Source organism: Schistocerca americana, chromosome 7, assembly GCF_021461395.2.
Source record: "Schistocerca americana isolate TAMUIC-IGC-003095 chromosome 7, iqSchAmer2.1, whole genome shotgun sequence".
Taxonomy (NCBI): Eukaryota; Metazoa; Arthropoda; class Insecta; order Orthoptera; family Acrididae; genus Schistocerca; species Schistocerca americana.
In genome coordinates this window covers 551,823,672-551,966,196 of record NC_060125.1, presented here as the reverse complement: position 1 = coordinate 551,966,196, position 142,525 = coordinate 551,823,672, and the positions used below count along the sequence as shown (strand labels likewise).

Sequence of the window (142,525 nt, the reverse complement as noted above, 5' to 3'; positions counted from 1 at the left end):
AACAAGTATAAGTAGATTTCTATGCATTATGAAATCCTAGTTTTATGAGGCAAGTATTATATTATTTTAATTTTTATTCACTCAATTTACATTAATGCAAATGATTACTGATTTCACTCCATTATCTTACAAAGAGGAGTAAAGTATTTGCTCAGTCTGTCTATTTTACAGACAGCAAGAAGCAATGTCACATCAATTTGGATCCTTAAAAATTCTAAAATTTTGTTTTCATTTTCATTATGAGAATATTTAAACTAAAAATTTTCATGCACTGGCAATTCCTAAAAACAAGTACTGTACAAAGTAAATGGCATCTCCACAGACAGTTAACTGTTTTATATCTGCATCAGTATCTCTCATCATGTCTATATATTCTTTATATCACAAAAAATGAAGAACTTACAGTACCTATACCATATGTTAGATCCCTGTGGTTTCATGTTGTAGGATATACAAAGAGATGATTTTTTTAATTATACAGGAAATCTCGTAAATCATCACTGTTTCATGCCTAATATTCGCAAACAATGGAAAGTCAGTGTTCCCTGTTGAGTGGCACAGGGACAAACAGTGAGTGTGGCAGATTGGGGGACAATTGTATACAACATGCAATCTTGACTCCAGCATATTGAAGGCAACCTGACTACCTTGTCACAATTCTTCAGTAACCATAGTTGAAGCTCCATGGATTTAGATACAAACTAGGAGAGTCTCCAAGCTCACTGCAAAACCATATCCAGTTCTGCAATATCAGTATTTGTGTTCTCATTTGTATAATCTGTGGTATGAGGTGCATTTCAGACACATATGTCCTTTTTGGGATTGCAATTTTCATTAATTTTGAAATATTTATATGAAGTTTTTTTTTTATGAAAACTGTCACATTTATGTACATATAATACTACAAACTTCTTTTATCCCAGGCAAACACTCTAGTGTGTGTATCTTAGCCCTATTATCCTTTATTCCAATCAATAGATTTTAATGTCAGGTTGAACCATTTTTCTGATACCAAGTTCATACAGAAAGATTTAAATGTTAATTTTTCCCACACACTGCTAGACAGTGGAACATACTACACTACATCAATAGATCAAGAAGTTCAAGCTGTTAACTAGAAATAAACCACAAATAATAAATGTTATACATTTTATCAAACTATTTGTAAAGGACATTAATATGATAATGAAGAAATAATTAGGGTGCTTTTATACGAAGCATGTCAGACAAAATAAAAGAGAATAAAATAACAGGAAAATATCCATTTCAGTTAGTGTAGGCAATAAAAATAGAGTTTGGTCAACATAATAATAGATCATGACAGGGTCAGAGTGTTTAGAAAAAAAGAAATTTAATTTTGTTATAAATATATTAAAGAAAGACTTTTATTAGTAAAACTTTTATTAAATTCAAATGACTATGTTCATTAGCAGAAATTAAGCTACCACAGAAACAGTACTACATAATATTCCGACTTCATCAGGCTAATGGGGAATTCAGTCAGGCCATGAGATTCTACATCACCAAAACAATTTTAGCATCACTACAGGAAACAGGAAAAAAGCAGATGGAATACTTGTTTATGCAATATGCATGAATCACTATCATTTTGTTGACTACATTTTACTGTTTGTTAGTGCAGATAAGCTTCAATAACTAATGGAAATGCATAATTGAAATAGTTATAAAGAAGACCTAAAAATCATTTATAATAAGACTAAAATAGTGTATGCAGTAATAAAAATACAAAAAATGAGTAGTACAAATTAACAACAAAGTAATAAAACAGCTCGTGACATTTCATATAAAGGCCAGTTGGGAACAATGATTGGATTGATAGCAAAAGAAATAAGAGTGAAATGGCCTAGAGTACTTTTGGTAAACTACGCAGAGTTTTAAAACTCAGCTTCTGGTGTGTTGCAATGGAAAATTAAGAAACAGTGATTTCCAGTTTTCACTTGGGACATGCACTTACAATGCAAAAATTCTTCAAAAACTGATGGTTGCTCAGTGAGTAATGGAGAGGAACATGTCAGGCAGTACTAGGATAGACAGCAAAACACAGGAATAGAAAGGGGAACAAATTGAAAAGAGAGATGTAATTATGCTTATAGTCAAAGTGGAATGGAGGGGTTGGACAATATCCAAGCAAACTGAAAGTCAAAGGGCCTAGGGAACACTTTCCTGGTTTTTTACAGATAAGACCTAAAAGATGATCTGAGAACATTAAAATATTGCAGGAAATACAAGGATGCTTATAGCTGGAGACTGTACAGTGGTTGCTTGATTCAAAGGCTGGGGAGATGGCCCCAGAAGAGAAAAACCTTGGCATGAGGGTCAATCTACAGAGGAACATAGAGACTGAAATGGAGAAAAACACGAAATGTGACCAGCACAAGTGACAGAAACTAGCATGTGGAACCAACAGCCTGGTGTGACATGAAAGCCAGGTCCGTGTTAGTTGATCTCAACATAAGAACTGACTGGTCCGGCCTCTCACCACTGGCAAGTAAACATCTGGGTCAGCAGTTCTGTCATATGGTTCTCTGCGCATACTGTCCATGGTAGCATTATGCATTACTCTGCTGCCAGCTTATCTGTGTCAATATGTATGTCCACTGACAGGGATAGTAAATTCCTCTCCCCTAAAAGACCATGTAGGATCAAAAATGTCTCAGTTTCTGCCGTGATCTCCATTGCGAAACTAGAGAGGGCACGAGATTCTTCGGCAGTCAGTCTACCACAGTAGTGGGCAACGATGACTCAGTTGACTCCATTTTGAACGAAATTATCCACATTGGCTGTAAAATACTTTTTACTGAAAGTAATGACCAGTTTCATTAATTGAAGATGTATCCTCAGGTGACAGAGATTCTTTTTAACAAACTGTAGGTGAAAGGCAACTGTCTTAGAGCAACTCTGTATCATTCACATCAAGATATAAACAAATTATGCACTTAAAGTGGTAGTTGACAGTTAAAATGAAGGGTATAACGGAACTGTGCCACCATGAAGGTTGTTAAGTGGCAGAAAACAAGGTAACAACATGTTCAGTTGACTCCACAGCCAGTAGATGTATCCCTGTGTTAAGGCCTTCATAGAAGAAATAGCTCAGTGTGACATATGCAGCAGTTGGAGTATGCGAGGACAAAAAGCTGAAGGAATAATGACTTGATAGTTTTGCTTCTGTGTGGCAAGTATGAGGACCCCTTGGATAATGTTGAATTTACTGCATGGTAGAAAAGATGTATGCCACACTAAATCCATTCCTAAACGGGCACATTTGAGCCACCGCATCTAGACTGTTCATACGATTTTCCAGAAAAACAAGAGGTAGTCATGGCAGTTGTGACCAGCCATGCCATCAAGGGACAATCCAGCAATGTCTGCTGCAAGTATTGTCCAGTGTTGAAATGAGAGCCTCCTGTTGATGGAATCTGGATCAGGTCTCACTGGCAAAAGTGATAATACATCTGCATCAGCAAGCTGAGCAGTGAACCGGTAAAGAATGTCATACAAGTGCCCACCTTTGCAGTTGATGTGCAGTCCTATCAGGTAGCTTAGAAGAGGAGCCGAATAATGAAATCAGTGTTTTGTGTTGGTGATGAGTATGAACTTAGCACCATACCAAAAGCACAAAACTTTTAATGCCACAAATGTAAGCCAGTACCTTCTTTTCCACCTGTGAATAGTTACTTTGCTCCACTGAAAGCATCTTTGATGCATAAGTGATGGGCTGCTTGGTACCATCTGGGTTCCAATGTGATAGGACGGCACCAATGCCATACTTGGATACATCAAAGGCCGGGGTTAATTGCTTACCTGGCTTAAAAGAAGTCAAACGGAGAGCAGAGTAAGAACACTGCTTGAGGAAGTGAAAAGTGCACTGACAATCCACAGACTACATTAATTTGACCCCTTTTAGTGAAGCTGGTTAAGAAGCTGGAAGATGCATGTGAAACCTAGGGAATGAACTTAGCATAATAAGAAATCTTGTTCAAAAAGGAGTGGAGCTCCATCAGATTCTTGGGGCTGGCAGGTGGATGATGCATTTGATGTGCTTGTGTGTAGGAATAATGCCATATTTGCTAAACCCATGTCCCAAGAAATGCACCTTTGGGGCAAAAAGATACATTTTTCAAATTTGCCACAAAGGCCACTGTGCAGAAGGCATTGGAAAGCTGCCTGCAGATTCCATAAATGCTCCTCTTGCCAAGGAGCCTATGGCCCATAGGTCATCAACTTAGGTGACACAGCAGGGATGTCCTTAATCAAATGCTCCAAATAACTTTGATAAATTACTGGTGCAGCACAATTCTAAAGGGTAAGAGAATAAACTGGTAAAGCCCATGGTGGGTTGCTGTATCTTCACTCCTGACATGTGTGATTTCAGAGATCACACATCCATACAGTTCACAGGCCCACTTATAAAGGCCACATGGGTCGGCTCCCTGACACGTTCTGGTGAGCCGCCAAAGAAACAGTATTATTTAAGCAATCGCAAATGAGCATTCAGCCTATTCTGTAATCTGTATTACTGTTGTCCATTCAATGTGTTCAGTGCTATGCACACCCTGTACTGTACTGCGTCCTACATTGGCTCTATGAAGTACTACGTTCCATAAATCACGTATGTTCTTGCTATAACAAACTTGGTGATGAGCGAGGGTTACGTTTTCTATGTGTGTTAGTGTCAGTGTTAAGTCTCATAACAAACATATTGATGGAAGAAATACTCCAACGTATCACAGTCCAAGAGCAAGCTTTTGTGGAACAACAGTAGGCTCTTATCACTGCTCTCAATTAAGTGGTATGCACATGTTCACAGCAGATCACTCTTCCATCAGTACAACCATCATGCTTCTTGGCATATGATGAATCAGCTGAAGATTGGGACCCCTATGAGACATGGTTATGCCAATGTCTCCAGGGTTTTTGCATGGGTAATGCAAACTTGTGTAGCACTTTCTTTCTTTCCTGGTTTTTACCGTGCATGTATCAGTTGTTGTGCCAATATTGTGAAAAGGAAAGTTGCTGCTCACCATATAGTAGAAATGCTGTGTCACAGATACGCACAACAAAAAGACTGTCACAAATATAGCTTTTGGCTAGTAAGGCCTTCGTCAAAATTAGATGACAAACACACATGTACACACGCATGCAAACACAACTTGCACACACATAACTGCAGTCTCAGGCAACTGAGGCCAACTTGCACCTCCACAAGAACTGGCCAGCTTACCATTTGGTGAAATGTGCAACTTCTCTCAACCTATTACTGTGACAGAACACAATGTCACTGAGTTGTGTGTAGAATTTTACCATTATCAGAAATGTCCAAACCAATCTTACAAAGTGTGGGCTGCACAATTACACGGGTTGAGCCATCATCATAAATTTGTCATTGGTACCCTTCATCAATCCTATGTTGATCACATGGTGCATGACATTATTATTCATCTACCCCAGATAGGGAAGTGTGTGAAGAAGCACTTAGGTATGAGAATCTCACACTTACATATGTGCTTAATAGAGCAAAGTCCCTTGAAGCATCATGAGTCACAGGTGATCAGGTTCTTGCATGGGGAAAGGTACTGGAAGTTACTCAGTCATGCCAGTTGGGCACACAGCAAATGTACAGGCAAGTTGGAAGCCACGCATCAGAATAACCTTTGACTCAGTGTCATGAGGGGCAGCGTCGGTTACGGCCACAGCAGCAACAGGATGTAAAACACCTGCCTTTCTGTCTTTCCTGTCCATATTTATCCAACATAAGTGTGCTGAATGCCATAAGAACTGGGCTGTTTGCAACAAGTGTTGAAAGAAAGGCCACATTGCATTGGTGTGTAACTTCTCTTCAAATGTGGTGGGCACAATAGTACTGATGGACATAAACTGTATCTCTACAGTTACTGTCCCCTGAACAAATTGTTTATTGACTTGCATATGTTTAAAAAATGGTTAAAATGGCTCTGAGCAGTATGGGACTTAACATCTATGGTCATCAGTCCCCTAGAACTTAGAACTACTTAAACCTAACTAACCTAAGGACAGCACACAACACCCAGTCATCATGAGGCAGAGAAAATCCCTGACCCCGCTGGGAATCGAACCAGGGAACCTGGGCGTGGGAAGCGAGAACACATGACCACGAGCTGCGGACATATGTTTAATAAATTGCTAAAACTACATGTGGGCACAGGAGGTGCAGTGACTTTAGCAAATGCACAAACGTACGTGGACTTGGTCTCCCCTCCCCTCACACAGGTTTTACAGAAGTTGATTAGCTACAGTAAACAGCAGATTCTGATCCTAGGTCAGTTCTCCACTCCCATCTCTTACAAATCTGTTGTTTGCCTTCTCACCTTCCTTGCTGTGGATCTTTCTCATACCGCAGACCTGTTCGGGTTAGATACATTTAACGCTTTTGGTTTCTCCATTGCCGATGAGGTAAATTTACTGGCAGATCAAGTTCTGTATCAGCAATTGGAGTCCCTCTGCTCTGAATTTTCATCAATATTTTCCCCTGGGCTCAGTTGTACTACTGGTTTTCAAGCCCACATTACCATGAAAGAGTCCACCCGCCCTCCTTTTTTCTGTGTGCGGCAGGTGGTTGTCATGTTATACGACTCTGTCAGGGCTGAATTGAACCATTCAATGTCACATAATGTCATTTGGCCTATTTCTCCCCGTGATTGGCTACAAAACTGGTCTTCGTTAAGAAGCTGATGGGTAAGCTTCACCTCTTTGCTGACTTCAGTGTCACAAATCAATGCACAATCTATGATAGATATATATCCTTCGCCCCATTCTGACAAGCTGCTCATAAAATTATCAGGTGGCCACTTTCCACTGAAGACCACCTTACCAATTGTTTTACGTTTTGTAGTCTCAAGTAAATGTTGCCTTTTAAGTTTTCTTACACAGTGGTCAAGCTGTTGCCTCATCCTGTCAATGCAATTATGGTTTTGCAGTGGCTGACCTCTGTTAAGAAACTCCAGCCATTTCTAGGTAAAGTTACATACTACGATAAGTTTTTACTGGGCGCATCCAATGTTGTTCAGCCCCTGCATGCACTTTTGCATAAAAATGTGCCTTTTTTCTGGTCTCCAGCTTGTGGCTGGGCATTCAATTTGCATAATTCTAAGCTTCAGTCTGTCCCATGTCTGGTCACTTTTCAGCCAGGTCAGCATCTTGTGTTGGCTGCAGATGTCTCTCAGCATGATCTTGGCACACAAATATGTGGACAGGTCTGACTGACCCACTGCTGGAACTTCTAAGCCTTTAACTCCCACTCAGCAGAGGTATTCTCAGATTGAAAAGGAAACTTTAGTGAGGGTGTTCACCATCAAGAAATTTTACATCTTCTTGTACGGTTCTAAGTTCCATTTAATCATAGATCACAAGCTATTGGTTGCTCTTTTAAATCCTTCAGCTTCTGTAACAGACAAGGCTCTCTTCCTCTCCTGTTATCATTATCATATCATTACAAGCCAACTGCGCAACATGCCAACACTGATGCCTTATCTCACCCTGCAATTGGGCCGGACCCATAGCTCGATCAGGATAAGCAGATTTGTTTATACGTAGATACTGAGAACCAGAACATGGTCAATGGTTTTCCCATTACTAGTACTACAATAGTGTTGACCATCACCATGGATCCTGTACTCAGTTGGGTCCTCTCTTTTGTGCTGAACAGGTGGCGAAAAAAACCCCGGACTGTGCCTCATATCCTTTGCATATTTACTTCTCCCTTCAGCATCACCTTTCTGTGTTTGATGGGGTTCTTCTGTTAGCTATGGAGGATCCTGCTCCACAGGCTGTGATTCCCTCTTTCTTACACTATAATGAACTGTGGCTTCTGCATGTCGGTCACTGGGAGACCTCTCACACCAAGACTTTGCCCCACTGACTTGTGTGTTGGCCGGGCATGGATGGGGACATTACACGGCTCACTGATGCTTGCACTCACTGTGTTCAGCAGCAGGTGGCCCCATGGGCATCTTTCTAACCCAGCCAAAGCAAATGCAACAGCGCCCTTGGAAGCGTAAACTAGCCGATTTTGCTGGGCCCTTCCTACAACAGCGTTAGCTCATTGTAGTGGATGCCTATTCCAAGTTCACCCTACATAGCGTGTTGTTGGTCCACATCCATGGCAGCCATTATTTTGGCCCTGTCTAAGATATTTGCAATTGAGGGACTTCTGTATATCACAGATATTGTTAACAGCCCACCAGTTTGTTCCTCAAGAATTTACATCTTTTTGTCAGGCTACTGATGTTCACCATGCCACAACTCAACCATTTCAACCTCAATCTAATCATGAGGCTGAATGCATGGTTCAGATGTTTACAACTCAGATGTGGAAGTATGTATCAGGCAGATCCCCTGAAGCTGCTTTAACCCATTTTTTGAGTGCGTACCATTTCATTCCAGTGGGGGACAAGAGTCCAGAGGAGCTGCTACACGGATGCCAATCATGGACCCTTCTTGACCTGCTGCTTCCGACACCACGCTTGTGTCGCCAGGTGTACCTGTCTCGGCTCGTGGTTTCGGTCACATGCCGAACTGCATTCCTGCCTTCATCAGGCTTCACTGGGCCAGAACCTTTGCATCATCTGCACTCCTGATGGGCATCACTTCAACCAGCTGTGGCTGTTGGCTGTGCACGGGGGGGGGGGGGGGGGGGGGGGGTTCTGTCCTGGAGTGCCCACCGCCACTCCGTCCCCACCACCACCGATGCCTGTTCCTGTGTTCCAGATGGTCTTGTTCATGCTGCTGCAGGTGTCACTGACTTGGAAATGTTGTCCCTCGTCCTGCCCTATGACCTTTCATGAGAGGGGGCAATGGCATGCCAAACTGCTCCCTCATCACTTCGGCCCATACCTGCCAGTGCCTGCCCACCACATGTTGCAGCAGCCACCATCATTGGGGGATGAAATGGATGTTAGCAGCATCTTTGGTGTTTTCTGTGACTAGTAATATCAATGCCTTGTGCAATCAGTGCTTTTTTATTACCAGTGCCTTTTTGGTACCAGTGCTTTCTTGCTACCAGTGCTTTTTTGGGACCAGTGCTTTTATCAGTACCATGAATTTTTTCTGTACCATGCATTTTTTCTGTACCACATATTTTTCTGTGCCTAATGTTTTTATGCATGTATACTGTTTTTCCGCCTCCTACAAGAAAGGACTGATGTATCATCACTCATGATGCATATGATTTCAGAAATTGGGCATCCATACAGTTCACAGGCTTGCTTGTAGAGGCCACATGGGTCAGCCCCCTGGAGCACCCTGGTGAGCTGCCTAAGAAACAGTATTATTCAAGTGAGCACAAACGGGTGCTCAGCTTATTCCATAATCTGTATAACTGTTGTCCATTCAATGAGTTCAGTGCAACACAGCCTGTACCCCATCATTGCATCCTACATTGGTTCTATAAAGTACAAAGTTCCATAATTCATGTTTGTACTTTCTATAACAGGGGTATTGAGCTCTAAGATGTGCTGAGAAGTGGAGCCCAATGGCAATTGCAGGTATGTATTATGTAGATTGTTGTGAGGGAAAATACTGGCCTCTGACAACTTCATCATCTTCTCCAGACGTGGAGTGGCATATGAGTCTGCAACAGATTGTACATTGACTGTTTAAAATTGCCACAAAGGCACGCAGCACCACCTGGATTTTGGACCAGCACCAAAGGGGTGGGTAGCTCACTGACTAGATGGATTAGGAAAAATGACACCAAGTTCCTGCCAATGCTACAATTTGTCCTTCACTTTGTCACATGTGATGATGACTGAAGGAAGACATGGGCCTCAAAATTTTCTGACCAACACCAGGTATTTTCAAACAGCTGACCATACAACCATAATAAAGAGACCAAATCTTGGAAGGGGACCACTTGGGAAACTAAATGGATTCTGTCAATGATCTGGACTCCAAAAAGGAATCCAGACCAAAAATATTTTGTGCCGACAGTGAATTCATCACTAACAACAAAAGCATCCATTCCACACTCTTATAATATACAGAGATGAAGAATTAACCCCACAGTGGAATACACTGTTTACTATAAGATACAGCATGATATAATGGTCACTGCAATGCAGAGCAGTCCAAGAGTCTGTATGTGTCTAATTTAATTAGGATGACTGGTGCCCCATATCTACCTGAAACTCAAATCATTCAGAACCAACGTAAGCAGAATATGCTGGGACAATGCTTATGGAATATGTGCTCTGCTCACACAACCATGTACATTCAAATGCACCCACCTGCAGCACCAGTGACAGTACTCGCACTAGAAGGGGAGTGGTAGTTCAAAAGCTAGAGGCGCACGCATGCGCGCTAATGCGCAACTCACACACAGAGACTGTGGTCATGTGCGTGTGTGTGTGTGTTTTTCTATTTCCATTGAAGGCCTCGTTGGACGAAAGCTTATTTGCTGACAGCCCTGAACCAACTTATGACCTAGATGCAGGTGCACCTAGGAATGTTGTATATGTAAATAAGTCATCAGCTAGAATCTAGTGTATTACAAAAGGCTTAGGAAAACTATTTCACATTTTTGCATACTCCCAGATTTACATGAGCTGAAACAGTGAAATCAACTCTTCATACTTCAAAAGTAAAGAGGGCTTATACACCACAAAAAGCAACTACCGTATTAAATATGTAAATGTTAGATGGTACAGGCTGTTGGACAATTGTCTCTACCTACACTGCTCTAAATGCTCTCATATAGGATACATTCATTGAACTAAACATTTTATTAAAAATAAATGTTCTTGTTAACGAAATGTCATTTCATGCTAAACGTAAGAGCATAATGGCAGTGTTACCAGCTGTATGCAATATACACTGTCAACTTATTTGACATTGTTATGTAATTTTGTACATATATAAATGGAATAAACAATTTACTAACAATGATTTGGTAGCCACTCAAATCACGTAATACACATTTTGTCTTTAAAAAATAACTTTATCCTTTATTTAAGCATATGTTTAAACTGTTGACCAGGAACTGAAAGGCACATTTGCAGTCACCATTTGAAAGAATGATGAACAGATGTAATTACAGTGGATGATATGGTAGAGCATGCACTGGTGATTTGACTACACATATTGTCTGGTGTAATTGGGACTTTGTCATAGACTGCATCTTTGAGTGTTCCTCAAAGAAAGAAATCAAGAGGAGTCAAATTAGGAGACCTCGTAGGTCAACTGACAACAGAATTTTGTCTTATCCAGTGTCCAGGAAAATTGTCATCCTTAATTGTGTTGCAACACTGGATGAGTGAGCTGGACAACCATTGTGTTGTAGCCACATACACCGTCAAATATCCAGTGTTACCTTTTCTAGAAGAAATGGCAGGACAGAAAGTGCACATATGAATGCCCATTTAGAATGCCTGAGATGAAGTAAGGTCCCACAGTGTAATTTCCTATGATGCCGCACAATGCTTTTATGCTCCACAGTCGTTGATGTAGCACCTGTGCCAGTGTGGATTTTCAGCTGCTTAGTAGTGCATGTTATGCACAATTACATTAGCATGGTTAGTAACCGTTGCTTCATCACTAAAGAGCACACATTGAAAAAATGAAGTGTCATCTCTCAGTTGTTGAAGAGTAAACCGATAAAATTCTGTATGATGTTTGAAATTACTGCTGGCAAGTGCCTGACGTAGTAACAGATGATAGGAATTGAAATGCTGTCAATGCAGATGAGAATGACATTTATCTGGCTGATTCCATGTTCCTTGGCAATATGTCTCCTACCACTGTGTGGATTCATTAGCATCATAACCAGAACACCTTTTTTGTGTTCTCTGTCCATTGCAGTCTTCTTTCTTATACCATTTTTCACATTAAAGCAACCTGACTACACTAGACTCTTAATAGTTCATGCAATGGCCTGTTGTGTCAGACTTGGGGATATGGATGGATAGCCCTATATCACTGTACTGTTTCTATGAGATTTCTTTTACATTCATCATATAAAAGCAGTAAAGTCAACTTCTTCTCATTGATGTACTTGCCTGCATGCAACAAATGCTGAATCAGAAATGAGCAGCCTGCAGTGCAGATGAGTAAACAGGCAAATGTGTTGGCATTCTGACTCAATGTATTCAAATTCTGACACAGTGCAGCACGAGAGCTCTGCTTGGCAGTGTTTGCACCACTAATGCTAATTCTGGCCACCATGCTCTGAAATTCTAGGACATTTCTCGGATTTGTTGATATTTTATCATAACCATGACATTTTTTTCTTCTTTTTTGTTTTAAAGATTTTATGGTGGACATTGCTTATACTAGTGTATGGTGGACATTGCTTATACTAGTGTAGAGCTTCTTACCTGCTGCTTCTGACACCACGCTTGTGTCGCCAGGTGTACCTGAAATTATTTGTGATGGCTAACCTGAGTTATTCCACGTCAACATACTATGAACCTGACAGCTCCATCTTTTGAATACTGTTGTGAAATGTTTATTAAATAGTTTTGCAGTACTGTACACTCTGTTACCAATGTATTATTTACCCTTAATGCTATCTTCTCATCTTCGTTTTTAGTTCTATCAGTTTTCTTCTTCACTATATCCCATATTGTCTTTATTTTGTTACCTGATGTGCCTATCTTTTTCTTGTAATGCATTTGCTTTGATGTCTGTATTACTATTCTCAACATTTTGCAGTATGTCTTGCAATGAGCTACAACATTAATAACAGAGCTGTTTCTGACTGACAGATACAGTTTCCTTTTGTCTTAACAAGGTACCTTTATTCCTTTAATAATCTGTGGCTTCTTTGTAGAGTTTGGCCTAATCTGGTCTACTTTTGGGGGAAAACAACTTTCAGACAACTTCATCAGTAAAGCATTGTATTTTTCATTCATACCATGAGTACTGTATATACCGGTATCACTCCAGTTCATGTCTTCGAGGAGTTTCCTAAGATAATCAATTTTTGTTTTACTGACCAACCTCTTGAACTCAGTAAATTTTGTATTCTGAGCAGTATGAACTTTTAACAAAAGAAACTGGTATTTCATGGTCTTAGATGCCATTGACAATTGGTTTTGTAATATAATTTTGGTTTTTAGACATTTTTATAAATATATTATCACTGAGTGATTTTGAAGAGTTAGCTATCCTCGATGGGAAGCGTACTATAGGAATTAAGTTGAATTATAATGCTCCTGACTGCAATAAATTCTTACTGGAAGAATTTTAGGATAAAGACATTATCAATGGCTGTTATGAACAGTTCCTGACTGCAATAAATTCTTACTGGAAGAATTTTAGGATAAAGACATTATCAATGGCTGTTATGAACAGTCAACTATCATAGTTGAGAAGGAATTAAGTTGAATGATAATGTTACTGTTCGCAGAATTTTTAAGAAAATCTACCACCAGAAACCACTATTTCAAAATTTACGAATGTCTATGTTCTCAAATTTATGACACTTTCTGAAGAATGTGGCAACTCCTTGTCTCCTCATTTCTTATGTAGAAAAGTAAGATGCTAACTGTAATCCTGTAACACTTTATACATCTATACTAGTGCTCATATGATGATCATAGAGGCAGATTATGTCGACTGGGTTTGATGACTCTAATTAATCAACGGAAATAAGTACTTCATTAATTTTACTTTACACTCCTTTAACATTTTGCCGTTTTGTTTCAATAAAGATAGCTAGTAGTTAATATATAACTGGGTGGAAAAAAAAGTTTTGGTGATTGGTGAAAATTTTGAATCTACAGCTGGTTGTACTGATGCAGCATGCCACAATTGTTTTGTTTAGTTTCTTTCTCATAGTGAATATCTGTTTCAAACTTAACCTCTCTTAAAACTTTACTTCTTACTGTCTTCCCTATAGAGATTTAATATATTTCTACATTCAACATTTATGAATATGCAGCACTCACCACTGAGTAGACAGAAAGCAGTATCTCCTAGAATGAAAAGTGCACTGGCTGGTCACAAGAAAAGAAGCTGCTTGTTGTTATTAGTTGGTACAGGTGTGGTGGAACATTAAAAGTATGGAAAAAACAGTGCTCATCATATTGAAGTGGTATGTTGTCCTAATGATCTTTGTGCTGCACAGAAATGGCTGTATGATAGCTTTTCAAATGCAAAATGTTTTTTGTATGCAAATTATGCAGGACCTCTCATTACAGATGGAGATTGTTCTCTCCAGGTAATTGCAGGAAGAGACTTTCCTGGTTGTGCTCAAACAGTGTTGACAGACAAAGTTAAAGTGCCTGTTACCACAGACTCATTTTACAAACACATTATTAATATTTGTGGCACTATCAAATACTTACCTGTAGGATTATGATTTCAACACTACTTAATTAGCTATCTAATTAAATTTTTTTGTAGTTGAAAAAAGATACATTACACATATAGCTCAATAAAATTTAAGACAAGAGTAGAATTTTGATCATAAGAAATTAGTTTTTTGTGGACCACTGCAAAACAAGCTTTACAAAGTTACAACAAGAGGCATTTTCTATACAATGATATGAAAATAAATCAGTATGTGGTGTGAAAATAGTGGTAGTATGCTATTTGACATATTGTATTCATCATGTCCCAGGCAACTAGTGAATAGTCCCAAGTAATAGTATTTTTAAGTTAAGTGCAAGGCTCAGGAATGTGATCTGTGATGTGCATTCTTCAGGGGCTGATCTTGGGAAAGAATATCTTATAACAATAGTAATGGGTGCCAGTAACAGCTTTGACAGTAACCTTAATAATCTCAGCGGGGCAAAATTCGAAGCCCAGAAAACTCCACATAAGATACCATGAAAAGCATGACAGTAAATAAACATCTTCAGTTACAATCTGGTTAAAGAAGACTGGAATGAAATTCAAAGTGCCAAAGGAAGCACCTACAGTTTTGGTTTATGCATAACCAAATATTCTGAACATATTAAGGAGGCATTCCCTATTAAAAATTGATGCATAACAGACGAGGAAAAACTACAAGTAAGTAATAAAATACACAAAGAAAATTGATCTTGAATAGGACAATATAAACTCAGACAACAAGGGAAAAACAGTGGGAATAATCATAAATTGAGTAAAAATACAAAAATAAAAGCCCCTAAGAAATTAGATGGAAAAATTCTCTACAGAGAAACCCAGAAACTATAGCCAAAGCATTTAATGACTACTACATAAATGTGTGCAAAAATCTAAAAAAGGATATGTCGGCTCCAACAACAAATGCTACGAATGCTTTAATAGAGAAAAGATATCTACTACAGAATTCTATAGATCTATATCCAACAAGTGAAGAAGGAGTAACGAGAACCACAAAAAAGTTGAAAAACACAAAGTCACAGGACATATATGATATCTCAAATTAGATTATCAAACTCTCATCCAAATTCATCATTAGACTTTTGACAAACATGATTAATGAAGCAATCACAGAAACTATATCCCTATAGTTTAAAAATTTCTAGGGTACAGTTCAAAAAGGATAACACTACAGAATCTGAAAATTACAGATCTGTTAGTATTATACCAGTAATATCTAAAATCTTTCAACACATTCCACATAAAATATAATTAAACTTCTTCATGTCATAGCCAGAAGCCAAGATGGGTTCCAAAAATATAAATCTACCAACTCAGTAACACAAGAACTTGTGAACCATTTACTGCTAACATTTGACAAGGAGGAATCCATAACTGGAGTATTCTCTGATCTACCAAAAGTTCTTGACCTAGTAATTAATAACAACATTCTCCTCAAAAAACTAAAATTCTAATGCGTGAGAGGCAATGCATTCAATCTTATAAAATCCTACTTAATGAATAGATACCAAAACATAGAATTAACAGATGATGAGAGAAATAAATACTACCCAGGTATGGGTGTGGTCCGAAATGCTGTGCCATAGGGAAGTGTCAAAGGGCCACTGCTGTTCTTGATGTACATTAATGACCTACCAGAGGAAATTAATTAAAATCAGTACTATTTGTAGATGACACAAACATCTTAATTAATGGAATGGATCTATAAGTAGCTACACATAGAGTTAAAAGTTTATGCAGACAGAAAAACTGGTTTAGAAATGTTGTTATTGTTATGGTCTTCAGTCTGGAGAATAGTTTGATGTAGCCCTCCATGCTACTCTATACTGTGCAAGGTTCTTCATCTCCCATTACCTACTGCAATGTACATCCTTCTGAATCTGTTTAGTGTATTCATCCTTGATTTCCCTCTGCAATTTTTACCCTCCACACTTCACTCCAATCCAATACTAAATTGGTGATCCCTTGATGCCTCAGAACATGTCCTACCAACCGATCCCTTCTTCTAGTCAAGTTGTGCCACAAGTTCCTCATCTCCCTAATTCTATTCAGTACCCCCTCATTAGTTACTTGATCTACCCATCTAATCTTCAGCATTCTTCTGCAGCACCACATTTCGAAAGCTTCTATTCTCTTCTAGTCTAAACTATTTATCGTCCATGTTTCACTTCCGTACATGGCTACACTCCATACAAATACTTTCAGAAAGGCCTTCCTGACACTTAAATCTATACTCGATGTTAACAAATCTCTCTTCTTCAGAAATGCTTTCTTTGCCATTGCCAGTCTACATTTTATATCCTCTTTACTTTGACCATCATCAGATGTTTTGCTCCCCAGATAGCAAAACTCATCTACTACTTTAAGTGTCTCATTTCCTAATCTAATTCCCTCAGCATCACCTGATTTAATGTGACTACATTCCATTACCCTCATTTTGTTTTTGTTGATGTTCATTTTATATCCTCCTTTCAAGGCACTGTCCATTCCGTTCAACTGCTCTTCCAAGTCCTTTGCGATCTCTGACAGAATTATAATGTCATCGGCGAACCTCAAAGTTTTTATTTCTTCTCCATGGATTTTAATACCGACTCCGAACTTTTCTACATCTACATCTACATTGATACTCCGCAAGCCACCCAACGGTGTGTGGCAGAGGGCACTTTACGTGCCACTGTCATTACCTCCCTTTCCTGTTCCAGTCGCGTATGGTTCGCGGGAAGAACGACTGTCTGAAAGCCTCCGTGAGCGCTCTAATCTCTCTAATTTTACATTCGTGATCTCCTCGGGAAGTATAAGTAGGGGGAAGCAATATATTCGATACCTCATCCAGAAACGCACCCTCTCGAAACCTGGCGAGCAAGCTACACCGCGATGCAGAGCGCCTCTCTTGCAGAGTCTGCCACTTGAGTTTATTAAACATCTCCGTAACGCTATCACGGTTACCAAATAACCCAGAGACGAAACGCGCCGCTCTTCTTTGGATCTTCTCTATCTCCTCCGTCAACCCGACCTGGTACGGATCCCACACTGATGAGCAATACTCAAGTATAGGTCGAACGAGTGTTTTGTAAGCCACCTCCTTTGTTGATGGACTACATTTTCTAAGCACTCTCCCAATGAATCTCAACCTGGTACCCGCCTTACCAACAATTAGTTTTATATGATCATTCCACTTCAAATCGTTCCGTACGCATACTCCCAGATATTTTACAGAAGTAACTGCTACCAGTGTTTGTTCCGCTATCATATAATCATACAATAAAGGATCCTTCTTTCTATGTATTCGCAATACATTACATTTGTCTATGTTAAGGGTCAGTTGCCACTCCCTGCACCAAGTGCCTATCCGCTGCAGATCTTCCTGTATTTCACTACAATTTTCTAATGCAGCAACTTCTCTGTATACTACAGCATCATCCGCGAAAAGCTGCATGGAACTTCCGACACTATCTACTAAGTCATTTATTTTGTTTCCTTTACTGCTTGCTCAATATACAGATTGAATAACATCGGGGAGAGGCTACAACCCTGTCTCACTCCCTTCCCAACCACTGCTTTCCTTTCATACCCCTCGACTCTTATAACTGCCATCTACTTTCTGTACAAATTGTAAATAGCCTTTCGCTCTCTGTATTTTACCCCTGCCACCTTCAGAATTTGAAAGAGAGTATTCCAATGAACATTGTCAAAAACTTTATCTAAGTCTACAAATGCTAGAAACGTAGGTTTGCCTTTCCTTAATCTTTCTTCTAAGATAAGTCGTAGAGTCAGTATTGCCTCGTGTGTTCCAACATTTCGATGGAATCCAAACTGATCTTCTCTGAGGTCGGCTTCTACCAGTTTTTCCATTTGTCTGTACAGAATTCGTGTCAGTATTTTGCAGCTGTGACTTATTAAACTGATAGTTTAGTAATTTTCACATCTGTCAACACCTGCTTTCTTTGGGATTGGAATTATTACATTCTTCTTGAAGTCTGAGGGTATTTTGCCTGTCTCATACATCTTGCTCACCAGATGGTAGAGTTTTGTCATGACTGGCTCTCCCAAGGCTGTCAGTAGTTCTAATGGAATGTTGACTACTCCTGGGGCCTTGTTTCGACTCAGATCTTTCACTGCTCTGTCAAACTCTTCACGCAGTATTGTATCTCCCATTTCATCTTTATTTACGTCCTCTTCAATTTCCATAATATTACCCTCAAGTACATCACCCTTGTATAGATCCTCTACATGCTCCTTCCACCTTTCTGGTTTCCCTTCTTTGCTTAGAACCAGTTTTCCACATTAGCTCTTGACATTCATACAGGTAGTTCTCTTTTCTCCAAAGGTCTCTTTAATTTTCCTGTTGGCTGTACCCCCAGCAATATATGCCCCTACATCATTACATTTGTCCCCTAGCCATCTCTGCTTAGCCATTTTGCACTTCCTGTTGATCTCATTTTTGAGATGTTTGTATTCCTTTGTGCCTGCTTCATTTACTGCATTTTTATGTTTTCTCTTTTCATCAATTAAATTCAATATTTCTTCTGCTACCCAAGGATTTCTACTGAGCCCTCGTATTTTTACCTACTTGATCCTCTTCTGCCTTCACTATTTTATCTCTCAAAGCTACCCATTCTTCTTCTACTGTATTCCTTCCCGTTCTTGCCAATTATTCCCTAACGTTCTCTCTGAAATCCTCTACAACCTCTGGTTCTGTATGTCCACACAACTGCAATAAACACTGGGTCTGTGTAGTGCAGCAGTTAACACAGCTGCCTTGTAAGCAGGAGATCCTGGGTTGAGATCCAGGTCCAACATACATTTTCACCCATCACCACTGACTCCGCATAAAATCCTGATGCAGATGACACCAGTAGACCCTTACCTTTCTCCCCCTCCACCCTTAATTTTCATAAAATGTTTCACAGCTGCAGATTCCTTGTGTAGTCTATTCAACAACTTCAGTGTGGATGTGCAATTACGTCCAACCTCCTGTGGGAACCTTAAAGTAACGAGAATGGAGGGTGTGGACAGGGACTGCAGATAGGCAACACTAGGTGGGAATGTGGGTCAGCTGGGAGGTGTGCCGAGATAGTCCACACAATTGCTATAAACATTGTGTCTAGGTGGTGCAGTGGTAGATGCAACTGCCTAGTAAGCATGAGATCTCAGGTTCAGATTTCGCTCTACACACATTTTCACTCATTGCCGCTGATTCTGCAAACAATTCTGATGCAGATGACATCAATATTCCCTTCCCTTTCCCTTTCTTTCTCTTCCTTAGACCTTCAACTTACATAACATGTATCACTGCTGCGGATTCAGCATGGCGTCTGTTTTGTTTCGGACATGTCTGAAGTAACAGACACCATGCATTCATATAATATTGTGTAAAGCAGATAACCATATGTCATGCAGAAGAATTTTTAATGATCAAGGAATTCATTACACTCACTTTCCAACATATTTACTTATTAATGAGTTTTGCTGCTATTAATAGACTTTACCCTCTTGCCTAGGACTCAGATTGGCGTCATGTTCTCTGGTAGGAAGATATTCAGGCTCCCAGCAAAAGTAAAACAAGAAATTGAGAATTCCTACCAGTTCAAAAGAAAATAAAAAACAAACCTCTTTAAGCACTATTTCTAAAAACTATCTGAACATTTAGGATATAGGAGTTGAAAGATTCTGTTTCAGCTACATAGCAACTAGCAGTATTCATTGTAAAGCTTAAGACAAGTAGTTATGTACTGTATTGTAAATAGGACTCAGTATTTACATATTCATGTGCATATTTTCTTTCAACTATAACATCATAATTATGTAAATATTAAGCTGCTAACTGCATATAAACAGCAAGTTTAAAGTACAAATGAGAAGGCAGGTGCTTTATTTCTAATTTATTCAACTAAATTTTGATAGCATAAGTGTGAAGAACATTAAGCAGCAATATTTTTAAAATAGAACACAGGTTAAATTTCTTTGATTTCCTTGTCTTTTATTAATGTGTACCTGGACTCATTCAACTTCACTGTAGATCTTCCTTGAATGATGCAGGCAATGAACTGGCAAATGACAGAGTATCAGAATGTGCTTTGGCTTACATATTTATTTTACCTGTCAAAAGTTAGAGCAGTTTACATGCATTTTATTCTGTAATGACAACATGGTACTTATCAATTAGAATAAAATACTGTGCTCACAAATTTTGCTATATGGAGATGGAGCAGAGTAAAATGACTCAAACATTAAGGTGCAACACATGATAAAACGTGCAGTGGAATACGGGAGATCAAATGGGGAGAAATAGCAGCCTTATGTGGTATATGGAAGTTTTAGCTAAAGAACTAGCAGGAAGAAACATAGTAATACAAACATATAAATACTGACAGAGAAAATTCCGAACAAAGAAACAGTTAAGATGGTTGACAAAGGAGCTTAGATTAGAGAAAAACAGGTCATACACGGAATCTATGTCACCAGCATGTTGTTGTTGCCTTCAGTCTGGAACTCTCCACACTAGTCTATCCTGTGCTACACTCTTCATAACTTTCGCAACCTGTATCCTCTTGGACTTGCTTACTGTAGTCAAGTCTTTGACTTCCTCTGCAATTTTTACCCTTTACATTTCCATCCATTACCAAATTAACTATTGCTTGATACCACAGGACGTGTTTTTGTTCTGTTTTGATATTTTTGTGCCACAATCACATTGCTTTCACTATGCTGTGACCAGGTTTGTTTGGCCAGTATCTATCTTGACCATCAATAGATAAAAAGAGGAAACAAAGAATCATTATAGAACATTTAACATATGCAGCACATACAAGCAGATTCAAGGTCACCATAGGAAGAGGTTGAGGGTTTGTACATGGAATTAAATTCTCTTTTTCTCCATTTGCACATTTTTATATTTACAAAAGGAATATCTGCTTTGGCAGTATGCCATTTTTTTCAAAAGGATGCATCTTATTTTAGTCACTTTGTCCCATACAGTTTTTTTCCTGATTAAGTTCAGTACTGTTTCAACAGTTATATGATCTACCCATCTAACTTACACTATTTTTCTGAAGCATTTATATTCAATGTTAATGCTCTTTTTCAGTAAAGTTTCCTTTTAAATCTGCATTTTATATCCTCTTTACTTCCGCCATCATCAATTATTCCCCTCTTCCAAAATAGCAAAACTCATCTACCGTATTTGATGTCTCATTTCCTAAAATAATTTCCTCAGCATGGCTTGATTTAATTTCATGAAATTCCATTATCCTTGTTTTACTTTTGTTGATGTTCATCTCATAACCTCTTTTCAAAACACTAGCCATCCCATTCAGCTGAACTCCGAAGTCCTTTCCTGTCTCTGAAAGAATTATAATCTTACTGGCAAATCTTGTCATTTGTATTTCATCTTCCTATAAATGTCCAGATGTACCATTATTGTTACCCTTGTCCAGGCTCCTACTTTTTATTTCCCCACTGGTTACACACACACACACGCACACACACACACACACACACACACACACACACATAGAGAGAGAGAGAGACAGAGAGAGAGAGAGAGAGAGAGAGAGAGAGAGAGAGAGAGAGAGAAATCATATGGTACTATTTTAAGAAACATTATCTTCCAACAGTTCTATAAGTGGGGTTTTTGTAGAAATCCACCAACTTGTGATTCTTCCTGTACAAATTTATTGGGGTATCTGGTTGGCCGTGCTCTGTCTGACCACTTCTGGGATATTCTAGCAAGACAACAGTGTCCACCAAGGGTACATTTTATAAGGGGTGTTCAAAACGAAACAAACCAGATGCACAATTACAGAAACCAGTACCTGTATATTAGAAGTATTGACCCTGGCTGTTGAGACATTTGTCCCACTGTGACACAAGGTCGTCAATGATTGTCTCATAAAATTCCTGGGGCTGCGATGTTAACCAGTTCCGCACGTACAGCTGGACGTCGTCATCCGAGGTGAATCGTTTGCCCCTCAGAACCTTTTTAAGGGGACCAAAAATGGCATAATCACAGGTACAACAGTGAATGCCCAACATTATTCACAAACCTCGTCCACCCTTTGCCAAGCGATCAAATCAAAATGACCAGGCAATCTCACCCGTGGGGTCATCCTGCTCCACAAAAATGCAAAGCCTCATATGGCCAACACAGTTGCGGTACTCCTGCAGAAATTCAAATCGGATGTTCTCAGCCACCCTCCATGTGGTCCGGACCTCTGTTCCTGTGATTACACCATTTTTTGTCCCCTTAAAAAGGCTCTATGGCTCTGAGGGGCAAAAGATTCACCTCTGTCCCTCTGATTACACCATTTTTGGTCCTCTTAAAAAGGCTCTACGGCTCCGAGGGGCAAAAGGTTCACCTCGGATGACAATGTCCAGCTGTACGTGCGGAACTGTTTAACATTGCAGCCCCGGAAATTTTATGAGACAGCCATTCACTGCCTTGTGTCACAGTGGTACAAGTGTCTCAACAGCCAGGGTCAATACTTCTAACATGCAGGTACTGGTTTCTGTAATTATGCCTCCATCTCATTTCTTTTTGAATGCCCCTCATATGTAGCCACATTCACTGTAGCTATTAATAGTATATTATGAAGGTAAGTCAATAATTATCTGCAATTTTGCTCTACTTGTCTTTAGTTTGGATCTACACCTTTGTGTCCTCATGAGCCACTAGATGGCACCATTGTCTTTGCCTTTGGCAGGTTGCAGCATTATCACATCAGTCCACTTTGCACTATTGTGATGTAAAGAGGGCCACACCACTCACTGTTCACACCATAAAAGAACAGCATTCAGTAATCCATTGTTTTATAGTCTAAATGTGTACCAGGAGTGGAAATTCATAGCAGATTTCCAGAACAATATGAAGAGATTGTTGTCACAGCAAAGTGTTTATAAAAGGATTGAACACTTCAAAAGTGGTTGAACGAACATGATGAATGAGGAAAGAATGGTGCGTTCAGCTACAGCCACAAGTAATGCCAATATAGAACAAGTCTGTGCCACAGTTCTAAATAACAGGTAAGTGCCTGTTGATGATGTGCAAACCACATGCAGATCAGTCACAGTTCTGCATATGAAATCATGTTGGAAGGTATTCTTTTCTTGAATGACAATACACATCCACATCCCCTGTCCATGCCATTCACACTCCTCAGATGCTGCGTTTTGGGGTGACGTCACTATGTTGAAAAATGATATCAATAAAAACTGTGTAATCTAGTTATAATAAAGTGTAAAAATTGATTACAGATACTTATTGACTTAGCCTTACAAACACAGTACAAAGTCCCACTCATTATTCACTTTCTGGTAATGATTCTGCTATCTGTTACACCATCCAGTCAAGCTACCATGATTTTCCAGCTTTAGCTGTTGAATTATGGCCTGGAATTTCTAAAATCATTGGGGAAAGTTGTAGCAAAATGACTACTCAAGTTACTGTATATAATCTATGATACTGGCAATGTACCATCATAATTTAGGAAGAAAAATCTCAGTCACACAATTCTAAAGATAGCAAGGGCAGATAAGTGCAGCAACTACCAAATTATAAGCTTAACAGCTCATACATCCAAGCTGCTGACAAGAATAAAGTACCAATGAGTGGAAAATAAAATTGAGGATCTGTTATATGATAATCAGTTTGGCTTTAGGAAAGGTAAAGGAACCACAGAGACAGCTCTGATGTTGCACTTGATAACGGAAGTGAGACTGAAGATAACTCAAGATGCACTCATATGATTTGTTGACCTAGAAAAAGCATTCAGCAACATAAAATGGCGCATGAAATTCTGAAAAAAATGGGCATAAGCTACAGGGAAAGACAGGTAATATAAAAATGTACAAGAAGCAAGAGGGAACAATAAGACTGGAAGACGGAGAATGAAGTGCTTGGATTAAAAAGGGTGTGCAACAGGGATGCAATCTTTCACCCCTTCTATCAATCTACACATCAAGCCTTCAGATTCCTTGCCACCTGGGTCACTAATATACACTGATAGATACTTCACATCTGTCCCCTTACTAGACAGTTTCCTAACTCACAGGCCAATCTTAGCAACTGGGACTATCTTGGCTAATTGTCTTCCAAAATCTGTAAATTTCAAGAGAGATTTAGATTTGAAAATGGAAGGCAGAGGTTCTTTTGATCAGGTTGTAAGGAGTGATGAAAAAATAGCTGCAATGAAATGATTTGACAATAAACCTATTTACGTTGCATCTTCTGGATTTGGAGTTCATCCCACTACCCAAATTCAGTGTTGGTCAAAGAAAGATAAGGTTTATGTCCAAATTCCAAGGCCAAATGCAGTTACCAAATATAACAAATATATGGGTGGTGTGGATCTCCTGGATGGGTAGTGAGAAAATACCCAATGAGAAGCAGAACTAACAAATGGACAGCACGCGTGATCCACCACTTCATTGATTTTGCTGTTGCAGCAGCTTGGCTAGAATAAAGGCAAGCAATGCAAAGTAATAAATTTATGAGAAAAGACGTCATGCAATACAAGCTTGATATTGCACAAAATCTTATTTTCTATGGTGTGCCAGAAAATGAGCAAAGATCAGACTCGAGCAATGATGAAGATGAGGGTGGTGATGATGAAGGTCCACCGAAAAATGGGCAAGAGCACCAAAAGCTTTATCATCTTTGCCATTCAGGGTATCAAGTGCTAAACACATGCCCCAGATGATGAACAACATACAGAAAAATAGATAAAAATGCAGGTTAGAGGCCTGTAGAGGTCTAATGTTTGTACAATGTTTTGCTCTTTTTCACAAGACGTGAATTTGAACTTATGTTTCTCACACAAAAACAGAATTATTTTATATATTAAGAATAATTTTGTTGTAACACTCACATGTATTACTTTGTATTAACATAGAGCGCAGGTATCACATATGATACCATCTGAAAAATATATGTAAAAATGTAAATAAAATTTTTCGCTGTATTTTTGACTTATTTGTGTCCTTATCGCTTATGAATATCAGTTTCAGTAAAATCAGACTTTGGACCAACCTTCAGGACTCTAGAGGCTAATAAATGTTTTAAAGAAGTCAGCTGCTTATATTATGTAGGTGTCCTCTTAAGAAGTGATAATAATAATTGAGACAATGTATTAGAGAAATGATACAAGCATGAAACAGTCAATTAGGCAAAGTCACAGATATTCATGAATTTTCTACTTACACGATCAACCAAGTTAAGAGTACAGTAGTCCCTTGTGCGACCAGTTTTACCTATGGGTCAGAAATGCGGATGATGACAGAAGCAGGTATGAAGAACCTAAGGACATTTGAAAGGAAAATCCTGTGAAAAATTTATGGGCAAATGTGAGGCAAAGGGTTGGAAGTACAGTACCTTATATAGGGGACAGATATAGTGAAATTTGTTAAATTTCAAACAATATGCTGGTTCGGACATATAGAGAGGATGACAGATAACAGGATGATCAAATGAATAATGAAAGACAGATTGCATCCCACCAGAAGGGCTGACCATGAGCTTGATGGCTGGAGAATGTGTTGGCTGCCCTTATCAGGATGGAGATCTGAGGATGGAAGAGAAAAGCAGAGATGTATGAAGAAAGGGTTGAAGTGCCAAAGAAGAAGAAGAAGAAGAAGAATAGGCAAGATATATGAGACAAATGAAATACTTTCAAGCTTCAAGAGGAATGCAATAATCCCAATCCAAAGAAGGCAAATGCGGACAGTTGAACTACCAATTTAATAAATCATGCTTACAAAATAATAGCACAAATTATTTACAACAGAATGGGAAGACTGGGAGACGACGATCTGGGGCGGGGAAGGGAGGGGGGAAGGGGGGGGGGAGAGAGGAGATTGATTTGGGGGGAGGTGATACCATCTCTACAATGTATCTTACAAGAAACATTTATATCACTGAAACTTCCTGGAACAAGTATTCTACTGACTGAGCTGTCCAAAAACAACAGACTTCACAGCTTTACTTCTGCCAGGATCTCATCTCCTACCTTCCAAACTTCACATAAGTTCTCTTGCCTATCTTGTGCGACAGGCACTCCTGGAAGTAAAAGCTCTGTCAATTGACCACTTACTTGTGAAAGGCAATGGTCTCAAGTTTGTGTCCCAGTCCAGCACATAACTTTGCTGTGTTAAGAAATTTAAAACCATCCCACACTCCACTTCAGGCTGAAAATTCATTCTGGCAACAATCCTCGTGGCTGTAGCTAAGCCATGTCTCCACAATATCCTTTCTTCCAGGAGTGCTCGTTCCACAGGGTATGAGGAGAACTTCTGTGAAGTTTGGAATGTAGGAGATGAGGTACAGGTGGAAGTAAAGCTGTGAGTATGGGTCGTACTTGGATAGCTCAGTTGGTACAGCACTTGTCTATATCTACATAGATACTCTGCAAACCCCAGTAATGTGTGTGGCAGAGGGGACCCATAACACTACTTCTCATTTCGTTTCCTGTTCCACTTCCAAATAGAGTGAGTGACTGAGACTGAGGCCATACTTTCTGTATGCCCCTGAACAAGACCTAATTTGTGGTCCTTACATGCAATGTATGTTGGCAGCAGTAGAATCATTCAGCAGTCAGCTTCAAATGCCGGTTCTCTAAATTTTCATAATAGTATTTCTCAAAAAGAATGTCATCTTTCCTCCAGGGATTCCCATTTGACTTCCTGAAGCAGATCCGAAACATTTATATGTTGTTCGAACCTACTGGTAATAAATCTAGCAGCCCGCCTCTGAATTGCTCCGATGTCTTCCTTAAGTCCGACTTGGCACAAATCCCAAACAATTGAGCAGTATTCAGGAATAGGTCACACCAGCGTCCTATATGGTGTTTCCTTTACAGGTGACTCATTCTTTCCTAAAATTCTTCCAACAAATCGAAGTCAACCATTTGCCTTCCCTACCACGGTTCTCACATGCTCATTTCATCTCATATCACTTTACAATGTTACACCCAGATATTTAACCAACTTGACTGTGTTAAGCAGGACACTACTAATACTGTATCCAAACATTACGGGTTTCATCTTCCCATTTATCTGCATTAACTTACGTTTTTCCTCATTTAGGACTCGGCTATTCATCACAACAACTGGAAATTTTGTCTAAGTGGTCTTGTACCTCCCTATAGACACTTAACTTCGACACCTAATATTTAAGAGGTCTTTGAGACATTCACAGATATGTCAACTTATTCCACATGCCTATACCTTCATTAACAGTGTACAATGGGGCACTGTGGCAAATGCTTTCCAGAAATGTAGAAATAAGCAATCTGCCTGTTGCCCTTCATCCATAGTTCTCAGTATATCGTGCAAGAAAAGGGCAAGCTAAGTTTCGCATGAGCAAAGCTTTCTAAAAACATGCTGATTTGTGGGCATAAGCTTTTCTGATTTGTGGGCATAAGCTTTTCAGTCTCAATAAAGTTTATTATATTCAATCTGGGAATATATTCAAGGATTCTACAGCAAATAGAAGTTAGGGACATTGGTCTGTAATTTTGCATGTCTATTCTTTTACCCCTCTTATATACCAGACACACCTGTGCCTTTTTCCAGTTGTTTGGGGCTTTGTGCAGAGTGAGAGATTCACGACAAACGCAAGCTAGGTCCTTACCTAGCCAATGCCATACAGTACTCTTTGTAAGATTGAACTGGGACTCCACCCAGACTTGGTGATTTGTTTACTTCCAAATCTTTCAGTTGTTTCTCTAAGCTAGGGATGCTTATTACTATGTCATCCATTCGGGAGTCTGCCTGATAGTCAAATGATGGTATATTCCTTCATATGGTTCTCCTGTATGAACGATTTCTTGAATGTGAGATTCATCTATATCTACATAAAAATTCCGCAAGGCACCATACGGTGTCTCCAAAAGCAGACACCCCACATTTGATTTCCAGCCCAGCACAGTTTTACTGTGTCAGGAAGCTTCAAATCAGTGCACACACCATGCAGAGCAAAAATTCATTCTGGAAAAACGTCTACCATTCGTCGCACACCATATGAAATTCTCATACATTTCTACCTCAAGTTTATCAACATGCAGTACCATCCATGTTGTTTACCAGGTAACACGTGTTCACTGCAAAATGTTTTATATGAGAATGGCCACCACTGAACTGGCTGAGTACATGAATGACAATATTATGAAAAGGATAGTCGCTACTCACCATATAGCGTGTGTAGCAGAGGTGCTGAGTTGCTTATAGGCACAACAGAAAGTGTGTCAAAAACACACACACACACACACACACACACACACACACACACACACACACACAGAGTCTCCGGCTGCTGGCAGACTCAGTCTGGTCTCAGCAGCCATAGACTGTTGTTGTTTGTGTGTGTGTGTGTATTTCTGATGGAGGCCTTGTTGACCGAACGCTTAATTGCTGACAGTCGCCGGCCACTGTGGCTGAGCGGTTCTAGGTGCTTCAGTCCGGAACTGTGCTGCTGCTAAGGTCGCAGGTTCGAATATGGCCTTGGGCATGGATGTGTGTGATGTCCTTAGGTTAGTTAGGTTTAAGTAGTTCTAAGACTAGGGGACAGATGACTTCAGATGTTAAGTCCCATAGTGCTCAGAGCCATTTTGAACCATTTTGCTGACAGTCTTTTTTTTTGTGACTATCTGCGACTCAGCATATGGTGACATATATGACACTATATGGTGAGTAACAACTATCCTTTTCATAATATTGTCATTATTTTATCCCAGATTTTCCACTGTTTCAGTACATGAATGGACATAGAAGAACTGTCTACTTTAGGGCACCAGTATCCAGCTGCTGGTGCATGCCCTACAGGATGACTGAAGGGACATGAGTGTCACTGAAAGAGTTTCAAAGGAACATGATGGATTCTCTGGAATGCATACTGAAACTTACACACAAAATGAATGCAATAATTCGTCCAGACATGATACCCAAGACCAGAACGGGAAAGTGAAGTCTGTGGACCACTTTATGAGAGAAAAAAATCAATATTAGTACAAGCCTGTGTAGGAAGAAACTGACTGTGAATTCCTAAACCAAACAACTGGAAGGAAAAAAGAGACAGTTCATGGTTTGCATATAAAAACAGCACAATACTGGTAATAAAGCATGCACAACAAACAAGAGAAAAATGATGGCCCCCAATTGAAAGAAGCAAACAAGAATAGATATACATTTAACAAAAACAAGCAAAAAGGAACAGACAGCAATACAGCTGGCAGCTAAATTTCAAACCTACGGTACAGCAAAAAAGACATTAATGAACAGAAGGGTAAAAAGGGATTGTAGTAGATTGAAAGTAATCTATGACTGCAGTGATTTGAATAATAACAGAAATATAAATAACTTTCTAGGATGAATGTCAATGACTACAAAGGTAATAAACCTTTCACATTGTGCTGTGTGCTAAAAGCAACACTTGAATGGGAAAGCATTTACAGACAATAAACAACTAACATAAATCTCTTACTATAAAGCAAACATACAATCTCTGTATTAGGAAGAAAATATTAGAACATTTTTGCAATGCTGAAAATGTTAATGATGTATGTATTGTCATAACGATGGCTGACAGACAGTCAGGTAGAATATTTCGTTTCTCAAGGCTATTCTGTTGCAGACATTATGTGCAGAAATGAAAGCAAGAATAGAGATGCTATAATACTTGTTAGAAATACAATGAAAACTCAAGAGTGGAAGTAACAATATTATGAAAAGGAAATTTGTCACTCACCATATAGCGGAGATGCTGAGTTGCACATAGGCACAACAAAAAGACTGTCACAAGTAAAGCTTTCGGCCAATAAGGCCTTCGTCAACAATAGACACACACACACACACACACACACACACACACACACACACACACACACGTATGTGTTAGTTGCATTGCATTTGCAGGAGTGTGTGTGATCTATTGTTGACGAAGGTCTTACTGGCCAAAAGCTTTATTTGTGAGAGTCTTTTTGTTGTGCCTATCTGTGACTAAGCATCTCCACTATATAGTGAGTACCAAATTTCCTTTCCATAATATTGTTAGAGATACAATAATATTTTCTAGGTTGCATGACAGCTGTTAGCTTTTACTGCACAGAAATGGATGGACAATTTAGTTGTACAAGACTGAATGCAGAGAATACCATAATTGGTAGGTTACATAGATCTCCAGGTTGAGACTTACACAGATTTTATTAGGAAAGATTTGAACTATTTATGAGGAACATATTAAAAAGTAAAACAAAATTTCGGTATTGAAATGGCTAATGTTAATGAACATGTTGTGTTGTTGTGGCCTTCAGTCCTGAGACTGGTTTGATGCAGCTCTCCATGCTACTCTATCCTGTGCAAGCTTCTTCATCTCCCAGTACCTACTGCAACCTACATCCTTCTGAATCTGCTTAGTGTATTCATCCCTTGGTCTCCCTCTATGATTTTTACCCTCCACGCTGCCCTCCAATACTAAACTGGTGATCCCTCGATGCCTCAGAACATGTCCTATCAACCGATCCCTTCTTCTAGTCAAGTTGTGCCACAAACCTCTCTTCTCCACAATCCTATTCAGTACTTCCTCATTAGTTATGTGATCTACCCATCTAATCTTCAGCATTCTTCTGTAGGACCACATTTCGAAAGCTTCTATACTCTTCTTGTCCAAACTATTTATCGTCCATGTTTCACTTCCATACATAGCTACACTCCATACATATACTTTCAGAAACGACTTCCTGACACTTAAACCTATACTTGATGTTAACAAATTTCTCTTCTTCAGAAATGCTTTCTTTGCCATTGCCAGTCTATATTTTATATCCTCTCTACTTCGACCATCATCAGTTATTTTGCTCCCCAAATAGCAGAACTCCTTTCCTAATCTAATTCCCTCAGCATCACTCGACTTAATTCGGCTACATTCCATTATCCTCATTTTGCTTTTGTTGATGTTCATCTTATAGCCTCCTTTCAAGACACTATCCATTCCGTTCAACTGCTCTTCCAAGTCCTTTGCTGTCTCTGACAGAATTACAATGTCAACGGCGAACCTCAAAGTTTTTATTTCTTCTCAATGGATTTTAATATCTACTCCAAATTTCTCTTTGTTTCCTTTACTGCTTGCTCAATATACAGATTGAACAACATCGGGGAGAGGCTACAACCCTGTCTCACACCCTTCCCAACCACTGCTTCCCTCTGATGTCCCTCGACTCTTATAACTGCCATATGGTTTCTGTACAAATTGTAAATAGCTTTTCGCTCCCTTTATTTTACCCCTGCCACCTTCAGAATTTGAAAGAGAGTATTCCAGTGAACATTGTCAAAAGCTTTCTTTGTAAGTCTACAAATGCTATGAATGTAGGTTTGCCTTTCCTCAATCTAGCTTCTAAGATAAGTCGTAGGGTCAGTATTGCCTCACGTGTTCCAATATTTCTACGGAATCCAAACTGATCTTCCCCGAGGTCGACTTCTACTAGTTTTTCCATTCGTCTGTAAAGAATTCGTGTCAGTATTTTGCAGCTGTGACTTATTATTAAATTGATAGTTCGGTAATTTTCACATCTGTCAACATCTGCTTTCTTTGGGATTGGAATTATTATATTCTTCTTGAAGTCTGAGGGTATTTCGCCTGTCTCATACATCTTGCTCACCAGATGGTAGAGTTTTGTCGGGACTGGCTCTCCCAAGGCGGTCAGTAGTTCTAATGGAATGTGGTCTACTCCCGGAGCTTTGTTGCGACTCAGGTCTTTCAGTGCTCTGTCAAACTCTTCACGCAGTATCATATCTCCCATTTCATCTTCATCTACATCCTCCTCCATTTTCATAATATTGTCCTCAAGAACATCACCCTTGTATAGACCCTCTATATACTCCTTCCACCTTTCTGCTTTCCCTTCTTTGCTTAGAACTGGGTTTCCATCTGAGCTCTTGATATTCATACAAGTGGCTCTCTTTTCTCCAAAGGCCTCTTTTAATTTTCCTGTGGGCAGTATCTATCTTACCCCTAGTGAGATAAGCCTCTACATCCTTACATTTGTTCTCTAGCCATCCCTGCTTAGCCATTTTGCACTTCCTGTCGATTTCATTTTTGAGACGTTTGTATTCCTTTTTGCCTGCTTCATTTACTGCATTTTTACATTTTCTCCTTTCATCAATTAAATTCAATATTTCTTCTGTTACCCAAGGATTACTACTAACCCTTGTCTTTTTACCTACTAGGTCCTCTGCTGCCTTCACTACTTCATCCCTCAAAGCTACCCATTCTTCTTCTACTGTATTTCTTTCCCCCATTCCTGTCAATTGTTCCCTTATGCTCTCCCTGAAACTTTGTACAACCTCTGGTTCTTTCAGTTTATCCAGGTCCCATCTACTTAAATTCCCGCCTTTTTGCAGTTTCTTCAGTTTTAATCTACAGTTCATAACCAATAGATTGTGGTCAGACTCCACATCTGCCCCTGGAAATGTCTTACAATTTGAAACCTGGTTCTTAAATCTCTGTCTTACCATTATATAATCTATCTGAAACCTGCCAGTATCTTCAGGCTTCTTCCATGTATACAATCTTCTTTTATGATTCTTGAACCAAGTGTTAGCTATGATTAGGTTGTGCTCTGTGCAAAATTCTAACAGGTGGCTTCCTCTTTCGTTTCTTACCCCCAATCCATATTCACCTACTATGTTTCCTTCTCTCCCTTTTCCTACCGATAAATTCCAGTCAACCATGACTATTAAATTTTCATCTCCCTTCACTATCTGAATAATTTCTTTTATTTCATCATACATTTCCTCAATTTCTTCATCATCTGCAGAGCTAGTTGGCATATAAACTTGTACCACTGTGGTAGGCGTGGGCTTCGTATCTACCTTGGCCACAATAATGCATTCACTATGCTGTTTGTAGTAGCTTACCCGCATTCCTATTTTCCTATTCATTATTAAACCTACTCCTGCATTACCCCTATTTGATTTTGTGTTTATAACACTGTATTCACCTGACCAAAAGTCTTGTTCCTCCTGCCACCGAACTTCACTAATTTCCACTATATCTAACTTTAACCTATCCATTTCCCTTTTCAAATTTTCTAACCTACCTGCCCGATTAAGGGGTCTGGCATTCCACGCTCCGATCCTTAGAATGGCAGTTTTCTTTCTCCTGATAACGACATCCTCTTGAGTAGTCCCCACCTGGAGATCCGAATGGGGGACTATTTTACCTCCGGAATGTTTTACCCAAGAGGATGCCATCATCATTTAACCATACAGTAAAGCTGCATGCCCTCGGGAAAAATTACGGCTGTAGTTTCCCTTGCTTTCAGCCGTTCGCAGTACCAGCACAGCAAGGCTGTTTTGGTTAGTGTTACAAGGCCAGATCAGTCAATCATCCAGACTGTTGCCCCTGCAACTACTGAAAAGGCTGCTGCCCCTCTTCAGGAACCACACGTTTGTCTGGCCTCTCAACAGATACCCCTCCGTTGTGGTTGCACCTACGGTACAGCTATCTGTATCGCTGAGGCACCCAAGTTAAAAGAACGTTTTGTAATATCTTAAGATCACTGAATTTCCACTGTACAAGCTTCAGCCCCACAAAAAATAACACTTTCTTGGATAATAACGTAGTTAATTTTGCAAGAGGTATGTATGATGTCAGACTTGCGGGTGGACCTCTGTCAGATCATGAACCACTTTTTTAACATTCTACTGTGAACAATGTTATAAGTTAGACACAACAATCAACAGCAAGTTAGGGTTACATTGCTAAGAGAGCAGAAAGATGAATATATTAATTTCTTTATTGACAGATTAGATTATATATACCTGTAGGGTTAGCCGAGAGCGCTAATGCACTGCTTCCTGGACTCGGGTAGGCGCGCTGGCCCCTGGATCGAGTGTGCCTGGCAGATTAATGACGAGGGCCTGTGTGCCGGCCAGCCTGGATGTGGTTTTTAGGCAGTTTTCCCCATCCCACTAGGTGAAAACCGGACTAGTCCCCATGTCCTTACACAGTTATATGCTTCCCAGACATTGGAAACATGTTCACACTATTTCATGGTTTACACTAGATCCAGACATTTGGGGTACACTCATTCTTTCCCGGGGGGGTACGGGGTGGTGGCAGGAAGGGCATCCGGGCACCCCTTAAAATCAACCATGCCAAATCCAATTTAACAATGCCGACCCTGTGCAAAGATGCAGGACAAAGGTGCTAGCAAAAGGAGAAGGAGAAGAAAAAGAAGAAGAAGAAGAAGAAGGAGGAGGAGGAGGAGGAGGTTAGGTTATATAAGCTCAGACTTCATACTCAATACTCAAACTGGGAAGGGCATTTTTGAAACAATACATTTATTTTGTCAACTTCATTCTTTCATTTTTAACACCTGTTTAGCATCTGGAGTTTTCTCTTAAATCTCACACTAGCTAAAGTGGTACCAATCTTTGGAAAGGGAGCTAAGCATCTGGCCTCAAAATTACAGACCAATTTCTGTTGTCCCAGGTTTCTTCAAAAGTTTTTGAGTCTCTAATGTACAATCAGCTAAATAATTATTTTGAAGAGCATGAGCTCCTCTCAAACAAGCATTCTGCGGTTCAAACATGCAAAAAATACTACTACTCCTGCTGTATCTTCTGGTTTGTGATCTCAGAAAATTTTGCATTTCCTTCAATATCCCACTTGCAAAATTGGAATTTTATGGTAAGCACAATTCATTTTTAGATGTCTCACTTAAAAATAAATACTCTTTGTTGAAGGAAATTCATATTGGAGTGCTGCAGACTCATCAGTGCAATTAATAACTAACCTTGCCATGCAGGAGCTAATTCAATCATGTGCTACACAGATAATACACTGCTCAGTACGTACCATGACACTACTGAATTGAATCAGGCTACATAAGAAAAATTAGAACTTGCAATGAACTGGTGTTCTTCCACTGAACTCATTTGTAATCTTGATAAAACACAGGAACTAATTTTGGGTTAACTAGAGCACTAATTTACATCAAAAGTAATGCAAATGAGTTCAACACCAGGGAAAACGTACACCCTCACAGCACTGGACACAAACTGGACTACTGAGACATAGGCTGATAAAGAGTGCTGATCACATAAAATAACATGCTTCAAACTTTTTAATAAACTTTCAATATCTGCTCAGTGCTGGTCATGTAACATTTTCAAATTTAAGATTTATGACTGGTTACTGAAACACCCATTTTACAAGAAAGCAGAACTATTTGAAATAAATATTATTGACATTAGTCTTTAAGAATATTTTAAAAGAAGTGGAATTAAACTGTAATGACCTCTCTGTATAAAATTTTATTTATTGTATATTTAATGTCTAACCCCATTCTACTGTAAGTGCAGTCAATAGTGAATAAAGAATTAAACTGATACATAACACAGATTATTTGGATGGATTCTTTTGCCTGATACTAGTTTCTCTGAATGTTGAAACTGGGGATGTGCCCTTCAGATAGCCTTGTGCCCTGACAGCCTCCTTGACTTAACCTTCACCTCACCACACAAAGGAGGCATTGGGCCACAGATTTTTGGACATAGTCCTTCTTTGGCAGTAGAAAAAAAGACAGTGGCCACACGTTGAGTTGTGCTTTTTGTGTGTGTGTGTGTGGGGGGGAGGGGGGGGGGGGGCGCTTGCGAGCGTGTGCGTTTTTTCTATTGCAGAAAGAGGACTTTGTCCAAACCCTGAAAATTTTAGCAGTCTTTCTCACTTCCTGTATGTGACTCAATGAACGGTGATTAGCAATCTACCCTTTCCACATTGTTGTTATTCCATACTAGAATTTTCATGGCCACATTATAATTTATTTTTTATTTGTTTACTCAGTTATTTTCTGGATTGATTTACAGTTTGTTTTCTTCTGCTCTCTTCTCCCTCGCCTTCTCTTTGTTTTGTCCCTCACCTTATTTTCTTCCTAGTTCTTCACTGCACCATTCTCTCTTCTTCTTAGTTAATCTTCAGTTTTCACACTCTTCTAGTATCATTTCTGTAATGAAGCTTACACTGGTGTGCATTGTCTTCTACCTCAAACTATCTCTGATGGCTCCCCCTTTCACTCTCCAGGGAAGGTACTAATAGTTCTGGAAACCATGATAGTTTCTTAGACTCTTATGTGTGCCTGGCAGTAGTACTACATTTTTGCCTTCTGACAATTCATCTTCATAATTCAGTAGTTTCCTCAAGTGAATTTTCCTTCTGATACAAGTGCAGAGCTGCGTCTGACTGGAAAACCAAATTTGTATCATCTGCAAAAAACATGGGCAAAGTATTTGGGAAGCTAAATGGAGGGTCAACGTAAATAATAATAATAATAATAATAATAACAGAAAGCAGTCAAACAGATCAATATTCTGAATGAAACAGCAGAAAAAGCAGGACTGAAAATCTCCTTTGAAAAGACAGAGTACCTAACCAATGTGAAAGAGGCACCGAACAATATGATTACAAAGTATGGCCAGATAAAGAAGGTTTCTAATTCCAAATATTTAGGGGAAATCATCCAGCCCAATGCTTCAGATAAAGAAGGAAATAAAACAAGAACAAGAAAAATGGAAATGGCATTCCAGCTAACAAAGAATGTGTACAACAAGAAGTCAGCATCAATTAACGCAAAAATAAGGCACTACAACACTGTGATTAAGCCAGAGTGTCTGTATGCATCTGAATGTTTAGCAATGAACACTAACAAGGAAATGGAAGCTATAGCAAAAAAGGAGCGAAAAATCATTAGAAGAGTACTTGGGCCGAGGTTTGAGAATGGGACTTGGAAGCTTAGAAGTAATAGAGAAGTGTATGACAAAATTGAGAAAGTGGGAGATACTGTGAGGAAGAGAAGAGTAAGCTTTTATGCCCATTTGAAAAGAATGAATGATGAAAGGCTGACAAAGAAAATATTCATGTTTTTTGACAAGAACCCCAGAACCCAAATTACCTGGTTCAAAGAAGTCAAAGCAGACTTAGAGGAGATGGGTATAGGAGAAGATGATATAACCAACAGAGACTTAATGAGAGACAAAATTCAACATTTTGAAGGATTTGAAGTGAAGAAGAGAAGAACTGGAGGAACAGTGTGGACAGAAGACCGAAGGGAGCAGCACAGAGAGAGGATGAAGACATATTGGCAGAAGAGAAAAGAGGAGGAGCGCAATAGGAGAAATGTACATTGAAAAATAGTTGTTTAACGCGGGTCCCTAGACGGCCAAAATCGGGGGGGGGGGGGGGGGGGGGGGGGGGAGGGGGGGGGGGGAACAGAAAAAAGAAAAGTTCCAGCACTGACCCTTGTGGGACTCCACAGCTTGTCAGAATAATTTTTTTTCCAGGTCCTTCAGTTGTGATTTCTACTATTTGCTTTTGTTTGATGATGTATATCTGAAATAACTGAATTCTGTATCTCCTGTACTGTATGATTCTAGGTTCTGAAGCAACTCATGAATATTTATTGACATTAAAAGCCTTATTTAAGTCAATAAAATGTCCAGAAGAAAATTCTTTTGATTGAAGGATTAAAGAAATTGGTCCGTGAAACTGAAATCTGCATCATTATAAGTTCTGTTTTAACTAAATTAAAATTGGTGTTTGGTCAATTATTACAAATTATTGAGAAATTCTGTAATTTGACTTTAGATGATTATCAATTATCTCAGATACAGCTGGGAGTACAGATATAGGATGACAATTGTTTACATCATGACTGTGCCTCTTCTTGAAGACTGGAATTATCTTTTATGTCTTTAACAATATTATGGAAAGAAAGTTGATACTCACCATATATTGGATATGCTGAGCCACAGATAGAGACTCCCACAATTAAAGTTTTCGGCCAGCAAGGCCTTCATCAACAATAGACGACACACACACACACACACACACACACACACACACACACACACACACAAATGCAACTTGCACACACAAGTGCAGTCTCAGGCAACTGAAACCACACTTTTATGTCTTTAATACACATAGAAAACTCCTCTGGTTATTGAATTGTTTATCATTTTAAACAGGGTATAACAATTTTAATTTTTACAGAAATATTACTTAATAAATAATCTGGGGTACATGAGTAAGATGATTTTGTAGCTCTTGTGATTTCTAACAACTTCTTGTTACTGAAGCTGTGAAATACTTGTACTTTGTGTCTTGACTTTTTTAGTGTAAGAAATTACTGAAATACAAAACAAAATACTTTCCAGTCTGGACCCATATGTGTCTATTTCACCAGACGTTCCAGATTCAGAGAGACCATAATCAAGCTAGTGCAAAAAATGGTGACTGTTCTGCTATATCATTTGAGAACTCTAGTGCGATCTAAGCACTGACACACTGATGAGAAAATTTATTCTAATTTATTCCGCTTATGCTTCATACACTCTTTTCATTGTTGTGCAAAACATTGTGTGATGTAGTAGAAATCAATAAGTACATTATTATGTTTGATAATGTGTCTGAAGCTGTGCAAATAGCTCCTGAACAAGGTTGACATTGTTTGGTCAGGCATGCCACTACTGATGCTGAAAATTATGAATGAACTATGCAAGAACTTCTTAAGTAGGAAATTGTACGAGTATGAACATGTACAGGGACTCCTACTTCTGAATGTAAAGCAAACTATAGTTTTACACACTTCGCATCCGAAATTATGCACTGCCTACCATTTTTGTGTTGACACCTGTTTGATAGACATGTACTGCAAATGTGACAATGTATTTTTCTCAAATGAGTATTAAATGTCAAGCTTTAAGCAAGAAAATCTGCCTTCTGAGTACCACATATAGTCTATTTTCATGACAGAGACATATATAAACTAACACAAATAATATAGCAAACACTTAACAGTTTCTTGCAGAATAAATATACTAGTTGTGCCTTTACTATTTTAATTTAATAAGTTAGTCATAATCTTTTGGTACCATTTGCAGCAACAAAAGCATGAAGTTTGTTATAAAATTGTAAGTTTATGTAAACTAAGGAATTATTATGGTTATGTGTAAGTCACCTAAAAATTGCAGTCTTTTGTTCATTGAACAGTTTCCTGGCTGAGACATTGTTACAGCCAATCACAAAAGCTCTATAAACATAAATAATCCTAAGTCATGCACAGACTGGTCAATTTTTTTTGCAAAACTACAACATGGCGGATGACAAATTTTTTGCACAACTGCAATATGGTGGCTGATACAGATGGAAAAAATCTGAAAGTGTATGGGAGGTTCCTGCTCCAAGGTCAAAGTCCTTTCTCCACCTAGAATAGGGATCACTGACAGGTACTTTACAGAAAAGTTACTGAACAAAGATGTTGTCTCTATAGAAGATAGTTTCCTTTTTTTGGAGAAATTCTTTCTTTAATTACATGCCTACACACACACCCTCCACCATTCCATTTTTCATTATCCTTAAAATGCTTAAAAAACTTAACAGAAGTCCATCTTGTAAGACAATGTTGTCATTGGTAGAAATTCAATGAATATGAAAGTTAAGAACATGACCCAACATGTAATACATTGCAATAAAATAAAGTGTTACCTGAAAAAGATGAAATGGATATTTTTACTTTGTTGGCAGCAACAACATTTCCATGCCTTTGTAGGTTTGCAGAAACATTTTGCATACGCAAGTTTATTGAAACAACTCAAATGAAACTTCACAAAATTTTCACACAGAATCTATTAGTATGTTCTTACACATAAGATTTTTTATTTAAATCTTAGTCTTCTGAAACTGGAAAGTAGACAAAAATTTTGTTTCATGGTTTATCGGTACTTAAGATTTTTCCACTTATATTAATTCTATTATTTACAGCAGTAGATCAAAGATACTTAATTATGTAGTATACAGTTGTTTACTCTTTGCACAGAATTATAACATGTGTACATCCTGGCAATGGGTGTAATAGTCTGAAAACCATTTTTAGGATAAAAGTGAAACTAAGAAAAAAACTTGATGAGGAAAGCAGGCCAATGTAAATTAAAATCAAAATGCAATATTGTTTATATACACATGTTATTCACTGGTAACACAGCATCAAATATTCAGGAATTGGATTTCAGTTCTTCTAATTTGTGTCTCATTTTCTCTCAATTCTTATCCATTTCTCGGTGAGTTCTATTTATTCTGTACAAAGGAGAAAGCGTTCTTTTCAAATGTAGCCTGTTACCAGTCCTTGGATGCTGATTATCTTACTATGCTCATTTTATGCGTCATATGCACTTTGTGACCTTTTATTAGTACATGAAATATGAACATCCTGCTTTCGAAATTGCTACTTTATACAGTACACTAAATTATTTAGAACCATTTACTTAATAACAAGAACAACCTTCATTTGCAACACAAACAACTGTAAGACACTGATCTTAATCAGTAGGGCCCTGAAATGTTACCAAACAATGCTGAGAGCATCTGGCATATGCACATTTCACACAAACTATCCAGATGACAACATTGTAACTGGACAGACTACAAGCAACAGAAACATCTAAAAACATTAATTTAGTGTTCTAGAACCTATATGGATTTTGCACGAAATGCAATGTGCAAAAATGGATATCTTTCAGGAAAACATGAATATTTGCGACACATTGTTAGCAGGGCAGGCACTGTGTGCCACTTAGCCATTATTGACACCATGGCGCTCCCAAGAAATTTCACAGATGATCAGATATCTTTCAGAAAAGTAAATTACTGTGTGAAATTAATTCCACAGGTAGCTAAAATAATGTAACCCTTAAGTCACCTTAGATACAAAGGCATTCATTTGAGTGGTCTCCTAAGTGTGAAAAGAACTTTTCAGACCCTGAAAGAGGAACTGCAATTAGCTCCGTGCCTGGGTGTCTACACTCCGTGGAAACTCTGGCTGCAGCTGATGCTTCACAGTGGAATGTACAGGCAACTGTAGCCCATTGAAAGACTGACAGTGCCAAGCAGCCAATCACATTTACTTACAAAAATGGTGATATCTCCCCAATGTAATGATTCCCAAATAGCAAAACAGGCTTTCACTGTATAGCATATGTCATAGGCTTGAACAGATGATACAGACTGAGAAGCAGATCTCTAGTACAAATATGAAGCTGACAGGATGTTCAGCCCCAGCTGCAGGAAATTTACCTTCTATCAAGGGCAATGGCCATCTTAAATGCCGTCAGCACCCTCTGTGGTAGTATAGTTGAGTTACATACAAAAATAAGCAACTAGCAAACACCTCTAAAATTTGACATTGCCATGTCCCAATACTTACCATGGAGTATACACCTATCTCGTGGTCTGTCAATGGCTTCAAGACAGTTTCCCTACTCTGACATTTACAGAAGAGGTGACACAAAGGCAGCCATACTGCCTTTACATGTCACTCCCAGGGTGAAGGGATTCAGTGTCCCAGCCCAAGAATGACTGAGACATCCTGCTAGAGCTCATGCACATTGATCTTATTCAGGTGGCAGGGTCATGGCAATTTAAGTACTCCTGCCATGTAAAACATGTTAATGTGTGATTTATTTGTCACATCTGATACTGTAATCAAGAAGGTCCCAACTCTTTGCTATTGGTGCATGCTAATAGTAGATTGGCTGACTGCTGGTTCTATATTAGTATGTGCATGTATGCTGTGTCATCTTTTTCTGTGTTAGAAGTGCTGAGTTAGACATTAGTCGGTACTGTCCTTTCCTACGAATTTGTGGCATACTTGTTCGAGTAAATCCCTCACTTTAGTTGTATAATTGTGTAGCTGTTTATAATTTTTACTGTGCAATGAAAGGTCTATGAAGTGAAGACAGAAGAGAAGGTAATAAATAATATTGGGGCAACATTGGTACAAGCTGGCAAGGAAGGAAGGAATGTTAATGACCCATCAATATGGAAATCATTTTATACAAAATGTTAGCTCAGCCTTCTGGTTCAGTTGCAGGGATCATCCCAACAATCACCTGAAGTAACGAGTTGAAAAACAGCCGCAGCAGTGATCCAAGAAGCTATTTATATATTTTTATTCCAGTTTCGGATCACAAAAATGTTTTTTTGCACATCAGCTTGTTAATATCAACCCATAATGACCATCTTCAGACCAGAGTACACAGTTTACTAATCATAACAAGACAGCATGTGTAAAAACGCTACAGTCACAACAATGAACCAAACAAGCTGTGTCAGATACATATTTTCTTATCTGGAGTCCCTCAGCTAAACCACTGTTCCCATACCCCCCCCCCCCCCCCCCCAGCCCATAGATTCCTCTCTCTCTGTCCTGTCACCCCTCACCCCCCCCTTCCCCTGCAGTCTTAACCCCTGCACATCTGCTGCCTCCCTCCAAGCCCCAGCTACCCATCCCCAGCCCCTCCTCCTGCTTCCCCCATCTTCTTCCTTTACCACACCACTTGATACAGCTGCTTGCCCACACCTGCCTACCAAATTTCAATCCCAGCACTGTGTGTCCACCCAACAGAGAGAGAAGGAGAGAGAGAGAGAGAGAGAGAGAGAGAGAGAGAGAGAGAGAGAGAGAGAGTTAGTTTTTTGTACTCCAGCTCATTAAGGATTTCCTCCAAAAGCTGGAAAAGTTTTCATTCTTTTTTGTGTGCCTGTTGATCACTCGATGCTTCTGTTATTCAGCAAGTGGTCTCCTTTAGGAGTAACATATTTACATTCCACCAGAACTTTCCTTACTGTATTAATCACAAACAAGTTTTCCTTATTCACTGTTCATTTAAATAAAATGCGTAAAGATACAACACAACTGCAATACTAATTACAATATACTACATTAAATAATATTTCTATACAACTACTGCAAAAAAGAAGATATAGACATACAAAGTTGGAATGTTTTATTGGCCACAGTATAATGACTGAAGCATATTTATCACAATCATTGAAAGTAGCTACGAAAAGACATTCATGAGTACAGAAAGGAAACTACCTGCTATGAAACATGAAATACTTTTCATTTTACATTGCAAATAATTCTACCATTAATTAGCAAAAAAACTTCCATGATTCACAAATAAAGCACAAAGTATTTAAAAGAAACAGACAAAATAAACATCTTGGTTTCCTACTAAACTATACATACATGGATTTGTTGAAGTTTTTGTACATGGTTTAATAGATAATTTCAGGCAAGTAGGTCACATACCACATAAGTCATAACAGTTAAACATATACAGAAGCTTTTCACAGTATGGAAGAAATATTTTCAATCTCAAAGAAATATCTTTTCTTGAGTAGATATGCAAGAACGCGATCATGGCCAGTAAAATGATCAGTGAGCTGCACCATATAATGAACTGTACATTAAATATCACATTTTAATAACTTGAGAAATATTCAGTGCCACTGCATTTCTTGAAAGCATTGATTCAAGTAGATACAAACTTCCTTCAGCATTTGAGCTTTGGATACATCTTAGTGCTCGCATGTCTCCACAGACTAGGTGAACTACTGCAAAGACAGCAGTAGGAAGTCACCCTCTATGTAGAGATACAGATCTTATTTCCAATCAAGTGTCAAAAATAAAATGATGTTCTTTTCGTATTTTGAATGATCACGTAGCATGTTCTGTACGTAGTCTATATTGCAGCCAAGAGCGCACACACACTTGGTAGTATTTAAAACTACAAATAAATAACAAAAAATACTCATTCATGGAACCTATCACATTATCATTGAGTCCTTGCTGTGGGTACAAAAAATGATACTGAACTTAAAGAAAGACTTTGCCACGTAATGAGGAAATAATAATTCACAAAGACCTTTCTTTTATAAACGTTATTGTACTTCATTTTCACTGTAACGCGTCAGGCTTGGCCTTATATAGGCTTTTTATGTACACTATATAAAACTATTAGGTCTCGGTTGAAAGATACTGTAGGGATCATAGGGTGTCCTTTGCTGAATGAAGATTGTCTTGCCGTAGATGGTTCGAATGATGGTTGGACGTCAGCTCGGAGAATCACAACACCTGTAATAAACAACAAAAGTGTCAACATACATATCCCTTCCCTCAAATGCTCAGGTGAAATGTTTACCCCCACCGTTATTACTGACCTGATGGGTTCACCTTCACTTTAATCTTTGTGTTTGCACAAGAGTGCCATAGTTGACATCTTCATAGAGGTCCTGTAATCAATTTAGAATTGATGTTTAGAAGTAAATAAACTGAAAAAGATTAGTTTCAAGCATAGGATATAAACTAAACAACAGAAGAAAACAAGACCAAAGTAAGAAAACTGTCAGTGAGGTTTGCTCAACAGAACTTTAGTGAGCTAACTAACGTAATTGGAAAACTTTAACATGCTATCTGCTTTCGAAAAATGCCTGGCACCAAGCCTAAATTCTGCAACATTTTAATCTCGTAAAAGTTACAATTTTCTAACATTTTTGTAAACACTAAACTCCACAAAAAATGCATTACTTTGTTCAACTTTTGGTAATCACTCACAGAAAAGACTATTTACACCTACTCTGCAGAATTTTGTTGTGGTTGTACTTCCATCAATGATGAATTTAATGTGTTGACTAAAATAAGTGTCCTGTCCAACACTATTGAGAAGGATCAGCATGACTTATCGTGAGATAGAGGCATCCTTAGACATACTGAAACCTGCAGTACATTCAGTCTTGTATCAATATTTAACTGTGATAAAGATATTCGTTTCGGTGAATTCAGCACAATTTCACCAAAGCTCAAAATAGGCTCACATCAAATGATATACAGAAAAGTTCGAAATGAGCTGGACATTAACAAGCATTCAACTTTTTGAAAGTTATAAGCTTAACTGAAAGCAACAAAAGTTGTTAATTTGTGAAGCACTTCCAACAAAATTGTTGCTTGTTTCTTTGATTAGACTGGGCCGGGGCACTGCAATGAATATGAACCTATCTACATAGACAGACAGAAGCAATCTGTTGTGATCTGAATTAGTAGCATGCATGCTTCTATTATTCAGAAACCACAAAATCCTCAGTATGTGGTGGCAAAGTGAACCCCATTGCTGGCATACTGAGTAGCAAATTGTATTGATTTCAGATGACTCCTGCTTTTATATGTCCTACAGTTACAGCTGTGACAGGTGCTACCATTACGTCACATTCTCGCACTGAATGCTATTGTCACAGCAGACAAACTGCAAGTGCGATAGCTTGGGGCATCATTGGATACAATATACTGGAAGTAATCTAAAAGCAACCACTACATCAGTGGAGAGTTAGGGCCCAATGAACTGCCCTTCCTTCAGACAGCTGCACAAGCCATACTTCAACAGGACAAAGTCTGTCCACACGTGGCAAGTCATTCAGAGAACAACCTGTACCATTGCTTCTCTCAGCTGCATGTCCACCTAACATAATCTGTCACACATGTCTGGATAACTTATTACAGTCATCAGTTACCACTGCTGAACCTTTGTGGACTCACATAACTATTACTTGAAGGGAAATTTCTCATGAACATGTCCAGATGTACTTTTGTTCCAAGTCAAGACATTTGGAGACACTGTTTACAGAACACAGGGAGTTTTGTAAAATGGAAGATACCAAGTTTTAAGGTACCGTTGATGGTAAGGCCATCAGAGAGGAGAATAAATTCAGACTTGGTAAAGATGAGAAGAGGGAATTTCAGAACAGTGTTCATCAGACTGGGATTTACAGCAGACCACAGGAATACCCCCCCCCCCCCCCCCCCCAAACTAGCTTTTTTAAGCACAGTGCCATTTCAGTCACAAATTACTCCATCGCCAACTGCTGATCACATATCATGTTGCTCTTGTAGTAACCTTTAAAATCATGAATGACAGTAAAGGAGAGCCCTCACTACTGTCAAAACTTAGTAAAAATGTACGCTTGATTCTCTTGACTTTGGTAGTGAGGTGATATTTTCACGTGAGACAACAATACTAGTAAGCTGTACAAACTCATTATCAAACAATTTACATTCAGCCATTGAAGTAACCGTTGATTCAGAGCTAACTCATGTAGAGTTTTATTTTTCCTTCCAAATGCCAAATTACAAAGGTACATATTTATAGGCAAAACATTACACACAGATGGCTAGTCTAGAATATTAAACCAAGAGATCATCAGTGCCCAGATCACGACAACATGAGATGAACCATTGTATTTGTCACAGAGTGATGATTAATTACCGTATTTACTCGAATCTAAGCCACTCTCGAATCTAAGCCGCACCTGAAAAATGAGACTCGAAATAAAGGAAAAAAAAAAAAAAAAAAAAAAAAAAAAAAAAAATTCCCGAGTCTAAGCCGCACCTGAAATTTGAGACTCGAAATTCAAGGGGAGAGAAAAGTTTTAGGTCGCAACTCCAAATCAAAACAAAGTTGGTCCATTTTAATATGAGACACAATTTAGGTCGAATGAATGACGATACAGCTACAGTAGTTTGGTTCATTGTCGTAAGCTTAGCAGTTAAGCTTTACCAGGTAGCCATTGCTATGCGTCAGGCTCCGTCCGTATTTTTATGGGTACCCTTCCTTTTTCACATGCTTCGTCTCGTTTGAATTGATTGCTTATTTTTCTTTGATCTCATAAGTGCCGTTCTCTTTGTTATAGGTGTTTACGTCACTCTAAGCTGAAAATGCATTACTGTACTGTGTCATGCATTATTTGTCGTATTCTGATAATGAGTGTTTACGGCCTGTCGCCGCTGCGCGCATGGCTTGCTTTTGTGTGCGCTACCGCCGCTTACAATGAAAAAAAAGAAGAAGAGAGGAATTGTCTCATTAGCGAAACAACGGCAAGAGACTGTTATTTGTTGTTACTTACACTGCTGCTTTCTTTGATAATGATCAACAAGACCCAAATAATAGACTGTGTATGATAGAAGAGGTTTTGAACGAGAGTTTAGCGAAAATTTTTCTCCGTTTGAAAATCTTTGCAGACGCCTCATTAGTACGTTACATTCTGCACAGAAATAAGAGTCATCCTAGATTTAAAAATGTAGTCAATTGGCGTGGTTCATTTCTGACTGTATCACTATTAGGCATAAGAATAATACGAATCTAAACATGACATGATATGTATATTCTTCCGCGTTTGCTGTTGTCTCACTCCAGTTTCGTAGTTTATTAGGCAGACAGGATTTAAATGAGATAGCAGCAAACACGAAAGAATACATGGCAAAATGTTTATAGTTGTATTATTTTTATGGTGTAGAGAATACTGCATGTGATTCACAAGTCATAAAAGTTCCTATTAGCAACCATCTCTTCTCACAGGTAGGAAAAAATTCAGAATGTAGAGATGGCCATATTGACAAAAACCCCAAACAGTCTTGCCAGACGGATTTTCACAGTACAATGAAATGCTGCTACATTCGAAGATGAACAATACGGAATTTGTATTTACTTTGTTGGATAATGTATGAAAATGCAGTGGTTGAAACTCGGGCGGAGAAAAAAGCTTGTCTTCCACTTTTTTTTTTTTATTTATTTACTGACACAGAGGTTTTGGCACCAGTATTTATCTTTGTGCCTGCAAAGCAAGTCTGTGTAGCGCTACATATATTCAATGGCAGAAGTTAGTTTTGCGGCACCTACCAACGTTTTTCAGAACTTCCGCTTACTTTGCACTCGATTCTAAGCCGCAGGCGGTTTTTTGGATTACAAAAACCGGAAAAAAGTGAGGCTTAGATTTGGGTAAATACGGTGTGGTTTTTATCTTTAAAAGCGACTTTGAATGAAGCTCTGTAGGATGAGGAAGGAGTGACAGCTCTAAATGGTCAAGTAATTACCTCAACTGTGTATCCACCAGGGTAAGAGAGGCCCAGTTCTCTTAGAGTAACTGCAACATCTGATGGTGTTCCATCAGTCCTACGGTTAAGAAAAGCCACAGCATATGAAAAATAATTTTGATAGACTGGAGTAATTGGCCGAGCCCATATCTCAATACCATTGTGCTGAAACAAAAATGAAATACGAGCTATGAAATGATGTGTACACAGCTCTTTCATCTCACAGGCTGAAAAAAGACACTCACAAATGAAAATACAAATGCTACATAGACTAGGCATACTGTGTCAGGGGAACATAGTTTTATGACCTGAGGATGAAAAATATTTTAACAAGTTGTATATTTAATATACATTTGTTCTCTTTGATCGATACAAGGACTTTGATTGTAGATTTTGTCATTATTTCAATGCTTTGTAGTAATGGGCAATGAATTTATTTATGTAAAACATGATGCATCACATGATATAATTAGTGTATACATAATTATTTGAAAACTGTATTACTACTGTGTACATATTGAAAATGGATACTAAATAATTTATGGTATAGGAGACCACTCACTGAATAGTAGAAGGTAGCAAGTTTTTATTCTTTTCAGTAAACCTGTCCTCAACTTAACACTACTTCTATTCAACCAGCAGTGCCCCTTACTCCTATATTATTTACATTTTACCGGAACTTTCTTACAATACTTATAAAAGCAGACACTACTCATTCACTTTGAAAAGTATCTGCCATTATATGAACCTCGCTGAAAACAAAATCAGGAAGTTCCATTTAACACTGAACATTTCAACCTATAAAACATAATTGGAGAAGAACCATACCATTAACAAGATGATAAAACATAACCTTGGCAAAACAATTAAAATGGACACGGAAATATTCATTCAGAATTAACTTACCTTGTATATTCTTCGACCTTGTATGCCCAATGGATCTTGATCAACAGCTATAATTTTCTTGTTCTGTAATATTGCTTTGTACTCAGGACGAATAGTGCGCAGGTCAACTGACATCAAAAGAGGTGCGGCAAGGATGGCCCAAATCGCCATCTGAGTTTTGCTTTGCTCATAACTAAGGCCAAAGTTGCCAATAATAAGCTGCAACAAGTACGAGAGCTATGATATTAACCCTAGGGTACTAAACTTTCATAAATTTGTAATTAGCAGTACGGTATAAATCAGAAGATTTTTTACTTAATTTGGTGTGTAACATAATAGGATTAGATCTAATAAGGGTAATTAACTGATGCATAACCTATAAATTATGACTTCCTTTGAATGAAATATGAAGAAGAAACTTTGAATGATTTAGTAGCAGTTTAACTTTTCTTCCCTTTAGTGTTCATCGGTTAATACTGCAAACACCAATATGTCAACAGACACTGGATAAGATCAAATATGAAATTGCCTCTTCCCCCCTCCCTCCCTCTCTCGCTCTCTCTCTCTCTTCCCCCCCCCCCCCCCCCCCCCCCCCCCCCCCTTGCTTTTCCCAGGACTGGGCAAGGGACATATGGAGGGAGAAAATTTGCAGCTTTCTTTATCAGTTGAGGTGTATGTGGGGGGGGGGGGGGGGGGCATCGAAGCAAGTGTGTTTGTTTTAGGACCTCAACATCATGATCATCAGTGCCACTGTTCAAGTTGTTCAAAACTAAAATGTGTAAAGCTTGAAAAAATTAGGTTCACTCTTTCCTGTTTATGTACCTCAACCATTTATGCTCTCCTTCTTCCTAATGATGCAGTATAGTCAGTGTCTAATAAATAAATGCTGTCCACTACACTGTAATAGCTTTACTAACACCTAGATCCTCCCCCATGAAACATGGAACCTGCCGTTGGTGGCGAGGCTTGCGTGCCTCAGCGATAACAGATAGCTGTACCATAGGTGAAACCACAATGGATGGGTGTCTGTTGAGAGACCAGACACACATAGGGTTCCTGAAGAGGGGCAGCAGCCTTTCCAGTAGTTGCAGGGGCAATAGTCCGCACGATTGACTAATCTGGCATTGTGACATCAACCAAAATGGCCGTGCTGCGCTGGTACTGAGGATGTCTGAAGGCAAGGCGAAACTACAGCCGTAATTTTTCCCAAGGGCCTGCAGCTTTACTGTATGGTTAAATGACGATGGCATCCTCTTGGGTAAAATATTCCAGAGGTAAAATAGTCCCGCATTCGGATCTCTGGGCGGGGACTACTCAGGAGGATGCAATTATCAGGAGAATGATAACTGCTGTTCTATGATTGGAGTGTGGAATGTCAGATCCCTTAATCAGGCAGGTAAGTTACAAAATTTAAAAAGGGAAGTTAGATATAGTGGGAATTAGTGAAGTTTGGTGGCAGGAGGAACAAGACTTCTGCCCAGGTGAATACAGGGTTATAAATACAAAATGAAATATGGGTAATGCAGGAACAGAAAGAAAAGAGGCACATGAATAAGCTACTACGAACAGCATAGTGAACGCATTATTGTAGCCAAGACAGACACGAAGCTCACATCTGCCACACCAGTACAAGTTTATATGCCAACTAGTTCTGGAAATAATGAAGAGATTGAAGAAATTTCTTAAGATAGTTAAGGGAGCTGAAAACTTAATAGTCATGGAGGACTGCGAGTAGGGAATGAAAGAGGAAGCTGCCGGGTAGAATTTTGCACAAAGCACAACTTAATCATAGCTAACATTTGGTCTAAGAATCATGAAGGAAAGTTGTACACGTGGAAGAGGCCTGGAGACACAGGAAAGTTTCAGGTAGATTATATAATGGTAAAACAGAGATTTCAGAGCTAGTTTTTAATGGAAGATATTTCCAGGGCAGATGTGGACTCTGATCATAATTATTGGTTATGAACTGTAGATTAAAACTGAAGAAACTGCAAAAAGGTAGGAATTTAAAAATATGGGACCTGGATCAGGGTGCATACATGGACAAGGAAAAAAAATTCCTGGATTTTTCCCAGATGAAAATACACTTTCTCCCGGGTGAAAATACACTTTTCCCGTGTTAAGTGATAGTATACTTTTCCTTGGCACTGTAAAATTTATCAGTACTTTGAATGTTTATAGTTTTATACGGAGACGGAGAATTTCCCGGCACTTTAGAAACCGAAACTAAGGAGGGAAAACGCGTTTTGGAAAGATCTCTGATGTGCAGCAACATGTATGCTGCATAGTTTCGTGTTATGAAGGTATAACTTCAAATTCCACCAAACACCGCATGTTACTTTCCAAAGCATTAAAATCGAGATTGCGACGAGCTTTTGTAAGCCAGTCATAGCTCATGTCACGTGATCTCGCCAGCTCAAGACAGCATAGAACACATGATGTAGTCGGCCAATAGCAAGATCACTCATAAGTAGTGCGAAAATACAAATAGGAAAAGTTAATGGTTTAAATTAATATACGTAGTGTTGCTACAAGAAAAACAAAGCTTTCACATATAATCATGGTCTCGAAGATTAATAAGCTGCAAGACAAGCTAAGCTTCCACATATAATGTTGATCTTTTTTGCGCATGTTACACTTTGAGTTGTATCACACAAATGTGCCAGTAAAATTTTTAATAACGACGTAAATTTCTGATCTTCTGGGCTCGAAATTCTTCTAGATGGTCGACCTCAAAGAGTTGATTTTTAATTGAGAGTCAAACGCTCTGTGATTTAAGAAATTCATCGTACATTCTCGCACATAGTTCATCTTGTGTAAAAGGAAATTTACTATCAAAAAGTAACGCTTTTCAAACCACCATTTGCAATATTTTCCCATGATGTGTTAGAAACTGATTAGTTTCAGCAGTTGTCAGAGAGCGCCAGATAACAGGTGCACCTGTTCTTGCGCAGCTATGATGACGGAGGAAGCTCGTATGTTCGTACGTGTAAAACATTAAAAGATTTTGCGCTATGTCACAAAAGAAACAAGACATCAGAGGATACTTCAAGAGTATCAGAATTTCGTGAACCATACTAAAATGCATAATTCGGCTTAAAGTGCACATTCGTATGTCCAGATTTGGATGTAAATTTTCTCGAGTACCACTACTGTATTGTCTCATGTTTGGTTCTTTATTATGGCATCATGCCATGCGAGCTAGAAAATGGAAAACATGCACTTGAAATGCAGCGAACAGTTGAAACTAACCAACAGTGTGAAATTAAACACTTCGTTTCAAATAAATTGACTGTCTCATCGCTACAGATTACTACAAGTCAAATGTCTTTAGCAAACTGACAAAAATAACTTCATTATTCTGCAAGGCGATTAATGCTTGACTGTCAGAAAGGTGGAGAAAATTTTAGCCTTCCGTAAACATGCGAACGTATTTTAATTCATTTGATAGCTCCCGACCACAGAAATCCGTTTCGTTTTCATTTAATGTGAGAGGAATAAATGAAGAAGAAACAACGTAAACACGGGTCACGTGGAGTCTACCCACCTCCCCACTACAGCTCAGACTGCTCTGTGCATCAGCCCCGGATCTACAACATTTCTGAACCGGGGCAATATTAGGTAGTGGCGCCCAGCCACACATCCGTAGCCAGAAGCGGGAGAAGGTATTACTCATACGCGACTCAACTGCGCATGCACAAGAACCCGCCTGCAACTGCTCAAACGAATCTAATGTAAACAGCTGTGACGTCACGCTCATCGGAGACAATTTGTTGTTAGGAAGCAATGCATAGTATTCCTGAAGCATTTGACACACTTTGCTGTTGGCAGACGCTTGTATGAGCACTATGTTTTGCTGTTGTATATGGCGCATTTCCTTTGAGACTTAAGTTTTATTTTCGTTCATTTTTCCTCTCGTTCATGTTTTGTTGCTGCAGTATTATTCTGCAGAAGCGGGATACAGTAATATCCTTTGTTGGAGTATTGATTCTTACCAGTCAAAATCACAAAAATTTAACTGAAAACTAAAACAATAATAGATTCCCAGAATTCTAAAAAATTCCCGGGTTTTTACCGGATCTCCCGGTTGTCCCGGGTCGTAGACACCCTGTGGATAAACTGAAAGAACCAGAGGTTGTAGAGAGTTTCAGAGAAAACCTTAGGGAAAGATTGACATGAACAGGGAAAAGAAATACGACAGAAGAAGAATGGGTAACACTGAGAGATGAAATAGTGAAAGCAGCAGAGGATCAAGTAGGTAAAAAGATGAGGGCTAGTAGAAATCCTTGGGTAACAGAAGAGATACTGAATTTAACTGATGAAAGGAGACAATACAAAAATGCAGTAAATGAAGCAGGCAAAAAGGAATACAAACGTCTCAACAATGAGTCAATAGGAAGTGCAAAACGGCTAAGCAGGGATGGCTAGAGGACAAATGTAAGGGTGTAGAAGCATGTATGACTAGGGGTAAGATAGATACTGCTTACAGGAAAATTGAAGAGACCTGTGGAGAAAAGAGAACCACTTGTATAAATATCAAGAGCTCAGATGGAAAACCAGTTGTAAGCAAAGACGGGAAAGCAGAATGGTGGGACAAGTATACAAGGTGTTACAAAAAGGTACGGCCAAACTTTCAGGAAACATTCCTCACACACAAATAAAGAAAAGATGTTATGTGGACATGTGTCCGGAAACGCTTAATTTCCATGTTAGAGCTCATTTCAGTTTGTTCTTCCACCTACGCTTAATGGAGCACGTTATCATGATTTCATACGGGATACTCTACCTGTGCTGCTAGAACATGTGCCTTTACAAGTACGACACAACACGTGGTTCATGCACGATGGAGCTCCTGCACATTTCAGTCGAAGTGTTTGTACGCTTCTCAACAACAGATTCGGTGACCGATGGATTGGTAGAGGCGGACCAATTCCATGGCCTCCACGCTCTCCTGACCACGCTCTCCTGACCTCAACCCTCTTGACTTTCATTTATGGGGGCATTTGAAAGCTCTTGTCTACGCAACCCCGGTACCAAATGTAGAGACTCTTCGTGCTCGTATTGTGGACGGCTGTGATACAATACGCCATTCTCCAGGGCTGCATCAGTGCATCAGGGATTCCAGGCGACAGAGGGTGGATGCATGTATCCTCGCTAACGGAGGACATTTTGAACATTTCCTGTAACAAAGTGTTTGAAGTCATGCTGGTACATTCTGTTGTTGTATGTTTGCATTCCACGATTAATGTGATTTGAAGAGAAGTAATAAAATGAGCTCTAACATGGAAAGTAAGCGTTTCTGGACACATGTCCAAATAACGTATTTTCTTTCTTTGTGTGTGAGGAATGTTTCCTGAAAGTTTGGCCATACCTTTTTGTAACACCCTGTATAGAGGGTCTGTACAAGGGTGATGTACTTGAGGGCACTATTATGGAAATGGAAGACGATGTAGATGAAGATGAAATGGGAGATATGATACTGCATGAAGAATTCGACAGAGCACTGAAAGACTAACTCAAAACAAGGTCCCAGGAGTAGACAACATTCTGTCAGAACTACTGATAGCCTCAGGAGAGCCAGTCATGACAAAACTCTACCATCTGGTGTGCAAGATGTATCAGACAGGCAAAGTACCCTCAGACTTCAGGAAGCACATAATAATTCCAATCCCACAGAAAGCAGGTGTTGACAGGTGTTAAAATTATTGAAAAGTATTTGTATGGAGTGTAGTGTAACACCCCAAGAAACCCGAAAACCCAAATAAGAATGTCATGGTAATTTAAAGTATGGAACAGTGTTATCCTGACAGGTATGACAACTTTGACAATAATATAACACATTAAAGTTTTGATGAACATCAATTTCAATAATTACTGAGTATGTCATGATATAAAGGTAGAAAGAAAGAAGGGTTATTTTTAATAAGCTATCAAACATCTCAGTAGTAACTGTAAATCAGTACGATTAAAGTTAAGTCCAAAGTAATATGTTGGTCAGAGATAACATTTATTGTGAAAGAGAGTTGTAAATGTGGCAAAAAGGAAATTCAATGCGTCTACAATGCTCGATCATGGAAATGTTAGTAGCTTGCTAGCTATCAAGTCATCAAGTCATGAAAGAGCACCATCTGTTATAGTACTACAAATGGAACGCTAAGAGATTGTTTCTACTAAAAAAAAAAAAAAAAAAAAAAAAAAAAAAAAAAAAAAAAAAAAAAGAGAGAGAGAGAGAGAGAGAGAGAGAGAGAGAGAGAGAGAGAGAGAGTAATATTGTGTGATAGAGATGTGCAGACTTGGTTCTCAGTTATTCTGACTTGAGAACTTGAACTGAAGTGATATTCTGATAGTGTACAACGAGTTAATGAACTTTAATTATTGGAGATATTATTGTTGGACTCAACCTTCATCAAAGTGAACAGTTACAACGAAGAATGGACATAGTATCGAAGACTGCAATACCTGATTAGCATGGAGTAGGAAACATTAATACCACCACACGAAGATAATACAAATACGTAGATTGTAAAAGTTGTCATAATTGTCACGATCACCAAACTGAAAAGAATCGTAATTGATCTGATCCATTGGTGTGCGTGTGGTGTGATGATAATAAACTAATTGCTAAGAAGGAACAATAAAATTGTTCGTCAGTAATGGAAATCTCACGTGTTGGCTCCATCATTAATTGAACTGTGTGATGGTTGATGATCAAAATTAATTAACTGTGAACATTTTAAGTGAAAGAGTGACATTGAGTATTGAAAGGAGTGTTTTGCCGAAATAATATCACAACACACAAAAGTAAGATAGCATTATAGATTATCTCTGGATTTGCGTTGTGCCGTAGTGAACAATTCTGCCTATCAACGTAACAACAACTATTGATACTGAACCGCAAATGAATTTTTCCTCGCTTCAGTGGTGTGAAACGATGCCGGTGATGTATGATTCACTCAATACTGCAATAACTAACTAATCGGGCATAGCAAATGATCACAAAACCATAACAGACAATTAAAATCAGCAGTTTGCATCGCTGAGAAGACTGTGCGGACTCGCAAACGGACTTTCATACATTACTCGAGGAACAATTTTCTTTACAGATTTTCAGGTGCTGTTCCAGGTTATCCAACAGCGACAACCATCACTGCACGTCGCATCTCCAATCCACCAGCCGAGCTGTAGCAGTAGTGGCTCATCATCAACAATGACAACAAAAAGGGGAGAGGGGATGTCACAGTAGCCATGTATGGAAGTGAAACGTGGATGATAACAGTTTAAACAAGAAGCTTTCAAAATGTGGTGCTACAGAAGAATGCTGAAAATTATATGGGTACATCATGTAACTAATGAGGAGGTACTGAATAGAATTGGGGAGAAGAGGAAATTGCTGCACAACTTGGTTAGAAGAAGGCATCAGTTGTTAGGATCTGCTCTGAGGCATGAAGGGATCACCAATTTAGTATTGGAGGGAATCATCGAGGGTAAAAATCATAGAGGGAGACCAAGAGATGAATACACTAAGCAGATTCAGAAGGATGTAGGTTGCAGTAGGTATTTGGAGATGAAGAAGCCTGCACTGGACAGAGTAGCAAGGAGAGAGCTGCATCAAACCAGTCTCTGGACTGAAGACCACAACAACAGCAACTACAACAACATGACTGCCACCTCTTGACTTTGTACTTTACAGCTGATGACAACAGTATTTGTTTACTCCTAACTAGCAATCCTTCACTGTTACAAAGCCACTTATGTAAAGCCTATAATTTGGTAGAAGAATCACTAAGCTCTTGCAGACGATGAATGGTTGAGCACAAATGGTTTACAAAAGCAGAGAAGCTCGGTGCTGGGTAGTCTCTGTAATGTATAAGAAAGAAGTTTGTCAGTTTCACCATGGAATTTTGGATACGTTATATAACTTAAGACTCAAACAATGGAAACTACATGTAAGAATTTCAACAACATAGGAAAAGTTAGATCGCTACTTACTGTAAAGATGACACATTAAGTTGCACTCAGACACAGTTAAAACACACTTACAGAAAGCTTTCAGCCACAGCCTTCATCAGCAAAAGAGAAACATACACTATTCATACATACAAGCAGGCATACCTCATGCACACATGACTGCCAACTCCAGCATCTTGGGTCGAAATACAACTACCTTGTGGCATCAAGCAGCAATCTGTTGGGGATGGGGAAGGGGATGGGGATGGGATAGTAGTGTATGGGTGGGGAGAGGGACGAACACTGTCTGGCAGAATGTGCAGCGACTGCAATGCCAACAGGTACAATGTCACGAGGTTGTGGTGGAGGAAGGTGGAGAAAAAAGAAGCAAAAAAGGAGGAGTGGATCACGATGGGCAGATGTGTTGATGGAGAGCAGCAAAGAAAGAGGATGGGAAGCGAGAATGGGAAGGAGACAATAGGACACAAGGGGTGGAAACTGTTGGGTGGAGGGTATGGGGACAGTATGTTACCGTAGGTTGAGGCCAGGACAATTATGGGAGTGGACAATATGTTGTAAGGATAGCTACCATCTGCACAATTCAGGAAATCTGGTATTAGAAGGCAGGACCCAGATGGCTCAGGTAGTGAAGCATCCACTGAAATAAAGTGTGTTATGTTCAGCTGCATGTTGTGCAACAGGGTGGTCTATTTTGCTCTTGACCACAGTTTGGCACTGACCATTCATTCTGGTGGACAGCTGGTTGGTATTCATACCAATATAAAACGCAGTGCAATGACTGCAGCAGAGCTGGTACATGACATGGCTGCTTTCACAGGTGGTGGCTTGGCACCTGATGGGGTAGAATAACCTGTGACAGGATTGGAATAGGAAGTGCTCGGTGAGTGGATTGGGCAGGTTTTGCACCTTAGTCTTCCCCAGGGATAGACTAGGATGCTGTGGAGGTGGAATATGTGACAGAACACCACTTGGAGTGTGTGGGAAGGATCTCAGGTAGGATTTCCCTCATTTCAGGGCATGATGATATGCAATCTAAGCTCTGGCAAAGGTTTTGGTTTAGTTGCTCCAGTCGGGAGCAATACTGGATGACGAAGGGGCCACTTCTTTGTGGCTGGTTCCATGGAGGTGATGGGAGGGAAATGGCACAGGAGATCTGTTGGTGGACTAGGTCTGGGGGATAGTGCCTGTCTGTGAAGGCATGGGTGAGACAATCAGCACACTGAGCATGGGAGTTCTTGTCACTGCAGATAAGCTGTCCCCAGTGGCCGGCTATATACGAGGAATTTTTTGGGTGAAAAGGATGACAGCTGCCGAAATGCAGGTACTGTTGATGATTAGTGGGTTTAATGCAGACAGAGGTGCAGATGAAGCCATCAGAGAGAAGGAGGTCAACATCTGGGAAGGTGCCATGCTGGGTTGAGGACGACCACATGAAGCAGGTGGGAGAAAAGATGTTGAGGTTGCGAAGGAACAAAGATAGGGTGTCTTGGCTATGAGTCCAAATCATGAAGATATCATCAGTGAACCTGAACCAGACTAGAGGTCTGGCGTTTTGGGAGGCCAATAAACAGGGTGGCTTAGGAGGGTACTAAATAGGTGCCCATGGCTGTGCCACTGATTTGTTTGTATAATTTCCTTTCAAAGGAGAAGTAGTTGTGGGTTAGAATAACAGTAATAAGGTGACTGAGGTAGTGGGTTTGGAGTCTGAAGGACTTCAGACAGGTAGTGTCCAATAGCGGTAAGACCACGTGCATGAGGGATGTAAGTATATTGGTATATAGGGGAGTGGTGTCAACAGCAACGAGTAGGGATCCAGGAGGTAAAAGGGAGAGTTGGTGAAGGAAATGGCGGTGGTGTAGCTTTGCCTCACCATCCTTCCCCAGGCCCCTTCCTCAGAACACCAACCATTCAGTAGAAGAAAGAATAGCCAAGCACAACCCCAAAACAAATCCTGACCTAATCACGCTACCTGCAAACAAAGGTTCTACCACTGTTGTTATGAATTACAGTGACTTTGCAGAATGCCAATGCTGCTAGAGTCATCCCATCCCAGAAGTTCAACACAACTTCCAGTCCCTGCTTAAAGCCTTAGGCCATTCCCAGAACCATTCGCCTTAAGCTATTTCACTCCTCAACCTTATGACACCCCACACACGCACCTTCTACATGCTCCCAAAAATCAAAAATCCACAAATCCAACAATCCTGGGTGCCCCATTGTGGCCGGTCATTGTGCCCCCACTTAAAGAATCTCGGTCCTCAGTGACTGACAACTCCAATCAATTGCTTGTAATCTAACTTCCCACGGCTAAAACACCAACCATTTCCTTCACTGACTCTCCACAGTATCCACCCCCTCACCTCCTGAATCCCTACTCATCACTGTTGACACCACCTCCCAATACACCAACATCCCTCATGCCCATGGCCTTACCACTATTGAAAACTACCCCTCCAAAGTCTTTCAGAATCCAAACCCAGCACCTCATTCACCATACTACTGTTATCCTAACACACAACTACTTCTCCTTTGATGGGAAGGTATAGAAACAAATCCACGACACAGCCACGGGCACTTGCATGGCACCCTACTATGCCAACCTATTTATGGGCCATCTAGAAGACACCTTCCTAGCCTTCCAAAATGCCAAACCCCTAGTATGGTTCAGGTTCACTGATATCTTCACGATCTGGACTCAGGGCCAAGACACCAAATCTTCATTCCTTCACAAACTCAAACACCTTTTCTCCCACCTGCTTTATGTAGTCCTCCTCAACCCAGAATGCCACCTTCGTGGAAGCTGACCTCCTCCTCTTTAATGGTTCCATCTGCACCTCTGTTCACATTAAACCCACCAACCAACAGTACCTGCACTTTGACAGCTGTCATCCCTTTCACTCCAAAAAATTCCTCTCGTATAGCATGGCCATCAGCGGTCAGCTTATCTGCAGTGCTATATGCTCAGTGTGCTGAGGGTCTCACCAAGGCCTTCACAAATAGTCATTTACCAGCTCTGCTGCAATCAATGAACATGTTTTTATATTTTATGACTACTAATCAGCTGTCCATCAGGATGAATGGGCACCTCGAAACTGTGGTCAAGAGAAAAGTAGACCACGCTGTGGCACAGCATCCAGATGAACATAAAAAACTTGATTTCAATGGGTGCTTTACTACATGAGCCATCTGGATCCTCCCCTCCACCACCAGCTTTTTTGAATTGCTCAGATGGGAGTTATCCTTACAACACATTCTCCACTCCTGTAATCATCCTGGCCTCAACATATGGTAACTTAATGCCCCACACCCTCCACTCATCAGCTGCCAGCCCCTATGTCCTATCATCTCCTCCTCCACTCTCATCTCACACCCTCTTCCTATGTATCCATCGATCTTTCCCTGCTCTTCTTCTTTTTCACCCCTTTTCGCCCACATCCATGCCCCACAACTTCATGATGCTGTGCCTAATGGCATTCTAAGCCTTGCATACTCTGCCAAACAGCATCCATCTCTCTCTCCCCATCCATTCTCCACTATCCCTTTCCCTTCCCAGCCCCCTCCAGATTGCTGCTTGCATCCCACGTGACAGTTGCTTTATGGCTTGAGATGCTGAAGCTGGCAGTCACGTGTGCATGAGGTGTGCTTGCTTGTGTGTATGAATAGTGTGCGTTTCTCTTTTGCTAATGAAGGCTGTGACTGAAAGTTTTCTGTAGGTGTCCTTAAATTGTGCCTCTCTGCAAGTTAATGCATCTTCTTTATGGTAAGTAGCAATGTATCTTTTCCTACAGTGTTTATATAATGGTAGGACAGACATTTTGAAATCAGAGCTTAAACTGCAAAGTACATCCAGGAGCAGACATGACTTCTGACAACAATTTACTGATTATAAACTGCAGATTAAAACTAAAGAAATGATACAAACATAGGAAATTAAGGAGATGGAGTCAAATAAAGTAAAAGAATCTTATATTACTGATAGCTTTAACTGTCTGAAAAAAGTGAAATGAATACAATGAGTGGGTAGCTGTGGGATATGAAATAGGGAAGGCAGCAGAGGATCAAAAAGGCAAAAAGGCAAGCTCTAGCAGAAATCCTTGGTAGCACAGTAGATACTGAATTTGACTGATGGAAGGGCAAAATATAAACATGGAGCACATTTAGTAGGCCAAAGGGTATACGGACATCTAAAACACAAGAGATACACAGAAAGTGTAAAATGTGAATGAAGAATGCCTAGAGGAGAAATGAAATACCAAAGGAACATGAATGAATATGGGAAAGATAGATCCTATGTATAGAAAAATTAAAGAAACCTTTAAGGAGAGACAGCAGTATGAATATCAAGAGTTCAGATGGCAAGCCGGTACTAAACAAAGTGGGGAAGTCCGAAAGATGGAAGTAATATAATAGAGTGGCTTTATTATAGGAAGAAAGTTTAAGATGTATAGTGGAAAGCGATGAGGAAGTAGATGAAGATTAGAAGTGTGATGAGATCCTGCGAGAAGATTTAGACAGAACTGAAAGATCTAAGATGAAAAAGGCACTTAAGAGTACAGAACATTCCCTTAGAATTACTGAGATCTTGGATCAATAACAAGACAAAGCTATTCTCCCTAATATATAGAAGCACGTAATAATTCCAGTTCCAAAGAAGGCAGTTGCTGAGGATGTATAAAAAACAACTCATACACATGAATGACTGACAACACAATAATTTATATTTGCAGTCACTTCTTTATATGCCTTTTCTGGTGCTATTATCAATAGTCACACTGTGCAGATCTCATGTAAAATACTCACCATATCAGGGTCATTCCAATGACCTGGACCAGCATTGGGCACAATTATATCTTGATTATTTCCATAATAATCGATAATACTTTCAACACTCGCCCATGAGTCCTGGATATCATCAAAATTTCGCCACAAATTACAGTGTTCTATAATGGAAGAAAAGTTTGGCTGAAAGGAAAAGTAGCATTTCAGAGGAAATTATCTAGCAGCACAGAAAAAAAAAAATCAGAATTATCACTACGTATATGTAAAGGAAAACGAGGACAATGTAAATATTATCAGTAAAGAGAAGAACCATACCGACATTCCTGCATAGATCTGATAAACAGGCCAACTACAAGAATAGATCATTGGCCTTCCAGTCCTGTTCAGGTAGTAACCAAACTCCGGGTAACCTGGGAAACAATAATGCACTGTCAGTAAAATGTTAAAGCACTGAGGCTAAATAACTGTACATATATCTATGATTGAATTTGTCTGAAAGAAATGCATTGAGCATGTGGATAATATATAGCAAGTGTCACACTTGACAATAGACAGGTTGGGGCACACTGATCTCTCCTACCACATCCCAACCGCTGCCACTTCTTTCATCCTTCCCAAAACTAAAGTAACAATCTCTCTTCAATGATCCCATTGCCTACAGAAAAAAAACCTACATTTTCTATTCGAGGATAGGAGAGCTTGCCCAACATCTGGTATGGTATTGCTGATTACTGCTACAGGAAGACAAAGGTGAGAGAATAGCAGAATAAAGGGTGATTGCTGTGAAAACTGTGAGACCAATTAATATAACTACTCTCTGCGTCTCGCATTCCATAGCCCTGTTTCAATGGACCGCTCACAGAAAACGCCGTAAGCAAATTGGGAAACAACAGAAAATCTAACTGGATGGTCAGATGGAATTTGAACTAGTCCTCTTGAACATTAGCACAGTGTCTTATCACCTATACAGCTCTTTAAGTAACAAATTACTGTCGGGACCAATATGGAGTGTGAAAACAGTGATCTTCACTATAGTCCAATTATATTACTTACAGTTGATGGGTGTCACTTGTTTATACAATGTTGCCACATCAACTGCTGGCTATCATTCGGTTGTATGTGACACACAAACATGGTGGGTCACTTTGCAGATGCTGTTACGCGTAACATGCAGCAATGTTGGAAGTGGCCGATGTGAGGTATGTCGGAAATGCGAGAAGTGCCTTCGACAATTTATTTTAATTGAGCAATGACTAAATTGTGGCAGACAATGCATTTTGCAGGCTTGAATTTAAACGAATGTCCTAAGCTAACCACAGCCTCATGATGTGCAATGTAGTCGAGAAAACTGTGGTCAATAGCCTGAAGCAGAACTCAAGTCATTTGCTTTGTTCATGATGATTAAAGCTAACCTCTATGAGCAAACTAAAGACAGAAAATAATTAGGTTTCAGCACTAAAAGCAAACTGTAATTTCTTGCTGTCATCGGTTACCTTAAACTATCCTCACACTGGCTACACAAGCCGCCGCATTACCAACCGATGAGCAGTCCTTGTTGGCACTTCGTTGTACATTATAAGCAACACAGGCAGATTTCAAATGAAAAAAGAATGATAGGAAGAAAAATAAGGGCAAATAGAAAAGTCAATACAATGATGAAAATGACACATCAAACTACTTGAAACAGAAAATTATATTTAAACCAATTAACTGAATAAAAATAATTATCAAACTCTTTTGATTAGATTTAGAAATACGGAAGATTCACTACATTTGACGAGATTCAAACCCACAACTTTCTACATGTCAGGTTCATATATTAACTGTTATGCTATGCCATAACACTGGGCTAATTAGTTATATTTATAACTATAGTGACCCAGTCACAACAATGAATTACAGCCTTCAAATAGTAGGCTTTAGACGATGTTGTGCGAAGCTTATCTAGTGAAGACTGATCACCGTAATTATGATAGATGTATATGTGACACTGAAACTATGTATTTCATTAATATCATTTCGTGTGTGTGTTTATCACGTTTGGTGAAATATGAATTAAAGTTCCAGACCGATTATTTGAGATCTTAACACAACAAGAACGAAAGCTGGATAAGGAGTTCGGAAATGAAATGACCAACTATTGTGACAGTTTGGCAACACTGAAAGGTTTGTGCTTGATGTTGAGCACTCTGATTGGAGGAAACCAGCTCCAACAAGTGAAATGTCAAATACTAGGTAATTTTAATGGCTCTGAGCACTACGTGACTTAACATCTTAGGTCATCAGCCCCCTAGAACTTAGAACTACTTAAACCTAACTAACCTAAGGACATCACACACATCCATGCCCAAGGCAGGATTTGAACCTGCGACCGTAGCGGTCGCGCGGTTCCAGACTGAAGCGCCCAGAACCGCTCGGCCACTCCGGCTGGCTAGGTAATTTTAATCGGACTTTAAGTTAGGAGCTGGTTAAGGCCAATGAGGGTGAGCATATGACTGTTAGTAATGTGAGCCCAATCTACATCTTAGTACACCAAGAAATGTCTATCACAACGTGCATAGAATCCAAGCAAGGTTTATACTGATATGAAAGATTAATTGAGAGATGTTTTTATAAATGGCTATGATCAGTCAGTCCACTACTGCACTGTTGCTCTGATCTCCATAGCACATCTGTGTCTACTGAATGTCATGTTCAATACCACGAAACACTTTGATTCTACATGTACCCTTGAGCTAGGATTACTTTAAAATAGAATTCGAACTCTAGTATCTATAGCAGTATCATGAAAAGCTCTTCGGGATGTATAATCATGCAAACATTTATGTCAGATTGCACACTGATAGATGACATGACAGTGCCACAAATTCTTACTGGCCCACTACAGTTTTTAATCATCATGATGCAATCAATGTAACTACTCTCAATGCTTGTAAACAACTGATTGGGTTGATGGGGTCAAAGTGGCCAAAGACAGAAGCAAGTAGAAGTGAGAAAGGAATAAAAATGTGAAGGTGCACGAGTTGCTCTGCCTGGAAAGCACATGGAGGCCCCCAGGACAAGTTATGCAATGGGAGACGCACCCTCTTCATCTGTCCTGTATTTGCTCACCTTCCATTATCACGAGAAAACTAGCAATGAAGACAAGTTGATAAAATCTCAGGAAAGAGAATGCAGACAAAGAGACAGTAAACCAACAATAGTTGTAAAATAGTTAGAAGAATTAAAATGGAAGGAAGGGCAGGAGCCAGGCTGGACTACCGACCATGGGCAGCCGAGGGTCCCCTGGCTCAGAGCAGGTAATGGGGTATCTCTCCAGTACCTCAAGTAGCTGACAAGGCCAATGTGCCCCACAGAGAGGAGTAGAAACCACCTTCACAGGTAAAAAGTATAAAACCACAGCAGCCACTCTGGCATTGTCTCTAGCACTGTAAGATGGCCAAATTGCGGCAATCCACTAGGATGTGGGCCACCACTGGAGGGGGCATACCAACAGTGGGGCAGATCTCCACATTGTAGGAAGTGGCCATTTGTCAGCCAATGCGAAGATGACACAGAATGGTAAATTCCCTGTGAGAAGTACAAAGGGAAGGCTGCCACATGATCGTGGTCTGGTCCCCTTTACTGTTAGCACTTTGTTTGAATAAATCAGGGCACGCTAATTTGTGTTTGAAGCCTCCAACAACTGAAAGCGTAGAATCGACCAAAGGTCTGATTCTAGTACCTCCATCTCCAAAGTCGGCACCCTGGTAGCCAATTTGGCCTACTGGTCAGTATGTTCATCATAGGATCCCAATGTGGCCTGGGTCCAGCTTGATGGAGGTCAGCAAGGAGATCCTGCATTGTCACAACCAAAGGGTATCAAGGGTAGCACTGCTTGACAGCATGAAGACTACTCATCGAGTCACTGCTGGGAGTCACTGCTGGTGCAGCAATGAATGTGACTGAGAGCTAAAACAATGAACACCAATTCTGGAGCAAATACACTGTATCTGTTTGGCAGGGGCGTTGTTCACTGAATCAAGTATGCATGAAGGCAAAACCAATTCTTTCATCGACCTTATAGCCATCAGTGTATACCACTTCCAAACATGGAAATGCATCAAGGATGGCCAAGAACATGTGGCGAAAAACCATGGGGTTGACAGAGTCTTTTTTCCCAAAGACACGTCAAGACCGATCTGAGGATGGGATATACACCATTGCAGGGAGCACAATTGCTCCCTGACAAGAGGCAACAGCAGAGAAAGTTGGAGTACAGAGCAGCCACACTGTATGAGAATTGCGATAATGATCCAGCCCTGGGCTGCTGTTGTTGGAGGTGGATCTCCCTTCCAAGAAAAAGGACAGGGTAAATCAGATCCTCAGGGTAGCAGTGAATGTGTATTGCACAGCTGAGCAGCAGTTGCTGGTGCCTGACAGTGGAGTGACCCCAGCCTCCATGAGTAGGCTGTTCACAGAGCTGATTTGAAAGGCACCTTTTACAAGTCAGATCACACAACGATGTATCAGATCGAATCTGCACTGCTGAAGGTCATGCCGAGCTTGTGCCATGCTCCCATAACCAAAACACTATAGGATCAGAGCTCTGTAAAGATGCAAAACTGTAGAGTGGTCTGAGCCCCAGATGGTGTTAGGCTGTGATCAGCATATTTGCTTAAGTTGTCAAAGACAGGGAAGCCTCCTCAGCTAGGCATCAAGAACAGTCCCAGAAAGCAATAAGACTCCACCTTGTTGAGCAACTGATCACTGAGGTAGAGTTATGGGTGGAATATGATGATGACAGAAGTGCATGTCTTGGTGGCTGAAAAACGGAAGCCTTGGATGAGAGCTCCAGGTTGTGCCTTTCATAATGGCACCCTGTAGTCAGTGTTCAGCAAAACCCACAGTAGAGGAGCAATTGTAAATGCAAAAACTGTCAGCATACAGGAAGTGTGAACTTCAGACCCGACCATTGACAGCCACTAGGAAAAGGGGCACACACCATACAGAAGCCTGCTGGACACCTTTCTCTTGTATATGGGGGGTTTACTGTGGGAAGCACTTACTTCAACCATGAAAGTATTGTGTGACAAGAAGTTCCAGACAAAAATCTGGAGTGGGCTCCAGAGGCCCACTCAGGTGGGATAAGGAGGATGTGATGACCACGTGTGGTGTCACAAGCCTTTTGCAAATCACAGAAGACAGTGATAAAGCTCCATTCAGACCAAATTGTCAGCTGTAGAACAGCCTTGGCAAAAACTACCCTGGGACAGAGTCAAAAGACCCTGACACTCAAGATACCAACACTGTAGCCTGCTCACTGTATGTTCAAGCAACTTGCAGAGAACATTCTGAGACTAACTGGGCAATAGCTGTCCATCTCAAGGGTGTGATTAACCAATTTCAGTACTGGGACTATCATGCTTTCTTGCCACTGAGCTGCATAATCGATCCAGACATGGTCGAAAACAACAAGAACATGACACTGGCACCGAGAAATACACACACACTGAACAAAGAATTATATAGTTCCAGGTGATGAATCATGAAAGATAAGTGGATTTGTTCCACTCGCTGTTTGTAGGCACAAAATTCAGGCTGATGATTCTCAGATGCAGAGGACAGTGTTTTCTGAAGTTTGCCAAGGTACTCTCTTACAATGGGGGGATCCCAAGGAATTGGGGCTCGCTAAGTCTGATGCTAATAGATTGCCTATGGTTGTGCTCTGGGCAGCCACCTCTATGTTGTGGGGTGCTAAGTGTTATGGCAGAGGAAAAGGCATCCCAGTCAGTACTGTTGAGTGCCCATCTGGGTGGATGCTGAGGGAGGGACATGACGATCAGAAAATGGTCACTGTCATACAAGTCACCATGGAGGGGAGGGGACCAGGGCTCCAAATGGAAAGATCAATGACTGAATAAGATCCAATTGTCACACTTAAGCATGTGGGAGCACCAGTATTAAAGATATGAAGATCGATAACTGCTGTGACGAAGCAAGCTGGGATAATTTTACTTCCCCTCTTTTTTTGCCATCTGCCTCCTTAAAAGTTCATTTTTTCAATTTTAACTAATTACACTTAACATATGTGAGTATACACTGCATTTTCATAAAAGAGAAAGGTTGGCCCTCAATTTTGAAGAATATAACACCAGTTCTAATTTTGTGCTTCGTTTTATGTATGTAATTGATTTTCTTATTTTATTTTCACTATCACTAGTTAGTACGTTTTATTATAGGGCAAAATCAGTCATTGTTTCGTAACTTAAATTCTATTGTTGACCTATAAATAAATATAAATTCTGTAATAATTGCAAACATTTGGGAGATGAAATGCTAGTAATCTTAAAGTATCTACTTGGCTGAATTCGAAAAGATATTAACAAAGTCAGCTCTTAATTAATTCCAAAGTAATTAACACGTTTTTCAAAAGTATTGTTTGCATAACTATATATGTTAATTTCATTATTTAAACAAATAATTCGGCTTAACCCTTGTAGGAGAAGAAACTGTTAAAAAGAACCACTTTTTTGATGTTTTCAGCTAATTTAATGAGTTAAGTTTTAATAGTAATTTCTGTAAATTTAACTTTGAACAGTGTGTAAGTTCAGTACCTATTATTGTGATGATATATAGGGGCTCAATTTTTGGCCATGAGACAGTCAGTCCACAGCCAAGTTTCAGACGAGAAACCTGTGTTGATTAGAACAACAACAGTTCTTCAACTTAACTGTGAAATAAGTGTTACACAATTAGGCCGAGTGTTAAAACAATGACAGTGTCTGCTCCATACATACCTTTCTGTTCTTAAAGAACACTGAACTTTGTGGTTAGGTTTTTGCTGCTCGTAGATGTTCAATAGTGAACTATTGTAGCAGTATGTGGAGGTTTGCCTGCAAACTATTAATGAGGCTTATGGGAAGTTTAAACAATAGTGCACTGGCCATATATAACGGTGTATTATTGGGGGGTTGTGAACAGTGAAAGTAAAAGACTGTGAAATGCAACTGTGCATCTGCCGGCTACATCATTTACAGTAGATAGTAGATGCACTTCCGCCCCCTATTTTTTCAGCCAGTACGTCGACACCGAGGATAATCAACAAAGAAATCAAAGTAGGCAAACTGCCACACTGCGAGCAAAGTTTCAATAACTTCACTGTGGCCTGTGGTCATAGTTCTACCCCACAAGTGGTTGTAGACATTGTAATCATCCAAAATGAAGGGTGGAAGGAGCTGGGAAATCAATGCCGACAATATCGTCTGAGACACTGCACCGGCAGGAGGGAGACATGCATCACATGGTAAAATCCAGAGACATTCTCACACAAACAGCCACGGCCTCCAAAGTAATATCAAGTGGCATGTGTTTGCTGTAGACAGAGTCCAGAACATACACACAAATTCCACTTGACTGTCTCTCAATTCTTGAAATAGCTCTGATAGCTGCGGAGGGTAAGGGTTTGCAGTGCTGGGAACCAAGTTTTCTGGAGTGCAATGTAGAAATCAGGGGCAACGTATAAGAGATGCCGAATTTCAGCCAGGTGGTGGAAAAAACCACTGCAGTTCTGCTGGAGGATCACACTATCATTATTCTTTGGGGGCATGAAGGGACCAAGGCGGCATGTCACGCACTTGGGTTGCCTGCTGCCAGTGGTTGTGAGGATAGAGCACCAATAAAAATTGATTCTGAAGCATGTGTGGGATGATCCAGTGTCACAGAAGTCATCAGGAACTCTGCCTCATATACAGAGTCAGAACATACAGGATCCAGCTGTATGGAGACCACCAGAACCTCCTTTTTCTTGGAGGTCTTGTTTTTGTCCCTCTTCTCCTTTGACAATTTTGATGTCAATGAGGGCTTGTCTGCCCTGGTTTTAGGGACAGGGGAGGAACGCAAAGACCTATGACCAGCAGTCTGTGGATCCTTCAGCCAGTGGTTGGTATGCAGTTGTAGATCAGTAGAATCCTGGGATGGGAATGATCGACGGACCCTTCCTGGTGCGAGACGCAGCAAGAGGGTGTCCCTTCTCTGGCTGGGGCTTCGGCACTGACGTCGCCCGTGGGTGGGCAGTCAACGCTCTTAAAGCAGGGGTGTGGGCAACAGTAGGAAGAGGGGCCTCAACCACCAGGAGAGCAGAAGTGGTCGAATTACCCCGAGGATCCAACATGGAAGACACCAAGAGTGAGTGTGTGTGTGTGTGTGTGTGTGTGTGTGTGTGTGCGCGCGCGCGCGCGCGCGCGCCCACACACACACACACACACACACACACATATATATCCATTCGCACATATACAGACACAAGCAGACATATGTAACGGCAATTAGAATTGTAAATAATTACTATTAAAAACAGTCTTGATCACGATTTATTTAACAAGGTGACCGGTTTCGACCACTACTGTGGTCATCTTCAGACCTACAAGATGTATACAAAGCACTAATTAGAGGGCCCTCTAATTAGTGCTTTGTATACATCTTGTAGGTCTGAAGATGACCACAGTAGTGGTCGAAACTGGTCACCTTGTTAAATAAATCGTGATCAAGACTGTTTTTAATAGAAATTATTTACAAGACATTGATCACTGCTGTTCCCGTAATGCATTCAAAAGTAATTCAATTAGAATTGTGTGCTCCTAGCTTCTTTCTTTCTTTCTTCTCCTTAAAGCTTCTAATATAGCTTTATCTCTGATGAAGCATCTGCCTGCTTAGCTGAGTGGTAACATGTTTGCCTACCATACAGTGGACCCAGGTTCGATTCCCATGTTGGAGATTTTCTCCTCATCACTGGTGTGCAAGTCGCCCAATGTGGCAACACCTGAAATGAGACTTGCAACCCAGTAACTGAACTTTCCCAGATGGGGCCTCCCTGCCATCAATGCCACATGATAATTTCATTTCTGATGAAGTGATCAACAGAATTCTCTGACCATACTGATATTCCACAGCCTTGATACCATCTTTTCATGACTTTAATGTCTTGATGGAACACTCTCCCCAATGCTTGAAAGTAACATGCTCCTAAAATAGCGTGAACACCTCGAATTATTTTATGAGCATAACATGATGTCATAGGAGCAATGACGTATATAACACAATCTGCTACTAAAAAATCATCCATAAAATACTTGAAAATGACCTAAGGCCAAAATGGTAAATTGTAAACGAAATGAAGACAATGGCAGCTGAAGGCTTGAAGAAATCTTTCAAAAAAAAATCTTCCTTGTTCATCTGGACAACACCTGTGACTGTTCAAAGAGTGAATCTCGTAGTTCAACAAAAAGCGTAACTCCTAGGACTTTTCCTGTGGATCTAATAACTTAATTAACAGCTTCCTAAAATGATACCCAAGCGTCCCTCTCACTCACACTAATTTTCTGTTCCTTTCTACCCAAGATTTAACCAAAAGTAATGTTTCAAATGTTGGATCCAACAAACACAGCTTCTTTCAATTTCTGACAGGTAACAAAACTTCCCACAGAGATACTTAAAACATTCTCCATTTTTGGATTAGGCATTGGCAAACTGCTCTGCTACAGCCAAATTAATGTCCAGAGACAGTGTCGTAGTAGTTACTATGTTTACTAGACAGTATGATCACTGCCACTGAAATTTCAACTTCATCTTCTTATTAACTAAAATATTATATCACAATAATGGATATTCCTGATGAAGCAATATGTAAAATAAAGGACAAGCAATCACACTCTTATAGTGGAGTGATGTGTGGCACACAGAGACATGCAACAGGAAACAGCAGTCACACTAGCTTTCGAGCTCTTGCTCTTTTTCTAGTGAAAGTATGCACATTTATACACACAGTCACAGACACCCAAAAGTGCACTACCATGGCCTTATGTGTGTTAATGTGTGTTCTTTTCCTGGTAAAAGAACAAGAGCTCAAAAGCTAGTGTGAATGTTGTTTCCTTGTTATGTGCATCTGTGTTCCATGCATTGGTCCACTATATGCGAGTGGTTGCTTCTCTCTTATTTGACATACTGAAATATAATATGAAATACATCATCATTAAAAACCACTAAAAAGCATTTATCAAACACTGAGTATTAATTGTAAAACATGATAGCTAATAATGCTCTTTGTTATTATATTAAGATTTCACCCACTAACCACCCCCAAGAATAAGCCACTTTCATTAAAAAAAAGTTTTCTCATAATTAGCCTGTATTAAGTGCGGTTCAGTGATAAAATGCCAGACAACAAATCCAAAGGCCTCTGTCACTAATTACTTCTTTCACCTCTGACAATGTTTGTTGATGCGAAAAAAATGCCGAGTTGCGCCTTGGTTCAGAATCCACATTAAACTGACTGTACTACAACTGGCTGGGTACATCAGATCCAAGGTTGGAAGAAGACAATGGAATATTGCCTCCAACAAGACCATGCCTAGTAAAGCACTGTAATGGTCAGAACACTCTATGGATTGGTGACTACTTTACTTTACATATGGTTTCAGGGGCTCTCATATCCCTGGAACTTCATTTCAACCTTGCTGTTGACCAATGGGATCATAAATCTGATAGGAGTTCTGTTAACGGCTACTGGCACTAGTCCAATGTTACACACTATGCATTCAAAATGAGATGATACATCTGGCCAGTTGTTACAAACAGAAGCTGCATGCTCAAGCTTGATATAAGCACAAAATGTTACACTGCGGTGTGGGCAATTTCAGTAGCTGTGACTATGGAAAAATCTGATTTCAATGTTTCTGCGTCAATTTCCTAACTACAAATATTACTTGAATTTTTATTGCCTACAACATTGCAAAGGTGCAGCTTTTTGATGCTGCATTCAATGAAGAGTAAAGAACTTCTGTTTTAGTCACAATTGAGGAGGAAAACTTGAATCAAGTTAGATGCACCTTTATGTAATTGTGCTACTGAACTTAATGAAGTGGATCCTGTCCTGCTATCAGTTGAGCTACAAGAACACCATTGTCTAGGATGCATTTTTCCTACACATAAGTCAACACTAAATGCTCTTTCTGTAGATGAAATTTCAGAAGACTGGACTGAGTGAGGTGGCACAGTGGTTAGCACACTGGACTCACATTTGGGAGGACAACAGTTCAATCCCACATCCGGCCATCCTGATTTAGGTTTTCCGTGATTTCCTTAAATCACTCCAGACAAATGCCGGGATGGTTCCTTTGGAAGGGCACTGTCGACTTCCTTCCCCATCCTTCCCTAATCGATGAGACCTATGACCTCGCTGCCTGGTCTCCTCCCCAAAACCACCCAACCCAGAAGACTGGGTTCCTTAATTAAACTTTGCTTGGAGCTGCATGTTGCTCAGATCACTATCTGCATCATCTTGGTCGGATGCTATATGCATGACATTGCAAACTAAACAAATGGTGCACAAATTCTTAGATTGTGAGCACATAAACTTTCACACTCGTAAGATCCTCCAGGTATACAATACAGGCCTTGAAAGATTTGTTCCTCTTTTGCTGATGATAAATAAATCTTAGTCTAGCAGCCACTATATTTGTTTGTTTCTGAAAAAATGAGTGGTCATAATCTGCAAAGCACCTTGTATATTTAACAGCTGAAAGACAAAAGTAATGCTGACTGATTACTAGAATTGTAAAATGTTAGTGGTATGGCAAAACAGCAAAAACCAATGCACATAAAGCTACCAAAGTCTCCTCCTCATCAAAGTCAGAAACATAGGTACTGTCAACACTGGCATAGGGACCAGCATTGCTACCATTATTGATGGAACTTTATCCCCTTGACTATGCATGCCAGTAGCTCATTCTGCAGCTCTCGCATGCTGACTTTACCTCTGTGGTCTGAAGAATGTTCAACTGTGTTTTTTTGCTATTTCAATGATAAGCCTATCTTCTTCTTCAATACAGTGAGTGGTAATCTTGACACATTCCACTGTTTATATTACACTCAGGATTTTGCATTATCACACAGGCGAAACAAAATAAGATAAGCATGTGCATAACGATTCTGGGTTTGCTTTATTAATCACAAAGTCTTTCACAGTGTATTTGTTGTGTTAAAAGCCATATCTCTGTCATCTGACAACAAGGCCCCATTACGTCCATTACCAACACCTCTGATGGCAGGTAAGAGGTTCCAGCGGGCCACCACATTGTCCTGGCTGCGAATGTCAAGCAGGAGATGAAGCCCACCTAACAGGCTGCTGTCAAGCAATTTCAATCGTGCTGTGCTAAAGTCTCTATCTCGCTTAGAAAATTTCTTTTATGATTAGTCCTGTTTACTGGATTTCAGCTGGAGTATGCTTTGGACTGCTGTTTTTGACAGTTTGCTTGAACCCGGACTATCTAGGTTATTATCTCAATGTGTTGCAACTTACGACAACCTAGTGAGAGCTGGAATTGTCAACTACCAACTTATTATTGTGTGTTCATATTCTGTGGGTAATGACAAGTGTGTTGCACAACAACAGGTCTAATATTGGCAATGAAGAGTCAAACTTAGTGTTTGTGTAACCACAACAGACTAAGTTTGTTGATCATGGGTCCAGAATTCATGAAACTGTGGCAGCACTGGCTGCAACTTCAAATGGAACAACAGCAGCACTTCAGGCCAGAACAGCAACCACCACCAACACACACAATATTTCAAGAAGAAGAAGAAGAAGAAGAAGAAGAAGACTGAGACTTGTACTACCGACACCCGCACTCCGCTTCCAGGTGAGCAGCACAGCTGATATTGCTAAACAGAGTGCTATTCTGCGATCTATTAATCCCCAAAATACAAATATTGTGTTCTCTTGATAAACCTGAGTTTTTAGATTTGTGTGAAATCCATGGTCTATATTATAAGCAGCATACAAAGGTTGCAGCAGGTAGGGTTACATTTTTCCATTATCGCAAGAAGTCACATTGTATGTAGCACAGACAGCTGATCTCAACGGGCTGAACCGCAAGTTTAAATTTTTGTATAGAAATCAAAACTGTAAATAACCAGATACTGAACTGTTAGCGTGTGATGCAATAATTACATATACGGTGAAAAAGAACAGTGCACAGGCACTGCTATTAACAACAGCTACTCTTGAAGAATATTGACAATAGCAAAAACTTTTGAAATATCAAATGCAGCACAGCACTATTTTCAGAAAAGCAGAGCATCTTTTGTAAAATCATTTTAAATATTGACTGCAGCACAGCAAAATATTGATGAAAGTGATGTAAATTCCATAAATCATCATTCCCATTCACATCACAGTAAAGCGATTGGAACTCATCAAAATCATCTGCGTCATCCAACTCCAGATTTGAACCCTGACGTACATTTACGGACAAAGCCCAAACAACAAATCAGCCGCGGCATGCATTTGACTCACAACCTTCAAATAGTTCCTCTGGTGCCAAATATTGATATAACAACAGCAGAAAGTGGTATTCAGCATGCCCAGATTGATTTGCTAAACATACACTCACTCAGTGCCTGTATACGTACTGTGTGCAGTGCTGTGAACAAGCAAATGCTTTCCACCCCCAGAACTGACTTCCAGCAAGGACCTGGAGACACAAACATCAGCTGCAGCTAATGCCAGTCTCAGCTCTCAGTCCCCACTGCAGCAGAGGACACAGCGCCACCACTCATCGAAATGGACAGAAAAGATTTAGCTGCATTGCCCGCCCACATCTCCCCTATAACAGTACAATCATCATGGCACCAAAAGGAACTCTTTCAGCCCTATGCACCAAGTAATGAAGGGAGGATGCTACGTCTGCCATCTGACAGTGAGATTAATACCCAGCAACATTCACTATCAATCACTCCAATGAGAGGTACCAGCGTGTCGTCAAATGAACCCAGCTGCTGACATCGAGACAGAGGTAAAACCCAGGTACCTAACCACTGTAAGACACCTTGACTCCTCTTTTGCTAAATACTTTACCTTGTTTACACCATACATACACGACACGGCTGTTCACTTCATTTCAACTGGATTATGTTTTGGACAGCTGTTCTACAAATTACTTATGGACTTGTCTGAACTTGAACCATGTGGATTGTTCTCTTGGTGCTTTCTCCAATTTACAACAACTGAGCATGGTCTGGAATTGCGAACTATCAAGTAATTGCAGTGCATATTTCCTGGGTAATAGAGAGTATGTTGTATCATAGCAAATGTAATAGTGAACATTCTCAGTGTGCTAGTCGGGTAAGTTCTCTATAAAAAACTGAGATTTTGACACTATCTGTAACTTTCACAATTAAAGGTTTCGGCCATTGGCCTTTGTCAACAATAGAGACGTGCACGCGCACTACGCTGCAGTCTCAGGCAACTGAAAGCACAATGTGAGCAGTAGCACCAGTGCATGATGCAAGTGGTGACTAGGTGGGGGTAAGGAGGAGGCCGTGGTGGGGAGGGGGAGGGACAGTATGGTGGGGGTGGCAGACAGTGAAGTGTTACAGGTTAGACTGAGGGCAGGGGAGACGTGGGGAGGGGGAGTGGCAGGAAAGGTGAGAAATAAAAGACTGGGTGTGGTGGTGAAATGATGGCTGTGTAGTGGTGGAATGGGAACAGGGAAGAGGTCGTATGGGTGAGGACAGTGACTCACCCATTCAACCCCTTGCCTGTTCCCATTCCACCACTACACAGCTGTCATTTCACTAGCACACCCAGTCCTTTTAATTTCTCTCCTTTTCCACTACTCCCCCCCCCCACCCCCCCCCCCCCCCCCCCGCTCCCCTCCGTCTAACCTGCAGCACTTCACTCTCCACCACCCCCGCCATACTATCCCTCCCCTCCCCACCCCAGCCTCCTCGTTACCCCCAACGTGTCGCCACTCCCATCATGTACTAGTGCTGCTACTCACTGTGTGGTTTCAGATGCTGAGACTGCAGATGAGTGTGCAAGTTGCATTTGCGTGTGCGTATGTGTATTGTTGACAAAGCCCACTGGCCGAAAGCTTTAACTGTGAAAGTCTTTTTGTTGTGCCTATCTGTGACTCAGCATCTCCACTATATGGTGAGTAGAAACTTTCCTTCTCATAATATTGTTACATTACATCCTGGATTTTCCATTGTTTGATATCCATAATTTTATTTGTTAGTAATGCAGCCGACTACCAGATTTACTTTGTTTTTTCTTTAATAAAGCACATTTAGATTCATTTACAGACTCATTCCTCAACACACTTTTGAGGACAGTGAAACAGTTTTAAAGTCTTTCTGGGCAAAACATATTGGTGTACTAATAAATTTACGTTAGACTCTTAATTAACTACTCATTTTTAAGCTCAAAAGTAATAACAAGAATTGCACAAATTTCCCAGTAAATGATAGCAACATCATAACTTTATCATCACAGTTTATGTCAATATTAACCTTTCAACTCTGGTGCGCAAAATGTGGTAGATGTGTCTTGGGTGCTGCAACATCACACTGCTTTTGAAGCCGCCAGGCGGAGATTATTTTGGATATGTTTGGCATTTCCCATCACACCTTTTTATTACAAAATTTGGGCAGGCACTGGGAGAGTTTGTAGCATTTCTTTACGCTACTTCTGTTCATGTGTGATGTGTTTTAATCAAAGAGATAAACAAACACATTTACAACTATGATATATATTTTCATAAAACATAACATAAAGTAGATTATTTACTACTGATTTGTTCATTCTATATAAAAACAAAGATGAGGTGACTTACCGAACGAAAGCGCTGGCAGGTCGATAGACACACAAACAAACACAAACATACACACAAAATTCAAGCTTTCGCAACAAACTGTTGCCTCATCAGGAAAGAGGGAAGGAGGGGGGAAGACGAAAGGAATTGGGTTTTAAGGGAGAGGGTAAGGAGTCATTCCAATCCCGGGAGCGGAAAGACTTACCTTAGCGGGAAAAAAGGACAGGTATACACTCGCACACACGCACATATCCATCCACACATACAGACACAAGCAGACATATTTAAATATTTAAATGTGTGCGTGTGTGCGAGTGTATACCTGTCCTTTTTCCCCGCTAAGGTAAGTCTTTCCGCTCCCGGGATTGGAATGACTCCTTACCCTCTCCCTTAAAACCCAATTCCTTTCGTCTTCCCCCCTCCTTCCCTCTTTCCTGATGAGGCAACAGTTTGTTGCGAAAGCTTGAATTTTGTGTGTATGTTTGTGTTTGTTTGTGTGTCTATCGACCTGCCAGCGCTTTCGTTCGGTAAGTCACCTCATCTTTGTTTTTATATATAATTTTTCCCACGTGGAATGTTTCCTTCTATTATATTGATTTGTTCATTCTGTTACATTTTAGGACACAAAGAAGTAAAGAGAGTTTAACTTCATTCTTAACAACAGAGCTTTACTCGAGACACCATCTCTTGGGTATTTGAGATGCTATTTGTTGTGGATTTCAGATCTGTTGGGTTTATAGCAAAGTATTCAGTATGGTGTGAGTCCACCAATAGTGCTGACAGCAAAGTGATGGTGAACTAACATACTGTAAGTTGAAAAACCATGTGTCAAGTGTGGCACGAGTCTGTCAATAATGCTGCAATTAAAATGTTGCAGAAGTCTGACACAATTAAGCAATAACGAAGTATGAATCTCAAAATATCAACAGCAGTTGACTGCACTTGCAGCACACCATGTGTCATGTGTCACTTCTGTGGCAGTCAAGGGCATAGCACGACAACCAGTCACTATAGCCAAAGGATTAAAGAACCATGTCAGAAGTAGTGCAATAACTTCAGCTGTAAAAATCAATGAAGCATACCTCTGTCCATCTCCCTGGGATGAGAGTAACAACCATCAAGTTTGACATAATCAACATTCCAGTCAGCAAATGTTTGTGCATCAGTTTCCAAGTAACCCAAAATTCCAGGATAGCCTGCACAAGTATAATTTCCATAGTCCTCATAGATGCCGAATTTGAGGCCTTTTGAATGTATCTGCAACAAAAAGAGCATTTCAGTATAAATACAAATCATACATAAACCACAGTGATGATAGATTGGAATCCATACTATAAAAGTAGATATACGAGCTTGATTTAATAAGTACAGTAAATTTCCATGAAAGAATACAGCATTTTTGTTGTGTCTTCATGGTTGGTAAGCTTGATTATTTCAAGGATCATATAAGGAATTGCGATGATGCACAGTGTACGGTTCAATGTTGACACCCACCTAAACTGGTCATTGTGTCAACTGTGATTGAAAATGGAGAAAAAACAAGTTTTGTGCTGTTATTAAACATTTTCATTTGAAGGGCTGGACTGCTGTGCAAATCAAAACAGAACTGGATGAAGTTCATGTGAATTCTGCACCATCACTGAAGAACATTTGCTTTTGGATTAATGAGTTTAAACATCGTTGGACAAGCACCAACAATGAAGTACGCTCAGGCTGTCCAATTGAGGACACCACAAAGAAAACCATTGACAAAAATCTATGATATGGTAATGCAAGAGCGCCAAATAAAAGTTCATGAGGTTGCTGAGACTGTAGGCATCTAAACTGAGCAAGTGCATAATATCCTGCATGAGAACTAGCTACAAAGAATCTGTGTGCGAGGTGGGTACCGCAATTGCTCAGCTGACCAAAAGCGCATCCGAAAAAACATTTCAACACAATGTCTGGTGATTTTTAATTGCAATGGCCATGACTTCTTGCACTAATTTGTGACTGTTGATGAAGCCTGGATCCATCTTTATGCATCAGAGTCAAAACAGCAGTCAAGACAACTGACAAAAGGCTGCTGAAAGTGCACCGAAGAAGGCAAAGACCATTTTGTCTCCTGGTAAGGTTATGACCACTGTTTTTTGGGCATCCAGATGAATAATCCTCATAGATTACCTGTAAGAAGCAGAACCATAGCTGGATCCCATTATGATCCATTATTGTATCATTTCAAACTTGCTGAAAATATACCAAGGCTGCTATGCAAAAATGTGCTCTTTCGCCAGGCTAAAGCACCATCCCACACACCAGTGATGGAAATGGAAAAAGTGCATGAACTGAGCTTCGAATTGATTCCTCATCTAGCCTATACACCAGACTTCGCCCAAAGTGACTTCTTTCTTGTTCCTAACTTGAAACTCTGGCTTGCTGCAAAGAAATTTTCATCAAATAAGGAACTGACAGTTTGACAGAAAATATCTTTCCGGTGGTATGAAAAAGCTGGAGGATAGCTGGATCAAATATATATCCCACAATGAAAACTACGTACAAAGATAGGGTGAGTTGATTATGAAACACAGATTTTTTCTTACTGTTTTACCAGGCTCTCCAAACTAGCCTTGTATGTATGTATGTGTAAGGGGCAGTAAAATGAAAATCAAACCCTCCACAATGGTGCCATGGAATAGTTCCATTCAAAAGTAGCCACCACATGCTTTAAGACACTTAACCCACTGGAAGAAGAGAAAATCAATTCTTGTTTCGTAGAACATGGACAGATGCTGAAGGCTCCACAACTGCACCCACTCCTGCACTTGCTGGTCTGACTGAAACCGACATCCACATCTGTCTTCCTTCAGCTCGACAAACATGTGAATTCACACTGTGAAACATCCAGGGTATACAGAGGATGTCGCAGTGTTTCCCAACCAAATTGCTGAAGCGTAGCTTCATCCAATTGGCAGTGTGGGGCCGGCCTTATTGTGCAACAGGATAATTCTGTCCACCCGTATTTCTGGGCTTTTTCTTTCTGACTTTGCAAAGTGTCTTCATAGCATTGCACACTGATTGTGGTTTCACACTTGAGGAACTCACGATTGGAGGGACCCTAAAATTGAAGGAGTAGGTCATCATGACTTTACCAGAACTTATGTGAACAGCTTTGGATTTCTTTCACGAGGAGGATGTGGGATGTTTCCACTGTTTGCTTTGTCATCTGTCCTCTCTGGCTGTAGGGATGCTGTCTGACAGAATCATCCTCTTGCACGACAATACACCCTCCCAAACTGCCAATCGGATGAAGGCTACACTTCAGCAATTTGGTTGGGAGACACTGCAACATTCTCTGTACGGCCCGGACCTTTCACTGTGTGATTGTCACCTCTTTGGTCACCTGAAGAAAGAAACACATGGACATCGGTTTCAGTTGGACAAGGAAGTGAAAGTGAGTGAGGTTATGGAGTCATCAGCAGCTAACTTGTGTTCTATGGAACAGGAATTGACAGTATTGTCTTCCAATGGGATAAATGTCTTAACATGTGTATTGATTACTTGTGAATGGAAACATTCCATGATCCCACAGTGGAAGTAGCTCTGTTTTCATTTGACTGCCCCTCAGATGTATTTATGTTCCACACACTCCTCCTAAATCACTGGATCAATCTCAACCAAACTTAGTATACATATCACTTACTGTCTGGAAAGAATCACTGTGGGGTAAGAGCCACCTACCTCTCAGAGGGTTGGGAATGGGGGTGAAAATGAAGCTTAGCTCATAATGTGCAAATAGCCAGACTATATTCATCCAGTATTTGTGAATGACAGGACCTACTGACTTGCAACAAACTTGAATCATAATTTCAAGTCTTAATGAGACTTTTTATTGCTCACACACCTCACAAAATGATGAAAGGAAAAAAGTTTAATACTTGCTACATTTTTGCTGCTCATACAGTAAACTGCCAAATGTTTCAACTGGTCACTTCTCAATTACTAACTCTACTCGCAACAGAATAACACACAGTATCTATATATGCTGCTGAATGTCCCTGCAAAATAACAATATTGTATGATGCACAGTTCAGGAGGTATGTCGTCATGAACACTGAGCTGTGAGAAAATGAAACTGAAGGGTGAAATTTGCTAGGGACATAGCTGAAATATGTATACAAATATGTGTGAAATATATGTGACATTGATATGAGGCCAAAACTGTGGGTAAAAAGCTCCTTCTCAGATCCTGGAGCAATTTCAAGTAAGTTTATACACATATTACTTACTACTTGGAAAGGAATACTGTGGGGGTAAGAATCTGCAGTCTTCTGTTAGGTGGGGGTGATAACATGGAGAGAGAAAGGAGGAGGAAGAAATAGACAGACAGAGATGCAAACGGTGATATGGACACAGATATTGGGGAGGAGGAGTGGTCAGAGAAATGTGGAGGAGGAGATGGACAGAGTGAGGTTGAGGAGGAGGAGAAGGGCAAAGAAATGAATGAGGAGAAGATGGATGGAGTGAGGGGGGAGTGGGAGATTGATGGACAGAGGGGGGAGTAGGAGATGGATGGAGAGAAGGGTAGTGGGAGATGGACATAGAAGACAAGAATAGATGCTCAGTGATAGGGGAGAGAGGAGCAGATGGACAGAGGGGGTAGGTAGGAACAGATGGGCAGGGGAGGTGGAGTAGACGGACAGAGAGGGGGTGGAGTAGCAGACGAACAGAGAGAAGGGCGGGAGGAAATGGGCAGAGAGTGGGGATGAAGGAGATGGACAGAGAAAGGAGGAACTGGACTAACAGAACTAGAATAAATACACAGCTAGTATGTAATAGAAACAAAAAACAATTATACTGTTGACACTACAATGTGGCAGTTGGCCGTGAGCACAAACAGATGAGAAATGTCTGCGGGCTGAGGAGAGGAGCAAGGGGAATAAACCACACCTCCCTTTTGCAGGGCTGGCAGCCTACTCCCGCCTCATGTGTTTCTGTGTGAGCATAACTGAGATTGCCACAGGTACTGCCAATCCCTTTTGGTGTTGTGACAGTAGTACTCGAACCTCATAGTGGACCACAATTAGTCTCTTCACTCATTTCAAAGTAAGAAGAGAAAACAAGCAAAGCATTACCTGAAAAGTGTATGTATGTATGTGTGTGTGTGTGTGTGTGTGTGTGTGTGTGTGTGTGTGAGAGAGAGAGAGAGAGAGAGAGAGAGAGAGAGAGAGAGAGAGAGTAAAACGAAAATGATCAGTAGGTAATACAAATAACATTATGACAACACCACCACTTGTGACTCTCAGATTTCTGTGCCAGAATTTAATGACACGAAAGGGGAAGGAGAAAAGATACCAAGATGTCAAAAGTGGTTACTGCAAATGTGTTTATAAGACTTTTGTTGTCCTTCATCCTCATTACAAGGGTCCCTCTCATCTTGCCTGAGTCACCTGTTCTTCTTCCTAACCTTTCCCACCCTTTATCTCTTCCTCCCTGATGAAGAAAATAACAGTTCCTACAGCTGGGATAATTTTTTTCACTTTTAAGTGTGCCATCAGCGGTACAGAGAATTTCTCTCCCTGATGGTAAGAACTTGCCAGCTTGCCAGCCATTCTGCCTACTTGTAATTTTATAGTTCTCTCAGGCGAGCTCAATGTGTATATGCTGTATGTCTAGTCCACTGTTGTGAACAACACATACATTCTCGAGACTAGCTGAGTAACACTTCCATTAAAAAAATCACCTGTTGGCCTTCTCATTTATCTTTCAATAAATAGGAGAGCAGCATCACATCTGCCTTAGGACTGAAGACAATGACAATGTTGACAACAAGTCTAAGATCAGACACCTGTACTGCAGCTCGAAGTGGCCAATGATTCGTTTTGTCTCTATTAAAATACATCTCCATATAGAGAAACGCTATCAGAATTCTATCAAGACAAATCACTAACTAGGTGCACAATTTTAAAAAAGACGGTCCTGATTTTCTGCCTAGGTTGTGACCTAATTTTACAGACTAAGGCTGAAACCTCATCATATTTAATGCAATCTATTCTACAATGCTATTACTCAGAAAAGACTTATTGTATATCTTGCAAAATTATGAGACAGAGCTGCTGAACAGTAATGGAAGCAATATTTCAATACTGCCAATACACACGTATAAATGTACAAACACTATCCTTGCTCAAGGCACTAACAGCTATTCCTCACAGAGGAGAGAGGGATAAGGCATAGATGGTTACAAAGGAAGGGCAGGCCACTCGGTCTTCTGATGTCTGTACATTTGTGTGTGTCTATGAGCAGTACTGAAATTTCACTTACTGAAAGCAATTACTGACCAATATTTTTGTCTTGAAATTTTATTTATTTATTTTTCATGTGAATTTTCTTTCTGTATACTTCGGTAGTTTTTTACTACCACTATTACCATTTTGTTCTATTAAAATAACTAACAATGCTTTCTTTGAAAGAGGAACAATACAGGCCTAGGGGACAAAACAACTGTTGTTTGACAATATACTACAAAAAATAATTACCTAAGGCTTAGATATTGTTGCACAGCAGAACAGTATACTTGATGAACCTAGAAACATTTCAAAGACCTCCCCTCGCAACACCATAGGTGAGCAGAGCAGAACGGGTCCATAACCAGGTGAAATTCCAATGAGAAAGAACCACTGATGGTGAAGCAGCAAACATGCAAGCTGTTGTGACACCCTGAATGAGGTGAGCACTGTAGTAGCAATGGTCTTATGACAACATTGTTGCTGATGCCACCAACTCTGCCGCTGTGGCTATGGGCTGCACCATTGTCAGCACATACCGGAAGGCACTTACAGTCTATGCTCCCACCAGTGCTGTCTGCCTGAATGTCTACACAGGAACTGTTGCATTTTGTGGACATCAAATGTTTAATATTGCAATTCTGTTTTAATAACAGTCTCTCGGCATCAGACAGGCATCGGCTAACCAATGTCTCTCTGGTAGTCAACCATCGATTTCCTAACCTCAACCTAATCTCAATACACACAGTACTATTATACCTCTAGTGGGCTACAGTATTCTTATTCTACTTTTAAGTATATTAGTAAACAACTATTTTATGAATACATATTTAACTGTTTTCTACTTCAAGAGAAGCAACCAATTAAATTGTTGTTGTTGTTGTTGTTGTTGTGGTCTTCAGTCCTGAGGCTGGTTTGATGCAGCTCTCCATGCTACTCTATCCTGTGCAAGCTACTTCATTTCCCAGTACCTACTGCAACCTACATTCTTCTGAATCTGCTTAGTGTATTCATCTCTTGGTCTCCCTCTACGATTTTTACCCTCCATGCTGCCCTCCAATACTAAATTGGTGACCCCTTGATGCCTCAGAACACGTTCTACCAACTGATCCCTTCTTCTTGTCAAGTTGTGCCACAAACTCCTCTTCTCCCCAATCCTATTCAATACCTCCTCATTAGTTATGTGATCTACCCATCTAATCTTCAGCATTCTTCTGTAGTACCACATTTCAAAAGCTTCTATTCTCTTCTTGTCCAAACTATTTGTCGTCCATGTTTTACTTCCATACATGGCTACACTCCATACAAATACTTTCAGAATTTTACATCCTCTCTACTTCGACCATCATCAGTTATTTTGCTCCCCAAATAGCAAAACTCCTTTACTACTTTAAGTGTCTCATTTCCTAATCTAATTCCCTCAGCATCACCCGACTTTATTTGACTACATTCCATTATCCTCGTTTTGCTTTTGTTGATGTTCATCTTATATCCTCCTTTCAAAACACTGTCCATTCCATTCAACTGCTCTTCCAAGTCCTTTGCTGTCTCTGACAGAATGACATTGTTATCGGCGAACCTCAAAGTTTTTATTTCTTCTCCATGAATTTTAATCCCTGCTCCGAATTTTTCTTTGTTTCCTTTACTGCTTGTTCAATATACAGATTGAATAACATCAGGGAGAGGCTAAAACACTGTCTCACTCCCTTCCCAACCACTGCTTCCCTTCCAATTCAACTGGAAGAATTAAAAAGTTAAATCATAAAAATATTAAAGGCAAATAAGTCTGTCACAAAATAAGCTTCTGGTCAACAAGGCCTTTGTCAAAAATAGGCAACACACACACACACACACACACACACACACACACACACACAGTCTTCAGCTGCCAGAGACTGCAGTCGTGTGTGTGTGTGTGTGTGTGTGTGTGTGTGTGTGTGTGTGTGTGTCTATTTTTGACAAAGGCCTTGTTGGCCAAAAGCTTATTTTGTGACAGCCTTTTTGTTGTGCCTATCTGTGACCCAGCATTTCCGCTATATGGTGACTAGCAACTATCCTTTTCATAATACTGTTACATTCCATCCTGGATTTTCCATTGTTTGATTAAAGATGAAAGAAAAAAAAAAAAAAAAAAAATACAAATACCAATTTGTACTGAAAAAATATGGCAACTTATGAGGTCCCCACTGTGGTTGGAGTTCAGAAATAGATTGAAACTGTTCATATTTAGTTTCACATCAAGTCATATAGCTTCCATCACTTTTCAAAGGGAGCCGCAATGTGATCTGCTCGTTACTTTCTAGGTGGCTGATGAACTCTTTTCAACTAGCTTTTGGGGCTTTCAACATTGTGTTGTTTGCTACCTATACAGCGTGTCTGGTGAGGAAAGGTCAATATTTTAAACAGTGATGGTGTAAGTAATTCTGAACAAAAAATGTTATATGAACATGGGTCTGCAAACGCCTCATTAGGGAGGTATGGGTACTGAAAGGAACTTTAAATCTGCAAAATTTATGTGCACAACGTGAACGGATATGCAATACAACTGGACCGTAACTGGGGACTAAACTGCTAGGTCATCGGTCCCCCACTCCAATTAAAATAATTCCGAGGTGGGTCCCCAAGACAAGGGAGGTAACCATGCGTTAGTCACATACGGCCAATGTGGAGCCAGCAGAGGATAACTGATTCCCTGCTAGCGGACTGCATGGAAGACTTCCACACATTCATAGTCTCCTCAATGACACGCAGTTTATTGTGCGTACTGTCAAACAATTCCGTCTCCCAAAGCTGAAAAACCCTGTGGCATAAGACAGAACGCATGACAGTTTCGGAGATGCCCATCTCCAGAAGCTGTTTCCGTGTAGCCTGTTTGGCCAGCCTGTCGGCAAGTTCATTGCCTGGAATTCCGGCCTGTCCTGGGGCCCACACAAACACCACTGAGCGACGTGACCGTTCAGGGCATAGATGGACTCCTGAATGGACGCAACCAAAGGATGGTGATGGTAGCACTGGTCGATAGCTTGTAGGCTGCTCAAGGAGTCAGGGCACAGGAGAAATGACTCGCCACGGCATGAGCAGATGTGCTCAAGAGCATGAGATATGGTAGTCAGCTCTGCAGTAAAAACATTGCAGCCATCTAGCAAGGAGTGCTGTTCAGTATGTCCTCCATGAACATACGTAAAGCCTATGTGACAATCAGCCATCAGTGTAAACCACTTCATGGCCCTGGTAAATGTCCGAGAGTTGAGAGGAAATGATAGCGGAGAGCCGTCGCAGGGTTAACGGAGTCCTTAGGCCCATGCGAAAGGTCCAGAAGAATATGTGGCCTAGGTGTACACCATGGAGGTGTACGTGAACGGACCTCAAGGAGAGTTGGTAGCAGGAAGGACTCCAGTTTAGACAGAAGGGATCGGACACAAACCACAATCGTAAGCCCTGACCTGGACCGCCAATGTGGGAGATGAACCGAGGGATTCCGGCCTCCACCAGGACACTGGTCACCGAACTTGTTCTGAAAGCTCCCATCGCTAGGTGAATGCCACAGTGGTGCACTGGTTGAGTAAACGCAATGCTAAGGGTGCCATTGAACCGTAAATCCACGCTCCCACAATCAAGGAGGGATTGAACAAGGGCTCTGTAGAGCTGCAGCAGCGTAGAGCAATCTGCACCCCAGTTGGTGTTGCTCAGGTAGCGGAGGGCATTGAGGTGCTGCCAGGTGATGTAGCCAAGTCAATCGGGCATTGAAAACCAGTTCTAAGAATTAACATGTCTCCACTACAGTAAAGTTCTGGTTCTGGATGAATGGTGTGATGCCGACAGAAATGCACGACACATGACTTCGCGGCTGAAAACTGGAAGCCGTGGGCTAGAGCCCATTACCGCACCTTGTGAATGGCTTGCTGTAGGTGCCGCTCAGCAACTCCAGTGCTGGAGGAGCAGTACGAAATACAGAAGTCATCCACGTACAGAGAAGATGAGACCGACGGCCCTACAGCTGCTGCTAGGCTGTTAATAGCCATTAAAAATGGAGACACTCAATACAGAGCCCTACGGAATGCCATTCTCCTGAATGGACACGGAAAGTACAGAGTGACAGGAGGTTTTGCATAAAAATTGGGAGCGGGTCCCTGAGACTTATACAATGTGGCAAGGATAGAATGTCGCCAGGTCATGTCGTATGCTTCACGTAAGTAAAAAAAAAATGGCAACCAGATGTTGGCGTCTGGTACAGGCTGTCCGAATGGCAGACTCGAGGGACACAAGATTATCAGTGGTAGAGCGACCCTTGCAGAAGGCGCCCTGACATGGAGCCAGTAGATCACGTGACTCCAGGACCCAACCCAACCACCAACAAACATTACGTTCCAGCAGCTTACAATGGAAGTTAGTGAGGCTGATGGGCTGGTAGCTATCCACATCAAGTGGGTTTTGACCGGGTTTGAGCACCGGAATGATGGTGCTCTCCCGCCATAATGATGGAAAGGTGCCATCGCACCAGATCCGGTTGACGATGACGAGGATATGTCGCTTGTAGTCAGACAAGAGATCTTTAATCATCTGACTATGGATCCAATCCGGCCCAGGAGCTGTGTCGGGGCAACGTGCAAGGGCACGGAGGAGCTACCACTCTGTAAATGGGGCGATATAGGGTTCTCTGTGGCATGTAGTGAACGAGAGGACTTTCCATTCCAACTGCCGTTTGAGGGTGTGAAAGGCTGGCGGGGTAGTTCTCTGCCGCAGAGGCTCAAGCATAGTGCTCAGCAAAGTGCTCGGCAATCATGTCTACGTCGGTAGATAACACGCCATTGATGTTAATGCCAGGGTCACCTGTTGGGGTCCGGTACCCAAAAAGACGTCTGATCTTCGTCCAGACTTGGGAAAGTGATGTATGGCACCCACTGGTCGACACATACCTCTCCCAACACTCCTGTTTCCATCGTTTTATACGCTCGTGAACGTGGGCACAGAGCCGCTTAAAGGCTATTAGGTGCTCTAGGGAAGGGTGCTGCTTATGTCGCTGTAGAGCTCGCCGAAGCTCTTTAGTTGCCTCAGCGGCTTCCAGTGACCACCAAGGGACTGTCTTTAGCCAGGGGCACCCTAAATAACGAGAGAGAGCGTTTTCGGCTGCAGAAACGATAGTTGTAGTGACATCGATGGAACCATGTGGGGGAGATTCAGTGACGACAGCAGAGGTGAAGGCTTCCCAGTCTGCCTTGTTTAAGGCCCATCTAGGTAGGCGTCCATGGGCATGACGCTGGGAGAGTGACAGGAAGATGGGGCAGAGGTCACTACCACACGGATCATCATGTGCTCTCTAGTGGATAGATGGGAGAAGGCCTGGACTGCAAACCGAGAGATCAATGGCTGAGGAAGTGCCATGTGCCACACTGAAATGTGTGGGGGCACCTGCATTTAAGAGGCAGAGGTCGAGTTGTGACAGTAAATTTAAAGCAGGGCGCCGCCCGACAAGGGGTTATGCGTGTTAAAATCTCCCAAAAGAAGGAAAGGTTTAGGGAGCTGATCAATCAGTGTAGCCAATACGTTCAGAGATACTGCACCATCTGGAGGAAGATATACATTGTAGACAGTTATTTCCTGTGTCGTCCTCATCCTGACAGCCACAGCTTCAAGAGGGGTTTGGAGGGGCACAGGTTCACTACATACTGAGTTCAGGACATAGACGCAAACTCCACATGACACACGATACTAGTTGCTACGGTTCCTGTAATATCCCATATAGCTTAGGAATGCAGGGGTCCGCATTGCTGGGAACCAGGTTTCCTGTAGGACAATGCAGAACGCAGTTGTAAAGCTTAAAAGTTGCCGTAGCTCAGCCAGATGGTGGAGAAAACTGCCGCAATTCCACTGGAGGATTATGTGATCAGGAGACTGGGAAGGCATGAAACACTCATTGAGGCAGTCTACGCCTCAGGGTCACCTGCGGCCACCAGATGGGTACCAGTGTGATCGACATCCACTGTGTCTGAGGGCCCAGCGAGATCTAGGTCCTCAGCGGATGACAGAATCTCCACCTCATCCTCAGACACAGAGCTTGCAGGTAGTGGTAGTGTGGGTGCCACCACAGTACCTTGGTTCTTTGGGGTCTTTTTTTTTTAGGTTTCTCTTGCTGCTCCTTAGGTTTGACCAGCTGGGAGGGCTTCACTGATTCAGTCTCAGGGACTGAGGAGGACCGTGAAGCCCTACAACCAGCTACCTGTGGTTGCTTCAGCCACTGGCAGGTGTCAGCTTTGCCACTGGTAGAAACCTGGGAAGGGAGTGACCCAAGGGATCCTTTCCTGGTGAGAGGAGCCGAAGAAGACATACGCTTCTCCAGCTGAGAAGTGGGGACTGACGTACTGGCATCCCCGATGGTTGGGGGGGGAGGGGGGGGGGGGGGGTGTTGCTCCTGAAGTAGGTTGTGCAGGAGCAACAGGGGGGGAAGTGCCTCCCCCCCCCCCCCCAAAATCAAGGGGGCAGGTGGGGTCTGACAGCTCTTAGAGCCAACTGTATGCAGCGGAACGGAAGATGGCAGAACCGCTGTCCTAGCGGCAGCATAGGTTGACGTCACATGCACAGAATATAGCCTCTCATATTTTCTCTTAGCGTCAGTGTACGTCAGTCGGTCCATGGTCTTGTACGCCATTACTTTTCTTTCTTTCTGGAGAATCCTGCAGTCTGGCGAGCAAGGTGAATGGTGCTCTCCGCAGTTGACACAGATGGGAAACGGGGCACAGGGAGTGTTGCGATGTGAAGGACGTCCAAAATCCTGACAGGTGATGCTGGAAGAACAGCAGGAAGACATATGGCCGAACTTCCAGCACTTAAAAGCACCTCATTGGGGGAGGGATATAAGGCTTTACATCACAGCGTTAGACCATCACCTTGATCTTCTCAGGTAATGTGTCACCCTCGAAGGCCAAGATGAAGGCACCGGTGGCAACGTGATTGTCTCTTGGACCCTAGTGGACGCGCCGGAGGAAATGGACATCTCACTGCTATAAATTGGCGCACAGCTCATTGCCAGACCGAGAAAGAAAATCCCTGTGAAATATGATACCCTGGAACATACTTAAGCTCTTATGGGGCGTGATGGAAACAGAAACATCCCCCAGCTTGTCACAGGCGAGTAGTGCCTGTGACTGGGCAGAGTATGCTGTTTTGGTCAAGACCGACCCTGAGCGCATTTTGGACAAGCCCTCCACCTCTCCAAACTAGTCCTCCAAATGCTCCACAAAAAACTGAGGTTTCATTGACAAGAAAGATTTCCCCATCAACTCTTGTACATACGAGGTACCTGGGTGAATAAACTTCGCTGCCATCCTTAACCTGGCGTTCCTCCCATGGTGTGGCTGGGCGGGAGGGGTGGGGGGTACTATTTGGGGTTGTATTTCTTAGCATTGAAGTTAGACCTTGATCGCTTAGAGACTGGCGATGTTTGACCACCAGCAAGAGATGACGTGTTACACTTCATGGTGTGTCATCCGCCCTGATACCACCACTCGGACCAGCGGCCCTCCCCACGGGCACTATCCAGCCGCAGCAAAGGCCACCTGGCAGGATGGCCATTGCTGGGAGTCCTGATGCCCCAGGATGACAGGGATCTACTCCTTGGCATATGTGGGGAGTTAACGGCACAGGCATCAGCAGAGCAATCCCTGTGTGGTCAGGGGGCTACAACCAACAGGGTACATGGCGGCCCTAACACAACGGACTGGCTATCGTGCTGGATATCAGGCACAAACGAGCTAAGAAGTCCATTATCATCGACAGTGCAGAAACTGATACTACACAGAGGACGGAGGAAAACTCACCCAAGAGGGTGACCTCACCCAGCAGCTGAAGAATGAGTGGAAGTGCAGACTCACGTCAATGAAGGATGTGACAGGTCTCAGCACATGATGGACACTATGCACCATGTAAGGCACCCTTTCCCAATTGGCTTGCTCTTCAAATAAATTTTGAAAAATGGAGGTCAAACCCTACAGGGGACCATCACATAAAGGCCTAAACATGTGAGACTCCTTCTAGTCACCACTTACGACAGGCAGGAATACCTCAGGCCTATTCTAACCCCTGGACCCGCAGGGGGGACGAGTGCAAGATTTGTCTACACATAGGTAAATGTTTTAAGCTTTATAACATTCCGACAACAGTGTAATAGAGAGCTGCAATAAATAGAATGCTTTAATATAGCTTATACTACATTGTTGTAAAAATGAGGAAAACACTGAAAAATAAGTTTACTGCTGTGTCACGATGTCAATAAAAAGAATTGTATGCCAATGGGTTAATAGTGAGACAGCAAAAGCTAACTATGTTGTTTGATACCAAACACTCATTTCCACTAATCTGAATCACTGGTCTTGAGACAGGGATCCAAATTAATTAAACGATCAGGCTTCTGTTGAGGTCCACGAAATATGACCTCCCATGATGCTAGTGTGGACAGTTCATTTGAGGCTAGCCATAAAGAGTGAAGAGCCCCTGACAATGCAGTGCTGATTAATGAAATCCCTGGCAGTAAATTCTGTAGGTAAAGAATGGAATAAAATTCTGTATTGAGTGAGCGAGCGAGAGAGAGAGAGAGAGAGAGAGAGAGAGAGAGAGAGAGAAATTTATCAAGCTACCAACATACAGAAAATTCACGACACTTTTGGGGCCTTTGGGGCAAATCTTCAGGTGTTTTACATTGGTTTTTCATTAATGCTTATGCTTGTAGTACATTGGGCGTAAACAGCTTAGTTGTCAAGAAATTAAATCAGCACTAAAATAATATTTTTATGTGCTTGTTCTAACTGGTTCTCATGGTGATTACAACGAAGTGCAGGGCACATAACTGACATTTATTACAATTATTTTTGCACAGTATTCAGTTTCATTTACTATAGAAATTAAAAGGAAAACGTCTTTTTTCCAGAAAACAAGCTAAATAAATGTAACATTTCCATAAGCTACAATTATATTTGTGACCTTACATAACTATTTTTTCCTTAATAAAGACAGTCCCAAAATTAATACACATGTGCAGCATATGACTAACCCATGAAATCTGCAGAGAGCTACAATTTTACAAATGTGAACAGGTGGAAAACCATCACTGGCTAACCTGTTTACATTTAATAGGACCAGTGGAAAGAAAAAGTTAATATTAATGAAAAAAGCATGTAAAAATCTTAAAATTAGCCACTAGGGCTGTAAATATAGGGTTGGTGCATAAGTTTATAGCATTTTTCTGTAAGTTTAATAAACACGATAGATAAACATAACAGAGACTCTAGTCATTAATAATATACTCTCCCTCACTATCTACTACAGTCTGTGCCAATGACGGGGTAAGTTTTTGATTCTATGACTGTATGTGGTTTCGAGGCGAAGTACTCGTTGACCCATGTTCAGAGTGCATTTTCATCCGGCAAGGAAGTTCCTTGAAGATTGTTCAATAGATATTGGAAAGGGTGATAAGCTGAGAGTGCAAGATCATGTGAATAATGATGGTATGAAATGAGTTCCCAACCCAACTCCTGTATACTGTGTTTTGTCAGTCTAGGAGAATGTGGGCAGACGTTATCACGGAGTAGCATCACTTCACACAGTCTTCCTGGTCATTGGTCTTCGACTGCATCTGCAAGATGTCTCAGTTGTTGACAATAAAGGTCAGCAGTGATGGTTGCACCTCGGGGAAGCAATTTGCAGTACACTACACTGTCACTGTTCCACCAGAAGCCTAACATTACCTTTTGTGGATGCATACAGGCCATTGTACAGGGAGTTGCTGCACTGTTTGTGCTCAACCATTCCTTTCTTTTTCTTATGTTAGCATAAAAACACCACTTCTTGTTACCAGTAACAATACAGGATAGGAATGGTTAGTGTTGCTCAAGAGCCAATTGGTGATTTGCAAGCAGAAATGAACATATGGCCACCTGCTGATCCTTGTGATTTTGGTTTAGAGCATGCAATACCCATACATTTTTGTACCTTCTCCACTGCATGCTAAAGTCATAAAATGCTGGAATGATCACTTTTGCCAATTCCTAAGTACAAGGATGTAGAACATTGTAGATTAATGCATTTAAACGATCTTCAAACCCCAGAGATCTTCCTGAACATTGAGAGCCACTAGTGTCAAAACGATCTTCCTCAAAATGAGAAAACCATTTTCTTGTCATGCTCTTTCCAATGGCATTATCCCCACACACAGCGAAAATGTTTCTGGTTGCCTTCACCGCTGTCACTCCTCTATTGCATTCAACCAGAAGAACATGTCACAAAAATTATGAATGAAAATGAACTTTCATCTATTTTTCACATAAGTAACAATGTGATATCTTCCCCACCAATAATCATCGACAAAATTTAAAGAAATTTACTTGTGCCTCCTGAACAAATTACAAACACATTACCTGTACAGGGTCTTTCTTTACAAGAAGAAACCCAAAAGTTCTTGTATCCATTTGGTCGTGTACATTGATTACAGCCACAGGAAAATATAACACATGGCTGAAAAGTAAGTGTGATACAACAAATTGTCCTTTGAGAAAATTTTCAGAATTGTGATAATCACTCTCAACTTCTACAAACTAAAATTGTAGTAAGTAAAAAATGATTAGACAATGGCTACACAAAATCTACATTTTAGACATTTCTACACTTTTTCACGTGTTTTCTCGTGATATTACAGAAGTCAGAAACAACAACAGATGAGATGAGAATATTTAGGAGTAAACGGGACCACTCCTGTAGTCCTCCTGGCCTTAACTTCTGCTAATCCACAGTACCCATGTCCTCTACTCAACAGTTTCAGTCCCTCTGTCCTGTCACTCCCTTCCAATCGGCATGCTGCAGCTCACTGACTTTGGTACCTGTGTCTCACATGTCTAGCCCACGCACCTATCACTACTCCTATTTTTCACACCTCTCATCTTGCTCTGAGCTACAAGCTATGTGTCCCCAACCCCCTCTTCCTGCTCCGCCCCCACTGTCTCCCTCTAGCCAACCCCTCTGACACAGCCCCTGTCCTCAGTCCATCTGGTGAACTGCAGCTCCAGCATTATGTGTCTAGCAGCCTGCACAATGTAGATGCACAGGTTCACAGGTGTGTGTGTGTGTGTGTGTGTGTGTGTGTGTGTGTGTGTGTGTGTGTCTGTGTGTGTACCATATGCTAAAGCTAAAGAAAGGGAAGATAAATTTCCCCTGCAAGATTTAGAAGTAGAATTTATCTACAGTAGATTTACAGTTTAAAATTATATACTTACATAGTCTGAAAGATCATGAAGTCCACTTGGAAAGCGGCTACGATCAGGAACAAGCTGTCCACTCAAACTCCTCTCTTTCTCCAACCAGCAGTCATCAATGTTTATAAATTCATATCCTAGTGCAGCATAGCCCTCAGAAACCACGAGGTCTGTCATAGTCCGGAATAAGTTTTCACTGAACAGAAAGAAATATTAATTAGAAAAGCGGTCAATAAGACCCTCCTCATGCAAATATTAGATTTTCTAATTTATTACAGCTTTGTCACTATCATGGAAATTGTTTGAACAACTCATCATTAGCATATGTTCAATTACCTACTGAGAATAGTACATCAAATTTGATGAAATTTACTTTATTTACAGATTAATTATAATAATTTTCTTTTCACAAGATTCTTCCACAAAGGGATTGCTACCTGTTGGTTTGTTAGCTGCATATTCTAGATAATATGTCTTATTCATGATAAATTTTATGACAATTGCACACATTTATTAAAAAAGATACATTTAAATAATTTATACTTTACTTATCAAGATCTGACATTAATATTGTCCACAAGGTTATTAGCATACAATATGAACAGCAAGTGTCCCAACACACTGCTCCAGTGAAGAGTGTTGGGACCCCCTTGCTGTTCATGTTGCATATTAATGACCTTGTGGACAATATTAATAGTAACTGCAGATTTTCCGCAGATGATGCAGTTATCTATAAAGACGTATTGTCCGAAAGAAGTTGCATGAATATTCATTCAGATCTTGAAAAGATTTGAAAGTGGTGCAAAGATTGGCAACTTGCTTTAAATGTTCAGAAATGGAAGATTGTGCACTTAACAAAACAAAAAAAAATGTTATATCCTATGACTATTATATCAATGAGTCACTGTTGGAATTGACCAACTCATACAAATACCTGGGTTACAGAAGGAATTACAAAGGAGAAATAAATTTAATTTACATTTCAAAATACTACTATAATCTGCAAGACATTTCCTTTCTGTGACTTTCTTTGCCTTTTGGGGAAACAGAGCAAAAAGTAGTCTCTACATCTGACATACAAGAATAATGTTCAATGTTCAAGAGCAGTGGTCACTGCAACCAAGAATTTCCACATGCAGAAGGGCAGTTCTGTGCAACACTTTCCATTTGTCGACAATTTTATCCAAAAACACAACATAGCAGAAACAATTTCAAAACAACCTCAGTTTAACTCTGCACTGATCATCTGATGTTCTGGTTCAAATTCCTTGTGTGTCAAAAACACTGCCTTTATCATAAATGTTTGGAGATAATTTCTGGGATACTGGGAAGCCAGTGAGCATAATTCATTTCTCTCTCTCTCTCTCTCTCTCTCTCTCTCTCTCTCTCCCTCCCTCCCTTCCCCCCGCTTTCTCTTTCTTCGTCATAGACATGGAGCCAGAGCCACTGACAGCATGAGTTTTGCCACTTTGGAATAGCTGAGGCACATGCAAAGTCTTACTGGAACCATGATGATGATGATGATGATGATGATGATGATGAGTCCCATACTTCTTTACAGAGCGTAGGGGAGCGACGCGGGAGACCAGCACCGCCTTACTAGGCAAGGTCCTAGTGGAGGTGGTTTGCCATTGCCTTCCTCCGACCGTAATGGGGATGAATGATGATGATGATGATGATGACGACACAACACCACCCAGTCATCTCGAGGCAGGAAAAATTCCCTGACCCCGCCGGGAATCGAACCCGGGACCTCGTGCTCGGGAAGCGAGAACGCTACCGCGAGACCACGAGCCGCGGACATGTTCTGTGAAAAACTGGCATGGAGTCACACCTGCAGACCATTAAACAACTCTCTGAACCCCACAACACACACACACTGCATTTGGAGCTGGCAAACCTTAATTACTTCTGATGGTTCAACCTGAATGTTCCCACAATTTCCATTCTATTAACAGAGCTGTGTAAACACAACATAACACTTGTAAATGTTGACTGTTCTGAGTTGTGTGCCCTACTTATTTCTTCCCTGTGCATCCTAAATATGCAGCAGATGCTTCTCCAGACAGCCTTGGTTTAGTGCTGCACCAACATGTGGGTTACACTAACCCATAATCTATACTTCAAAAACCTTGTCACTAGCTCAAACTCATACACTGAAACTGGACTACTTATTCATTTACAGAGCCTAGAAATTCCATTCACAAGTGCACATACACACTGGAACACTGCTGTGTAGTTATGAACTCTTTAGTCCATTCTGCACTGCTTTGCACCACATGTTTGCACAAGGCACTCTGGCGTGGATGCAACTTAAGAAGTACAGTGCACTGCAGCAGCCTTTTGCTCTGTCAGGTGTAACAATCATTTCAGTTTTCCACCATAGGTTGGATCCTGGTGCTTAACTTTCCTTATGAGCCCACATCTCAAATGCTTCTATTCTCTTCTGTTTTTCCCTATCTGTGTGTCACTGCCATACAATACCGTGCTGCAAACGTACATTCTCAGTAATTTATTCCTCAAATTAAAACCTACGTTTGATACTCATAGACTTCTCATGACCAGGAATACCATTTTTACCAGTTTTCCACCGCAGGTTAGAGCTTTTTATGTCCTAATTGCTCTGTCCGTCATTGATTATCTTGCTGCTAGGTAGCAGAATTCCTTAACTTCATGTACTTCGTGACCGCCAATTATGATGTTAAGTTTCTCGCTCTTCTCATTTCTGCTACTTTTCGTTACTTTCGTCTTTCTCTGATTAACAATCAATCGATATTCTGTACTCATTAGATGCCATTCAACAGAGCCTGTAATTCTTCTTCACTTTCACTGAGGATAGCAATGTCACTGGTGAATCTTTAAATTGTGTGGAAGATATTTTTCCAAAAGTCTGACGGTGTATCACCAGTCTCATACAGCCTATACACTGATGCGAATCATTGCTTCATTGCCACTTCCCCCCAAAATTTTCGAAATTCCAATGGAATGTTATCAATCCCTTCTGCCTTATTTGATTTAGTTCTTCCAAATCTCTTATAAATTATGACTCTAATACTGGATCCCTTATCTCTTCCCTATCGACTCATGTTTCTTCTTCTATCACATCTTCAGGAAAGTCTTCCCATCATACAAGCCCTCAATGTACTCTTCACCTATCCCCTTTCTTCTCTGAATTTAACAGTAGAAATCTCCTTTCACTCCTAAATGTTACTGCCCTTGTTTTAATTTCACCTCAAGTTGTTCTGAATTTTCTATATGTTTAGTCAGTCCTTCCAACAATTATTTCTTTTTCAATTTCTACACATTTTTCATGTAGCCAATTCACCCTAGCTTTCCCATACTTCCTATTTATTTCATTCCTAAGTGACCTGTATTTCTGCTTTCCTGAATTTCCCTTTAACGTTTTTGTACTTTCTTCTTTCATCAATAAACTGAAGTATTTCTTCTGTTAGCCATGCTTCCTCCACACTTACCCTTCCTGCACCAATGTTTTTTCCTCCAGCTTCTGCAATTGCTCTTTTTAGAAATGTCCATTCCTCTTCAACTGAACCACCCACTGAGCTACTCATTATAACAGTATCGGTAGCCTCAGAGAAGTTCAAGCCTACCTCTTCATTCCTTAATACTTCCATATCCCACTTCTTTGCACATTGATTATAGTCTCTAAATTTTATCCTATGACTCATCACTACTAAATTGTGAACTGAGTCTATATCTGGTCCTGGATACACCTTACAGCCTTTGTGTGATCATGATGTAATCAAACTGAAATCTTCCTCTACCTCCTGGGTTTTTTCAAGTATACATCCTCCTCTTGTGGTTCTTGAACAGTGTGTTCATTATTACCATATGACATTTATTGCAGAACTCAGTAAGTCTTTCTCCTCTCTCATTCCTACAACTAAGCCCATATTCTCCTGTAATCCTTTCTTCTCCTCCTTCCCATACAACCATATTTGAATCCCTCATGACTATTATATTTTCACCTCTGTTCACTTATTGAATTACCTGTTCAATATCCTCATATACCTTCCCTACCTCTTCATCTTCTGCTTGAGATGTCTGCATGTATAGCTGAACTATTGATGTCGGTGTTCATCTGCTGTTGATTCTGATGAGGACAGCCCTATCACTGAACTGTCTGCAGTAACTCATTCTCTGTCCTAACTTCCTGTTCATAATGAATCCTACTCCTGTTATACCATATTACCCTGTACTCATGTAACCAGAAATCCTTGTCTTCTTCCCAAATCATTTAACTGACCCCCCACTATGCCTAGACTGAGTCTTACCATTTCCTTTTCAGATTTTCTAGCTTCCCTACCACATTCAAACTTCTGATATTCCACACCTCGTCTCATGAAATGTTATCTTTTAATTGGTTATTCAAGCTTTTCCTCATGGTCACTTCCCCCCTTGGCAGTCCCCTCCTGTAGATATAAATGGGGGACTAGTCTGGAACTTTTGCCAATGGAGAGATTAACATGATACTTTTAAGTATAAGCCACATGTCTTGTGAATACATGTTATGTGTCTTTAATGCAGTGGTTTCCATTGCCTTCTGCATCCCCATGCCATTGATCACTGCTGATTATTCCGCATTTTAGGCTCAATTTCCCACCACAAGGGCAAGAGAGTTCCCTGAAACTCTGTCTGCTCCTCTGATGAAAAGACTGTTGTCAGAATGAGAGAGACTTCTTATACCGGATGTCTGGCCATCATTGCTGATGACTTTTATTCAAAATTTAAGCAGAGGCATGTCTTGAACCCAGGACTGAGGACGTTATGATTACGAAACAAAGACTGTTCCCCTAGACCATGGATACATCGTTATTCAGTCACCAGTACATTAACTATGTCTGGTCAACAGTCTGTGATTTCCAACCACAATGCATTAGTACAGCTACAAATCCAACGACAACTGTTTTGAGACCTCTGTTTAGATTTTCTGACAGGCCAAGGATCTACCAGCTGAAGCTCTGAAAAACATCCTACTCAAAGCATCAAAGAGGTGGCTGCAATGGCCAGACATAATGTCCTGCAAAGACAAACATATCCACATCCATTATTCCCAGCCCCAAGGCAGTGATACAACACTGTCAGAAGTCTGTTTTCTCCAATCATTTGCTACAGCTTCAACAAGGATTTCTTGCTTGCTCATCTGCCAATACCAACTGGGTCATTGTTCGTTACACCATCCAGGCCACAGAGAGACATTAAGGAACACAACAGATTTCTTCACCTTTGAGCATTGTTGAGAAGTCAGTGACATCAAAGTTTAAACACAACCACAATTACAAAAATACTTTATACATTAGACTTTACACATCACTTTGGTATATTTATAATAATAAATGAATACAGTTGGAGTAATACATTACGTTTGGATGCTAGACTCTGCACATTACATACGGATTTGTTTAAAATTGTGTATTGTGTAATACTGCATTTTATTATCTCATAAAAGCAAAGCTCTTATTATTTTGTCATGAGATTCTTTCAGTGCATGGTATTCTTCACTCTTAAACCATTTTCCAGTTTTATTTTTAAATTTATTCACACATACTGTAAGGGTGGGAGATTGCTTAAAAAAAAAAAAATGCCAAAATGTTTATAGGTGTGGTGGATTTTTACTAATCTGTTGTCCATCATGTCAACTGCATGTGCATTTCTAATGTGATGGTGATGTACCGAGTTCCAAGATTAAATTGATTTACATTTTCCTTAGTATCGACTAGTTCATGAAACTAATTCCAGCAAGGTTATTATGGTGCAAGTCCCTCAGTACATCTAACAGCCTTCACTGTCATTTAAATATTATTTTCGCACCATTCAACAGGTTGCATAGCTTACTTGTAAGAGTATCCCATATAAGTCTTTCATAAATATGAAAACCAAGAAATTTTACTGACTTATTGTTCTGTTTAAGAGCATTTAAATTGAACAACACATCTTCAGTTTTTTTATTTATTAGGTTGGTACATAAGTTCGTAGTAATTTTGTTTCGTGTGTTGGTATTCTGACTGCTAAGTTTAATTATTGATGCCATCTTTTATTCGTAGTTCACTGTTTTTGAGTTTACATACTGTATTTTTGTCATCTGGAGATGGCGTATGGTGAGCTGTGACACTAGAAAATGGAGTGCCAAGTGGAGAAATCAGAACATTGCCAAGATATTATTCTTTTTTGAGATCAATAGAGGCGGCCAGAAACATTTGCGCCATATATGGGGTAATGTCACTGAGCAGGGCATGGCAAGAAAATGGTTTTCTCATTTTAAGGAGGATTGTTTTGACATTAGCGACTCTCCACATTTAGGAAGACCTACGGAGTTTGATGAAGATCGTTTAAACACACTAGTTCACAATAATCCACTTCAGTGTAACTGAGAACTGGCAATTATGATGATCTGTGACCATTCCACCACTGTGTGACATTCGCTTGCAAGGGGGAAGATTCAAGAATAGGGTGTATCGGTACCACATGCTTCAAGCCAAAATCACAAAAACGAGTGGGTGGTCATATGTGCACCTCTGCTCACTCATCATCTAACTGGCTTGTGAATAACACCAACTACTGCTATCCCATATCATTGCTGGCGATGAGAAATAGTGTGTTTGTGCTAACATAAGAAAAAGAATGGAATGGTTGAGTCCAAACACAAGCAGCAACTCCCTCTACAAAGCCCTCCAAACATCCACAAAAGATGATGTTATGCATCTCATGGAACAGCGACGGTGTGTTGTACTACAAATTGTGTTACCCCAAGTGTAACCATCACTGTTGACATTTATTGTTACCAACTAAGGTGTCTCCCAGACACACTCCAAGAACAACAAGCAGGAAGACTGCATGAAGCGATGCTACTCCATGATAACACTTGCCCACATTCTGCTGGACTGCAAAAAAAAAAAAAAAAAAAAAAAAAAAAAAAAAAAAAAAAAAAACCACACACACACACACACACACTCTCTCTCTCTCTCTCTCTCTATATATACAGGAGCTGGGCTGAGAGGTCATTCGTGACCAACCTATGACCAACCTTATTCCCCTGATCTTGCACCCTCAGATTTTCACATTTTCCGTTCTCTGTCAAACAACCTTCAAGTCACTTCCTTTTTGGATAAAAATGTGCTCCAAACATGGCTTAATGGGTTCGTCACCTCAAAACCACGTGATATCTACAGTCGTGGAATCAAAAAGTTACCCCCACATTGGCAGACATGTAAACAGTGAGGTAAAAAATATTAGTCATCAATAAAATCTCAGTTGTGTGTATCTGTAGTGTTTATTAAACTTTTTTATGAAAAAAAAAAAAAAAGATATGAACTTATGCATAAACCCAATAATTAGTTCGTGCTGAATATGTCTATTGTTGTTGCTACAGATTAGTTGTAGTTTCTCCAGCCTGCTATCTTGAGCAATCAGTGTACTGCCATTTACACAGGGCACTTTCTGAAGTCAATGTGGTGGGAAAATCATTATACAATTAATAATAATAATAATAATAATAACAAAAATAATAACAACAATAATAATGTAGATATATTATTATTATTTTTTCCTTTTTTTCCTGGGCCTTTGAAATGTAGGAGGGTTGAAATGGACATCTAAATATGAGAATTGAAAATGGAAATTAACTCTCCGAGTACTGCAGACGTGATACGCCATGGCGCTCCACCTTGCCGCAGGTCCTGCGGACGTTGTTTGTGCTGAAGTGGGCTTTCCTGCGGGCCCTGTAGATGGCATTCGTCGCGCGGCCTGGCCGGTACTGGAGTTCTAATGATGGCTTATACCGCAGCCGGTTCCACTGCCTGTGGGCCTACGGACATCAATAGCCCCTCAGGGCTGCATGCTAGCCCGTCGCAAGTTCTTTTGTCCCGTGCACTCCCTGGGATGGATGTACACTATTTATTATTCTGTGTCACTGTCCCTACTATCTGGGAAACACTCTGCTACGGATTTTGCAGTTGCTGTTCGACATTTGTGCTAGATGGTTCGTGTGATCTGCATTCTGCTTCTGTGGTGTTGTTTAGCTATCTGCCATTTCATCATGATTTTTAGAGTGCTGTCACTTTTGAGTTCCACAAACAAATGGCACATCGACGTCGTTGCACTCACGAAGAGATACTGGAGATACTGACAAGGAAATACAGTGACAGTGAGTGTGGCATCTTCAATGAATGTAGTGACAATGAAGATTCATCAGAAGAATCTCTTAGTAATACACCTCCACATACTTAACCTAGTAGAGCTCGCCAGAGCAGTTTTTCTTCAGATTCTTAAAGTGAAGATGAATCGATCCGTAAAAGGCCACGTCATAGTGAGAATGAGAAATTTGATTGGTAACAACGTGATTTCAGTCCACCACTTCATGCATTTGATGACTCATCTTCAGGACATAATTGCCATCTAGTGCCTGATTCAAGCATTCTATCCTTTTTCATGATATTTCTATCAGAAGATCTGTTGAAATTTATAGCACTTGAAACGAACCTATTTTTCACTTTCACCATGTCAAATATGTCGGAATCAGTTTGTTTTCGCCTATCCACCTGGAAAGATACAGGTTTTGAGGAAACGTATAGCTTCATTGGTATTTGGCTTCTCACGGCTCGTGTTAAAAAGTTGAGAATAAAGGAATATTGGTCCAGGGATGTACTTCTGAGTACTCCAATTTTTGGCGAAATTATGTCCCATGACCGTTTTATGTTACTTTTGAGAAGGTTGCATTTTAGTGGCAACTTGGCCAATTGTGGAGATGACAGTTTGTTTAAAATTAGGAAAATAATTGGTACAGTTCGTGTGGCGTTGCACAGTGCATAGAATACATTCAGAAAACTCTGTGCTGATGAAAGCCTATTATCGTTCAAAGTTCGCTTATCTTTTGAACAATACATTCCTTCGAAACGAAGTAGATTTGGAATCAAAACATTTGTGTTGTGCGACTGTAAAACTGGATATGTCTTGGATTTCATTGTATACACAGGCACAACAACGGAAATTGAAGTCCATAATTTGGGGAAATCTGGTGATATTGTGGCAACACTAATGAAACCATACCTTGAATGAAGACATACCCTGTATGTCGACAATTAGTATACAAATCCAGCCATGGTCCTCTGGCTTCACAACCAGAGAACAGCACCATGCAGTACTGTACATGGGAACAGGCACAACTTTCCGAAGCTACAAAAGAAACTGAAATGAGGAGAAGTTGAGTTTATGTCAACTGACGCAATGTTTGCCATCAAGAGGTACGACAAGAGAGAAGTGTTCGTGCTGACTACCTGCAACACTAGAGAAATGCATGACACGAGAAAGACAAACAGCATGACGGGCAAAAAAGTAATGAAGCCACAATGTGTTGCTGATTACAGTGCACATGTGGGAGCAGTAGACCACTCCAATATGCTATTAAGCTCTGTTGCATTTGTGCGTAAATCTGTTAAATGGTACAAAAAGTTTTTTTTCATGTTGTATACCTGTGTGTTTTGAATGCTCACACTCTTCACAGATCGGTGACAGGGAGCAAAATATCATTAGCAGATTTTCATTTATGTCTGGTACGAGAACTTGAGGAAAAATTTGCTACAGAACGGAGAAGAGATAGGAAAGGAAGACGCTCTGATGACGAGAATCCTCTTCGCTTTACCGGGAGGCACTTTCCAAATGTCATTCCAAGTGACCAGCCCAAGAAACGCAGTCTATGACATTAATGTGCAGTCTGCTCGAAACAGAATGAGCACCGAGAAACGAAATATGAATGCAAAACATGCAATGAACCTTTGTGCACTGACCCATGTTTTGAAACATACCACACAAAGAAGAACTTTTAGCCAAGTTGCTATTGCTGCATCTGGAAGATGAAAATAATTAAAAAATAAAAAAATATTTTTAACTTTGCCATTGCCGGTCCAAAGCCCGGATGAGAAAGAAGGATGAAAAAAAAAAAAAAAAAAAAATTAATAAATTAATAATATATATGAATTATCTGAGCTTGAAGAGCCTCTCCAGATGAATTACTTTGCTGACAAACACCTTATGTATGAACATGTGAAACATCCAGTCTGTGCTGACAAACTGGATGCTTCAAATGTTCGTACAGAAGGTGCAACAATAAAAACTTGATACAAATTTATAGATTCTTCCATAACTTCTTGGTAGAAGTTAAACCTTAAACTTAATGCAAATATCATTAATTAAACAAGAAATCCTAGCATTATTGTTACTACAAAATTGTAGCCTGGGTTGCGGTAAAAGATATTTACTTAAGAGGTAACTAGTTTCGGGCGAAGCCCACTTTCAAACCATCATGTAAAACAAAGACTGTGACAACCACAGCTATAAAGCTGTTTATAAAACCATAGAAGATGGATAACTATCGATACTCTATGGTTTTATTAACAGCTATAGTGTGTGTGTCACATTCCTTTTTGACATGGTTGCTTGAAATGGGCTTCGCCCGAAACTAGTTGCTGCTTAAATAAATATCTTTCACCGCAACCCAGGCAATAATTTTCTAGTAATATTCAGTAATGGATTGCTGTCCTATTTTTCCACGACACTGGATTTGGGAAAAAATTCTAGGCCTACACTTGGAAAGGGTGTCTCAGCACACGTTGGTCAGTTGCACACACACACACCCATTTCTGAAGCACAAAAGGTCATTAGGAATTAAAGGTGACGTTTAATTAGGTAGTTTAGAAACTTGAGTGTTTCCTTATCTAATTCTTAAAGAAAAGTTATAAATCATTGTTTATTTCTACTGTACTATAACAAATGCGTCCCATATAAAAAGAATTCAGAAATGTTGAATTTTTGATTTTGAAGTTTCCTTGGGGATAATTTATTGGGTTAATGCTCTCAAAATATAGTGATTAGCTTCAAAAGTGTGTCTCGGCATCCAGACGTTTCCCTTGAAGGTTGTTTGCGTGCAAATTATTGTCCTAGTACAGAAGAACGTCAATGTTTGGCCATTACGGATTCCACAGCGTTTACATCGTAACTTGCGTACAAAAATCTGATAATTAAGTTTCAGTATGCCAAATAAAACACAGTTGTGTACTGAGACCTTATGACGATTCCCAAGAACTAATTGCAAATGAAAGAAAGCCTTTGATGAGGAGTTACATTTTAGCAGCGTAGGCAGTTCCAGTGTACATTAGGTCTGTCGAGCAATTCATCTCCAGATTCAAAGCTATGTAATAAGTATCCAGATATCCTGCACTTATTTGTAACGTTGGCGATCACACTAACTGTGAGACTGTCACGACAGCTGTAGTTCCAGAAATACTCAGCCCAGGGCGAGGATAGCCGAGCGGAGAGCTCAGGCACACAACAGTCCGCAGAAGTGGCTGCCAGCGCAGGTGCATGGATTAGGCACCCCCAAGGGCAGGCTTGACACGGTCAGCCACACACGCCGGTGCAGCACTCAAAGGGTTAAGAAGTAATAAAGAAGTTTATGAGAAAATAGAGCAAATATCAGACACAATGAGGAAGGGAAGAGTTGCATTCTATACACACCTAAAAAAGGCTAGATGAAAATAGGATAACAAAAGGAATTCTTAACTTTTTCGACAGAAACCCCAAAAATATCAGTGATATGGATAAAAGAAGTTAAAGTAAACCGGAGGGTAATGGAAATAATGGAGGAAGAAATAGGAGAAAGGTTCAGAGCAAAAGGCCTTGTGTGTGTATATACCTGTCCCTTTTTCCCCCCAAGGTAAGTCTTTCCGCTCCCAGGATTGGAATGACTCCTTACCCTCTCCCTTAAAACCCACATCCTTTCGTCTTTCCCTCTCCTTCCCTCTTTCCTGATGAAGCAACCGTGGGTTGCGAAAGCTTGAATTTTGTGTGTGTGTGTGTTTGTGTTTGTTAGTGTGTCTATCAACATACCAACACTTTCGTTTGGTAAGTTACATCATCTTTGTTTTTAGATATATTTTTCCCACGTGGAATGTTTCCCTCTATTATATTCACATAGTAGGAATATAGATGTAGATGCAGATGTAGGAACTCAATGGGGTGCAGCTCAGGGCAGAGCATACACTTAAAGAAACTATCAACAGGTGGTGTTGGTACACCAACACATAGTTTAACTTACACAAAATAAATTTTAATGCACAATGTACTCTGCGAACCATGAATATACAGTAGAAATTTTGTATAACAAAGAGAAATTTACTGGCATCAACAGAGAATATTAATGATAAAACAATCTTATTAGCAAGTTACTGACAGCTTGGCGTATACCCTAATTATATTGAATGAGAGGAACAAGATTAATGCCAACAATAACAGGCGTACCCAATACAAATCATTTACTGTTTCATTAATAAATGAAAAGAAAATATTTAGAAAAGCATCCGTGAAGCAGAAGAGTGATGTTGATAACTGTGACACTGACAGTTAAGAGCAGAGGTCAATGGCATTCAATGTTATTCAAAAAGTTAATTTATATAAGTTAAAGGTCGAGTACAAACAAACATCAGATGACAATTAGAAATAAAAGGATGATAAGTGTGAAAACAATAATCTTGTAGAAATAATAGAAGCATGGTGCCATATGATTACCTAATTTCATTAAAATAAGGTATGTAATAATGTATACATGGATACAGTAATACTAAGTCCGAAGCCATATCAGCCACACATTAGCCTTATTACAGGTACATTAGCCATCCATGTACATTTTCCTTGTTGTTGTTGTTGTGGTCTTCAGTCCTGAGACTGGTTTGATGCAGCTCTCCATGCTACTCTATCCTGTGCAAGCTTTTTCATCTCCCTGTACCTACTGCAACCTACATCCTTCTGAATCTGCTTAGTGTATTCATCTCTTGGTCTCCCCCTACGATTTTTACCCTCCATGCTGCCCTCCAATACTAAATTGGTGATCCCTTGATGCCTCAGAACATGTCCTACCAACCGATCCCTTCTTCTGGTCAAGTTGTGCCACAAATTTCTCTTCTCCCCAATCCTATTCAATACTTCCTCATTAGTTATGTGATCTACCCATCTAATCTTCAGCATTCTTCTGTAGCACCACATTTCGAAAGCTTCTATTCTCTTCTTGTCCAAACTATTTATCGTCCATGTTTCACTTCCATACATGGCAACACCCATACGAATACTTTCAGAAATGACTTCCTGACACCTAAATCAATACTGGATGTTAACAAATTTCTCTTCTTCAGAAACGCTTTCCTTGCCATTGCCAGCCTACATTTTATATCCTCTCTACTTCGACCATCATCAGTTATTTTGCTCCCCAAATAGCAAAACTCCTTTACTACTTTAAGTGCCTCATTTCCTAATCTAATTCCCTCAGCATCACCCGACTTAATTAGACTACATTCCATTATCCTTGTTTTGCTTTTGTTGATGTTCATCTTATATCCTCCTTTCAAGACACTGTCCATTCCATTCAACTGTTCTTCCAAGTCCTTTGCTGTCTCTGACAGAATTACAATGTCATCGGCGAACCTCAAAGTTTTTATTTCTTCTCCATGAATTTTAATACCTACTCCGAATTTTTCTTTTGTTTCCTTTACTGCTTGCTCAATATACAGATTGAATAACATCGGGGACAGGCTACAACCCTGTCTTACTCCCTTCCCAACCACTGCTTCCCTTTCATGTCCCTCGACTCCTTATAACTGCCATCTGGTTTCTGTACAAATTGTAAATAGCCTTTCGCTCCCTATATTTTACCCCTGCCACCTTTAGAATTTGAAAGAGAGTATTCCAGTCAACATTGTCAAAAGCTTTCTCTAAGTTTACAAATGCTAGAAACGTAGGTTTGCCTTTCCTTAATCTTTCTTCTAAGATAAGTCGTAAGGTCAGTATTGCCTCACGTGTTCCAGTGTTTCTACGGAATCCAAACTGATCTTCCCCGAGGTTGGCGTCTACTAGTTTTTCCATTCGTCCGTAAAGAATTCGCGTTAGTATTTTGCAGCTGTGACTTATTAAGCTGATAGTTCGGTAATTTTCACATCTGTCAACATCTGCTTTCTTTGGGATTGGAATTATTATATTCTTCTTGAAGTCTGAGGGTATTTCGCCTGTTTCATACATCTTGCTCACCAGATGGTAGAGTTTCGTCAGGACTGGCTCTCCCACGGCCGTCAGTAGTTCCAATGGAATATTGTCTACTCCGGGGGCCTTGTTTCGACTCAGGTCTTTCAGTGCTCTGTCAAACTCTTCACGCAGTATCGTATCTCCCATTTCATCTTCATCTACATCCTCTTCCATTTCCATAATATTGTCCTCAAGTACATCGCCCTTGTATAGACCCTCTATATACTCCTTCCACCTTTCTGCTTTCCCTTCTTTGCTTAGAACTGGGTTTCCATCTGAGCTCTTGATATTCATACAAGTGGTTCTCTTATCTCCAAAGGTCTCTTTAATTTTCCTGTAGGCGGTATCTATCTTACCCCTAGTGAGATAGGCCTCTACATCCTTACATTTGTCCTCTAGCCATCCCTGCTTAGCCATTTTGCACTTCCTGTCGATCTCATTTTTGAGACGTTTGTATTCCTTTTTGCCTGTTTCACTTACTGCATTTTTATATTTTCTCCTTTCATCAATTAAATTCAATATTTCTTCTGTTACCCAAGGATTTCTACTAGCCCTCGTCTTTTTACCTACTTGATCCTCTGCTGCCTTCACTACTTCATCCCTCAAAGCTACCCATTCTTCTTCTACTGTATTTATTTCCCCCATTCCTGTCAATTGCTCCCTTATGCTCTCTCTGAATCTCTGTACAACCTCTGGTTCTTTTAGTTTATCCAGGTCCCATCTCCTTAAATTCCCGCCTTTTTGCAGTTTCTTCAGTTTTAATCTACAGGTCATAACCAATAGATTGTGGTCAGAGTCCACATCTGCCCCTGGAAATGTCTTACAATTTAAAACCTGGTTCCTAAATCTCTGCCTTACCATTATATAATCTATCTGATACCTTTTAGTATCTCCAGGGTTCTTCCATGTATACAACCTTCTATCATGATTCTTAAACCAAGTGTTAGTTATGATTATGTTGTGCTCTGTGCAAAATTCTACCAGGCGGCTTCCTCTTTCATTTCTGTCCCCCAATCCATATTCACCTACTATGTTTCCTTCTCTCCCTTTTCCTACACTCGAATTCCAGTCACCCATGACTATTAAATTTTCGTCTCCCTTCACAATCTGAATAATTTCTTTTATTTCATCATACATTTCTTCAATTTCTTCGTCATCTGCAGAGCTAGTTGGCATATAAACTTGTACTACTGTAGTAGGTGTGGGCTTCGTATCTATCTTGGCCACAATAATGCGTTCACTATGCTGTTTGTAGTAGCTTACCCGCATTCCTATTTTCCTATTCATTATTAAACCTACTCCTGCATTACCCCTATTTGATTTTGTGTTTATAACCCTGTAGTCACCTGACCAGAAGTCTTGTTCCTCCTGCCACCGAACTTCACTAATTCCCACTATATCTAACTTCAACCTATCCATTTCCCTTTTTAAATTTTCTAACCTACCTGCCCGATTAAGGGATCTGACATTCCACGCTTCCTTATACTTCAATAAAGTTTGTATACCTGTGCCTAATTAACCCTCTATACAAAGAAGTAAATATGACCAACGTCAGTAACCATCTAGGATACAAGATTTTTTGAGCATTTTGGGTAGGAACCTTCATGTAATATGTTGTTTATATTTGTTAATGACATTGATTTTTTTTTTCAAGTTACTGAGTTTGTCTTTTGACTCATTAACTTCATGATTAGTTATGTTACTCCAGCTAAAACGACGACTTACATTATTATCTATAGTTGACACTAGCACTTAAAGTGTTGCACACATCTTCCCCCAACTTGATGCCTGGACGGGGTTGGCAAAATGGTTTTTTAACACATCTGGTGGGAATGAAATAGAACTGGTTTCATTTTAATAGCTTACCTCTGTTTTAATGTCTTTCTATGCTGCCTCACATCTGTCTGGCGCACTAAGAAAGCTTTCATCATTTGTTTTACATTTAGCTTGCTTGAATTCTGAATACTGACCCCTATCTTCAAGATAATCAAACTTTAGTGGTGTTCCATTTCCAATTATTTTGCCATTGGCAGGATATTAAAGGCTTTGCAAATTTTGTTTATTAACTCCACAACTTTAGAGATCAAGAGTTAAAAAAAAAAACTGAGTGTGTACACTTCAAATTTATTTCTTTACTCTTAACACTCGTAATTTTACTGGAATTATAACAAAGCCCTGAACGACAGATGTAATTATCCAAAAATAACGAACTCTATAAGAAGATATATTCTCTATGAAATTAGATCAAGTCAGGGATTCATGCTAGGAACAGAAAGGGAACCAAGTTCAAGGTAGACAAAGAGAATGAAAGACACTGACATCCCCTACCTCCTTTCTCCCAAAACACGTTAGTTGATGTACAGGTATACTGAAGGCAGCAATGATACTGCAATACTAAGATGCTGATTATAATCTGGGGCATCATTCTGTACACTTGCTGTCATTAACTGATTATGATTACATTCTCTACATTTGAGGTCTGTTTCTGTGACTCTTTACTTGTCTGCAACACACATTTCTGTATAAAGGATCAGTAGTGCTTTTACTGCATTCCCTTCTTCACATCTGTGTGACTGATTATGCTCCACAAATGAAAGAAGAGAAACATGTACAGCAGACAAATAAAGGGTCTTCTTTTTAGATGCAAAGACAGACCTCAGATAAGGTAATTGTAATCTGTGACAGTTAATCACATTACAGAACTAAACTTAAAGTCATATCTGTAAGGACAGTGAGTTATCATGAAGCTATTAAGCTTGGCACACATATGTAAAGTAGAGGAACTGTTCCAGATCAGGAAAAGATAGAACTCCTCATGAGATCAACCTATCAACAATAGTAAAAGATCAAAACATACATGCTTAAACTTGGAATGGTTGCTAGCATTTACCATAGTGGTTCAGCAACACAAAAAAATGATGGTTAATAATTAGTTACGACATACAGGGAAGAAAAGGGAATCCAAAGGGATTCAGAGAATTAAATGTGTGTCCTATTAGACACTTCTCCCACAGATAATCTGATTCAACACCCTATGGCAAGACAGAGACTTCCCATTTTCTGTTTATTACTGGTGATGACTCTTACTTATTACATGCACTTCATAACATCTAAATAATGTCAAAGCTATCTGTGCCCAATAAAACGAATACTGCAACTGAAGCTGACATTCTCACTTCACACTTCTATAGTTTCAAGCGGCTAAGATATTTCTGATCTTCTACAACAAGATAATAATCCATTCTTTTGTATATTTGCAGTCCATCAAAAGTTATTAGAACGAGAACATTACTTCTTTCCCTTTCTCTTTTTCTCTCCCCCAACATGTAGTCGAAGGGGTGGGGGGTGGGGGGAGCAGGAGGGAGGGGTAGGAACAATCCTTCCTCCCTTCTGCCAATAAAATGATAGTGGATGATCAGACTCGTCTGCGATGTCTTTTGACACAATGAGCTCATAACCTCCAGTTGCTCATTCATAATAGGCTTAACTTGTTTCATTTGTTAATCCAGTCACCTTCATGACTCATGACTGTATTGCACTGATATCACCTGCTCACACAACACAAATGATTGTTGTTTTTTGAAAGAAAATGTCCTGATGGGACTCACGGTATTCACTATATACACACCACAGTTAAAAGCCTCAGCATTAGATTTCAGTCATTTACTGCTTACTCTTGCTTTGATTTTGTTTTTGACAGTGTTAGCAGTACATAAGCAGTGACACAATTAGGTACTGTGTGTTTGTAGTGTGACATAAGTTTTTTCTCCTTGTCAGTCATATAATTTTATTTTGAATTTTTTAAATGGCAAGGATTGAGGAGTGGGAGGAAATCTGTTAAAAATTTTGATGATGTTTCACTTCATGGGAGTTTCCAGTTATTGCAAGCCTGTGCCTTGGAATGTCAATGTTTGTCTTATTTCTAATATCAAGTTTGTGAATTGTTCCCCCGATAACTCATTCTTTATTGTGGTTCCTGACAAAGAGCGCAGACATACATGTATACAGATTCACAACTATTAGTATCCTAAGCCTGGTAAAAGGAGGGTGACAGTGCTCTATAGAATCATCCAAGAAGTTTGTCCCCATATGAGTAGGACAAATGAGATATACAATTGAAAGAGCTCAAAATACGTCATACAGAGATAATTAAAGCAGATTACATTTCTTAGTTTCCACATGAACTAGAACACTTATAAGATCTTCGAACAAACTTGGTTGATTCGCTATTCACAACTGAACATAGCATCAATATTTATTCCTAAGAATATGACACATTTATTTTCTATATTCAACAATATTAGGAAAAGGAAAGTTGCCACTCTCCATATCGTGGAGACGCTGAGTCGCAGACAGGCACAACAAAAATACTGTCACAAACAAATCTTTCGGCCAGTGAGGCCTTCATCAAAAAATGGACAACAGATGGTACGTGCGCACGCCCGCGCGCGCGCGCGCACACACACACACACACACACACACACACACACACACACACACACACAAATGCAACTCACACACACATGGCTGCAGTCTCAAGCAACTGATGCCATACTGCAAGCAGCAGCACCAATGCATGATGGGAGTGGCAACTGGGTGGGGATAAGGAGAAGGCTGGGACAGTGAGGAGGAGGGATAGCAGGTTAGGGGTGGCAGACCATGCTGTGCTGCTGGGGAGTGCGCAGGGACGAGGTGGAGAGAGGGTGTAGGGCAGCTATGTGAGGTTGGGTTAGGAAAGGAGAGAAGTAAAAAAGACTGGGTGTGATGTTGGAATGAGAGGTGTGCAGTGCTGGAATGGAAACAGGGAAGGAGCTGGATGTGTATGGACAATGGCTAACGGAGGTTGAGGCCTGGAAGGTTACAGGAACATAGAATATATTGCAGGGAAAGTTCCCACCTGCACAATTCAGAAAAGCTAGAGTTGGTGGGAAGGATCCACATGGCACAGGCTGTGAAGCAGTCATGGTAATGTAGGATGTCATGTTCTGCAACATGCTCAGCAACAGGGTGGTCCATTTTTTTCTTAGCCACAGTTGGTGAGTGGCCATTCATGTGGATGGGCAGTTTGTTGGTTGTCATGCCCATATAGAATGCAGCACAGTGACTGCAGCTTAGCTTGTACATCACATGACTGGTTTCACAGGTAGCCCTACCTTTGATGGGGTAGGTGATATTTGTGACCGGACTGGAGTAAGTGGTGGTGGGAGGATGTATGGGACAGGTTTTCCATCTAGGTCTATTACAGGGTTATGAGCCATGAGGTAAGGGTCTGGGAGCAGGGGTTGTGTAGGGATGGATGAGTATATTGTGTAGGTTCGGTGGATGGCGCAACACCACTGTGGGAAGGGAGAGAAGTATAGTGGACAGAACATTTCTTATTTCAAGGCATGATGAGAGGTAGTCAAAACCCTCGCAGAGAATGTAATTCAGTTGCTCCAGTCCTGTGTGGTACTGAGTTACGAGGGGAGTGCTGCTCTGTGGCCGGATGGTGGGACTTTGGGAGGTGGCGGGACACTGGAAAGATAAGGCATGGGAACTTTGTTTTTGTACAAGGCTGGGAGGATAATTACAGTCTGTGAAGGCTTCAGTGAGACCCTCGACATATTTTGGTACACCCACAGACAGAGGTTATATCGCTGTTGTTTTGAACCACAAGGATTACCTGGCAGGACTCCGCCAGCTGTCAGATACATCCACCTACAAACCTTACCACAGTCACCCCATTCCAGGAATCCAGAATGATCTCCAGTCACTCCTCAAACCCTTAGGCCCATCCCAGAACCTCTCCCCAGAGTCCATCTCTCTGTTCACCCCTACCACTCCCCGTACTTCTACCTTCTACTTGGTTCCTATAGCCCACACACCCAGCCACCCAGCATGCCCCATTGTGGCCGGTTACTGTATCCCCACTAAGAGAATGCCCCCACTGAGAGAATCTCTGCTCTCGTAGACCACCTTCAACCTATTACCTGGGAGCCACCTTCCTACATAAAAGATACCAACCATTTCCTGCACCGATTCTCCACAGTTCCTGTCCCTTTACCACACGGTACCCTGCTGGTCACTATTGATGCCACCTACCTTTACACTAACAACCCTAATGCCCATGGCCTCACTGCGACTGAACACGACCTTTCCCAATGCCTGATGGATTCCAAACCAACAATCTCCTTCCTAGTTGCCGTGACCAACTATATCCTCAGCCACAATTACTTCTCCTTTGAAAGCATTACCTACAAACAAATCTGAGGTATGGCTATATGCACACACATGGCACCATCCTATGCCAATCTATTCATGGTACATCCATAGGAATCCTTCCTAAACACCCAGAATCCTAAGCTCCTCACTTGGTTCAGATTCACTGATGACATCTCTGTGATCTGGACCGAGGGTGAGGACAACTTATCCACATTCCTCCAGAACCTCAACATCTCTCCAATTTGCTTCACCTCTTCCTACTCAACCCAACAAGCCAGCTTCCTAGATGTTGACCTCCACCTCAACGAGTGTTAAATCAGTACCTTCATCCATCCATATCAAACCTAATATCCACCAGCAACACCTCTACTTCAACAGCTGCTATCCGTTCCATACCAAGAAGTCCCTTCTATACAGCCTAGCCATCCATGGTTGTCTCACCTGCAGTTACAAGCGTCCCTCTCGAAATATACAGAGGGTCTCACTGAAGCCTTCACAGCCCGTAATTATCCTCCCAACCTTGTACTAAACAAATCGCCTGTGCCTTATCTTTCCAGTCTCCCACTACATCTCAAGTCCCACCATCTGGCCACAGAAGAGCAATCCCCTCGTAACTCAGTACTACTCAGGACTGGAGCAACTGAATTAAATTCTCCGTCAGTGTTTCGACTACTTCTTGTTGGACCCTGAAATGACAACTATCCTGCCCACTGTCCTTGCCACCTCTCCCACAGTGGTATTCCGCCGTCCACTGAACCTACACAATACACTCATCCATCTCTACACCATCCCTGCTCCCAACCCCTTATCTCATGGCTCATACCCCTGTAATAGAGCTAGATGCAAGGCCTGTCCTACAGATCCTCCCACCATCACCTACTTCAGTGCAGTCACAAACATCACCTATCCCCTCAAAGGTAGAGCTACCTGTGAAACAAGTCATGTGCAGTACAAGCTAAGATTAGATTAGATTAGGTTAATACTAGTTCCATGGATCATGAATACGATATTTCGTAATGATGTGGAACGAGTCAAATTTTCCAATACATGACATAATTAAGTTAATTTAACAACATACTTAAGTTAATATAACAACTTTACCTTTTTGTGTTTTTTTTTATGTTTTTTATTTTTTACTTTTTATAATTTTTTTGTTTCTTTTTTTCTTAATTTATATCTAAAAATTCCTCTATGGAGTAGAAGGAGTTGTCATTCAGAAATTCTTTTAATTTCTTCTTAAATACTTGTTGGTTATCTGTCAGACTTTTGATACTATTTGGTAAGTGACAAAAGACTTTAGTGGCAGTATAATTCAGCCCTTTCTGTGCCAAAGTTAGATTTAATCTTGAATAGTGAAGATCATCATTTCTCCTAGTATTGTAGTTATGCACACTGTTATTACTTTTGAATTGGGTTTGGTTGTTAATAACAAATTTCATAAGAGAGTATATATACTGAGAAGCTACTGTGAATATCCCTAGATCCTTAAATAAATGTCTGCAGGATGATCTTGGGTGGACTCCAGCTATTATTCTAATTACACGCTTTTGTGCAATAAATACTTTATTCCTCAGTGATGAATTACCCCAAAATATGATGCCATATGAAAGCAATGAGTGAAAATAGACGTAGTAAGCTAATTTACTAAGATGTTTATCACCAAAATTTGCAATGGCCCTTATTGCATAAGTAGCTGAACTCAAACGTTTCAGCAGATCATCAATGTGTTTCTTCCAATTTAATCTCTCATCAATGGACACACCCAAAAATTTGGAATATTCTACCTTAGCTATATGCTTCTGATTAAGGTCTATATTTATTAATGGCGTCATACCATTCACTGTACGGAAATGTATGTACTGTGTCTTACCAAAATTCAGTGAGAGTCCGTTTACAAGGAACCACTTAGTAATTTTCTGAAAGACAGTATTGACAATTTCATCAGTTAATTCTTGTTTGTCAGGTGTGATTACTATACTTTTATCATCAGCAAAGAGAACTAACTTTGCCTCTTCATGAATATAGAATGGCAAGTCATTAATATATATTAAGAACAACAAAGGACCCAAGACTGACCCATGTGGAACACCATTCTTGATAGTTCCCCAGTTTGAGGAATGTGCTAATCTTTGCATATTATGAGAACTGCTTATTTCAACTTTCTGCGCTCTTCCAGTTAGATACGAATTAAACCATTTGTGTACTGTCCCACTCATGCCACAATACTTGAGCTTGTCTAGCAGAATTTCATGATTTACACAATCAAAAGCCTTTGAGAGATCACAAAAAATCCCAATGGGTGGTGTTCGGTTATTCAGATCATTCAAAATTTGATTGGTGAAAGCATATATGGCATTTTCTGTTGAAAAACCTTTCTGGAAACCAAACTGACATTTTGTTAGTACTTCATTTTTACAGATTTGTGAAGCTACTCTTGAATACATTACTTTCTCAAAAATTTTAGATAAAGCTGTTAGAAGGGAGATTGGACGGTAATTGTTGACATCAGATCTTTCCCCCTTTTTATGCAAAGGTATAACAATAGCATATTTCAGTCTATCAGGGAAAATGCCCTGTTCCAGATAGCTATTACACAGGTGGCTGAGAATCTTACTTATCTGTTGAGAACAAGCTTTTAGTATTTTGCTGGAAATGCCATCAATTCCATGTGAGTTTTTGCTTTTAAGCAAGTTTATTATTTTCCTAATTTCAGAGGGAGAAGTGGGTGAGATTTCAATTGTATCAAATTGCATAGGTATGGCCTCTTCCATTAACAGCCTAGCATCTTCTAATGAACACCTGGATCCTACTATACCCACAACATTTAGAAAATGATTATTAAAAATATTTTCAACTTCTGACTTTTTGTTTGTAAAGTTTTCATTCAATTTGATGGTAATACTGTCTTCCTGTGCTCTTGGTTGACCTGTTTCTCTTTTAATAATATTCCAAATTGTTTTAATTTTATTATCAGAGTTGCTGATTTCAGACATGATACACATACTTCTGGATTTTTTAATAACTTTTCTTAATATAACACAGTAGTTTTTATAATGTTTGATAGTTTCTGGGTCACTACTCTTTCTTGCTGTCAGATACATTTCCTTTTTCCGGTTACAAGATATTTTTATACCCTTAGTAAGCCATGGTTTGTTACAAGGTTTCTTACGAGTATATTTAACTATTTTCTTGGGGAAGCAGTTTTCAAATGTATTTACAAAAATGTCATGAAATAAATTATATTTTAAATTGGCATCAGGTTCACGGTACACCTCATCCCTGTAGGCTTTCCCTGAAATTTGCAATTGTTAAATCGTTGACTGGACGTACTACTTTGGAAGACTATTTAGTATTGCTGAATAAAGCTATGTCATATATTGTAACTAGCTGTGCACCATGATCAAAAAGACCATTCTCAACAGGCTGAGCATTTATCTGGTTAAACTTATCTTGGTCTATAAAGAAGTTATCTGTCAGTGAACTTCTATCCTTTACCACCCGAGTAGGAAAATCAATAACGGGTGTCAAATTGAAAGAACCGAGTAATACTTCAAGGTCATTTTTCCTATTACCCTCTTTCAGAGAATCTACATTGAAGTCCCCACAAATAATAATTTGCTTCCCCCTGTCTGACAGATAGCACAACAAGGAGTCCAAATATTTCAGAAATAGATGAAAATTTCCTGATGGGGACCTATATACAGTTACAATTATAAATGTGCCTTTATTTAATTTAAGCTCACAGGCACATGCTTCTGTATGTTTCTCTACACAAAACTTCTTTGTTTCTGTACTTTTTGCACAATGATAACTTTTTGACATATATGGCAACTCCTCCTTTCTCCATATTTTCTCTCATTGCATGTGCAGAGAGCTTATATCCACTTACATTTACCTTATCCACATCAGTAACAATGTGTTGCTCAGACAGGCATAGTATATCTATTTCATCCTCAGCTTATAAATCTTCTAAACAAACCAGAAGCTAATCTATTTTATTCTTTAAACTCCCAATATTTTGATGAAATATACTTACATTATTCTTAATAATACTTTTATGAGAACCTTTCCTTATTCTAACATTTGCAGTACTCTCCTGTCTGAGTTTCTCATTGTGCTTAGGCCTAGTTCCTATACCAGTGGTCACATGGTGTTCAAAGAGTCAGATTATGTCAACTGGGTTGGGTGACTTTAATTCATCAATGCAATTACCTAGGACTGAGATACAACTTGGTGGAGATAAAATTTCTGGTGATTGGTAAAAATTTATAATTGACAGCTGTGACTGGTGATCCAATGTGCTAGAATTGTGCTGTTTAATTTCTTTCCTAAACTGAAGATTTGTTTCAATCCTGACCTCTCATAGAACTTGACATCTTTCTGTCTTACCTATCCTAAAAAAGGTGCTGCTCCAGCACCTGTAACCACTGGTATTTTACCATTCACGGCAGTGCCTCCCCCCCTTAAATTTCCTGCTATTACCCCAGCCAGTTTCCCCTTCCCTTTCCTGTTGAGATGTAGGCCGTGCCTGGTATAGTCCCACCTACTGAGAGAATCAACAGGAACCACACCAATATGAACCCCCGCACCCAACCCAAGCAGCCGTTCCAATTCCAAATTAACTCTCCCAACAGAAGAGTTCAAATGAGGCCGGTCATGGCATCTCAGGACAGATACAAATTCAACATTGGTGTGTCTCGATGCCGACGCAATCTTTACCAGGTCACACTCTATACTGTACCCAGGATCTCTGTCGATGTTGTTCCCTGGCCCTCCCGCAATAACTGTGCAATCACTGTGCTGCATTCTATGTGGGCATGACAACAAACAAGCTGTCTGCCAACAAAAATGGCCACCGACAAACTGTCACCATGAAACAAGTGGGCCACCCTGTTGCTTAGCATGTTGCCAAACATGACACTCTTCATTTCAATGACTGCTTCACAGCCTGGCCATATGGATCCTTCCCACCAACAACGGCTTTTCTGACTTGCACAGGTGGGAACTTTCCCTGCAATATATTTTATGTTCCCGTAACCCTCCAGGCCTCAACCTCCGTTAGTCATTGTCCATACACATCCAGCTCCTTCCCTGTTTCCTTTCCAGCACTGCACACCTCTCATTCCAACATCGCACCCAGTCTTTTTTACTTCTCTCCTTTCCATAACCTCTACTCACCTCTCCCCTGCCCTCCGGCTAACATCCCAACTTAGCATAGCTGCCCTACACCCTCTCTCCACCTCATCTCTGCATGCTCCCTAGCAGCACAGCATAGTCTGCCACCCCTAACCTGCTAACCCTCCTCCTCACTGTCCCAGCCTGCTCCTTATCCCCACCCAGTTGCCACTCCCATCATGCACTGGTGTGTGTGTGTGTGTGTGTGTGTGTGTGTGTGTGTGTGTGCACGCGCGCGCGTGTGTGTGGTCTGTTTTTGACGAAGACCGTATTGGCCAAAAGCTTTATTTGGGACAGTCTTTTTGTTGTGCCTATCTGTGACTCAGCATCTCCGCTACATGGTGAGTGGCAACTTTTCTTTACATTCCATCCTGGATTTTCCATTGTTTTATTTTCTATATTCTTAGACATTCTTAACACAAGCTTGTGTGTTTTGTCTGTATTGCAAACAAGTTTATTGACTGCAAACCAATATAATGTTGAGTCAAGAGTTGCTAGTGTAATCTTATCAAGAGTTCAGATGTCATGACGCGAAGTAGTAAGTCGTATCATCAGCATGGCAGATAACAGACTGATATGCGTCAGGTCACTGATAGCCACAATCAAAAAGAAGAAAACAAGGACAAAGTCTAGTGGAACACTGGTACCAATTTTTGCTAAGGGGATACCTATTTGTAATTGAAAGAAACTGTCTTTTGTTGTTCATGTGCGAAGAAGTTACTGCTAATGTAGATTTGTGTACAACATAATACTCTACTTTTGTTAGTAATGCATTAAAAGGAATGCAGCCAAAAGCTTTATTTAGATGACATTATACAAGTGACACCATCTTCTTGTTTTCGAAGGCAGTTAAAGTCTGATCATCGATTTCCAGAACAGCAGCAGTGGTATTTTTACATGGCCAAAACCCTACTGATTGTTGCAAAGGAGATCACACTTTTCAAAATAATCCCTTAATTGAAAGTATGTGAGTGATCCAAATATTTTTAAGCGTTAGAACTGATCAGTAGTACTGGGGAAGTTGTTTATTGTCCTTTTTAAATATGGGGATAACTTCTGAGATTTTGAGTGAATCAGGAAAGTTAAAAATAAAGCATAGTGGCTTACTTAGCAGGTGAACTGTTCTTTTAACAACATAATTAGATATCCAGTAGTAGTTCATATTTTTGGAATTAGATAATTCAGAAACAGTTTCACGACCTCATCGAGTGTGATTTTATGTCAGTGAAACAAAGTCCTATCACGCAGACAGAACTAAGCAGATCCCTTGCAAACGGGTCTGTGGCCTTGATATAGTCCTTAGGTTCTCTGACTGATGTGGCAAAGTAGTCATTCAGATTTCCTAGATCAAGTAGAGTTTCACAGACCATGCTAGAAGAATTATCTTGTCTAATAACTTTTCATGCTGCTTTACACTTATTTGGTGCACTTTCTATGTTTCACATTCTGCTTATTTTGGCTTGTATGAGCTGAGCTTTGTTATAATTTTTACTTGTAAGATATTATATATAAAAACAAAGATGAGGTGACTTACCGAACAAAAGCGCTGGCAGGTCGATAGACACACAAACAAACACAAACATACACACAAAATTCAAGCTTTCGCAACAAACTGTTGTCTCATCAGCAAGATAAGCGCAGTAAGCCATATCTCTCTTCTCAGCCCCATGATTATCATCACATTTATACATTTGATACAGTACAGATGTTTTCTCCAATTTCCACACATTCTGTTGTATACCAGTCATTTTTTTATATTTTTACATTTACCTGAGAAGCTAACAAGACACAATGTGTATGTGCCTCATCAAAGCACACATGGCACAGAAGGGCTTATCACCCACCACCAATTTTAAATTGACATTTCCTCTACGAGTTTGCCTCCAAGGGGTGACACACATTTTACAGCTAGAGAAAAACTGAACACAGCCAGTGTAGATTAACATTTTGAATTGGCAGCTGCTGAACTATCAAAGCTAGGTATCTATAAGATGTTAATCATTCTGTGCATACACCACTAACCTAGTGGTAATGTGGACACCTTTTTCAACAAATTAACTGAAGTCCCAGAAAGAGTCACAGCCCACAAAACTAACGTAATACTATGCACAGAAATGAATATTAACACATATGATAAGGAAGAAATTAGAAATAACATCCTAAACATTCTGAGCACGTTTGGCATGGCACAAATGGCAAACAATGATACCAGAGCATCAAAAAGTTCAGCAACACTCTTAAACCTTCTACTTATTGACACTGCCACAGAAAATTGTAAAGTACAAGGGACGCTGAAAAGTAATGCTTCCATTTTTTTATGTAAAAACTATTAAAGCTTTTTTAAAAAATATGTTTGTTATTAACATTCTACATCTTTATTCTTCATACCTACATATTTATTTCTCAACTTAGACACCCAGGCAATGAACACATTTTTCTCTACAAGAGAGCAGTTTGCTGACACCATCACTGTAGAATGTTTGACTATGCCACAACCTCCTCTGCTAGCATTGCTTCATCACTCAAAGTGAAGTCCTCCAATGCGTTATTTAATTTTTGGAAAGAATCTGAGCTCTGTCACACGCTGAGGTTAGCACCACCATTTCCTTCATTACGAGCATGAACGACTCAAAGTTACACACTAGTAATGTCGATACAATCATCACCATACACAGCTTTCCTTCTTTAACGAATTTCAGTTGGAGGCACATTTTCTGCTGTTAGAAACTTAATTACAGAAATCAGTTTATCATGCACTGACATAGATATGTTACACTACAATTCAGAGCTCTCAACAGCAAAAGGAGTTGCAACTTGCGCAAGTGAAGTGGGAAAGCTGACTGAGTAATATGAATGGCATGTAATCTCTTCTCTCAACTGATGTCGAGAACAGATTAAAAATTTGAAGGCATTTCTTTCCAGCAAGAAATCTTGGCCTTTCTCGTCATTACTGTCAAATATCAAAGCTAAAGGCAGACTTTGTTAACTCCTGCAAAACTGCAGGCCTACAAAAGGATCTTCTTATATATACATATAAAAACAAAGATTCTGTAACTTAGCAAATGAAATCGTTGGTATGTTGATAGAGACAAAAAAAACACAAACACACACACAAATTTCAAGCTTTCGCAACCCACGGTTGCTTCATCAGGAAAGAGGGAAGGAGAGGGAAAGACGAAAGGATGTGAGTTTTAAGGGAGTCATTCCAACATTCCAATCCCGGGAGTGAAAAGACTTACCTTGGGGGGGAAAAGGGACAGGTATACACTCTCACACACACACACACACACACACGCACATATCCATCCGCACATATACAGACACAAGCAGACATATATAAAGGCCTTTATGTATGTCTGCTTGTGTCTGTGTATGTGCGGATGGATATGTGTGTGTGTGCGCGCGCGCGAGTGTATACCTGTCCCCCCCCCCCCCCCCCCCCCGCCGTCTTTCCGCTCCCGGGATTGGAATGACTGCTTACCCTCTCCCTTAAAACCCACATCCTTTCGTCTTTCCCTCTCCTTCCCTCTTTTCTGATGAAGCAACCGTGGGTTCCGAAAGCTTGAAATTTGTGTGTGTGTGTTTGTGTGTTTTTTGTCTCTATCAACGTACCAACGATTTCGTTTGGTAAGTTACAGAATCTTTGTTTTTAGATATATTTTTCCCACATGGAATGTTTCCCTTATATATAAAAACCTGGGATGAAGTGTATATCAGAAACAAAGTAGGTGCTAAGTTCTCTGAATTCCGTATGATGTTTCAATTAATTTTTAAGGTGTTTCCGAAAGTAGCTACTTTTACAGTAGCAACTAACAAAAACAGATGGATAACTGTGCATATTAGAAAGTCCTTCCACACACTTAAATTTCTCTGCTCTTTGCAAAAGCAGTACACTAAGCTACAGTTGCTAGGTTACTATCACAAGCATAAAACAATAAACAGTTCGATACTGCATTGCAGAGAAGATGTACCAAATCTTCCTAAATCAGATGTAGCACCCACAAACACTTGTCCAGAAAGCAGAATGATGACATTTCCTACAACAGTCAGGAAGAAAATACAGAAATTAAAAAATAAGAAGTCAGCTGGTGTAGATGAGATTCCAGTCTTTGTTCTAATGGAAAGCAGAGAGAGCATACAAATTACACTAACAAATATAATAAACAAGTTCTTTAGTTCAGGTATTTTTCTGGAGCATCTAAGGCATGTGTGAGTTGTGTCCACACAAAAGAAAAGTAATGTGGAGAGTATTGAAAACTACAGGCCATATCATTGATGTATACATACTCAAAAATAATTGAATCAATCATGGAGGGCAGACTAATGATTTATATCAATAAATGTGGGCTTTTTAATGAAGCACAGTTTGGTTTCTAAAGTGGAAGAAATGCAATATCGGCCATTACAGAGTTCACAAATGTGGTACTTGAAGCTCTTGACGAGGATGACTGTTACAGGCATGTTCTTCGACTTGTCCAAAGCTTTTGAATTGTTGACCATAAAATACTAGTAAACAGGCTAGGAGTACCAGAAGGCGAATAGCAAAGAGCAATTCCAATCGTACTTGAAAAGCAGAGTGCAGAAGTTCACACACCAGCTCATAATACATTTTTTGTACAACAATTGTTGGGCAAGAATTACATAGTCATACAAGTTGAGAACAATTCTGTTTTTAATGTACCATATATTAATTACTTTCCACACAGTATAAAGCATAGAGAAAAAGTTTTCTTTGCTGATGAAAGTAACATCATAGTCACTGATAAAATACTGGAAGTCCTATTAGAGAAAACAACTGAAACTCTCAAGAACGTTTATGACTGGACAGAATGTAATAACTTAACGGTGAAATAAAGAAAACAAACAGTATGCAGTTTGCCATCAAGAGGGAACACAATTTTGTCTCATTAAGCACAAATGATAAATTTATAGATTGTGTAACATGCATGAAGTATTTAGGAATGAATATTGATTGTCAATTATCATGAAATGAACACACAAAGCTGCTGGCGAAAAGAATGTCAACAACACATTTTGCTTTTATGGTTTTATCATCAGTTTGAGACAGGCAATGTCTTGTGGTGACACACGCTAAATTCTCGATTATGGGATTCTTTTCTGGGAATTGAAGACACAAAACATGGATACAATTCTATTTATGGAATATTCTGTCGGTTCTTGGAGGAACTTAGACATAACTTGAATAAAACGTATTAAAGTCCACAACATGCTAATACAATATCAGCTTTAGGAAGCAGTACCGAAGAATTTTTCCAATGGCATGGAGCACCTGCTGGAGAAGGTATCAGCGTATAAAAAACATGCTGTTTGGAGACATCAACATAGAATCTTTAAATAACAGCAATAATTATTTGTGTTATACTTCAGTGTTGCAAGTATTATAACATAAACACAAAGCCTACAAGAATTCTGTAGAAAGACAGACATGCATTGACCACATTCCCACAAACATAACAAAGGAGAACATAACAACTACTGTAGAAAGCTACATATCTGACTACAGAGCCCTTACTATGGAAACTGATGTAGGGAATGTAGATATAACTAAAATTGATACATTTACATACAAAAGAAACTTTAATTATACTAAACTTAAGAGGGCATTAGGCAATGAAAACTGGGAACCAATTTACAATGCATCAAATGTGAATGATAAATGGGAAAACTTCTATTAACTATTCAGTAAAATTTTAAATGAACCATGTCCTTTAGTAAAACAGGTAAACAAAGCTATTAATTTCAAAGCTGAGAATTTCCCTCCTGAAATCACTGAACTGAGAGAGAACATTAAAGACTGTTATATGATGTTGTTGTTGTTGTGGTCTTCAGTCCAGAGACTGGTTTGATGCAGCTCTCCATGCTACTCTATCCTGTGCAAGCTGCTTCATCTCCCAGTACCTACTGCAACCTACAGCCTTCTAGATCTGTTCAGTGTATTTATCTCTTGGTCTCCCTCTACGATTTTTTCCCTCCACGCTGCCCTCCAATACTAAACTGGTGATCCCTTGATGCCTCAGAATATGCCCTACCAACTGATCCCTTCTTCTAGTCAAGTTGTGCCACAGATTTCTCTTCTCTCCAAGTCTATCCAATACCTCCTCATTAGTTATGTGAGCTACCCATCTAATCTTCAGCATTCTTCTGTAGCACCACATTTCGAAAGCTTCTATTCTCTTCTTGTCTAAACTATTTATCGTCCACGGTTCACTTCCATACATGGCTACACTCCATACAAATACTTTCAGAAACGACTTCCTGCACTTAAATCTTTACTCGATGTTAACAAATTTCTCTTCTTCAGAAACGCTTTCCTTGCCATTGCCAGTCTACATTTTATATCCTCTCTACTTCGACCATCATCAGTTATTTTGCTCCCCAAATAGCAAAGCTCATTTACTACTTTAAGCCTCTCATTTCCTAATCTAATTCCTGCAGCATCACCTGATTTAATTCGACTACATTCCATTATACTCGTTTTGCTTCTGTTGATGTTCATCTTGTATCCTCCTTTCAAGACACTGTCCATTCCGTTCAGCTGCTCTTCCAAGTCCTATGCTGTCTCTGACAGAATTACAATGTCATCGGCGAACCTCAAAGTTTTTATTTCTTCTCCATGGATTTTAATCCCTACTCCGAATTTTTCTTTTGTTTCCTTTACTGCTTGCTCAATATACAGATTGAATAACATTGGGGAGAGGCTACAAACCTGTCTCACTCCCTTCCCGACCACTGCTTCCCTTTCATGCCCCTCGACTCTTATAACTGCCATCTGGTTTCTGTACAAATTGTAAATAGCCTTTCGCTCCCTGTATTGTTCCCCTGCCACCTACAGAATTTGAAAGAGAGTATTCCAGTCAACATTGTCAAAAGCTTTCTCTAAGTCTACAAATGCTAGAAACATAGGTTTGCCTTTCCTTAATCTATTTTCTAAGATAGATTGTTACATACTCTGTGGAAATGAAATCCCATGCTTCTTGACAGAGTGTAGGGGAATAATGAGGGAGACCCGCACCACCGTATTAGGCAAGGTCCTAACGGAGGTGATTTGCCGTTGCCTTCCTCTGACCATAATGGGGATGAATGATGATGATGATGATGACAAGACCACCCTGTCATCTCGGGGCAGGTGAATATCCCTGACCCCACCGGGAATCGAAACCGAGACCCCGTGCTCAGGAAGTGAGAACGTTACCGCGAGACCATGAGCGGCAGACACATATCCTTTAGAGATACTAACTTACAACACTCCTTAATAAGACAAAACTGCTCAGAACAAAATTCAGATTGCTTGATTAACCTCAAAACTCATAACTATACCTATCAGATATGCAACTCAACTTGTGTTAGGCATTATCCGTATCGTTTCAGGCAGGGGGGTACCTTCAGAGTCTCTGATGTTATTGAATTTAGCATCTGTTAAAATTCTGGAGTAAGTAAGAAACGCAATTTTTTTTGTTTTCTCCACAAACATTTCTCCCCTGAGATACAGGCCTCCAAAGATGACACACCGAACACCATTTTGAAGATGCAAATTTTGGAATTTTTTTTAAAATGCTGTATCTCTGTAACAGTTTAGAGTTTTTTTTTTTTTTTATTTGAAAGATAATTGCTTTATGATTAGAATGGTATCCTCCGTTTGGATACATCTGTCAAAGTTCTTTTACTGTCATCTTTTGAAGTTTTTTTACAATTTATAGGAAAACGTTAGATTTTTTCTGTTGATTAGGTATTGTCTGTAAAGAAGAGCTTCCACTTTTAAGTTGGACAGGCTTTATTTTAAAAAATCATTGTTTTTAACTTTCAAGGGTAATGTATATCTTCACTGAAGTTGTTTCTTACTAATTTCTTTGTTACAATGTTTATTTCTATTGTCTTTACTGCAGTTATTTCTTATCACTTTCTTTGTTGCAGTTATTTCTTTTCACTTTCATTGTTGCAGATATTCCTTACACTTTGTTGTAGTTTCTGTCAGTTTCTTTGTCGTGGTTATTCATTGCAGGTTTCTGTATTGTAGTTGTTCAGTGCTAATTTGTTTACTGAAGAGGCTTCTAAGAAATCAGACCATCCAGTAAGTTCTTTGTTGTCGTGAGGAATTTGCCAGTTGACACAGTTGCAGAGTGTTTTGTGAAAAGGACTGTCTGAAATGTCTTCTGACTGGGGCCACAGGAGAGTAAAGTGTGCTGACTATTTGCATATCCATAAAAGAGCAATATATAAGACAAACAAAAAACAGAATCTGTTCATGTTGTGAATAAGTGTTCTCATTTTAAGACTCTGTTTCAAAGTGAAGATGTTTCCAGTGATGACTTTTTGTGTTCCAAATGTTTTGGCAGAGTAACAACAATGATAGTATCTGAACGAGGTGAAGCCTCCAGTGGTGCAGAGTTGGCATCAATAGAGGAAGATTTAATACCCTGAATCAGTGAACTACAGAGGTAGGTGTTAGCCCTGTTAAGAAACCGTGGTCTTTGAAGTCGAGTTATAAGCTTTATGCATCAAGAAAGTGCAGACAAATTACTTAAGCTATGGATGAATACACTACAGCAGAAATGACCACACTCTTCAAAGCAGAAATTACATCTTCAAAAGAAAATGAACCAAAGCACTCTTGCACCTCTTGCCAGGAATTTTTCACAAATATCAATTCAGCTGTTGAATATTGTGCATCCTACCATGAAAAGATGCAAGTTTTAACTATTATTCCAGAGACATTTTCAAAGAAAACAATTTTGAATCATGTTCCATCAGTATCAAAGTACATGGTAGACATATCAAGAAATGTGAGGTCAGTAAAAGAAGCCTTTGGAAGACCAGATCCCTATTATGGTTATCCTTAAGAAGCAACTCAAGTTCAAATAGTGCAGTCATTTTATCTGGAAGATAAATGGGACTGTTCTCACCATAGTGCCAAAAAAAAAAAAAAAAAAAAAAAAAAAAAAGACACTATAACTGTAACAGTTGAAGGTGATAGAGTTGTGAAAGTGAAGAAGTACATGACTCCCAGTATTAAAGAAACTTTTGCAGTTTATAAGAGCAACTATATAAGTTCACATATTAGAAGATCAAAATTTTATGCACTATGATCTAAGTGGATAGTTCCACACCCACCTAGACATGTCTGTTTATGGGTGTACTGGGCAAATTTTGAACTTTGTGTGGTAACTTTGAAGAACTTAGTGGAGCATGTGACATATGACACCTTGGTTGGGCATGTAAAGTCATTAGCCGTCTGTGACGTAAAGTGAGAGACTTGTTTGTTTCAAGAATGTGGTGACTGCCCTGGAAAGGGAGGACTGTCTTTACAGACACTTGGCCTGGAAGACGTAGCACATCTCTCTGCAAAAATTACATATGCAACATGGCAGGAAAATAAACTAATTAAGAAAACTTACCTCTGACAGTTTCATTGATGAACCTGTAAATGATAAGTGAAAGCAGTAACACACCAGCATCTGAAGAAATTGCAACAACAACACATTGCAGAAGTGAAAGGGCATGTACAGGCTGAAGAACTATGTTTAGTGGTTCACTGTGATTTTGCTGAGAACTTGTCTGTAATTCTCCCACTAGAAGTACAAGGGTCTCACTGAAGTAATGACCAGGTTTCAATTTTTGCATATTCGGTTTTTACATATTTTCAAAACTAGACCACAAGTTTCGCACTTGTAAGTGATGACATAGGACATGACTCAGCACATGCTTTGCTAGCAATGAGCAAAATTCTTCAACTGCAAACTGAGGCAGAGGAGATCATCATTATTTCTGATGGAGCTCCAAGTCATTTTAAAAATCGTTACCAGCTGTTTGAATAGAGTAAGTCACTTGTGCCAAGTGGCTGGGTATACACTGCTACTGGTCATGGGAAGGGGCCTTGTGATGGTGTAGAAGGCCTGCTGAAGCACCATGCTACAAAACATAATCTTTCCAGGCCAAATACAGCTACAATTCAGAATGCTGAGGATTTTACGAGAGTCGTGAAATCTTACACATCCACAGCCCTCATTCTTTTGTCCAAAGAGGAAATCGAAGAATTCCGTGAGCAGAAAAACCAAGAATGGTCCAAACAAACTACTCCTTTCAAAGGAATTCAGAAGACACATTTTTGGACTCAAAGTGATGGGCGAAATCATATTGCATGCACTTTAAAGAGCAAGAAAGAGGAAGTTTCGTTCGTTCGGCCAACATCGACCAGCTGCTGGATATAAGTTTCCAGCTGAAGGACAGCAACAACATCATCAGTGCTCACTTCCTGTTCACAATGTTTTGAAGATTGTAAGTGCTCCAGTTCCTATTGATTCAACAGGAAGGCATCACGTATATCAAAGGAAGATAATACTGAAGCTGTGGAACACATTTATAATACACTGAATGGTTAATTTCAGTGCAAAACAGAGTGCACGAAGTTGTATAAATTGAAACCTTTAAGCCTTTGGACCTTTCACATACATTTTGGAACCATTTATAGGCCTAATGCTTGAAAAATGAGTCTCTTACTCATCTTTCAAAACTAAAATTATATTAAATAAGGCTAGGTTTTGATTTTTATGAGCCTGTTATGTGATAATAAAAAAGGTTTTATAAATGGAAAAAAATTAAATTGTTTATAAAACCTGTTCAACTTAAAAGTGGAAACTCTCCTTTTCGGGGAATGTAGAACTATATAATACTAATCAACAGAAAAAAATCAAAATTTTATGGATTGGCATTTTTGGAAAAAAAGACATAAATTATTAAAAAAGTTCAGAATGTCACAGTAAAAGAATTTTGACAGGTAAGTCCAAATGGAGGATCTCTTTGTAATTATAAAACAATTATCTTTCAAATTTAAAAAACCAACAAAATATCTAGAAACGCTTTAAAATTTTTTCCAAAATTCGCATCTTCAAAGTGGCATGCACAGTATCATCTTTGGAGTGCTGTACCTCAGAGCAGAAATTTTTCTGGAGAAAACAAAAAAAAACATGTGTTCCTTACTTAGTCTTTCATTTTAACATATGCTAAATTCAATATTATCCGAAACTATGAAGGTAAGATTTTTTCCCTAGCCTGCCTGAATTGATATGGACTATGCCGTTAGTAAAACAGCCTGAAAAATAATGTATAAAGACTGTGGGAAATAGCAATCTCATGAATACACCAGTATGACGTTAAATGAAAATCGAGATATAAGAAATGACCTAAAAGAACTGCGTGAGAAATTCATACAGATGTTTAGAACAATTGACGCAAATGAAACACATGACTGGGCACGCAATTTAGATGTTACAAATACTAGCAAATTTTTTTCATCCATGACATTACTGAGAGGGACTGCCCAGCAATCATTTCAGAACTTCAAGCTAAAACGTCTTGCGACTGGGATGAAATTTCATCTAAGCTGTTAAAGAGGAGAATTAGTAAAGCCTCTGACACACCTCCCTTTGGCATGGAGTCTTCCCTGATCTTTTGAAAACCACAGAAATCCTACCAGTGTATAAGGGAATAAAAACTGATATCAAAAACTATAGGCCAATATCATTAACTTCAGAGCTCGGAAAATTACTACAGAAAATAATATTAAATCAATTTGAGGAATATTTCCTCAAACATAATTTGTTCAACAATTTACACCTTGACTGTAGAAAACAAATATCTACTGTAACAGCAGTACCAACTTTTATACATTAAATATTAAACAAGCTAGATGAAGGAGACAAGGTAACAGGCACCTTCCTGGATATGAGTATATCTTTCGGTACCGTCTATCATACAATTCTACTGCATAAATTAGAAGCATACGTGAGAAGAGGTGTAGCCTTACAACTACAAACCTATCCATTGAAAGACAGAAAACAATGTGTCTAGCAACTTATAAAAGGAATGAAATCCACAAGATGCCTCAATGTGGTGTGCTGCAAGAAAGTACAGCTATTGGGGTCTTTTCTGTTTCTTGTGTATGTTAATGATTAACTGAACCCCAAAACTGCAGGGTTGTGAGCTATGCTGATGACACATCTTTTATCAGCTGGATCCGTGATACGCAAACTACTACGAACAGTAGTGTAATGAATTTTATTTTTCTGTCAAGTTATCTAATGGCAAATGAGCTACTTATAAATAAAGAGAAGACAGTAACAATGCAATTTCTGCTTAGCTATAACCAGAACATAAATAGTACTCAACTTACAGCTCAACTGCCCCTTAGCCACACAAGCAAACACAATTTTTTGGGTACAATTGTTGATAAACACATCATGGAAAGAATGTACAGACCATATTTGTAAGAAAATCAGTACAAATGTAGGCTGTATGTACTGAAACACTTAATTTCACAATGCAATAGATGAGATTTACTGTTTGTTTATACCGTTATAAAAGAATGTTCTGAAAATCATCGGTAAAACTATGAGCATCTGAACTCATTTTCTCTGATAAATTACAGAAGTTATTAATCGGCTAGTACCGTGGCCATGGGAGCATGCGTTTTGGTGTCTGTGTGTGTAAATGTGTGTACTATTCGTGGAAAAGAAAGTTAACTGCTCGAATGCTAGTGTGAATGCCAATTTCTGTTATGTGTTACTGTGCTCCACATATCTATCCGCTATAAGTGAGTGCCTGCCTTTATCTAATTTTAGGTAATGAACATATCAACAACCTGTGAATATATCTAGACTTTCTAAAACCAATTCTTAATACACCAATGTCACAGTTTTATAACGTGCAGCAACAAGCTCTTCAGTAGCTCTATGAATTATTTAAACCTTACTTTCCGACTTCACAATGCTTTATTAAATGCGCAAACAAAGCTGACACTTGGCGCAGTGTCTGATGGGAGCGACTGTAAATGGGAAATGCCTTTATAGTTGCTCCTGTCAGCCACCACGCCATGTGTCAACTTTGTTTGTGCATATAATAGTTCCACTTGGGATCCAGGATATTCTATATGTTTTCTTAATGTCATTTCTAATTATATCTCTACATCTATACTCTGCAAGCCACTGCGAAGCTCATAGCAGAGGGTACGTCCCACTGTACCAGTTATTAGGTCTTCTTTCCATTCCATTCATGTATAGAGCATGAGAAAAAAATGCCCAATCTAATGTCTCTATGCGTGGATGCTGTAATTAATCTAATTTTATCATCATGAACTCTATGGAAGCAATATGTGGTTCTTCAGTTCAGTATGTTTGCTTTTAAAAATATTATTAATTATTCCTCCACAGATCATATAATATTGACACAAGATTTGTCATCATAAAACAATGGTAGTAAATAGCTCAAATATATAGAAAAATTGAAAACATAGGGATATTTTTATGAGGGTAAGGCAGGTGGTTGGCTGAGTCCTTGCTGAAGAAACTATCCTGGCATTAGCCTGGATTGATTTAGGAAAAGAATGGAAGCCTAAACTAGAAGGAGTTGACAGAGCAAATTCCATGCTTCTGAATATAACGTCAGTCTCTTAAAAATAGCACCGCATCTTTCAGTTGGTCCCTGTTGTAAATTATTCTTTTGTCCAAACACAATTTGCACGGTTGCCTTTAAGTTCAACAGGTAGTTGTGGTACTGTGTTCACACATTCGCACAGGCAAATGTTTTGAATACACCCAATCTATTACAATGATGCATTTGCAACTATGTAATGCACAAAAATCCACAAAGTCCCTCTGGAGTGCAAAAAGTTTTACACCAGGTAAGAAATACTACACCATATTCATAATGATCCATGCTACAGGAAACTAACTAACAATACATGGAAGAACATGGGAAAACAATCCACGAATATATACAAACCAGTTAGTAATGTGCTAAATATGCTGTTTAGTTAGTTTAGGAGAGTGTTGTCAACTATATTGTATATTGCATGCAAGTCAATCATTACTGAAACTGACATGTTCCACACCCACGAGAATTGTCTCATTTTTGGGTCCATGGAACAAAAATTGAATCTAATCTAATCTAGTAGGTTCAGATACCAGGGACTGTACTTCTTGGAATAAACATACTCCCTTAAATATGGTTAAATCGTCTGACAAAGGAAAATAATCCTATGGGTGCAATGACCATGAAGTTCATAAACATATAACAATAATTTTAAAGCATAATACACTATGTAACACAATGGGCATGTCATTCATATTTCCTATGGGAACAGCTTGTAGAAGAGTGTGAAGAACTTTGGTAATGTCTTATGGCGTTAGTCAAGTGTAACAAGAAAAATGAAAACATACCAGAATATCTGAGAAGTGTATTGATTGGAAAATATAGCTGGTGGATGTTTTTGATTTGGCTCAAAGCCATAAAAAATATCACAATGGAGACATATTGTTAATGTAGGGCACACAAGAAGAAAATTCTGAACGGACTGACAAACAGTGATAGACATGACAATCAGTTTTAACATTTCGGGCACTCTGCTATTAGCTCATTTGCCTAATGCACTTTTCTCCCTTTTTTAAATATATTTTTATACTCACTATATCAGAGAACACAACAATAATTTCCACTGTTCAATTGCACAGATTCGATTGGTTCAAAACTGACTGTAGACAGGAAAAATATGTCTCAAAAATTATTTAATATATACTTATGTCATTGATACAGGGGACATAGATTATGTATATCCTTCAGATTCTGTATGTAAAATTATGGCTTATGTTTATACCATGATCTCCAAACTGAATGCATCTACTATTTGGCAAGGCACAGTAAGAATATAAATAATTTTATTTTGACAGTGCTTCTCACTACTTGTAAGCATCACTGCTTCTGTCAGACCCACATTATTATAGTTGGCCTGCAGCATTTCCTTTCACGCACCTTCTCCAAAACACCTACACACCCTAAAAGTCTGTGCAAGTTATGTTATTTTTAGACAGTATATAATTTTACGAACACAATAAAATCAATTTGTTTTCAATCCATTAATTAGGAGAAAAGAGTATGTGACAGATAACAGATTATAATTTACTTGAACTTGGAGCAAGGCAGTTCCAAATCTTTGAGAACTATGGAGAATTGCCTTCCAAGAAATTGTTACATTGTTTGCCTCATATAAGACACACATATTCATATTAAACACACCATCCTACGTTTATAAGGTAGTCATACTTGGTGAATCGTATGTGTCTCATTCCAAACACCGACTACATGCACACACAAAATAATTCCATGTGATATGATAGTTCTACTGCTGTTCATAAATTTTTGTGCTATGTCAACACCTCTGTTTTGAGTTAGGCTATGTGTAATTTACAGATCGTCTTCAAGTGATGACATTTAGAGTGCATGCCTACATGACACTCAGAAATTATTGTGGCACAAATCAAGACCACACTCCAGCTCCTTTTCACATTCATCACTTCAAAACTTTTATTTACCAAGTTCCTACAATTTGACACTACTGCTAATAGTACATTATTACTCCCCAAAACTAAATCTTCGATATTTTTTGGAATTATGTATGTATTCTTGTGGCAGATCCATTTCAGATAACATAAGTTCCACACCATACAGTTTGAATCGCACGGCAAGTTCGAGAAAAAGGTATCTTTGTGCAAGGTATCTCAAGGCAACAAGTGAACACTTTAAGCACGTTGAAATATAGCATGTTACAAAGTATTGTCTACTTTAAGTTGAACTCTACAGTTATAAAACAAAATAGCACAGGCAGTACTCTACGCAGAAATAACGTCTGACGTCGATCACTACTATTCATATATATATAAATGAAGGTGTCATTTAGTCACAGCCTCATAACTTACCTAATGCAGTTATCGGGATCGTTTTTACAATCGGTGTTACACCGAAACCTCTCCCAAGACAACCACCCCATAGGGGGTGTGCGAGCCAGTCCATTTTCAAGTGCTTCCACGAATGTCAACACCAAGCACAACACTGCGCACACCGCATCACGATTCATGATGCGTTACACTACCTGAAAATAAGAGATGTCATATAGTTTGTTTCACTCGCGCACCGTCTTCGCACACCACCGCTCACCGACTGACTGACTTTATGTAACTCCGAGCAGACTTGGCGCCTGGTGCGAGCGGCCGACTCCCACCACTGTCAGCATTCAACCTCACTTTCACCCGTCGGCCCCGTTCCCCGACGAAAAAAAAATGTAACTACGGCAAGTCTGACGCTTGTCAAGCCCAGAAAAACGACTGTAATACTTCGTGTCGATCAATCTTGCCCCGTTTCCCTCACGAACTGAATTCAGAAAGCATAATAAAATCAATTTCCGCGAAAAGTAAATACAATTAAACAAGGATTTTACACTAACACTCACTGCAACAGTTTAATCCACGTCCAACAATAATTTACAGATTAGGCATACTCATTGTCATTCCTGTCGTTTGATTCCGGTTTATGTATTTTAACGTGACATATTATTTATCCGTGATGTCATTGCTTATTTCTACATTTGTTTCACTTTATTTTTCTACTGAATCTCGACACATGCTTTTGTTGTACGACTTCCCTGACTCACAACAAAATAAACAAAAACCGTATTACATGTTGCCAATGGTACCAGAGATAAAATGATCAACACTCGAAAAACGTTGCGTTCGTAGCAAGCTATCTCCGTGTCGAATTTTTGTGACTGAGTGGTGTCTCCTATGGCTGATTTCTTTTACCAAATTTTAATTTAATTTAATGTTCATAAGTCGAAGGAAGGTAAGCACGGCGCAGGAGGCGCATAGCAGTCTAAATGTTAGGCATCGAATTCATACAAAGTGCGCATCATAGTTGTATTCCAAACAATCCCACAACTCCAGATTGTAGGCCAGAAATGAAACCATACGTATTTCACAAAATTTATTTTTTTCGATCACAATCAGAAGTAACAGCTATAAATCAACAAAAAATAAGTCTTACTCCAAAACCTGCTACGCTTGCAAGGAATGAACAGGGCACTCCATTGGTCGTTTTCTCGTTTCCACAAGATAAGTTCACAAAATCATAGAGTAAATATCTCTGGAGTGAGCATTCTCATGCGCAGAACAGATTTTGTGTTGTCAACATACATTGCCGGCCTGGTCACGTGTTCTCGGGACGTCGTGTGTTTGTCCGTATAGCGCGCTGTATATTTGGGATGTCACTGCATCTCTAGTACAGACGGATTCTTATCGTACGTGTAGTGGATTATTTATATATGTTGCGCAGACATTTTAACAGTATCCATACCGGGAGTAAACGAGCTACGTAACTTTTAAGGGCAAGTGATATTACATCCTGCTTCTTTGCGATAGGTGTCACCGTTCAGCTGCACTAGATTTTTCGTAGTTTTCGGTACGATACGGAACTTTATAGAATTACAGAGCCTGACGTACATTTTTGCAGCGATGGTCTTGCAAAACGACTTGACAGTACGCTAGCACTTTTGCAAGTATCCAATAAACACCGAATTTGCCTCACATTAGCGATTATATCCCTGCTAATTCGTCCTTTTTTCTGCTATTTATCTTCTCGTTTTTGCGACCTAAAGCACAATTTTTCTTACTGGCGACACTTTGAAGTATTTATTTAAGGCATTTTACGTGCTTGCTCCCAGTTTATTAAATAAATAGTAGTTGGCTGAGTAATCTATATACATAGTCGACAAGTCACTGATGAACGCATGGAGGATAGTATTTGCTGAAACAACTAACCATTCCCTTTCCTGTTCCACTGGCAAATTTACGAGAGGAAGCGATTGTTTGTAAGCTTTCGTACGAGCCGTAATATCTACTATATAGTCATAAAAACGTAGAAAAATAGGTCTACAGAATTAAGCTTTAATTATAATGCGTCTCGAAATTTTTAAACATATACGGTGTCCCTTACTAATATGATAACTATAATTAGAGCTACATGGTATGTACCCATGAAAAGTTACTATCCATCCTTTCATATATTTTTCTTTGCATCCGTTGCAACAACAGTAACTCACCATCGCTATTACACTATCAACAAACGGTGAAACACAACAAAAACTCTCGATATTATAAACTTCAAACGCTGCAGAAAGCACACACGCACAGCGAAGTCCCGAAAACACGTGACAATCCTGGTTTAATGTTGACAACATACGCAGAACGCAATGCTCACTCCAGAGATATTTGCTCTATGCAGAAAATCAGCGTTTTCAGAGTCTATAAGTACTACGCCGTGAAGCTTTTATTTCACTTCTTGCGGTGATATTTCTATTGACAGAAGAAGAAACACTATGGATCACAAAAAACCACAAAATAAACAAAATCACGTCGAATTGATGGAATACCAACAAAAGACACCAAATATTGCACCTAACCTAGAGTGAATAGGGACATGAAGGTGAATAGAGACAAACACTGGGAAAATTTAACTAAATGAAGCTTCACGTTTTTTTCGTTTTCTCGAGTTTTCGTTTAAAGTGTAGGATCAGTGCATTTAACATGGCCAGCCTGTTGTCTACAAAATGTTTTGCCGCAAAAATCGTGTTTTTATCATGTTGGCAGTCATTTTAACCTGCTTTAATCTGCACTAAATTGTTATACTTCTTAAACTGTTGCATGATGCTAGCTAGTGACTGGATTTACGTTTTACTGGAGTTATATTCTCAGTTCATTGTATTTTGGGGTAAGTACTTGTACATAATAAATGCAATGGTGGAGCACATGATATTGCAAAAGCAGTAATGGACAAGAAAAAATGGCGATAAAGAATTAGAAGAACAGAAAAGTGGTAATTTAGCAATGGAGAAGAAAGATGGCGCTGAAATAAAAAAATTGCAAAAAAGTAATCCATACCAGTATGTATCCTAATGTGTTAAGTATTTTTGATATAGAAAGCAATTAAAAATCAAATACTTTTGTGGTGTTGTTATGATTGATAAATTACATAATAAACAAAAAAGTACTCTGGAATAGTTAATTTTGACACATCTAATTTTGTTGCTACTCATTGGATATGCTATTATAAGAACAAAGATAAAAAATTGTGTTTGATTCATTCGAAGGAAATATTCCTGAACAACTGTTTAAATATCTTGGCTCAAGTGAGTTGTACTACAATACACTGGTGTCCAAAATTAAAGCAACAGACGGTAATTTTACAAGGTTGCGTTTATTTTGGCACAAAACAATATAAATAGGTGATAAGAGAGTGGAAACAATGCAAAGAATACACAACGTGAACAACTGCAACATGAGTAACAGTAGACAAAACTTTTCTTCGTTTTTTCCAACTTAACGGGTTTGCACACACATTACGACAACTGGTTAATGTACTCAGAGTGTGTCTACTTCTGGCAGCTATGCTGTGAACGATGTCATCAATCTCATGTTGAGGCAATAACGCCCAGTCTTCCTGCAGAGCTACTCACAAGTTTTTGGAAAATGGCTGGTGGAAGCTCACATGATGCAACCCATCTTCCCATGCATCCCATACATGCTCTATGGGATTCAAATCAGGAGATCGAGCAGACCATGCTATTTGTACGATATCTTCAATTTCCAAGAGAACATTAACCACCTGTGCTCCATGAGGTCGAGCATTATCGTCCATCAATGAGAGGTCTGGGCTCACAGCACCTCACAACAACAGCACATGAGGTCCAGAGATCTCTGTACAATACCTGACAGCAGCTAAACCTTGCTGATTCACTTGTACAATTTCATGAAGAGATGCTCGTGTGGTTAACATAATCCCTACCCACACCATTAGGGACCCTGCTTGGTATTTGTCTCTTTCCACAGTATTTGAGTCCCGAAATCGAGTCCACGTTCCCTCCAGATGCGAATCCGTCGAGAATCACTCTACAGACCACATAGGGACCCATGTGTAAAAAGAACAGTAGCCCATTGTTAGACCATCTAGGTGGCGTGCTGACAATTCGACTCTAGATGTTCCCTTCTGCAAAGACATGAAAGAGGTACACAACCAGCAGGTCTCCGACAATAAAGGCTACTCTTCCAAAGTGTTCTGTACACCGTTTGTCTCGATACAACACGTCTAGTGGATACTGCAAGGTCAGATGCCAGTAGCTGTACAGTACCAAGGCAGTACTGCCATGCCCTTATAGGCAAATAAAGGTCTTCTGTTTCTGATGTCACAAATGATCGGCCCTGCCCTGGTCTTCACGACACAGTTCTGGTCTCTATAAACCGTCGCCACATCTGAGAAACAACGGAGCGATTCACATTAAGCTATCAGGCTACATCAGTTTGCGACTGTCCTGCTTCCATTCTTCCTATCGCCCTCCACCACAGGCAGTCAGGTAGGCGTCTTCTCTGTGCCATACTGCACCATATGTGACTGTGTATACAGCAATTGTGGCTGAGAGACTATACGGCAAACATGATCCCATTTGATAGATGCCCTGACGTCATTGTTGGTGTGGTTATGCATTGACCGGAAAGTCAGTTTCCGTGCAGAACACGATCGTATAGACGTCTGTTACATCGATAATTAGAATCAAAACAGCGAAATAGCGGTTGTTGCTTTAATTTTGGACACCAGCGTTGACAACGAAACAACATTTTAAAGAAGTAATTTGTGGCTATTTGAGTATATTTATTTTAAAACTGATGTCAGATAATAATAACTTAGATGAAATTTACAGTGAAGCGCCAAAGAAACGGGTATAGGCATGCATATGCAAATATAGAAATATGTAAGCAGACAGAATATGGTGCTGTGGTAGGCAACGCCTATACAAGACAACAAGTCTCTGGCACAGTTGTTAGACTGGTTACTGCTGCTACAAGCTGGACTTGTGGGAGTGTTTGGGATACAGCTATGAAGCGTACTTTGTACACTTTTGATGCACAATATTTACACTGCTATGTGCCGCCAGAATCATGATTACCTTCCTTCAACTTATAAACATTAAATTTAATTAAAATCTGGTAAAGGAAATCAGCCGTGGGAGACACTGGCAGGATATCAAGATTTAAGTGAGTTTGAACGTGGTGTTATAGTCAGAGCACAAGGGATTCGACACAGCCTCTCCGAGGTAGTGATGAAGTGGGGATTTTCCCACATGACCATTCCACCAGTGTACCATGAATATCAGGAATCTGGTAAAACATCAAATCTCTGACATCGCTGCGGCCGGAAAAAGATCTTGCATGAACAGGACAAACGACAACTGAAAAAAATTATTCAATGTGACAGAATTTCAACCCTTCCACAAATTGCTGCAGATTCCAATGCTGGGCCATCAACAACTGTCAGCATGTGAACCATTCAACGAAACATCATTGATATGGGCTTCTGGAACTGTAGGCCTAATCATGTACCCTTAATCACTGCACGACGCAAAGCCTTACGCCTCGCCTGGCCCCATCAACACCGACAGTGGACCGTTGATGACTGGAAACATGTTTCCTGGTCGGTCGAGTCTCGTTTAAAATTGTATTGAGCAGATGGATGTGTACGGTTATGGAGACAACCTCATGACCCATGGACCCTGCATGTCAGCATGGGACTGTTCAAGCTGGTGGAGGCTCTGTAAAGGTGTGGGGCATGTTCGGTTGGAGTGATATGGGACCCCTGATATGAGTAGATACAACTCTGTCAGGTGACATGTACGTAAACATCCTGTCTGATCACCCGTATCTATTCATGTCAATTGTGCATTCTGATAGACTTGGGAAATTCCAGCAGGACAATGCAACACCCCACACCTCCAGAATTGCTACAGAGTGGCTTCAGGAACACTCTTCTGAGTATAAACACTTAAGTTGTCCACCAAACCCCCCAGACATGAACATTATTGAGTATATCTGGGATGCCTTGCAATGCGCTGTTCAGAAAAGATCTCAACCCCCTCATACTCGTATGGGTTTATGGACAGCCCTGCAGGATTCATGGTGTCAATTCCCTCCAGCAGTACTTGAGACATTAGTTGAGTCCATGCCACATCGTTTTGCGGCATTTCTGCGTACTTGTGGGGGACCTACACGATATTAAGCAGGTGCATCAGTTTCTTTGTCTCTTCAGTGTAAAGTATAGTAAATTAAAATTTTGAAAAAAGCTGCAGCCTAAAAGTGGCATGAATAATGGGAAAATGAACTTAAATGAAACTGATCTAAAAATAGAAAATTTAATCAAATAATTTTGTAAGTAATTACATTCCATTTTTAAAGTAAGTAATGGGTATGTTGATTTTAAAGGTAGAAGATTAGCAGATTTAAAAGATTCATTAAGCGGTTATGATGCAGCTACCAAACATTACTTTGGAAAAG

General features: G+C 39.9%; 1 protein-coding gene across 1 annotated transcript; it reads right to left on the bottom strand.

Moving 5' to 3' along the window:
* Positions 1-43,153: 43,153 nt before the first annotated feature.
* LOC124621874 (alpha-N-acetylgalactosaminidase-like) lies at positions 43,154-136,316 on the bottom strand. The gene is given in 10 exon segments (XM_047147339.1): positions 43,154-44,303; positions 44,390-44,425; positions 44,428-44,461; positions 48,090-48,254; positions 48,996-49,193; positions 61,743-61,904; positions 62,037-62,131; positions 78,436-78,610; positions 94,875-95,049; positions 136,073-136,316. Coding segments are annotated over 10 exon segments (1,350 nt in total). The 5' UTR covers positions 136,231-136,316; the 3' UTR covers positions 43,154-44,151.
* Positions 136,317-142,525: the final 6,209 nt, after the last annotated feature.